General features: G+C 47.5%; 3 protein-coding genes across 11 annotated transcripts; all 3 read left to right on the top strand.

The window, feature by feature from the left end:
* The first annotated feature begins 1,661 nt into the window (after nt 1-1,661).
* TCF20 (transcription factor 20) lies at nt 1,662-91,399 on the top strand. Of its 3 annotated transcripts, none has more exons than XM_061124398.1 (6): nt 1,662-1,755; nt 43,463-49,147; nt 76,673-76,766; nt 83,498-83,547; nt 84,477-84,604; nt 90,092-91,399. In XM_061124398.1, exons 2-5 carry the CDS (start codon nt 43,499-43,501, stop codon nt 84,558-84,560), a joined length of 5,877 nt encoding a protein of 1,958 aa, XP_060980381.1. In that variant the 5' UTR covers nt 1,662-1,755; nt 43,463-43,498; the 3' UTR covers nt 84,561-84,604; nt 90,092-91,399. The 3 variants fall into 3 exon arrangements, with proteins under 3 accessions (XP_060980381.1, XP_060980382.1, XP_060980383.1); XM_061124399.1 differs by having other exon boundaries at nt 84,510-84,604; XM_061124400.1 differs by lacking the exon at nt 84,477-84,604 and having other exon boundaries at nt 1,663-1,755.
* Nucleotides 91,400-94,203: 2,804 nt separating this feature from the next.
* On the top strand, nt 94,204-102,823 carry LOC133043504 (cytochrome P450 2D14). 7 transcript variants are annotated; one of them, XM_061124401.1, is made up of 11 exons: nt 94,206-94,267; nt 94,451-94,618; nt 98,435-98,789; nt 99,516-99,687; nt 100,238-100,390; nt 100,496-100,656; nt 101,015-101,191; nt 101,352-101,493; nt 101,710-101,897; nt 102,335-102,476; nt 102,576-102,823. In XM_061124401.1, exons 3-11 carry the CDS (start codon nt 98,601-98,603, stop codon nt 102,752-102,754), a joined length of 1,503 nt encoding a protein of 500 aa, XP_060980384.1. In that variant the 5' UTR covers nt 94,206-94,267; nt 94,451-94,618; nt 98,435-98,600; the 3' UTR covers nt 102,755-102,823. The 7 variants fall into 7 exon arrangements, 5 of the variants coding, with proteins under 5 accessions (XP_060980386.1, XP_060980385.1, XP_060980384.1 ...); XM_061124404.1 differs by having other exon boundaries at nt 98,499-98,789; XM_061124403.1 differs by lacking the exon at nt 94,451-94,618 and having other exon boundaries at nt 94,204-94,267; nt 98,499-98,789.
* A 17,803-nt stretch (nt 102,824-120,626) lies between these two features.
* Nucleotides 120,627-121,274, top strand: LOC133043202 (V-type proton ATPase subunit G 1-like). The gene has a single exon (XM_061124027.1). The coding sequence runs from the start codon at nt 120,627-120,629 to the stop codon at nt 120,981-120,983; it is 357 nt and encodes a 118-aa protein (XP_060980010.1). The 3' UTR covers nt 120,984-121,274.
* The last annotated feature ends 8,487 nt before the right edge of the window (nt 121,275-129,761 follow it).

Below are 129,761 nucleotides of genomic sequence, written 5' to 3' on the forward strand. Positions count from 1 at the left end.
CTCCTGGGGTGCCAGCAGCAACTCAGACCCTGCTTTGGATCCTTTTGCTGGCAGCAGGTGTTGCCACAGCCAGAATCCTCTTCTAGTGGCCCAGGGCAAGACAAAGCTAATGTCTCTGTCTAGGTAGGGTGACAGGTGAAAAGGCAGAGACAGTCCCTGGGGAGCTGTGGACCTCAAATACACTGAAACTGCACCCCAGGCCATTCCTATCAGCTTCCACCTGCTGCCCACTTCTTCCAATTCCAGTTTACTTTCAAGTCAGGTTGCTTTAGGAAAGGAAGCCACATATACTCTTAACATCTAGGGCAGATGGGGGCCTAATTTAGAATTAGCAGTTTTAGTCAACGTTAGGGACATCTAGTCCACATGCTCCTCCTTCCCACTGTACCAACCGGAAACAGGCCTAGAGTGGGGAGAGAATTTGACCAGGTTTCTGGGTGAGTGAGAGAGGGGATTACAAACACTTCAAACACAACCAACCCTCTCACTGGTTGTCTCACTGTGATGGCAGTGGGTCATGCAGCAGAAACATCTCCGGTTGTTTTACAACTGAGATTTTCTAAAAAAAAAAAAATCAACCATTCCTTTGCTCCATAAAACGTACATGAGATTTGCAAAAGAAGGCTGGGAACTGCCCGAGGCCTTGGCGCCACAAATCCTCCACCTCATCTCCAAATTAATTCTGGACCCTGGGTCCAGCCAGCCAGGCGTGGCAGTTTTTTTTTAAGGCTGCCTCAGGCAAAGGCAACTGGCATTTGGTGAGCATCTATTTTACAGGCGAGGTTGGTGGGCCTCCTCATCCTTGCTTTTATTGCGGAGGAAACTGAGTCCCAAGAGGGCCCAAGTCATTCATCCAAGGACATGCGGCGCCAAGGGGTGGAGGGCGGTTAGGGAAGTAGGCCTGCGGGCCCGGAGGGCGCTAGGGCGGGCAGGAGCCGGCCCCACTAAGCCAGGTTACAGGGGGTCTCTCCACACGGGGCCAGAGGCACGATTTTGGTATTGGTGGCTCCGAGGGAACTCCAGAAATCTCAAGGAGAGATTCCGGGCCACCAACTCCCCAGAAAGTTGGCTCGCGGCCACTCCCAGGACGGCCGGGATCTGCGGGCCAAGATGGCACTGGGTGAGCGGCGAGACACGCGCGCCGCACCCCGCAGCTGCCGAGGGGGACCCGCCGCTGCCTCCGCGCGACCCAGGCCGCCGGGCGGGCGGGGCGGGCCGGGGGGCGCCCGGAGGTCTCCGGCTAGGCGCGCGCAGGCCTCGGCGCGGCCGCACGCGGGTGGGCACGCGCGCGCCCGCCGGCCCCGCCCCCCCGCCGCCCCGCCCCCGCCCCGCGCCCCGCCCCCGCCGCGCGCCCCGCTCCCGCCCGCCCGCGCGCGCCGCGGCTCGGAGCCCGGCGATTGGCCGTCCGGCGTCACCTGACGCTCTGTTATTTCCTGTGTGTTGGGAGAATGGAGAGAAAAAACCCCGAGCCGAGCGGCTTTCGGCCCCTGCGAGGCGGCCGCGGCCTCCGCCGGGGGAGCCCGCCCTGAGGCGCGCCCGACCGGGGAGCGAGCGAGCGAGCGCGAGCGCGCGGGCCGGAGCGAGCGTCGAGGGGCCGCGGCCCCCCGGCCCGCCCCGCCGCCGGCCCCGGGCGCCCGAGCTGGAGGCGGCGGAGGCTTCCCCCACCCCCACCCCGCGCAGCGCCGTCCGCCGCCGCCGCTCCTTCCCCTCCCGCCCCCGGCTGAGGCCGAGGGACCGGGCGGGGGGCTCCCGCAGGTAACCGCCGCCCGCGCCTGAGGGGGAGGGGCCGGGGTCAGGGGCTGAGGGGCTTGTGGCGGGCGGGCAGGCCGGTGTCTTGGCCTCCGGGGCTGGGGGCAGACAGAGGTCCTTGCCCTGCCCGACCTGAGAGTGCGCCGAGTCCCCCGGATTCCGAGGCCAGGACTCGGGGTGCTGAGGGGCCGGCCCGACCCGACCCGGGAGTGCAGAGAGGAGCGGCCTGCCTTGGCCTCGGGGCGCTGAGGGGAAAGGGCCCGGCCTGGCATCATCGGGGCGCTGAGGCGGGGGGTGAGGGGTCTCGGTCTGACCGGGCGTGGGCACCGGTCCTGGCCTGAGGGTGCCGGAGAAAGGTACCTGCTCGTCGCGGCCTCGGGTGCACCGGCGGCGGGTGTGAGCGGGCGGCGTCCAGGGGGTCGGTGGGGTCAGCGCCGCCCGCCCCGGGGTGGGGGGTGCCCCCCTGGCAGCCCCGGGTATATCCCGCAGCTCTCGCCACTTTGCTGGGGGCGAGGCGGGCGGGCGGGCGGAGGGCCGGGCTTGGGGAGGGGCCGGCCGGGCTACCGCGGGCGGGAGCGGAGCTGGGGAGCCGTCGCGCGCCCCCGCCGCGGGGAGGGCAGAGGGCCCGCTTCTTGCCATGTGAACACCTGAAGCCATGTGGACGCGGCTGCTTCTCGCCTGTTGGGGGCGGAGGGCAGGTACCAACTGGCCGGGCACAAGGTCCCGGCCCCCCGCCCGAGGGCGGAGAGCCGAGCGCGGGACCCCCTTCCTGTGTGGGGTTTTTCTCCCCCGCCGCGGTGAGCAGGGGTGTGGGTGCTGCATCCGGTGGTCCCCCGTGTGCGAGCGGACGGCTCGTTTTGGTGGGGGGGGGGGCTGCCTGGGGCTCTAGGCTTCTGATCTTTTTGGGGAAGATGGGGAGTGGTGGTGGAAGGAGAGCGGCCGGTCCGGCCCAGCCCACTCTGGCAGAGGATGGAGGTGGAATGTCTCCCGTGCGCCGGGATGGGAGTGGAATTTAGTGAGTTGAGGGGCGGGGAGGGGGGCGGTGTGGGGAGGCGGCGCAGAGGAGCGGCCGCCTTCCTGGGCCTGTGGGTGGGGATTATTGTCTTTCTGTATTTGTGGTTGTGGATTCTAGCACTGTCTGCAGCCCTTTCGTTTGCCCTTAGGGGACAGATCAAAATTAGGATACCACCCCCCCCCCCCCCCCCCACCTCGCGAAGATTAGATGTCTCTGATAACTTCTGTAAAATGGATGGAATTTTCTAGCTGTTATCTAACAGGCAGATCTTTGAATGATAATCGGACCCTTCTGTTAACAGCTTCGGTGAGGAGTTTAAGGGAGGATCCTGAGTTAAGATCCTCACTGAGGATCTTAAAGGGAGTGGAAGCTGGCTGAAGTGGGAAACTGCCCTGAATGAAGTTCGACCTGGAAGACCCAGGAATCTCCTTCCAGCTTTGCCACCAAGTGAACTATAACCCTGGCCAAGTTACCTGCCTCCCCAATACTTCAGTTTTGTCCGCTTCAGTAAAGGCTCAAACGTTCCAGGCTTTTAGGTAGTCCCTTGTGCTTTTGCTTTAGTGGTAGGTGACTTCCTGGGAGATGCAGACTGTTGCTTACCTGGCTTTTAATAGCCTATCTCACCTTTCAGTTTTCAGCTTCTACTCCGACAGAGTGTAAGACTTGGTCAGGGTGCAGTTTTTCCTCGAATTCCAGATGCTTTTCTTTGCTTCTCAGAAAGTATATTCTAGCCTGGGCTGAATGTGCCTTGTATTTTTTTTTTTGTCTTTGCAAGAAGGAGTTATCAGGGAAAGGTTTTTTGGTCGTCTTCTGACTACTTGGAATTGCGGATAATGTGTATTTGATTTTGTGTGTTGGTTAGCTTCAAGGAAATCCAAGATCTTTCTATGCAGGATATTTCGAAGGGACCTTATTTAAAGTTCCTTCAAGGGATGTTTGGCTAACTTTCGAAATTTCCAGCTTTAGTATTCTCAGAGAAGGAATAAAGTGGAATTCTATAACATCTCCTGTGAAGTGGCATGCTAGTGGAATTAACTATCACCTCAGGGTGCACTAACTATTTGCATCCCCAATTTATTCCTTAATGGTAGCTGGATGCTTCCTCTCAGATGCTGAAGAACCCCAATTAATTTCACTGATTTTATGGTGTGTGAGGGCCTTAGGCCATGCCTTTGACTGGCTAGGCCTTCTGGACCAAACTCAGAGGTTGGTCTTGTTTGTCTTAAATTTCTAGTATTGGGATTCTTGAAGGACATGTACCTAATGTGTGACATGTCTTTCTTAGACCACTTTTTAATTCTTTTTGCGCACACATTTCAAGAAGGGTCACAGCTTTGGGAGGTATGCTCATAATGCCCACCTTGGAGATGGATTGATAGACTTTTCCTTGTGTGTTGACATCATGCCTGTCACATAGGTAGACGCTTTTATATGGCTGTGCAGATTGATTATTTGGGGTTTTCCAAAACAAACTATTTATGTTGGTATTTGAATTATGACCTTGCTTTGTGTGGGCTTTTAAAAACCTTACAGTTACTTAAATTGTAAACAGTTATCCTACTCACGTAAATTTACATTTTTGTTGTAACTTATGAGGAAAAAGTTATAAAACTCTTACAGAGGAAGCGTTTATTTGTGTGTACGTTTGTGAGAGAAGGTTGCCAAGGCAGTAAGATGTCAGGAGATAAGGATTTTAGGTTCTGTAACCTTTTTTTTAACCTTCATAAAGTGTAGTGGGATGTAGATCAAGAAATTAGAGTTGAACTTCTTCTAAGTTCAACCTTGTCTTTCTAAGGAGAGGAAGGGATGCTAGCATTTGTTTTAAAAAACAAAACCAGAAATACCCCAGTATGTTCTGTCCAAGGCGTTTTAACTTATCTAACAAAATCCACCCAGCAGACCTGAGAGATATATCACCTCTTCTTTTCCTGAGAGGTCAAGGAGCTGATGAGAGTCAGGGTTTGGTTGTGACTGTCCTCCCCCTGACTCCAAAGCCTCTGTTAGGTCCGTTATAGCTCACTGCCAGCTCAAGTAACAAGTCAGCTAGTGGTAGATTGGCTTTGGAATCCAAATTGCCTGCTGTGCTTCCCTTCTTCATCTTTTCCTTTTTTTTTTTTTTTTAATTTAAAAGTTATAATGAATTTGAAACCTGGCCTCAGGAAGGCTGTGCCTTCTGATTTAGTGATCCCGCAAGTTTTCTAAAATCTCACTTTCCTCAGAACTGGCCGGTTTTGCCAGTGCACCTGAGATTTAATCGAGAAAGTTTCTCTTTCATACCCAATTCTGCCATTCTGGCTTGAACTGAAAACTTCTATCAGCTCAAAGAGTGACACAATATATAAGAGGCTGTCTCCCTTCTTGTCTGTTACTGGTTTACAATGTACAGGAATCATTATCTGGTACCTGCTCTCATTTTGGCCAGATGGGATTCAAAAGGTACATTTATAAAAGACAGCTCTTCCCCAGTATGCCTTCAGCTCTCTTCCCCCTAGGGGCTTGTGTGCAAGACACCTTGGTGATATCGTTAGCTCTATCTGGGGCTTCTGACTGTGTGCCTTCATTTCCTTTTTGTGGAGGTAGAAGTAACAAAATAAAGGAAAACAGCATAATGCTATTTATATTGGGGCAGAACTGTACACATAAGTCATACATTTGAAATATAATGAAATCAAGCCTTTCATAGAGCATAATTTGGTCACATTGCATTTAGATTGAATAGGTTTTTTTTTATTATTATTAGGTTTGAAGGTCGTCTTAATACCTATGGTACATGCAGTATGGGTGGAAAGATTCTCATGGCGACAAACACGATCAGTACTTTCTGCATTAGAGCTGTATTTACTTTGTAGGTAATGTGCATGGCCCAGCAGGAAGATGAACTGTAAAGTGACTTATTGGTGTATCTGTGGCTTGTTATCTGATGCTTCATTGTGGGAATGTTAAGAAAGAGAAAGCATTAGCTACAGGGGAAGATATCCTTACTGCAGTCTGCATATGTAAGCTGTTCTGTGGGAAAGGGTGGAAGTTATTGCAACAGTTGAATATCAGCCTGATTGGAAGATTGTTTTCCGTGTGTTTGAACAACACATCCCTAAACATGGTTTAAGGTTCTCTATGTTCTAATTTTCATTGATAAGCATTTGTAAGCACTGTTCTGAAACATGGGAGGTGCAGTGGTGGGCAGGATAGAGAAGGAGTCTACTCTGCAGACGGACTGTTGACAGTAAGTAAGTGTGTCTGGCAGTGAACATAGTGATGAAGAGAATAAAAAGACTGTGATAGTGACTCAAAGGAAGCTGCTCAGAGTGGTCATAAAGATGTCCCCTCTTCTGGAGAATTTTCTGCCAGTAGGGCAGTCAGACTGGATCTGTGGGATGGATGAAAGTGGCATTAAACAAAGTGAATGATTTGCTTTAGTCCTGAGCATCTTGAGAAGTTATTCCAAAGAATAGACGTGGGTTGGCTGAAGTCTTCCCTCTGTTTGTGTCTCTGCTTTGTGAATGGGGACCTGGCTCAAGAGAACGTAAGAGGGATTATTAGTGATACTTTATAAAGGGTAGGAAAGAGAAATGTGTGTGCTTTATTAACATTGTTCTGATAAAACCCAGAAATGTGGAGGGAATTCCCCTGGTGGTCCAGTGGCTAGGGCTCTGCTCTTTGACTACAGGGGGTGTGGGTTCAAATGAAGATCTTGCAAGCCATGCACGGTCCCCCCCAACCCCGCAAAAGAAAAAAGCAAAACCACAGAGATGTGTGGTTATATTGATGACTGCTAGGCATTATTAGAAACATCATTTAATTATGTCTATGTTTCTCTGTTAAGAAGTTGGATTGGGGTGTTAACAATCATTGTACTTGGTTAAAACTTCAACTGAAGGTAGCAAAAATTAGTGATATCTGTATGCAGGGCACTCTGCTAGATATTGCTTCAAAGAGAAGATCCCAAGTGACCTTGGGTGGGGTAGTGGGGTGGAGGAAGCAGGGGTATCTGAGAGTGGGGACTTCGGCAGGAGAGGAGACAGTGCAGTCAGAGAGGCTTTGTTATCCACAGCCGGGAGGGTCTGTCCTCCACAGTTTTGCCAGCCAGCCAGTGGCATCCAGATACCTTCACCCACCCTTTCTGTGCTCTCTGGTAGTTATCTAGAGAGCTGAAAGAAATCGTCTCGTCTAGCACTTTACAACCTCTTTACTACTCAGGGAAGGGGCCAGGGAGGTGGTGACCTGCCCATAGTTAATGTAGCTTTACACTGACAGTCAAGGCTAGGACCCTGTTCTTTGCCAGCAAGGCTGGTATTCTTTCCACTGTAGCCCATGCTCTGACCAGAGGGTTGGTCCTTAACATTCGCTCCTGAGTAGAAAAAGAAAGGTCGCCTTGGGTTGCTAATGTACTCATTTAGGGAAAAGCCTGTGTAGTTCCAGTCTTAAGAAGTCAGGGAGAAGACACACATCAACCTCAAAAGCAGGGTATGGACAAAGAGAATTGTACTGCTCTTTTTTTTTTCACACAGATATGTATATATAGTGTTGGTTTCTTTGGGCCCACCAAAGACATAATCTCACCCTGGGTTTATCTTGATCCAGAATGGATGACATGGAGAAGTTCTGCCACATTTAGCGTTAGTTGTGAAGTTCACGCTAGGCCCTTTAGATGTAGGGAGAAATTTCTGGTACGTGGCTAAAAATGAGTTCTAGAACTCAAAAGAGGTAAGGCCCTGGCAGTCCTAAGGTTTTCACCTCTCGACCTCAGTTTCAGGGAAGATTTCACTTTTACGTTTGGAAGCACCCTAGGCTAAACTGTTCCTTTGGGAGCCTGGAGATCATCGACGGTGCCTGATCAGAGCAGGGGTTCTTGAGCAGGACTGCATCCCTAGACGTTTGCAGGACTTAGTGCTCAGGTGGGTCAGTTACCTGGGGGCAGGTTTTGTATCCCTTTCGCAGTAATGTGCAAGGGTATTCTTGCTGTAGAAATTCTATGTGATGGGCAGTTTATGGAGGCAGAAGAGTGTGAAGGAGAACATGTGGCCTCAGTCTGGCTCCATCACTTATTAGCATGAGTGAGCTTAGGCATTTTGTTTGAGCCACAGTTTCCTTGTCTGTAAAATGGAGATACATCTTCCTCAGGGCCAATGGGAAAAGGAACTAAAATAGGAAAAGTATATAGTGGAGTGCACCACCTATAGGTGAATGGTATCACCTGTAGGTGAATGGTAGGTGCCCACTGAAGCATCCCACTCTGTGCTGTGTGCCAGGACACTAACTGGAGTGGAGCTTGTTGTTCAGTCCCTCAGTCGTGTCCAACCGACCCCATGGACTGCACCACACACCAGGCTTCCCTGTCCTTCACCATCTCCCAGAGCTCGCTAACTCACTTCCATTGAGTCGGTGATGCCATCCAACCGTCTCATCCTCTGTCATCCCCTACTCCTCCTTCCTTCAGTCTTTCTCAGCATCAGGGTCTTTTCTAATGAGTTGGCTCTTTACATCAGGTGGCCAAAGTATTGGAGCTTCAACTTCAGCATCAGTCCTTCCAATGAATATTCAGAATTGATTTCCTTTAGAGCAGAGCTCATTCTAGACCACCTGACCAGCCTCCTGAAAAATCTGTATGCAGGTCAAGAAGCAACAGTTAGAACTGGACATGGAACAACAGACTGGTTCCAAATCGGGAAAGGAGTATGTCAAGACTGTATACTGTCACCCTGCTTATTTAACTTATATGCAGAGTACATCATGAGAAATGCTGGGCTGGATGAAGCCAAAGCTGGAATCAGTCTTGCCGGGAGAAACATCAATAACCTCAGATATGCAGATGACACCACCCTTACGGCAGAAAGCGAAGAAGAACTAAAGAGCCTCTTGATGAAAGTGAAAGAGGAGAGTTGAAAAAGTTGGCTTAAAACTCAACATTCAGAAAACTAAGATCATGATATCCGGTCCCATCATTTCATGGCAAATAGATGGGGAAACAATGGAAACAGTGACAGACTTTATTTTTGCGGGCTCCAAGATCACTGCAGATGGTGACTGCAGCCATAAAATTAAAAGACGCTTGTTTCTTGGAAGAAAAGCTATGACCAACCTAGACAGTGTATTAAAAAGCAGAGACATTACTTTGGACTATAGTTGAACTTTAAAGAAAGCTGAGTACCAAAGAATTGATGCTTTTGAACTCTGGTGTTAGAAAAGATTCTTAAGAGTCCCTTGGAGTGCAAGAGGATCTAACCAGTCCATCTTAAAGGAGATCAACCCTGAATATTCATTGGAAGGACTGATGCTGAAACTGAAACTCCAATACTTTGGCCACCTGATTCAAAGAACTGACTCATTGGAAAAGACCCTGATGCTGGGGAAGATTGAAGGCAGGAGGAGAAGGGGACAACAGAGGATGAGATGGTTGGATGGCATCACCGACCCAATGGACATGAGTTTGAGGAAGCTCCAGGAGTTGGTGATGGAGAGGGAAGCCTGGCGTGCTGCAGTTCATGGGGTTCAAAGAATTGGACACGACTGAGTGACTGAACTGACTGACTGACTGACTGATTCCTGCCAATCCTGTTGATTTTAGATCCTCAAAGGTCTGCTCAGTGCCCATGCTCAGTTGTGTCAGACTCTTTGCAACCGCATGGACTGTAGCCCACCTCTGTCCATGGACTTTCCCCTGCAAGAATGCTGGAGTGAGTGGGTAGCCATTTCCTACCCCAGAGGCTCTTCCCGACCCAGGGATCAAACCCGAGTCTCCTGCATTGGCAGCCAGATTCTTTACCACTGAGCCACCTGGGAAGCCATCTGCTCAGTAGAGAAGGGCAGTTAAAATAGGGCTATTGGAAGTGCTCTAATGGGGAAATACATGGAGCTGAACCAAGACATATTATTCTCACTCAAATGGTCATATGAGACTTCTCAAAGGAGGGCCATTGGCTTTTTTGTCCTGACGCTTGTTCTCTCAACAGTCTCTTCCCAACTCTGTGGCTTGTTCCTCCGGTTTTGCTTATCGGTTGGCATTCTCTGGACCCTCTTGGTTCATTGCACTCACTCTCCAGGTGCTCTCAGATACCACTAGGTTTTGATGATTGCCCATAAGTTGATGACCATCATGTTAATATCTTTAGCCAGACTCTCCTAGCTCCTCTTAACTCCTCCTGCTTGATGCTGCAATTTGGATAGCTCATCAGTAGGCTGAGCTTTGTAAGTCCAAAACTAACACATACTCCTTAAACTCTCCTTCATTTGTTCCCTTCTCCATAAGTGATTTTAACATCTAACCACTTTCTCAAATCCCATTCCTCCTTTTCTCTCACCACCCGCCACATCTAATCTATCACATTACTGTCAGTGCAGTTGCTGTAATATGATTTGAATCTGTCCACTCTCCTGCCACAATCTCTGAGCCACCATCATCTCTTACCTGGAACATTGTGATTGCCTCTTAACATGTCCCCCTGACTTTTGCCCATCTGACTCTATTCCACTTTGCCCAGAGCGGCCACAGTCACCTGTCTTTGCTCCACTTTAAATCATTCAGCAGTTTCTCATAGCACTAAATAGAAAATCCAGACTTCCCATTTCTCACAAGGCTCTGAATACCCCGGCCCTTGCCCACCTCCCCGGTTGCCTGTCTCCTGGTTTTGCTTGCCATCTTTTAGCAACATTGACTTTCTCTATGTCCCAGAAGGCCCCAAACTCTTTCTCATCTCAGGGACTTCTTTATATGCTATGTCCTCTGCTCAGAACACTGGCCAACCCAGCCTTTTCTCATCCTTCAGGATATTTGTGGAATGAAAATGCATAGCAGTAAAGGGCATAGGGTAAGGAGGAGAAGTGTCCTTGGAGTGCATCTGTTGTTCAGTCGCTCAGTCGTGTCTAACTCTTTGCGACCCCATGGACTGTAGCACGCCAGGCTTCCCTGTCCCCTACTATCTCCTGGAGTTTGCTCAGAGTCCTGTCTGTTGAGTCGGTGATGTCATCCAACCATCTCATCCTCTACTGCCCCCTTCCCTTTTTGCCTTCAATCTATCCTAGCATCAGGATCTTTTCCAGTGAGTTGGCTCTTCTATCACATGGCCAGTTTCAGAGCTTCATTGAAGCTTCATAAAGTCTAAAAAAGTGAAAAATGTTTGAAGAGCTAAAAGAATGTGAGTTTGGTTGTGTTGCAGGTGGAGTTATTCAAGCGAAACACTTAGGAGTCAGGCAGCCAGAACTCCCTATACTGCTGATGATGCCACGCCATTGGAAAACTGTTTTGAAAGGTTCTTAAAAGGTTAAACATGTCTGCCCTGTGACCCAGCAGTTCCATTTGTAGGTATTTACCCAAGAGAAATGAAAACCTGTGGCCACAAATAAGCCTTGTACGAGAATATTCATAGGAGTTTTATTCATGATAGCTGAAAACTGGAAACAGTCCAGTTGTCCATCATTGGGATAATGGATAAACAGAATGGATATTCATACAGTGGAAGACCACTCAGCAACAAAAAGAAACTGCTGACACATGTAACAGGGAAGAATTTCACACAGACACAAAAAAGTACACAATGGATGATCACATTTATAAGAGATTCTAAAATAGGCAAAAGTCTGTGATACCAGACATCGCATCAGTGGTTACCTCTTTGTAGCAGGGGGTTCACTGGAAGGGGACATGAGAGAACTTTCTAGAGTGATGGAAGTGTTCAGCACCTTGATAGGCGTTCATCACATCTTACTGAGTGATACCCTATATGTAATTTTGCTGTATGTAGATTATACCTGAAAACAACTGAAGAGTTGTCCTAGATTTCTTTTTCCCTTTCACTCTCAATATTTAGTCTCCCAGCAAATTCTGTTCATTTTATGTCCAAGACACATTCTGAATCTGTTCCCCCCTCCCCGTCTCAAGCACCATCTCCTCTTATCCAGGCTACTCTACTACTAGTTTCCTGACTGGATTTTCAGCCCCCAATACTTTTGGCCCTCCCAAATAATTTCTTCTGCTTTTCAGCTAAAATGATCTTTAAAAGTTCACGTTGGGTTTTGTCAGTTGTCTTCCTGCAGCCCTTCAGTAGCTTCCTACAGCCCTTCAGTAGCTTTCCATTGATTTCATGGTGACCGACAAGGGTCTCTGAGCCCATCTGACCTGGCCTCCTCCTTGCTCCCTTCAGTTCCAGCCTCTTTGACCTTCCCTCTGTTTCTTGAACACCTCAGGCTCATTTCTACCTTAGGAGCTGTTCACTCAACATTGCCTCTGCATGGGACATCCTGCTTCCCACATCTGTGTGAGACTTGTTTCTGTTTGCCATTCAGGTTCAGTTTATCTTTTCTTTTTTGGCCACACCAAGCCACATGCAAGATCTTAGGTCCCCAACCAGGGATCTAACCTATACCCCCTGCATCAGGAGTCTTAGCCAGCGAACCACTAGAGAAGTCCCCAGGTTCCGTTTAAATATTTCTTTCTCTGTGCGTTTTATCTAGCCCTTATGGTCTGAAGTAGTGCTTCGTCACATCAGCCTGCTTTATTTTATTTATAACTTTTTTCACCACCTGAAATTATCTCATCCTTTTATTTGTTTGCCCGTCCCTTCCTCTAGGATTGAGCTTGGCTTGTTCACCGTTGTACATCAATGTCAGCAGCAGTGTTTGGCCCATAAAGGTGGTGGTGGTGGTTTAGTCACTCATTCATATGCGACTCTTGCGTCCCCATGGACTGTAGCCTGCCAGGCTCCTCTGTCCATGGGATTCTCCAGGCAAGAATACTGGAGTGGGTTGCCATTTCCTTCTCTAGGGAATCTTCCTTACCCAGGAATCGAACCCGGGTCTCCTGCATCACAGGCAGATTCTTTACCGACTGAGCTACAAGGGAAGATTTTGGCACATAGCAGTTGTTGTTTGGTCGCTAAGGCGTGTCTGACTCTTGTGACTTTGTGGACTGTAGCTAGCCAGACTCCTCTGTCCATGGGGTTTCCCAGGCAAGAGTGCTAGAGTGGGTTGATCTGGCACATAGGAGGCCCCGATGCTGAGGAGGATTGAGAGCAAGAGGAGAGAGTGAACACAACTTAGTGACTAAATAAACAACAAGGCCCTATGTATTGACTAAGTGAAGGTAATGATGCTGGTGATGATGGGATGAGAACAGGCCAACTAGGAAGTAGATTTGTGAGGGAAAAGGAGGAACCAAGGAGAGTCCAGACTTCTAGCTCGGAAACCAGGTGCTGGTGGCGCCATTCACTGAAATAGAAAACAGTGGAGAATGAGAAGATTGGGGTGTGGTAGGAAGTGATAAATTTAATTTTGAACTTAAATTCAAAATGCTTGTAAGGACGGCATTAGGTGTTAGAGGCACAAAACGGACATTAGGGGAAGGGACTGGACTATAGGGTAAGACGTGGAGGTGAGCATGTCTTTTCCAGCCTGGGAGTAGATGAGGTTGCTGTCAGGGTGAACAGGGAGTGTCTGTATGTAGGAAAGTGTTCCTTCCTCTCTCCTGCCTGAGTGATGGGCGTCTGCCACCAGTAATGGGGACTTCACAGGACTCAGCCCCTCGCCGGTCTTGTAGTTGACACTCCCATCCGCCCTGCCCGCCCAACTTTGTGCCCCAGTTATATTGTTGCTGCTAATAATGACAAGGGCTCAAAGGGTCAGGACAGAACTCTGAGGAATGTGAACATTTAAGGCAGCACGGCAGCATTTAAAGAAGAGCAGAGAGGATGCAACCAGCAGGTGAGAAGGAAAACCCAGACAGCCTGGCATGAAGAAAGAGCCTCAAGTCAGAGGCAGTAGCTAAGCTTGCTGAAACATGTCATTTGAAAGGATAGGGGATGACTGAAGCCAGGTGGTTGTGTATTGATGAGAAAGTGGGGTGAAGAAGTGGAGACAGTAAGTTTGGAGTCGAGCCTTTGTAAAATTTGGCCACTGAGGAAAGTAAAAAGTAGTTATAGGGAGAACCTGGGGTTAAGTGAAGAGTTTTTTTAGACATAAGAAAAACTTAAGCGTGTGTAAATGGAGGTGGGAAGGAGCCAGCACAGGGCTGAGTTGAAGATGCGGAAGAGCACTGGGTTGAGGACCTTCCAGGAGATCTCAAGGGCCCTGTGTGATCCAGGCGATTGGCTTTGAATTGTAGGAATGCCCTCTTCTGGGGGAAAGCAAGTTGTGTGGGTGGTATACATGTGGGCCTGGGGGCAGTGGGCAAGAGTGCTTTCCGGTGAGCTCTGTGAAGGTCTCTGCTGGGGGACAAGAGTGAAGTGGAGAGCAGGAAGCTTGAACAAGGAAAGCTTTCAAGAGACTGCGGTGGCAAGCAGGTAGAGCTGGCTGAGGAAACAAGGTCTGCAGGGGTAAAGTAGAAAGTAGTTAAGATGAGCTTGCTGCCTCTTGGGATTTTAGAGAAACTGGTCGGACCTTGACAGTTGTTTGTCTAGTTTTGGATTCCAGTGATTTAGACTCAACTTTTCCTGCCTGTGTCCCCATGTGCTTCTGCTGTTCCTGTTTATTAGACCAGTGGCTTGTAAATTACCCCAGAGCTCTCAGACTTGACTTAACCACTGCTTCCATGCACTTCCATGCACTGTGTTAGGTGGGTGGCAGGGTTCTCAGTGTTGTACCAACACAGGTAAGGTGGGGGATATTCTTATCCCCTTGGACCTGGGTACCCCAAGTGGCCTGGCTGTAGTGGAAGAAGTGTATCATCTTGTGAGCTCCACAGCTCGAGCAGCTCTCATCATCTCTCTCTTCTTATCTTGGGTACCTGTAAGATTTTTGCTGGAAAAACTGCAAACTGTTTTCAAACACTCCTGCGCGAGGCTCTAAGGCCCTGTGGTCAGGGCTGTGTTGTGTTTTGTGTTGGAGCCCCCGCAGCTGGCGTGCTGCCCGTCAGTGCGTGGAGAGTGAACGCCTCTGAGCCTCTCCCTGGACTGTCCTCCCTTTCTCCTGTGTCTGTCCATGTGTTACAGTTAATGTGGAGTGTGTCTGTTTCACCACAAGATTGTATTCCTAGATGGTCACCGTACTTTGTTAATCTTTATTTCTCTATGTCCCCTTCACATAGTAGGTATTAAAGTAATGTTAAATTTGAATTTGTTGTTAAAAAAAACTTGCAAAGCATCTCTAAGAGTAACTAAAATAGTTGAAGAATGGAGGGAAAATTCGGAGACAATATCAGCCAAAGAAATGAGTTAATTTAGCCTAATAAAGTATTCTCAGCAATGAGTTGATGAGGGTCTTCAGTTCAGTTGCTCAGTCATGTCCAACTCTTTGCGACCCCATGAATCGCAGCACGCCAGGCCTCCCTGTCCATCACCAACTCCTGGAGTTTACTCAGACCCATGCCCATCGAGTCAGTGATGCCATCCAGCCATCTCATCCTCTGTCGTCCCCTTCTCCTCACGCCCCCAGTCCATCCCAGCATCAGGGTCTTTTCCAACGAGTCAGTTCTTTGGGTATGTTAGAGTGATGGCCTGCTGTTCCTCTCCTCTGACACGGAAAGCAGCAGATGAGGTCAGAGGGACTGCTAGTGGCTGGGGTGGACAAACCACAGAACTCCCTGCCCTGTGATACCTTTGAAGGGAAGAGTTTGGGTTTGAATTTAGAAAAAAATAGAGTGGGGTCCAGAAGTGCCATTTTGGGGCCTGCTTGTTAGAACATCACCTGTGTGAGGGCAGGGACTTTCTGTTCCCCATCATATCCCTGGCATCTAGAATAGTGCTTGGCAAGTTGGTAGTGCTCAGCAAATAGATTTTGTATGAATTAATAAAAGAAGTAGAGTTTTCTTGCCAGCTTTCAAAGGAATGTGCCATAGGAGCTTCAGTTTCTTTTTCCCCTTTGGCTCACTGTTCATGATCCCTTTCTGAATTAATGAGTTCCATGCGTTTATTACTTGCTTGAACTTATCTTGCTCAGCTTTCAAAGGATGCCAGCACAGTCTACTGTTCTCTGGATTTAAAAAGAAATCAGCAGCTTGTTTTCAAAATCAAAAGGTTTTAAGATTTCATCAGAAATCTTTTTATATAGAAAAGATTTCTTTTGTTGATGCTTTTTGCTTATGTTTAAGATGTAAACCTTGAAAATGTTAAAGAGAATTGAAATTGACTTCTAATTATAGTAGTTGATTATATGTTTATTGAATCTTTTCTCAACAGACCAAACATTATCTGTACTTCCCTCTTTTTTTTGCCATATTCTTAATATTTGATACCAGTCCTTCTGTATCTGCTCAAGAATCTTCCTCAATGAGTAATTCATCAGGAAATCTCTTCTCGGAAACCTGTGATAATACAGCTCAAGGGGTGTCTCCGCTAATGTAAAGTCACAACATTGACTGTGTAAAAGTCGTGTATCTGATTTCATTAGCAAATTAATAGGTGATGCCGGTTCTGAGGAGGAGAGACTAATGTTTTCTCTCTGCTTTAGTTCATTCTAAATTAAATCATTTGGGAACAGGAAAATGGGAAATTCTGTCTTTCCATCTAGAGATGAGTAAAGACCTGGTTCTGTAAGCCAATACATTGTTTCTCTTGTTGACTTGATTCAGCTTATTAACATTTTATTGAGATACACTTTATAGTATTTTAAGAATAAGATTAGAATCTGCTAAAATAAAAATTTGAAAAAAAAAAAAGCCCTACTACTCTTAACAGTATTTTTGTTCTAGAGTTAAAATAGTCATATGAGAATAGTTACTTTTGTTGAAATAGTTGTACATGGAAATAATTATATATGTTAAAGAAAAATGTCAAGAATGTTAGCATAGTGTTTTAGTTGAAACAACTTTTAGAACTTTTTTTTTCTTGAAATGCATCCTTTTATTATAAAATTAGTGCATGCTCTTGGTATAAAATTCAAACAGTACATAGGTGTATAATCCTACTCTTTGGATATAGCTATTGTTTATAGCTTAGTGCATATCCAGTACGTTAAAAAAATAGGCTGTATTTTTTTAGAGCAGTTTTAGATTCACAGCAAAATTGAGAGGAAGATACAAATATTTCCTATATACCCTCTGCCCCCACACATGTGTAGCCTCCCCGGTTTATTAACATCTCCCACCACAGTGGTTCATTTATTACAATTTATGAACGTACCTTGACACATTTTCACCAAAGTCCATAGTTTACACTGTTGTTTACTCTTGGTGTTGTATTGTATATTCTGTGACTTGGGAGAAATTTATGACCTGTAGCCATCATTACAGGATCCTACAGAGTAGTCACTGCCCTAAAACTCCTCTGTGCTCCGCCTATTCATCCCTCCCTCCCCGTCATCCCTGGCCACCATGGTCTTTTTACTGTCTCTGTAGTTTTGACTTTCACAACATGATATAGTTGGAATCATACAGTACATAGTCTTTTCAGATTGGCTTCTTTCACTTAGTAATATGTATTTACATTTCTTCTTTGTCTTTTCATGGCTTGATGGCTCATGTCTTTTAAGCATTCAGTAACAGAACTGTCTTTTTATTTGCAAATGAAGGTGGTTCTTGATACTGTTCTACAAAATATCCTGAGGTTTCTATTTGCAGGTGGTTCATCTCCTGAAGACTTCTTAACTATTTACTTTTTGAAACTTTCTGGAATCTTTTTTCCCCCATGTGGTTGGCTGAACTTGTGCATACAGAGAACCAACTGTATTTGGTTTGGACACAGGGAAGTCTTGTCCTTATCCAAAGATTGTTTTGGTGGTTAGGAACCTTTTGGAAAAGAAATCAGGATAGAGGTAGGTGGAGAATGAAGCGTAGCACGTCTTGTACGTTGGAATACACAACAGGAAGCCAGAAATGACCAGGTGAGCATCAGCAGTTGTTCTTCAGAACTCTGGGATGAGTCCTAGCGCTTATCCTCAGGGTGTTCAGTAGTGTAGTGAGGAAGCAAACAGGCAGATCAGTGATCATGCATTGTAAAAAAATTGGCCACAGAGAAGGGAAGGTTCTAGAAAACAGTTGTTGGTTCTAGAGAAGTGATAGCAGTAAGAACCAGCAGCCTTAGCAAGATTGTGGTCCTGACAGGTGGACAGAAAGGTTGGCATCACGCAACAGGAGGCAGTCTTAGGGCCAGGACATCCATTGTCCTGTCTCCTTAAATGAGCATCACAGAGGGCATCTCAAAGCTATTTTAGAACAGTGATGGTGAAATGTTAGCTCTTAGTGTTCCAGCTCAGATCTTAAGGGAGAAGTAAGTTAGTATTAACAGAAACAATGGTGAATTTAGTGTTTGAAACCCACAGAGCAGCTTGTTCTTCAGTACCTCATGTGTTTGCAGACGGGAGATTGAAAGTCATGGCGGTGAGCCAGGACTGAGGGAGAAGAGGGGGCACCAAGGAGTGGGATGACTTCACTCTTCGGTGTCCAGGTTCTTTAAGGTACCTCCTTTGGGTTTGGTTTTGTTTCCTTTTTTTAAAATTGATGTGAAACACATATAAAGTGAATCTTTTTTAATGTAATATTGTTAACTGGGGCTTCCCAAGTGGCTCAGTGGTATAGAATCCCGTTAGCAATGCAGGAGAGGCGGGTTCAATCCCTGGGCTGGGAAGATCCCCCAGGGAAGGAAATGACAACCCACTGCAGTATTCTTGCCTGGGAAGTCCTGTGGACAGAAGCGCCTGGTGGGCTAGAGTCTATGGGGTCACAAAGAGTCCGACACGACTAAGCAACTAAACAGCAACATTATTATTAGCTATACTAATCACTCCATACCTTAAATCTCTAGAATTTACTCATCTTACAACTGAAAGTTTGTGCCCTTCGACCAAAATCAACTCTTTTTAAGTGAACAGTTCGACGGTTCAGTGGTATTTAGTGCATCCACATCTCTGTCTAGTTCCAAAATATTTTCATCATTTCCAGAAGAAACCCCTGTACTCCTTAAGCAGACAGTTCAGTTTTCTGCCTTCCCCCAACCCCTGGCAACTACCAATCTGCTTTCTGTCAATAGATTTGCCTGTTTTGATTATTTCATATAAATGGAATTAAACAGTATGTGGCTTTTTGGGCCCAACTCTCATTCAGCGTGTTTTTAGGTTCGTCTTCCTTGTAGCATGTGCTTTCCTTTTTGGGTGAATAATATTCCATTGTAGTATATATCACAATTTGTTTATCCATTTACCTATTCAAGGACTTTTCTCTTGCCCACAATTTTTGGTAGCTTACTAAGTTGCTGTAAACATGTGTAAGATTTTGTGTTTACATAAATTTCAATTCATTTAGATAAATAGCTAGAAACATGGCTGCTGGATTGTGTAAGACTGTTCTAACTTTGTAAGAAACTGTAAAACTGTTTTCCAAAAGGGCTGCGTGTGGGACTTCCCTAGTAGTCCAGTGGTTAAGACTTCGCACTTCCATTTCAGAGGGCCACGGGTTCGATCCCTGGTTGGGGAACTAAGATCCCACATGCCACACAGTGCAGCCCCCAAAAATAAAGGCTGCATGTTAGCTTCTCTTTTTTTTAATTTTGGTTAAGAAAATATATGACAGAATAGCCGTTTCAACCATCTTAATTTACTTTCTGTCTTTTTGAACTTGCCTATTCTAAATGTTTCATAAATGGAATCATACGATATGTATCTCAGTCTCTGGCATATTTCACACAGTTTAATGTTCTTAAGTTTTGTCCATGTTGTGGTACCTATCAGAACTTCATTCCTCCTTGTGGCTGAATAATACTTCGTTATATGTGTATGCCACATTTTGTTTATCCGTTCGTCTGATGGACGCTTGGGTTGCCTCTGCCTTTTAACTATTTTGAATAGTGCTGCAGTGAACATTGGCATATAGGTATCTGTGTGTCTGTTCTTAGTTCTCGGTGTATACAGGAGTGGAATTGCTGGGTTGTATAGTAATTCTGTGTATAATTTTTTGAGGAACTGCTTGTTTTCCAGAGTGGCTATACTGTTCCCACCAGCAATATATGAGGGTTCCGGTTTCTCTCCATCCTCCTCAACACTGGTAATTTTCCTTTTCTTGATTATAGCCATCCAAGTGGGTATGAGGTGGTGTCTCATTGTGGTTTTGATTTACATTTCCCTAATAATGTTGTGAATCTTTTCATGTCCTAGTGTGCCATTTTTGTGTCTTTGGAGAAATGTCTATTCAAGTCCTTTGCTGATTTTTTTATTGAGTTGTTGTCTTTATATTGTTGAGTTGTAAGAGTTCTTTATATGTTTACTCTGATCAGATACTAGATATATGATTTACATTGTTTGAGAATTTGGGATCCTTTTTTTCCGGTATCATTTGAACAAGTTTGGACACATTGCCTTAGTTCCCCTGACCAGAGTTTGAATCCGTGCCCTGGCAATGAAAGCGCTGAGTCCTCACCACTGGACCACCAGGGAATTCCCAAGACACTTTGGTTTAGATATGAATAAGCCTGTATGCAGATTTGAACAGTACTTGCATCCCAGAAATAGAAGAAATTTTGAACGATTTTGAAGTTTGTTTGATGTCTGTACTTATGTAGTCATTGTATCCTTTCCTGATCTCTTGGAAGCCTATGCAGCTCACGAGACTCATGAGATCTAGAGAGACCACGCTTTGAGAGGCAGACCTAGCATGCATAAGATATTTATTCTAAGCCACTTTATTCCCAAGACAGACATTTACAGTTATGTATTGAATCATGTCTCTGTGTTTTAGTCTGAAGGTCATATTCCAAACACAGAAACATAGGAGCGCTCCCAAGTGATGGACAGCCTGTCCTGAAACTTCAGTAGCACTAGGCTTCAGGAAGGGTTTGTTTTATTTCATCAACACATTGGTCACTCTATCACCTGCTTCTTTGCATATCAGCTTTCTGACTTGGGAGCAGGGTTTATGCATTAACCTTTCAGCCAGTTCCTCTTCCACTTGATTCCCTGTGTGGGAATGAACGTGCCACGGAAGCTTGCAGGAACGGCAACAATGCAGGCTGTTTCCCTCCCTGACCCCTCTCTCTGGATGAGAGAGTTCCCTGCGCATTTTGAGCTTTCTAGAAGGCAGAGACCTTCGGCTTTTCACAAGTCTGATTTTCCTGTAACTTGAGGATTCCATGTATTACATTTTTGCTTGTTTCTCCTCTTCACTCAGCTAGCTCCTGGTGGAACCCTCCTTCCTTTGCTTGATCCTCTTTGATCCACCTTCTCCATGTTGTTTCAAGTAATAGAGGAGAAGATGGTCATTATAATGACGATGTCACCACTAGTAGAGCTAAGTTCAGTTCAGTTCAGTCGCTCAGTCGTGTCCGACTCTTTGCGACCCCATGAACCGTAGCACCCCGGGCCTCCTTGTCCGTCACCAACTCCCATAGTTTACCCAAACCCATGTCCATTGAGTCGGTGATACCATCCAATCATCTCATCCTCTGTCATCCCCTTCTCCTCCTGCCTTAAATCTTTCCCAGCATCAGGGTCTTCTCAGTAAGAATTGTCTGTTTAGGTTTAATATTAAAAAAAAAATTTACTTAGATTGAAAAGGAGGTATAAAGAAATGATTCTTCTTTGACTTTCTCATGCCAAGGACTTGAGTTTAGCTTGTGAGGATGCTTCGTTAGCATGGTGAACGGAACGGAAGTAGCGTCTAGGCCTGGGCCTTGGCTCATGTTGGCATGTCCTTACTTTTACTCCTACAAGCGCCTTTTAGTTTATTGTTTTTAAGCTTAACCCATTTTCTTTTTAAATACTTCTCTCTAGCATTTTTTTCTGCCTTTTCCGTTTCTTCCCACCCCACCCCCTTTATTTTCAATAGTGCAGATGTAGAGGGAGTATTAGATTATTATGATTGTAAGGGCTTGACTTGAGCTCTTCACATGCTGGGAGCCTTCTGTCTTTCTCTTGTCCATGTCTGGCCCCTCGTAGGACTGCAGTGGATGCTCAGTTAGCTGTGGCACTAACCTTACAGCACAGGCCATATTATTTTTAGAAGACCTTCCAGGATAATAAAGATCGTTGATTTTGTGTTCAGCAGGCTTCTTGAATCTGTGGCCTGACTTCTGTCATCTGTCCTGGAGGATTCCCAGTGATGCTCTTCACACACTGCTCTGGTCCCATTCTCTTCTCATTCTGCAGCTCTACTTATCTGGATATGCTCGACCTTCTCAGGGTTTCCTTTTGATCACTCTTCCTTTCTCCTGTATTTTTTATTCTCTCCGTTTTTCATTCTGGGTGGTTTCTTTTGACCTGTATTCCATATAACCAGTTCTCTCTGTCTAATCTGTGTTTAACTAAAATTAAGAACTCGATAAGTTTGAAAAAATACAACAAAAACTGAGAAGTTTGGGACCTTTCAGATTTTCTCTGTTGCTTTTATGGATTCCTGTTCCCTGCTAAATTCTTCAAGCTTGGCTTTTATTTCCTAAAACAGAGTAAAGTAGTTGTTTTAATGATCTCGTTTTCTCAGTTCTGTTACCTGTGTCTTTGACTGTTTTTGATGGTTTTTACTCATGGTGTTTTCTCTATTCATGTGTTTGTGTGCTGGATGTAGTATTTGAAACATTATTTATAGAAATAATTAGAGGCCTTGGATGTCTTTTTCCAGGGAAGATTTTTGTTTACTTTTTTCCAGGTGCCTAAGGGCACCAGCAAACCACGATTATTTTAATCTAGGTTGAGAGTTTGAGATTTTATCCAGTTGACTGAATGCTGAGTCTGAGAAGATTGGTTTACTTCTAGTTCGCTCTTAGCCCTAGGATGCAGCCCTTTAAGGGCCGCAGTCCCCTGGTTTGGGGCCAGGCCGAGGTTACTCAGCGTCTCCTCTGCAGGACCTGGAAGGGTAGACGTGCGTGCCCCCTGGGCCTCTTGGCCACATTGGGCAGATCAGCAGTTGCCCTCGAGTCTCTATCACATCTTTGGGTTTCCATTCCTTCTAGGATTTTAACTAGGTAATGCCTCACTATCCTGTTAGCTTCTTGTTACTTTTTAAAAGATGTGTATATATTTCATCCAGTTTTTCCCCCAAAATTGTTTAATCCATCATTTTTGAATGCAGAAAAGGAAACCCGATTTTCATGGGCTCATGTTATGCTAATGTTCGCTTTGACACAAATGACCATCAGGTGAGCGACACGACGCCGTAGTCTCGGTTACACACTCAGTGTGACACCAAGTACAGGGTAGCACAGCTGATGAGGACAACCAGGCATTGTTGGTCGGAGGGTTCTCTTCTAGCAGTCAGCGTCTGAAGATGGTCTCCAAAGCCAGCTACCTGATTTTTGAATCCCAGCTATGCCACTTATTAGCAGCGTGACTGTGAACAAATTCTGTGCCTCTGTTTTCTTGTCTAAAAAATGAAGACATGAATGTACTTACCTGTGGTTGCGCTGATTAAATTTGTTAATAACTCAAGCTTTTAGAATATTGCCTGACTCATAGTAATCACCAGATAAACTTTAGTTACTGTTATAACCATCTAGAAAATTTGGAAATTGCTGATTTTTCAGAAAATGTTTCTGTTGTTTTGACTTCTATTTTTTAAAACTTGGAATTGCAATTGGTGATGCCTGTTTATTAGCCTCCTGTTCTCTTTGGGCTTATTTCAGAAAAACTGAGATTGGTATTTGCGAACTCCATGCCAGTGGTCAGGGGAGAAAGAGACACTCGCTGCTGTCAGAGACCGACTGCCTCCAAGTGGGTCCCTGCCTTGGTGGGGAGGGCGGGGATCTGTCTTGTGGCTGGTGGCTCCTGCCCGTAGAGTAGGAACGCATTCCATTGGCATTTTGACTGTGAATTAGGAGCACTGATTCACCGTGATGTGATTTTTATGAATCACATTTTTATGATGTGATTTTTATGAATGGGCTATAGACCCCAGACTATGGGAGCTTTCTTAATTAGAGAAGTAAAGTGAAGCAAAGTGAAAGTCGCTCAGACAGTCTAACTCTCTGCAACCCCATGAACTCCATGGAATTCTCCAGGTCAGAATACTGGAGTGGGTAGCCTCTCCCTTCTCCAGGGGATCTTTCCAACCCAGGGATTGAACCCAAGTCTCCCGCCTTGCAGGAGAGAATGACACAGAAATAAACGATCATAGAGTGGTTTTCTATCAGTCATTAGCTATTTCGTTTTTTAGGGTTTGTTTGGTTGTATTTTGTTTGATTGATAAGTAACTTCTCCCATTGTTTTTCCTCATTGTTTGTCTTTTGCCTGTTTTGTTGTTCGTTCAGACTTTTACCTGGGAAAGAGATGATGGTAATACTGATAATGATCAGTTGAATTTATATGGTATGTAGCAGCTTACAAATTTATTATTAAGCATTCCTGTGAGGCAGCAAGGTAGGTAACTCCATTTCTGCAAATGAGGAAAGTGGGACTTTGAAGTTAAGGAACTTGCCTAAGTCACCGAACAAGTGGCAAAACTAGCATTTAAATATAGGTTTCCTGATTCTGAATGTAGTATTTTTTTCCAGTGCGTCACCCAGGAGAATCCATTGAAAACAGGTTTAATAGGGAAAGCAATTGTACCTTGCAAAAATAAAGTTGTATTTTTGCTCATCTTGCTTGCTAAAATAAAATTCTATTTCCAGAAGGTTTTTTAAACATGTTTTTCTTGGTTTCTTCAAGACATTTGGCTTGCCTCTGGTTAGGAGAAAGCGATGCTTGGTGCTGCACTGTCCCGTAGGAAGAGAGGATTCTGTGTTCATGGTGAGGGTAGGGGGGTGGTAGTCAAGGAGGGTTTTTATGGTTATTGCTTTGTGAATATCTTGAAAAAGTGAACAGTTGTCAGGAGTGGCTTCTTTTGTCTGTCAGTGACTGTTACTTGTACATTTGGCACCCTCCCCCCCTTTTCCTTTTTGAAATAAAATGAGAACATAAAATACAGTGCAGAGTTAAAGCCACTCACTGAGATATCTTACACTACTGAAATGATCTGCTTTTTATTTCTTTAAAGTTCTCCAACCCCAAATTAATTTGCTGATTAAGAGGTTCTTTTTGGAGGCTTAGAGGTGACTCTCTTTAGTTTGAAGTTGGAAGTTTAGAAGTTTGCTAGCATGTTTAGAACAATCTTTTAGCTATTTATAGGTGTGGGATTTTTGTGGGGTTTTTTGTTTTGTTTTTCGTTTCTCTGTTTTTAAGTGGAAAACTCAGTAATCTTGAGGACACTTAGCTTATAGATGCATTTAACAAGAACTAACACATTGTTCCTCAGTATTTTCAAGCTGTGAGTTTGAGGCAGTGGTCCAAGTTGTTGACACTCGGCTCACCTCAGCTTCTCCTGGCACCTGTGCTCTTTCCCAGGACTTGGTCATCCAGGCAGTATTCCTCCCATGCCTGCTTCTCCAGCCACATGCAGAGGACCCCATAAACTGTAAAAAGGCCCATTGGCTTTTATCGGGAGTGGACTGCACCCTTAGAGCTCAGCTCTGCCTCTGCTTCGTTTGACAGGCTGACCTGTGGTCTTGGCACCTCCAGTAAAATCAAGTCTTAATGCTCGGTTGACTGCCTTTCTCATCGCTTTGCCCAGGAAGGCCAAGGGCACGTTAGAATCTGTTCATTCCATCTTGTATTTCCTTTCTGAGATTGCTGGGGCAGTGTTTTTGTTTTACTATGTGTTGTTTGTTTGGCCTTACTTCTGCTCATAAATTCAGATGTGGTCAGATGGTGTTAAAAGAGCTTTCTGCATTTTTAGGCATGTCTGATTCACGGGGTCACATCTCTCCACGTTTATGTGTATGTAAGGTATCTTAATGTTTTTACACTTCTTTGTGCTGAACTTAAAAAGTACTTTCTTTCAAAGGTCAGAGCCTTTGGGAAAAGGTAACCAATTTTAAAGAGATGTTTAAAAAGAAAACCTTTTGATTTACACTGTTTACATTTTTAAATAGTAACTGGTTTTTATTCATCAGAAGTGGTGATCTGAAATGCTCAGCTCCTTTAATAAGTGCAGGAAGCTGAGGCTGAAAGTGGGGGAAGGGCTGAGGGAGGGCTCACAGAAACTCCCTTCTTAAGATTAACTTCCCTCACAGATGAGAACTTTTGGTCTCTGTGTTCTTTGCTTTTGTCAGAAAGAGATTACATTGTCAACTTAATTCACCCGGGATTTGAATGCTCGCATGTTTCCTCTATTGGGAAGAAGAGGGTTTAATTACTCTCAGGTAATGTTGCTGGGGGCTTCCCAGGTGGCTCAGTGGTAAAGACTTCACCTGCCAGTGCAGGAGGCACACGAGATGCAGGTTCAGTCCCTGAGTTGGGAAGATCCCCTGGAGGAGGAAGTGACAACCTGCTCCACTGTTCTTGCCTGGGAAATCCCATGGACAGAGGAGCCTGGTGGGCTACAGCCCATGCCGTCACAAAGAGTCGGACATCACTGAGCAGTGTTGGTAAACACCTCTAGGGAGGGGAGGAGTCAGGGGAAAGGCAGGATTTGCCCTGGACCTTAAAGGCCAGTGGCGTGTCAGCATAGCTCAGTTATTCAGGCAGAAGAGCCAGCTGGAACGAAGGAAGGACTGCACGATGCATGCAGGGGTGCTGAGGAATGCACACAACAGGACTGAGGACAGGAGAGGTTAAGGGCACATTCTTAATTAGACCTGGGTTCAAATCCCAGCATTTCTTCTTTACAGACGAGCTGTGTAACCTTGTGAGAGTTACTTCAACTTTCTGCGCCTCAGTCTCTCCCTCTGCAGAATGGCTAAGACCTACATCACAGACTTGTTAAAATTAAATGAGACTGTAATACGTTGTCTAGTACATAGGGTAAGCACTCAATAAATTAACAGCTGCAGTCATTAAATTTCTTTCTAACTTTTGTTTTAAAGTTAACATGTTCATTAAATCAGTTCCTAGAAGGTCCCTTGCAGCCTCACTCCAAAGACAGCTGTTGTCAACAGTTTGAGGAATGTTGTCTTTCTCATTTCAACTCTGTACATCCTTTTCATATTTGTTTTGATTGTGTCTGTTCAAGCATTAGGGAGTTTGGGAGGCAGGGAAGGGCAAGGCTGTGTGGCGTTTCTAGAAAACACGACTGAGCTGACTATGTGTTGTGCTAATAATTCGGAGCCAGAGAAGGTTTTAGAGTCAGGGGTGATGTGCTCAGCTCTCAGTTCAGTTCAGTCACTCACTCAGTCATGTCCGACTCTTTGTGACCCCATGGACTACAGCATGCCAGGCTTCCCTGTCCATCACCAACTCCCAGAGCTTACCCAAACTCATGTCCTACGATTCGGCCATCCAGCCATCTCATCCTCTGTCATCCCCTTCTCCTCCCGCCTTCAGTCTTTCCCAGCATCAAGGTCTTTTCCAACGAGTCAGTTCAGCTATGTTTCAGTAATAATGCTGAATAATAATATAAGTCGGCTTGTAGTGGGGAAGCAAGCCTTTACTTGGCTGTTGAAGTGCCAGGCAGATGTTGAAAAGATTTGTTACCTGCTTCCAACTGTCATGTGATCCTCACTGGGGAAATGAGGTGCTCCCTGAGGCAGGGAAGTGTGGACCATGCAGGGACCAGGCACTGATGTGGCTTGTGGACAGGAAGTGCTGGTGTGAGCCAAGCCTTGAAGAGTGACTCCGATTTGGGAAGTGTCTGGGAGGGGCAGAGCGCAAGTCAAGAGTCAGGAGAGCAGGGGTCAACAGTCGGTCTGGGTGGCGTGGTGGACATCAGCTGGCCAGCAAGGTGACTGGTGCCTTCGTCAGACCTGTTCATGCTCTGCCCTGTGGCCCTGACCTCACTCTCACTGTACTGTAGTTTTCTCCTTTTCCAGAGTGTAAGCTTCTTTAAAAAGACATCAGAGTTTTAGTCATCCCTGTGCTCCCCAGCCTGGTAAAGGGCCAAGTATGTAGTAGATGCTTTAAAAAAAAAAAAGCTGAACAACCGAGTATTTGCTACTTACGGAAATTATGACTGGATACCCTGTTGTCCCGACAAATCAAGGTCTAAAAACCCTATTCTCATCTCTCTCCCCCTTTCATTCTGCCCTCAGCTGCGAGGCCGCCAACAGGCCACCCTCCCCTGAGCGCCCACATACCTCTCCATCCCATAATCTGTGTGCACCCGTGTGCGCTCACGAGCACGTCCCCCTCCCGCAGCTCCGGGGACCCCCGTGGCCTTTCTTCCTCACCAGCCGTTTCTTCCCTTCACTCTCCCTTGCTGGCTCCTTTTCCTCCTTCCCAGCCTCCAAATGTTGTTGCGATTCAGGGATCAGTCCTACTCTTGGTCCCTAGACCAGAGGCTTTACACCATTTTTTGACCAAACTACACGCCAACCTGGTATATGCCCACTGCGTTCACTTAGCACCTAAACTCAAGCCTGAAACAAAAGTTTCACAATAAAATTCTCATGCTTCATCTTACTCTGAGCCATCATCTCTTGTTATTTTCCATTCTGTTCTATTTCATTTTGTTTTTTTAATGCTGTTCATAACCCACTAAATTGATTTCACAACCTCCAGTTTGAAAAACTGCTCTGGGTGATCTCATCCACTCTTCTGGCTTCAAGTCCTACCTCTGTGCTGATGACTTTCCCATATGTATCTCCATCCCCACCTTCCCCTGAGGTCCAGACACGCCAGCTGTCTACCTGACCTCTGCACGCGGACCTCACCAGGAATCTCAGAGTTAACGTGTCCAGAAAAGCACCCGTGGTTCCTTCAGCCCTCCCCTCCCTGCCTCGGCCCTCTCTGCAGACGGTGCCCGAGTGCAAGCTCCCTGGGCCTGGTGCTGCCACCTGACGTGCTCTGGGGCCTTGGCAGTCACTGAACCTCCTTCTGCCTGGCTGTCTTCTTTTTAATAGAGCCGGGCTTTCAGCTGTACCTTTTCCTGGGACTGCCGTGGGACCTGAACAGATTTCTACCTGTAGAGGACCCGGAGCAGTGCCTGTCACGTGGCTGCTGCGGTTTGTCATTGTTGTCAAGTCCCTCACATCCACCTCCGATCCATTAGCAATTCCCATCGGCTCTGACTTCAAAATACGTCCGTCCTTTGACCACATATCACCACCTCCATCAACACCACATTCATCTCTGCAGCCGATACCCCTTACCCAGGCGACCAAAATAGCTTCTTCACCAACTCCCTGCTTCTGCCCTCGCCCCTCCCAAAGTTTGTTTTCCGCAAAACAACCAGAGCAGAGTTGGCCATTTGAGAATTGAAACCAGAGGGTGTTGCTCTCTAGCTCAAACCCTCCAAAGTCTTCTTGTAAAATCCAACGTTCCTACGTGGCTTAAAAGGCTCTTCATCTGTACTCAAACTGTCACATGTATGTGACTGACTGGTGAGCGTGTTAACATGCGGATTCTGGTTCAGTAGGTCCCCAAGGCCCGAGACTCTGCAGCTCCAACAAGAACCCAGACGGCGGTGCTACGGGTCTGTGGACCCCTCGAGAGCAGGGCCTGTGTGCTCAGGTCCCCTTTCTCTGGCTGCACCTCTCTCTCTTCTCCCTGCACTTGGCCTCTGCCGCGTCAGCCACTTTGCGGATCCTCTCGGCAAGCCCATTCCCGCCTTGCTTCTGTGCCCACCTCTCCACAGCTCTCCGTGTGGCCCGTCCCCGCCCCTCCTTCCAGTTGCTTGTCACCTCCTCAGGGGGGTTGTCGTCCTGTGTAAACCATCCTGTTCAAGTCCCACCTTTTCCCTCTACCCTTCTCTGTCCCCTTAGCCTCCCTTAGTTTTCCCTCAGCGTTTCTTAGCTCCTGGCCAACCCGATGTCTCTTTGTAATCGTTCAGTCTTTATTTGCTGTTTTCGTGGTAGCTCAGGACTTTTGAGACTTGTTTGTTGTAGCTGTATCCCCAGAACCTAGAATCAGTGCCTGGAATGTGATATTTGCTCAGAATGTGTATTGAAGGATGGCTCTGCATGTGTGTGATGTTCCCTGTGTTGGACACGGGCCCCTGGAGGGAGGGGGCCTTCCTCACTCCTCCTGCTTTTCAGGTCGTTAACCTGCCTCCTGACCCCAGGCCTCTGTCAGCCTTCCTCGCCCTCAGAGCAGCAGTCCTCAGTGAGTGTTAGCTGGTGTTTGCTAGGCCGTTCTGCTAGGGGCTTTCGATAACCTTATGTGTTTTACAAACCATACTTTCATGTAAGGAACACATGCGTGCGTGCTAAGTCGCTTCAGTCGTGTCCGACTCTTTGCAACCCCGTGGACCATAGCCCACCAGACTCCTCTGTCCATAGGGTTCTCCAGAAAAGAATACTGGAGTGGGTTGCCATTTCCTTCTCCACATAACACATGACTTTAGTCTTACTAAAAATAAAAAACAATTAAAAAGTCATTCCTCTCCTAGTTAATGTTGCCATGTATCCTTTCCAGCCATTTTCCCGACTTACTGTTTTGAAATGTATCAGTAATAAAAGAAAAGAGGGGAGGGACTTGCTTCACTTCTGGTATCAGGAGAAGTGTTCTTAGTGGAATAGCACTCTATGTTTCACCTCACCACAGGCAAACTCCAGGGGCATTTCTGTTCTACCATTGAGGAAACCATTGCTTAAGAAGTGAGCAGTTTTGCTCAAGAGCTCACTAGCATTAAGCTGCAAAATCCAGTTCAGAATCTGATGGTGTCTGATTTCAAGGTCCAGGCATACCCTTTCCGCCGCTTCATGCTCCCATGCTGTGGGGAGAGAGACTGGAGTGCTTGACTCACTGGAAGGAGGCTCCGAAGAAGGGATGTTTGAGCAGGTCATCACAGAAGCATCTGAATTAATTGGATGGTGAAAGTGGGCAGGGGACTAGCATTCCGACAGGTAACAGCTTGGACAAGACCTGGAGGTCTGACTCACCTTTGAGGAATGGAGAGAAGTTTACTGTCCACTGGAATGAAGGTGAAAGCCGCTCGGTCGTACCTGACTCTTTGCAACCCCATGGACTCATCCATGTGATTCTCCAGGCCAGAATACTGGAGTGGGTAGCCTTTCCCTTCTCCAGGGGATCTTCCCAACCCAGGGATTGAACCCAGGTCTCCCGCATTGCAGGTGGATTCTTTACCAGCTGAGCCACAAAGGAAGCCCACTGGAGTAGGAGGTGCAAAATGAGGTCATGAGATGTGGAGCTAGAAATTCTGTTCACGTCAGAAGCTGAAGGATCTTAAATTCCATGCCATGAACCGGTGATGTTTCCTCAGACTGGTTAAGTGGGAAACCAGAGTTCTGTGTATTTGCAAAATACTTCAAACACACAGAAAAGTACAAAGACTGATGACACATATATACCCATCACCCAGACTTGACAGTGTCACACTGCATCCTTCTGAGTGTCTCCCTCCTTCCACTGAGACCCGTATTCCCAAACACCAGGCCTTTTCCGTGTATTTGTTGTTGTCCAGTCGCCAAGTCGTGTTGATTCTTTGTCACTCTTTTTGTGTATATTGTTTCTAAAATTTATCCATGTCCATAAATACAGAGCTACAGAACTAGTTTGGAAATTTTTCATTGCTAATTCATATCTCTCTCTCTCTCTCTCTCTCCCCCTCCCTCCCTCCCTCCCTCTCTGTGTGTGTGTGATGTTTAGCTTTTTAATTCACCTGGAGTTTATTTTTATGGATATCATGAGATGGGTCTAACACAATTATTTTTCTCCCTAAAAAACAACAGAAAGGTAGCATGTTATCCCTTTAGTTTATTTTAATTATAATTTAGGAAAAAGTACAATCCATGGTAGAGCAAGTATCTTCTGACTTTCCATAGTTTCCCAAATTTTCTTGACTAGCTTCATGTATTTCCTTTAATGGAACTTTATAATTTATTTATCAGAGCCTCACAGAGGCAGTGGAGAGTCTTCTGGTTGAGGGGTTGATGGTGAGGAGACGTGAAGGATGAGGCTGCAGGGCTTGGGAGATCAGTTTTACTGAGCAAATGAGCAAAATAAGTATGTTGAGTAAGCAAGTATCTAAGTACATATTGAGGCCAATGGGGGCCAGGTGCCTGAACTGTTTGAGGAGGAAGTCGCAAACATGGCAAGGTGAAAGGTTGCAAAGACCCTGGAGGGTGCTGGGTTGGAACTGGAGGTCTCAGGATGAACCCATGGCTCCTAGATGCATATACAACTGTGGGTATGGAAATAGTTACGGGTGTGGGTGTCTGTACATAGTATTTTCTAGCTAGAGGTAGTGACATCCCAGCAGCAGTGAACAATCCTAGCATCCAGATCTTTGTTTCTGTATATTATCCTTCTCTAACATGAATCATATCCTTGGAGATGCGGCTTGTTCCTGGGGGCGGCGTGGAAAGGGGTATATGATCCTGAAACACTTTGTGCCAGGACGCAAAGTCACGCTCAAGGGAGGGAGTGTGTCCAAAGGGTATAGGGGCCACTTTGAAGCGGTCTCCACTGGCCAGAGCTGGATAGTTTGAGAATCAAATAGATGAGTGGACACGTGGGTTAGGAGGGGAAGTTCTGCCAGCTAGTGATGGACAGAGAGTCACCATTTGGCATCCGTTATAGATGGCTCAGCGGTAAAGAAGCCACCTGTCAGTCCAGAAGATGCAGGTTCGATCTCTGGGTTGGGAAGATCCCCTGGCAGAGGAAATGGCAACCCACTCCAGTATTCTTGCCTAAGGAATCCCATGGTCAGAGGAGCCTGGCCGGGTTACATTTCAGGGGGTCTCAGAGTCAAACACATTTGAGCAACTGAACAATAACAATGAGTCATCATAGTGGTGCTTGGTTGACACGGGAGTCGTCAATAAGTGGATGTTTGACAAAGAACAAGCTATTGGCACAAGATACTTGATTGGTAACCAAGGTAAAGTGGTAAGTTTGTGGTGGGGAAACCTGGCAGGGACGGGTTTGACCAGATGAATGTGATTGGCATCACCAGTGGAGGGTACAGTTGCCGTCCCTCCCTGGCGTGGTGCCCTGAGCAGAGCTCAGCGTCATGCCTCTGGTGTCGTTGCCAAGAAAGTGGGCCCGAGGCTGGACGTGCGTCCTGCAGAATGAGAGGACCGTGTTCTGTCAAGGACATGGGAGTCAGGAGAATACTGGGGGACCATTTCACACTGGCGAGACACTGGTGAGGTGTGACAGCTTGTGCTCCTGGATGGGATCCTGGGCCAGAAAGGAAAAGGAAACACGTTGGGACAGTTCACAAAATTGGAATGGACTCTGTGCACTGGATTGGTGGTATAGTTGATGTTGCGATTTAGTCGCTAAGTCATGTCTGATTCTTTTGTGACTTCATGGACTGTAGCCCACCAGGTTCCTCTGTCCATGGGGTTTTCCAGGCAAGAATACTGGAGTGGGTTGCCATTTCCTTCTCCAGGGGACCTTCTCAGGTGGCTCAGTGGTAAAGGAATGTTAATTTCCTGGTGCAGAGGGTTTTATGCTGGTTATGTAGATGAATGTTCCTGATTTTGGAAATGTTCACTGGACTGGTTGGTGGTGATTGGGCTTCAGTCTTCAGCCTACTCTCAAAGAGGTCAGGAAGAAGCTAATGGGTATCATACAGGGTATATATCCTCTTCCTCAGTATCTGTAGGGGAATGGTTCCAAGGCCCCCTCAGACACCAAACTCTGTGGGTACTTGGATTCCTTATATAAAATGGCATAGTAGTTGCATATAAATCTTTCCACACATCATCTCTAGATTATTTACAATATCTAACACAATGTAAATGCTACGTAAATAGTTATCAACTCAATGTGAGTACTGTATAAATAATTGCTAGCCATGTGGCAGATCCAAGTTGTGCTTTGTGTACCTTTCTGTAATTTCCCGTAATACATTTGATCTGCGGTTGGTTGAATCCACAGATGCAGACCCCATAGATAACAGAGGGCTGACTGTATAGGTAATGAGTATGTATAGGTAATGCAGCAAAAGATATAAAATATCATTAAATTAAAAGTGAAGTGATATTATCAGTTGGAGAATCTTGTTGAAGGGACTATGTAAGCCCTGTACTATTCTTGAACTTTTCTGTACAATTTAAAATTATTTCAAAATAAGTTGTATTCTGAGACCCTACTGAGATTCTGACTGGCATGTTACTAGTTTTATAAGCTAGTCTGTAGGAACTTGACCTCTGTATGATACTGTGTCTTTGCATGTGGATACATTTGTGTGTTTCTCTGGTGGGCTGGTTGGTTTTTGAGCTCTTCTTTGGGGTCCTTCAGTAGTTTATCTATACATGTAGTTTTTGCCTTCTACTTTGAGTTAGTCCTCTGGTATTTTTGTTGTTGTTGTTGCTATTATAAAATGGAGCTGTTTTTGCCTACAAGTGGTGACACGGATTGCTTTCTGTGACCCTTTTTGTCTGTGACCGTTTAGAAATTATGTACTCATACAGCCTTTAAATGAGGGGAAAACATTAATAACATCGCAAAACCCCTCAGGCTTAACTTAGGAAAACCACAGGGAGCCCGTGCTCCGCGGGTCCCAGAGACACCAGTGGCCCTGCCCTTTTCCCAGCAGCTTTGGCCATCCTGCCCACAGAGGGGGTCATCTAAGTTGATACTGCAGTTACGAGACAGGCAGCTCTCTAGTGGATGGCGTTGGGGCCCCTTTGGCCTGTCTGGGAGCAGGGTTATGGCATCTCCATGCCGTTACAGACACATGCAGTGATAGGATGCTACAGTCTCTTTGCTATTTGAGATTATGTCTAAAAATAGGACTGCCCACTCTGGGGTGGATTTCACTTGTTTTTATGCCTAATTCTGAAAAATAGCTCAGAGCTGGTGTTGTGTGTGTGCACACTCACTTGGGCACTGCAGTGCACGTGCAGTGTTAGTGCCAGGTTTTCTGAAGCAAGGATTTCTGCAAGTGCCTCTCTCCCCCACCTGCCCCTGGACAAGATATTTTTGAGATAGTGTGAGAGGTGTATTTTTAAAATAAGGCTAATGAAATCATGAGAAACGCTGGGCTGGAAGAACCACAAGCTGGAATCAAGATTGCCGGCAGAAATATCAATAACCTCAGATATGCAGACGACACCACCCTTACGGCAGAAAGTGAAGAGGAACTAAAAAGCCTCTTCTTGAAAGTGAAGGAGGAGAGTGAAAAAGTTGGCTTAAAGCTCAACATTCAGAAAACTAAGATCATGGCATCTGTTCCCATCACTTCATGGGAAATAGATGGGGAGACAGTGGAAACAGTGTCAGACTTTATTTTTGGGGGCTCCAAAATCACTGCAGATGGTGATTGCAGCCATGAAATTAAAAGACGCTTACTCCTTGGAAGGAAAGTTATGACCAACCTGGATAGCATATTTAAAAGCAGAGACATTACTTTGCCAACAAAGGTCCGTCTAGTCAAAGCTATGGTTTTTCCATTAGTCATGTATGGCTGTGAGAGCTGGACAGTGAAGAAAGCTGAGTGCCAAACAATTGATGCTTTTGAACTGTGGTGTTGGGGAAGACTCTTGAGAGTCCCTTGGACTGCAAGAAGATCCAACCAGTCCATCCTAAAGGAGATCAGTCCTAGGTGTTCATTGGAAGGACTGGTGCTGAAGCTGAAACTCCAGTACTTGAGCCACCTCATGCGAAGAGTTGACTCATTGGAAAAGATCCTAATGCTGGGAGGGATTGGGGGCAGGAGGAGAGGGGGACCGACAGAGGATGAGATGGCTGGATGGCATCACCAACTCGATGGACATGGGTTTGGGTAGACTCTGGGAGTTGGTGATGGACAGGGAGGCCTGGTGTGCTGCGATTCATGGGGTCGCGAAGAGTCGGACACGACTGAGCGACTGAACTGAACTGAATGAAATTTTAAAGTGGTTATTTTCTACACAAGAACTAATGTCAATAGAAATGAAAAGGAAGAAAATGCATCCACAATCCTGCCACCTTGAATAATGGAAGGGTTTTCATTTTTCTGTGCTGATTGGCCCTGGACCAAATTGATCTCCAGATAGGTGCAACCATAGCACAGGTTATTTCCTTCATCTTAGTATAGAAAATAAGCGTTTCCTATGGTGCTGGAATCTTCACAGTTGTTTTCAATGAGTATGTACCATTTCATTGAGTGAAGATACCACAATATGTTTAATCATTTTCAGATGATAGAAAATTAGATTCTTGCCTGTCTTTACTGCTTGTAGATATCACTAGAGTGAATATGTTGGTACCTTGGTTTTTGCTTGGTTGTTTTGAGATTTCTTTAGGATAAAAATCTAGTGAATAGAATTACTGGGTCAAAAGTTATTAATATTTTTATCACCAAATTGCTTTTCCAAAGGGTTGTAATAATTCATGCCGTTATTGTTTGTACCAGCTTCACCCCAACCTCGCCAGGTATCATATCATTTCTTCTTTTGAAAATTTAAAGCTGTAGTTTTGTGTCCCCCCTTTATGCCAGCGTGTATTTGATCACAGGTGAAGGTGGATGTTTTTTGTAGTTTGCATGGCTAATGTAATTCAGGTTTTTACCCTTGGAGAGACTTTTTAGGTCTGTAACATTCTAGTGGGCATATTTTCCTCTAGACTGTTGACTTGTAAATTCTGACTGAGTTGGTTCCTTAAGCTGTTTCTCTAGGCTCCCAAACCAGGGGACAGCCCACACCATCAGCACGTTATCTTACCCTTAAGGCCTGATTGCACCTGAGACACCTGTAAGCCACTGAGGGAGAGCGAAGCTCTGTTCATCGGCAAATAGAACATGGAATTTGAAATACCAAGTCAAATCTTCAAGCAAATCTTTTTGCCTGATCTACTTAAGAAGATCCCATGTTTGCACATACATAGAGCAAATAACATAGAACTATCCAGGTATAGACAGTAGACTCAATTCTAGGAAATGTCATGATTCCTTTATAAAATGCCTCCCAGTCTGTGCCAGTCTTGCTGCTGTTTCATGGAAGGCTTCTGCCAGAAGTACAGACTGGATTGGGGTGGGGATTCCATATTCCACCTGGATGTTTACTATGAATGTTTTGCTTGTTTTAACTTTTCTGAGCCTCACTTTACAAAAAGGAGCGCTAATACTTGTTTAGAGCATGGTCAGGATTAAATACGTTAATATTCATATAAAGCGCCTGGTGCAGTGTGTGACTTGTGTTAGACATGCAGAAAATAGGCGATAGCTATAGTTATTGTCTGTTAGGATTTTTGTTTTTGGCCATGCTTCATGGCGTGAGGAATCTTAAGTTCCTCGACCAGGGAGCCAAACCCATGCCTCCTGCAGTGGAAGTGCAGAGTTTTAACCACCGGACCGCTGGGGAAGTTCCAAAGTATTAGAAACTTCTAAAAGCTGGATTCAAGTGCTCCCTGCTCAGTTTATGGTACAGTGAGAGAAGGGAAAGTGGGTTTTAGAACCAAAAGAATTTGAGCTATAGGTTGTCAGCTTCAGTTTACTCTAGAAGAGTGACTTTCGGCAAATAACATAATTTATCTTTTTTTTTTTTTTCCAATATATCCATAAGTTGAAATACATGTAAAACGACCAGTGCCTCACACATAGAATCAATGGTAGATATTCTCATCAATAGCACATACCTTAAATAGTGGTTAAAGGCAAATCCTTCCCAGATGGTTAAAGGGCTTCCCTGGTGGCTCAGACGGTAAAGAATCTGCCTGTGATGCAGGAGACCTGGGTTTGATCCCTGGGTTGGGAAGATCTCTGGAGGGGGCATGGCAACCCACTCCAGGCAATATTCTTGCCTGGAGAATCCCCATGGACAGAGGAGCCTGGTGGGCTACAGTCCCATAGGGTCGCGCAGAGTCAGACACAACTTGAGCGACTAAACACAAAGGCACATGCACTTCACTGTTTGTTTTATTAACAGAGAAAAGCCAACAGATGACCTGCTTTAAGGAAGATTTGTGGAAAAGGTCACATTTCCAGCACTCTTTTTGAGAACCATGTGACCTGACTTAGTAGAAAGGAACTGTGGACCTAGGAATGTTTCAGAGATGGGCTCAGGGTGAGGGCAGGGCCATAGCACAGAGGGAGCTGAGCAGGTTTGTTTGAAAGGGTAGAGAGGAGCAGAACCTGGGGTGAGAAGATGCTGGAGGGCCACAGACATGTGGAGACTCGGCAGTGCTGTCAAAACAGCTGGTGAAGAAAAGCTGTTCGAAGAGAGTGGTCCTGGGGAAGAGAGATGTTATTCTAGTCCAAGAAAGATGAAAACGGCAGTGACGAGGCTGGAGAGGTAAAGGGCAAATACAGGTGGCAGAGAAGTTGCAGGATTAGTTAACACCTTAAATACAGAGAATTCAAGCAAAAAATGAGTTTGGGGTCATTCTAGGCCATCTTCCTTAGAGTATCTAAGAGATGTTCATGGTTCTCCTTGGGGATAGGAAGTTGGGTCAGTTGAGGAAAGAACATTTTTGTCATTGAGAATGAGTTGGTGACTACCTAAAAATGTATCTTGTCATCTTTATAGACGTTAATCTAGCCACAAGTGACACTGTCTAGAGTCTTCACGTGCAAAAGTGACTGTTCTGTTTCACCACCACCATCACCACAAGAGGGCTGGAGGCCTTGTCTTCTGTCCCTGTGTGGGTGGTCATTAAAAGCATTACCATGTTCATGGCACTTAATAAGTCCTGTAGACCTGACCCAACTCATCCCTCGTGGTCAGGGTTCCAACCAGTTTAGAATCCTGGGCATTTCTTTCTTCCTCACAGCTTGGCTGTGCATTGTCTGACATTTCTAGGTGTTTTGTTATGGGAGGACTTTAGACCTTGTGGTATATTTCATGAAACAGAAGTCTCTCACTCCCCCAAATAAAAATATGTTACTCTGAAATCCTAGGATTGAGAGAGGGGCGACACTAGTTGGAATCCTGGTAGGAAGCAGATGGCGCACAGAAACGGAATGATTTCAGGAGTGCTTGTTTCCTTCAGGCATCCGGAAGCTTCTGTTCCAGATAAGAAAAGTGTGATACAGGCACTAGGATCTGCCCAGCTGTTGGGGGAACCGCGATTGGGATGGTCAGGGAAGCTTCTCCTGGCCATTCAGACTGAAGTCCCCCAGTGAGTGGTTCTCAGGAGCTCATGGGGAAGACACATGAATCCGTGTCTACTGCAGCCACCTCTGGGAGTGTAAACCTCTCGTTTTCTTCTGCCTTTCAAATCTTTCTTGTGCTTCTCTTTGTAAACTCTAGTCCAGATTATGCTGGAAAAGGGTTCTGAAAAGGTAGCTTCCAGCTTCTGATCTGCAGAGAACTTAGAAAGAGGGTGTTCACAGTACTGCTGAGTTGTCCACAGTGCAGACTGGGACTGTTTACCAAGGGTGAGCAGGGTCTGGGGACACCAGTGGAGAAAGTGGCGTCTCCTGGGCTGGCAGCAGTTAGGGTTGCTGCCCCTGTGCCTGGAAGGTGGGAGGAGGAAGCCGTTCTGGAGGGTGGAGAAGAGGGATATCTCAGCCAGCCTCAGCAATGGCGGGAGCGGGGGGCTGGGGGGGAGGGACGACCGGGACCGTAAATTCCTCCTTCTCACTCTCTTCCTGCCTCTTCCCATACAACTGGACCAGAAGCCAGAGGGGTGGTGGAGCCTCCTGAGTCCCTATGGTGACCCTCCCAGAACAGAGAGTAGGATGGAGGTGGGTGAGGAATAAGGTTGGAGAGAAAGCAGAATAATCCACCAGACAAGGGCCATATGTGTTGTTAACATCTTGGGGATTAAAGCATTTTTGTCAAGGCAAGGAAGGATATGAGCAGAAAATCAAGGGTTAACCCGAAATAAAAGAGGAAGCAGGTACTTGAAAAGATCTCTCAAAGAAACTACCTGAAGAGAGTTTGGAAAACTGTGAAGAGAATGGATTGGGGTGTGGGACAGTGTTGGACACAGGAAGGAAGACAGAGAAGATTAGTGTTGGTTTTCTACCAGACAGCAGGGTCGCTGGCACAGGTGTAGGGTGGGGGGCATGGGTGCAGGCGGGAAGCGATGCTTGTCCCGAGGTCTCACGTAGACTCTGGATCATGGCCCCTGAAACAGAAACGGCGAAGTTCTGGACCTCACCAGTGCACCTCCACAGCCCTCCTGAAACCGTTCAGGAGGTTAGGAAAATGGGAGATAACCAGGAATGGGGAGAATTGGGGAGGGAGGCAGCATTAGTAAACTTTTCAAAAGTGTGTGGCTTGCTTCCTTTTAGAGTATCACATTTTCTTTGCTACATCTATACTCATTCAAACGAAGAGATTCAGATGTTTATCACTCACTGTTAATCATGATGCTGTAAACCTGATCACACTGACGGCTTTGCTTCTCTTAAATGGTGGGACAGTATTGGATCAGTGTATTAGCAGCTTACTTGCCTGCCCACTACCTGCTAAGTCACTTCAGTTGTGTCTGACTCTTTGCAACGCCATAGACTGTATCCTGCTAGGCTCCTCTGTCCATGGGATTCTCCAGGCAAGAGTACTGGGGTGGGTTGCCATTTCCTTCTCCAGGGGATCTTCCCGACCCAGGGGTTGAACCAGCATCTCTTGAGTCTCTGCATTGACAGGCAGGTTCTTTACCACTAGTGATTAGTAGCTTATTTATATACTAATGGTGAAACTAAAATATTCTGAGTGTACATTTTCAATTGCTAGTATACTTGGAAGTGATTTTTTTCCCCCTCATCTAGTCCAAAAACCACAATTACAGTAGTAGGGAGGATGCCATCGTTGCACGGGACAGGAGACCTCCAAGTAAGGCCAAGAGCAGACCTCTGAAGGAAGCACACCCACACCTTGTCTCCCTCTCTGGAGATGGGATTCTCCAAGGAGCCTGGCAGCCAGAGGTGGAGAGTGCTGATGCTAAGGGTTCTTTGCTTTCTAGCAGTGCTTATTTAGGAAAAATTTGGAGCAAGTGGCAACATTGTTTATATATTCAGTTTTCAGAAGCCTGATTTTATTTGCAGAACGATTAATTAAACTACATATAAGGTATTTATTTATGGAGAGATTATCTCTCAAGGAAGCTTTCCATTAAACTGCCAGATTTAGTCTTTTTGTTCTGTTTAAGTCGTGCATACTCAGACAGTCGTGTGTCTTTTGTGACCCCATGGACTGTAGCTGGCCAGCTCCTCTGTCCACAGCCTTTCAGCTGCCTTTTATTATGTAGAGAAGGCCTTTGGCTCCGAGAGCCAGGGTATAAGAAAACCACAAAGAGGAAAGATAACCTGTGTGGACAGAAGCCATCCTGACTATTTTAACTCCTACCCAGGTGGCTTATTCGGGGGCTCCTTACGAGAGGGAAACAGAGAAGGTGGAGGCACCCACTTTCCAGGCTGACCTATGACAAGTGCAGTTATCACTGACCACGTCTTCCGTCCTCTGGTTTTTAGTGCTGAGAACGTGGCCTGAGGAGCAGACTGCCCGGCCTTGGGAACTCTGGGCTTCAGTTTCCTCTCCTGGAAGATGAGGGTACCGGTTTTGTGAGGATTCGAGGAGTTGGTGCTTGTGAAGTGCGGGTACAGTGTCAGGCACTGCAGCAAACACTCCAGTAGGAATTACCTGGTGCCCAGCAGCACAGAGAACAGCAGTCTGAGGAGGCTGAGAAGCAGTTTCCTTTAGATGCTGAGGTTGTTTGTTCTTGAATGTTTAAGGGTGACTTTGGGTCATGTGATCATATCATTAAACTTAATATCCAAGTAGTAGACTCTTGTCTAGCTGTTTAGACTTAAGATATTTCAGGAAGAAGTGGCTCAAGCTTTTCAAGTTTGGCATTACCTGACTGACCGTCTTCAGCTCTGATCCCTGTTTGCTTTCTGCAGTCTCCACACAGCCCTCATGTGGCCTTGAGTTGGGTTTTCCCCCCCTGGAACCGGAGAATTTTAAGGCAAAGTCTTAAGCGTCATATAGCTTTCAGATCCGTCATATTCTGTCTTCCCTTCCTGCCCTCCTCTCATAATCACTGCCACTCTACCGCCTCGAGTATGGACGTCGTAGCCCAGTTCTCTAAGGCTTACCTCCTGTCCGTGTACCGGTGTACAGAATGCCTGCCATGTGCTCCTTACTGTTTTCATGACGGGAGGATTACAGCAAGGCACCGACTCTCTGCACTTGGAAGTTTGCATTCTGCTGGGCTGGGGGGGGCTGTGTGTATCTGTGCTTGTTGGGAATAAATACTGGGGAGGAGACATAGCAGGGGGATCAGGAAGGCCCAGGTGAGCATGTGAAGGTAGCTGTTTTTAATAGGCTGGCCAGGGGAAGGCCAAACTGGTTAGGTAACGTTTGTCCAGAGACTGGGGAGGAAGTAAAGGGGCCAGCCAGTGCCTGGAGGAAGAGCTAATAAGTTTCCGTGTGGAAAGGCTGGTAGCCTGTCCCAGAAGCAAGGAGACGACAACAGAACTAGAGCAGAGAGAGGCAGAGGAGGAGGTCAGAGAGGTTATGCGGTGGGGGTGGCCCTACCAGGCCTGCTTCACTTGGGATGAGATAGGGAGCTACTGCAGGGCTTGGACATGAGGAATCTACTTAACCTTTAAAAAGGACCACGGCCTTTCCTGCTGCAACTCCTTTTTCAGCTCCCCTGAGAGGGAATTTAAGAGGTGGGAAAACTTTGTAGGAAAACTTTGTCTTAACCTACCCATGTGTGTTTTGTAATTTCTGTTTTGAATAATTGATTTTAAAATCCGTTGGAGCAGTTTGGCCTTTCTTCTTCATCTCTGACTCTGAGAAGGAGACAGGCCCAGGTGAAAGGCAAAATAAAATCAGCTCTTGATTAATTGTGTAAGAGGAATATTACATTACATGAGAATTACGTTGAGTAAGGTAATGCTGTGTTGACCGAATCAGATGACTTTGTAAAGAGTCTAGGTCCTAAGCTCGGTGAATTCTAATTTTCCTCTGTATCTTTTGCTGTCCTCCTGTGTGACTGAATTCCCTCTTTCATAGAAATGGACAGTAGTAACTTTGTGAATACTATATTGGCAAGTCAAAAACTACATGGAGAGTCAGAGATGCTAAATCTTCTTGCACACCTCTGGAAAAAATCTGGAAGAATAATCACTGCTACTTTGGCTTATGCTGCCTAGTCCATTTGCATGGGAATTGAGGATGGGGCATGATGGCAGTGGGGGGGTCTTGGACATACTTACGTGTCAAGAAGAGGTTCACCCCCTAAGATTTTATGTCTGGCTGAAGCAGTAAGGCACCCATGCAGTGATAAAGAGTTGAGTGTCCTGGGATCACCCAGCATCACAGGTTGTTGGTAGTTAAAGTAAACCTGCAAGAATATGCATTAGGATATACGGAGCTGACTTCTGTTTTAGGTCAGGGAGGGGATAGGCCAGGGGAGTGACTGCTTCATCATTATGTGAGGCTCTCACATGATGTTCCGTGATCAGTCTAATAATATATGGAACAAACTAAATGAATGTGTTTTTTTCTCACCCCTCCCCGACCACAACTGGAAGACTTATTTTAAAATAGCTGGATATTTTATTGACAATAATAATATAGCCCCATATTTTAACCCAGTTGAATGGGGGGGGGGGGGCTCCTTTGTTTAAGAGAGGTCTTTAGTGAAGTGTACTGTAGTTTGTATTTACCCAGAGTGTTTTCTTTTCCTACTACCATAGAGTTTGGCCTCACACTTATGGCCATTTCTCTGTGTATTTGCGTCTTTAGAAACAGACAGGATAAGAAATAGGAAAGTGAAAGTCACTCAGCTGTGTCCGACTCTTTGCAACCCCATGAACTACATGGTCCATGGAATTCTCCAGGCCAGAGTACTGGAGTGGATAGCCTTTCCCTTCTCCAGGGGATCTTCCCAACCCAGGGATTGAACCCAGGTCTCCTGCATTGCAGACAGATTCTTTACCAGCTGAGCCACCAGGGAAGCCCAGATAAGAAATAAAGGAGATGTAATTAACTTTACCTGGGCATCTGAATTTCCGTGTCCCCTCTGTCTCTAAACTTGGCTTTGTTTGTCCTGGGGAGATGTGTGTCTCATGCTTCTCTTTTCTCCTTCTGTTTCCAGGAGGGCTGCTGGCCTGCTGCTGCGCTGCTGAGCAGTATGCAGTCCTTCCGGGAGCAAAGCAGTTACCACGGGAACCAGCAGAGCTACCCCCAGGAGGTGCACGGCTCATCCCGGATAGAGGAGTTCAGCCCCCGCCAGGCCCAGATGTTCCAGAGTTTTGGGGGTGCTGGTGGAGGCGGCGGCAGCAGCAGCGGCAGCGGCGGTGGGCGACGGGCGGCGGCGGCGGCGGCGGCCGCGATGGCCAGCGAGACCTCCGGCCATCAGGGCTACCAGGGCTTCAGGAAGGAGGCTGGAGACTTCTACTACATGGCCGGCAACAAGGACCCCGTGGCCACAGGCACCCCGCAGCCTCCTCCGCGAAGGCCTTCCGGGCCGGTGCAGAGCTACGGACCCCCCCAGGGGAGCAGCTTTGGCAATCAGTACGGCAGTGAGGGTCACGTGGGCCAGTTTCAAGCACAGCACTCTGCCCTGGGCGGTGTGTCTCATTACTCGCAGGATTACGCGGGGCCCTTCTCCCCGGGGAGCGCTCAGTACCAGCAGCAGCCTTCCAGCCAGCAGCAGCAGCAGCAGCAGCAAGCGCAGCAGCTGCGCCAGCAGCTCTACCAGTCGCACCAGCCCCTGCCGCAGGCCGCCAGCCAGCCGGCGACCGGCGCCCCCCACCTGCAGCCCATGCAGCGGCCCTCCACGCTGCCGGCCTCCGCCGCCGGCTACCAGCTGAGGGTGGGGCAGTTCGGCCAGCACTACCAGTCTTCTGCCACCGCCGCCGCCGCCGCCTCCTTCCCGTCACCGCAGCGTTTCAGCCAGTCTGGGCAGAGCTATGACGGCAGTTACAGCGTGAACGCCGGGTCGCAGTACGAAGGGCATAACGTGGGCTCCGGTGCACAGGCTTACGGAACACAGTCCAATTACAGCTATCAGCCTCAGTCTATGAAGAATTTCGAACAAGCCAAGATTCCCCCAGGGACCCAGCAGGGCCAGCAGCAGCAGCAGCAGCAGCAGCACCCCCCTCAGCACGTGATGCAGTATTCCAACGCCGCCACCAAGCTGCCCCTGCAAAGCCAGGTCGGGCAGTACAGCCAGCCCGAGGTTCCCGTGAGGTCCCCCATGCAGTTTCACCAGAACTTCAGCCCCATTTCTAACCCTTCCCCAGCTGCCTCCGTGGTTCAGTCTCCAAGCTGTAGTTCTACCCCGTCTCCTCTCACGCAGAGCGGGGAGAACCTCCCATGTGGGCAAGGCAATGTGCCAATGGGCTCCAGAAACAGAATCCTGCAGTTAATGCCTCAGCTCAGCCCAACCCCGTCGATGATGCCCAGTCCCAACTCTCACGCTGCAGGCTTCAAAGGGTTCGGGCTGGAAGGGGTGCCCGAAAAGCGGCTGACCGATCCCGGCCTGAGTAGTTTGAGTGCCCTGAGCACGCAGGTGGCCAACCTTCCTAACACGGTTCAGCACATGCTGCTTTCCGATGCCCTGACCCCTCAGAAGAAGACCTCCAAGAGGCCCTCCTCGTCATCCAAGAAAACAGACAGCTGCCCAAACTCAGAAGGCTCCTCACAGGCTGAGGAACAGCTGAAGTCCCCGTTGGCAGAGTCGCTGGATGGAGGCTGCTCCAGCAGTTCTGAGGATCAAGGCGAGAGGGTGAGGCAGCTGAGCGGCCAGAGCACAAGCTCGGACACCACCTACAAGGGCGGGGCCTCGGAAAAGGCAGGCTCCTCACCAGCACAGGGAGCTCAGAACGAAGCCCCCCGACTCAGCGCCAGTCCCGCAGCCCGAGAAGAGACCGCCTCACCGGGTGCCAAGGACACGCCCCTGTCATCTGAGGGCAACCTGAAAGTCAATGAGAAGACAGTCGGGGTGATCGTCTCCCGGGAAGCCATGACAGGCCGGGTGGAGAAGCCTGGTGGGCAGGACAAAGGCTCCCAGGAGGAGGACCCTGCAGCCGCGCAGAGGCCGCCCAGCACCGGGGCAGCAAAGGAGACCAGCCACGCGCCCCTTCCCCAGCCAGAGCCTCCGGGGGGAGGCAGTAAAGGAGGCAAGAGTGGAGACAGTAACTCCAACCACAACGGGGAAGGGAACGGCCAGAGTGGGCACCCCGCAGGGGGCTCTGGTTTCACAGGCAGGACTGAGCCCAGCAAATCTCCTGGAAGCCTGCGCTATAGTTACAAAGACAGTTTGGGGTCAGCTGTGCCGAGAAACATCAGCGGCTTTGCCCAGTATCCTACAGGACAAGATAAGGGGGACTTCACCAGCCACGGGGAGCGAAAGGGCAGAAATGAGAAGTTCCCCAGCCTCCTGCAGGAGGTGCTTCAGGGTTACCACCACCACCCCGACAGGAGGTACTCCCGGAGTTCTCAGGAGCACCAGGCCATGGCTGGCAGCCTCGAAGGAGGCACAAGGCCTAATGTCTTAGTGAGTCAGACCAATGAGTTAGCTAGCAGGGGCCTTTTGAACAAAAGCATTGGGTCCCTGTTAGAAAACCCCCACTGGGGCCCCTGGGAAAGGAAGTCAAGTGGCACGGCTCCTGAGATGAAACAGATCAATTTGGCCGACTACCCAATTCCCAGAAAGTTTGAAATAGAGCCTCCATCATCAGCCCATGAGCCCGGGGGTTCCCTCTCTGAGAGAAGATCAGTCATCTGTGACATTTCTCCACTAAGACAGATTGTCAGAGACCCGGGGGCTCACTCGCTGGGACACATGGGCGCCGACACCAGACTCGGGAGGAATGAGCGTCTCAATCCCAGTTTAAGTCAGTCGGTCATTCTTCCAGGTGGGCTGGTGTCCATGGAAACAAAGCTGAAATCCCAGAGTGGGCAGATAAAAGAGGAAGACTTTGAACAGTCCAAGTCCCAAGCTAGTTTCAACAACAAGAAATCGGGAGAGCACTGCCACCCTGCTAGCATCAAGCACGAGTCCTACCGAGGCAACGCCAGCCCTGGAGTGGCGGCCCACGATTCCATCTCAGACTACGGCCCACAGGACAGCAGACCCACGTCGATGCGGCGAGTCCCCGGCAGAGTTGGCGGTCGGGAGGGCATGAGGGGTCGGTCCCCTTCTCAGTATCATGACTTTTCAGAGAAGTTGAAGATGTCCCCTGGGAGGAGCAGAGGCCCAGGGGGAGACCCTCATCACATGAGCCCACACATGACCTTCTCCGAGAGGGCCAACAGGAGTTCTTTGCACGCTCCCTTTTCTCCCAATTCGGAAAGCCTGGCCTCTGCTTATCACACAAACACGCGTGCTCATGCTTATGGGGACCCCAGTGCAGGTTTGAATTCCCAGCTCCATTACAAGAGACAGATGTACCAACAGCAGCAAGAGGAATACAAGGACTGGGGCGGCAGTTCTGCTCAGGGAGTGATTGCTGCGGCTCAGCATAGGCAGGAGGGACCCCGCAAGAGTCCACGGCAGCAGCAGTTTCTCGACCGAGTCCGGAGCCCCCTGAAGAATGACAAAGATGGCATGATGTATGGCCCACCGATGGGGACGTACCATGACCCCAGCGGTCAGGACGGCGGGCGCTGCCTCATGTCTAGTGATGGTCTTTCTAACAAAGGCATTGAACTGAAGCACGGCTCCCAGAAGTTACAGCAAGAATCTTGTTGGGATCTCTCTCGGCAGACTTCTCCGGCCAAAAGCAGCGGCCCTCCAGGAATGTCCAATCAGAAAAGGTACGGACCACCCCACGAGACGGACGGACACGGGCTCTCGGAGTCTACGCAGTCATCCAAACCGAGTAATGTTATGCTGAGACTTCCAGGTCAAGAGGATCATTCTTCTCAAAACCCCTTAATCATGAGGAGGCGTGTCCGTTCTTTTATCTCTCCCATTCCCAGTAAGAGACAGTCACAGGATGTGAAGAACAGCAACACTGAAGATAAAGGGCGCCTCCTTCACCCGTCAAAAGAAGGCACTGATAAAGCCTACAATTCCTATGCCCATCTTTCTCACAGTCAGGAGATCAAGTCCATCCCTAAGAGGGAGTCCTCCAAGGACCTTCCGAGTCCAGATAGTAGAAACTGCCCAGCGGTTACCCTTACAGGGCCTGCTAAGACCAAAATCCTGCCCCCAAGGAAAGGCCGGGGGTTGAAACTGGAAGCTATCGTCCAGAAGATCACATCCCCAAACATTAGGAGGAGTGCGTCCTCGAACAGTGCAGAGACCGGGGGAGACACGGTTACTCTTGACGACATCCTGTCTTTGAAAAGCGGCCCCCCAGAAGGTGGGAGCGGTGCTGTTCCGGACGCTGAGCTGGAGAAGAGAAAAGGCGAGGTGATAGCTGAGCTGACCTGTCCCGCAAACCAGGAGCTGAGCGGAGAGAAGCCTCTGGCCCGGTCTTTGGAGGAGTGGCGCGGTGGTGGGGATGACAAGGTGAAGACGGAGACGCACCCCGACACGGTCGCTGCTGGGAAGGAGCCCCCTGGTGCCATGGCATCTGCAACCTCACAGAAGCCTGGGGGTAACCAGGGGAGACCAGACGGGTCCCTTGGCGGGACAGCACCTTTGATCTTTCCTGACTCAAAGAATGTACCTCCAGTGGGCACGTTGGCTCCCGAGGCAAACCCCAAGGCTGAAGAGAAAGAGAGCGATGCTGTGACGATTTCCCCCAAACAGGAAGGCTTCCCCCCAAAGGGTTACTTCCCCTCAGGAAAGAAGAAAGGAAGACCCATTGGTAGCGTGAATAAGCAGAAGAAACAGCAGCAGCCCCCGCCGCCGCCCCCTCAGCCCCCTCAGATACCAGAAGGTTCTGCCGATGGAGAGCCAAAGCCAAAAAAGCAGAGGCAGCGGAGGGAGCGAAGGAAGACTGGGGCGCAGCCCAGGAAGCGGAAAACCAAACAGGCCGTTCCCATTGTAGAACCCCAAGAACCGGAGATCAAGCTGAAGTACGCCACCCAGCCCCTGGATAAAACCGATGCCAAGAACAAGTCTTTTTTCCCTTATATCCACGTAGTAAATAAGTGTGAACTTGGAGCCGTGTGTACAATCATCAACGCAGAGGAGGAGGAGCAGACCAAATTGGTGAGGGGGCGGAAGGGCCAGCGGTCCCTGACGCCTCCGCCCAGCAGCACCGAGAGCAAGGTTCTCCCAGCCTCGTCCTTCGTGCTGCAGGGCCCCGTGGTGACAGAGTCTTCAGTGATGGGGCACCTGGTTTGCTGTCTGTGCGGCAAGTGGGCCAGTTACCGGAACATGGGCGACCTCTTTGGACCCTTTTACCCCCAAGATTATGCAGCCACTCTCCCCAAGAATCCACCTCCCAAGAGGGCCGCGGAAACGCAGAGCAAGGTGAAGGTCCGGCACAAAAGTGCTTCGAACGGCTCCAAGACGGACACTGAGGAGGAGGAGGAGCAGCAGCAGAAGGAGCAGAGGAGCCTGGCCGCGCACCCCAGGTTTAAGCGGCGACACCGCTCGGAAGACTGTGCCGGAGGCCCCCGGTCCCTGTCCAGGGGGCTCCCTTGTAAAAAAGCCACCACCGAGGGCAGCAGCGAAAAGACTGTTTCGGACTCAAAGCCCTCCGTGCCCACCACTTCAGAAGGTGGCCCCGAGTTGGAGTTACAAATCCCTGAACTACCTCTCGACAGCAATGAATTTTGGGTCCACGAGGGTTGTATTCTCTGGGCCAATGGAATCTACCTGGTCTGTGGCCGGCTCTATGGCCTGCAGGAAGCGCTGGAAATAGCCAGAGAGATGGTGAGTACCAGAAATCCCCGCCACCGTGGCTCTCGGTTACTTCCTTTGGGCTCTTTTTCTTCCACCTTCATTTGTTTCAGCCATACTTTTTATTCTTACAGATCGCAGGGTAATTCCTCCACAGTAAAGCCCCAAGACTAATGGACAACACAGGGAATATAGCTAGTGCTTTGTAATGACTCTGAATGGAGTATAACCTTTAAAAATTGTGAATCACTGTGTTGTATACCTATAACTTAATACAGTACATCAATAATAATAAAGCCCTTAGGCCTAAATGAGGGACAGAAAATGAAGTAATTTAGAGATTTGTTTAGCTTTTAGTTTTATCAGTAATTTGTGTTCACAGGTTACAGGGTCATATTAGTCTCCTCTGACTCATTAAAACAAACATCAGTGTTTCATCCCTTCTCAAACCTGTCCTCTGCCAGTTCCCTCTGTTTCTGAACAAATTAAGCTTTTACTGCTGTTTGGGTTATCTATGGATCTTTTTTTTTTTTCATTTTTCAACATCTGTCTCTGTAATACTGATGAAATTAATACTATGGTTATAACTTCTTTCTTTTAAAACTTTTTACTTCACTAGAATTACTAATTCATGTTTTTATTTGCTTTTTATTTTCTTGGACCACACATTTCCGACTCACACTTTCCCAGGGGGTTTTGTTCTTCAGGTCTATTTTGTGTCTGTTTTTCTGGGGCATTCTTCATCGTCGTCGTCATCTTCTTCCCTCTGTTGAATGCTGTTTTCTTACCCATGTTGTGCCCTTACTTGGTCTGGGCCGTCATTTGATGGTGTGCATCATCCTTTAGCATTTTCAGGAGAAAAGGGATGCCCGGGAGGCAGTATGTTGAGATCGTGTGAATCGGGATGTCTTTTTTCCATCTTCTTGTTTAACAGAAGGTTGCTTGGGTATAGAATCTAGTTGTTTCTCACTGTCTTGGAGTCGTGGTTCCTGACCTGTTCTCTAGTTCCTAGAGAAGGAGGTGTTACAGTTGACTGGAACTGCTCTGATTTTCAGCCTTAATTTTGCATTGAGTCTTTGTCCTCTGAAAGTCTGAGGATCTTCTCATTTCCCTAGAGTTCTGAAATCTCAAACCATAGGCCTTTGTTGGCCTTTCCATGTACTGGGTGGCTGCTGTGAGATCTTGCCATCTGTAATTCATAGCTATTCGATCGGGAAGATTGTCAGGTGTTATTTCTTGGATAATTTCCTCTTTTCTCTGTTGTCCCCTTTTGCTGGAATTCTTATTAATTAGGAATCGTATCTCCTGGCTTCACCTACTGGCTTTGTCGTTTCTTTCCTGTTCTGTGTTCTAGCTCCTTTTGTTCTGATTTCTCCATGCTTTCTTCAGCTTCATCTGATCAACATTTTATTTATTTATCTTCATTTCTGATATTTTCAACAACTTTTTTCTTCTCTGACTGTTTCTCTGAGGGGACAGTTACCTGGTTAAATGGGGGTAAGTAAGGGACCTAGCTCCTCATAAAAACTTGGAGCGAATGTTCTGGTTTCCAGCCTTGTCTTACACCCCCACTTTCTGAGTGTTGCAGTTCCCAGACTCCAGGCCACGCAGTGACTGGCTTTCAGCAACTCCTCTCCTGCACGCGTTTTCTGCTTGCTTTGCATCAGCTGAAGCACTTGTTCTGCCTGTTCTGTTTCTGGTTTTTAGAATTTGGGCATCTCCTGTGCGTTGTTTGTTTCCCTGCCCTTTCTTCATGTCCTCATTAATTTGTCTATTCCTTTGATAAGTTTATTCCTTTTTTTTTTTTTATGGAAAGGAAACAGATGTGTACATGTTTGTTTAGTCTGTGATGTATAGTCAGATGAGAGATTTTTGTGTTGATTTACATTTAAAACATACTTGACACATGTACTGATGACTTCCAGTCATACTTAATAAGTGTTTTATCAGCCAGGATCATAGTATTCTTGGACACTTTATACCGTCCTCTCCCTTCCCACTACGTCTTCCCCACAAAGCTGTTTCATCACTGCATTATCCCCAGAGTTTATCAGTGTCTGAGAAAAAGGAAGTACTCATACAGTCAAGGATGTAGTTAGTGTGAAGTCTACATACATATTAAATGAGAACATTCTAACTCTGCCTCACAGGGAGCTCACCTTTCCCTCTTAGACCTTTTCCCTATCCCCTTACTTCCTCACAGGAGTTTTTCCTCCCCCTTTCCCCTCTCTACCATCAGTGTCACTCCCAGACCCCAAGTTTGAAGTAGATTTGCTTCTTAGACACGCAGCATTTTTTTTTTCTGGTCACACTGCTTGGCTTACAGGATCTCAGTTCACTGACCAGGGGTTGAACCTGGGTCATGGCAGTGAAAGCCAAGAATCCTAACCACTATGACACCAGGGAACTCCCCCACAGTGGCATTTGTGAAAGTCCTAAAGGGACATAAAATTTAAGACCCTAAAGTGTTGGGTTGCCAGAACGTTCTTATGGGTTTTCTTGTAACAAACTTTTTGGCCAAGTCAGTACAAAATTCTTCAGTTGCTTCTGGGAGCTCAGTGATCTATTAATCATCATCTTGTCCAGTTGATGGCCTGCTTTCTTCTGAAGGTTACAGTAGTTGGTGGGCTGGTTTGTTGTTAGTTTTTGGTGTGTGTTCCTGTCCAGTTGATGGCCTGCTTGCCAGCTTTCCTCTGAAGCTTACAGTATTTGGTGGGCTGGTTTGTTGTTAGTTTTTGGTATGTGTCCCTTTCCAGTTGATAGCCTGAATCCTAAATCAGCAGGCTCAATCCTTCTCAGCAGATCACTAGATCCTCTGTCTCAATTTAAGCCTAGTTCATAGACGGTAGCGAATACCCTATAGTGATGCGACCACCCTGAATCACAACCCCCTCCATCTTCAGGAGTAAGGAATTCCTAGTCAGGAGTCCTGTCTTCCAAAAGTAACAGTTTAGTCGTCTCCTTGTCAGCTTTGATCCCAAAATAAAATCCAGAACATTATAGTTGAAACAAATACGCTGAATGTAAGAAAGCAGTCTCTTTCTTTAACCCATCCCTCATATGGTTTAAATAACATGAAGCACATTAGATAGAGAACATTGAAAGTAGTTTTTAAATTTTAAAATATTAATTGCAGCCTTAATTGTCTCAGTTGGAATGTTTCACTTAAAGGTAATAGGCACGAAAACAGGTTTTTTTGGTCCCTACACTTGTCTTTACAGTAGAGACCCGAACTTAGACCTTGAGGTTCCATGGTGGCGCCATCAGGACTGCAGGTTCCACTGTCTCCTTTAGTAACAGGTTTCATAACAGCTGACCTACTTTTGTTTTTTAAAATTGAGATGTAACTGTCATAGAATGTTATATTACTTTCATGACCAATCTCTTAAATAAATCTCATACTGCCGCTTTATCTTCTTGTATTGTACTCACTCACTCTACCAGTGCCCTTTAAGAATATTACGTTTCTCTTCCCTTGATCCCATTCTATATTTTACATCCCTCTTTTAGAACAGAATGCTAGCTTGGGATATTGAATTTAGTTTTTCAATACACTGCACATCTGTTTTATTCTCACAAGCCTCCCAATGAGATAGGAAGAGAGAAGACACCAGTCCATTACCCTCAGAATACAGGATGGCTTGGCTTTAGTGACAGATGCTTAGGAAGTCTTGCCCCCAGTGATATGTTGCTTTTTTAAATGTTTTTAAAAGTTATGCTTCTTGGCTCTTGGAACTGATGTTCCACTATGACTGCGAGATCCTTTTCAGTTTTATTTGTCTAGCTTTTATTCTCCGTAATGTACTTGAGAACAAATTTAAATGACACTAACTTGACTTCTTTTATTTAATTTGATAGATGCTGTTTCAGTTTGTCAAGGTCATTTTGAGTCTAGTTTTATCTCAGGTTTTAGCAGATGCCTTCAGCCTTGGTCTGCTCAGTAAGTGTGTTCTCAGTCCTATCATCCCGAGATAAGGCCACGTATATTTGATTAAAGATCCATTTTGGCCTGGGTATGTATCAGGTGTTTTGACAAGTGTGATATTTTAGCAAAATAATAAAAAGTCTTCAAAACATACTATTTCCTCTCCCTGTAAGCCCAAGTTACACTAACCTGAAAACAGCTGAAAGCTAGAACACTCCTGTACAAACGGCTTTCACTCTCTTTACGTTTCTGAATGTCTGTAAGTTTAAATAATGGGCAATAATAATTTGCCCTCTTATATCTAACAGGCTAGCATCCACCTTAATTTACTTTAAACTGTGACAAAAAACATAATTTGCCAAGTGTAAAAGTACTAATGCGTTGATTATCTTGAACGTGTGATTGCGTGTTAAAATGTCAAAAATGGGTTGGTTAGTTTCCCCCGTTACCTGTAAAATAAAGACATATTCTCCCTGAACCCCATCTGTGTGCTTCTTAAGCTAGCAGCCTTGCAAGGGTGCAGCCGTCAGCCCAGGTCCCCCTGAACCTTCTTCTGACTCCTGGTCTCTGCCCTCAGCTCCAGTCCCCGCCTTCCGCTAGTGACTCTGCCCGCCCGTTGCCCCTGCTCTGCCCGCTGCGTTCTCCTCCTTCTCCCTCATTCCTGCATTATTCGCTGTCCTCCTTCTCCTCTTCTGTCTTCCTCACACTCCCTCCCTCCCCAGCCCCCAGTCACCATAGCTGGCACAGCCTGTCCGCAGTAACATTAAGGCACCAAGGGTTGTTCATCTCTCTGTTGCCATGTTATCATGCAGCAGAAAGTTGTGTAATTATCTTATTTCCTATTTTTCTTAACATTTTATCCGTGTGATAGATATCTCTTTTTCTATTCCTACATGCTGGCCTTGAGACCAAACCTCCAGAGAAAGGGTTAATTTTCTTTTAGAATTTGGCTTTTCTGAATTCTAGGGAATCTCCTGTGAAACTTGGAAGTTTTTACTCTTATTGTTTATATTACCTTACACATTGGAAGAGTTTTCCTACGGTCTGTTTCTTTATTTCTTTTAAGGGTGGAGGGATGATGAGAGAAGCTTTACCCCTGATTTTTAAATAAAACTTATAAGGCTCAAACTATTCTTTGAGCATGCTGAAGGACCATAAATAAGAATATTGACAGGTCACTGTATATTAGGCCGAATAATTCATCCCTGAGAGGTTAAACTAGGTATTGCTAATGTTAAAGAGCTTATGGGATCAAATAGCACATAAAAGTTAAGTGTTCATTTCAGTTCAGCACGTATCCGAGTCCTTGTTAGAAAGCCAAGAGTCTGACATTAGGGTGAGGTGGGGACTTCTGTCCCTCACAGATGTGTGGAGGGGGCTAGGTCAGACCTGGAGTCACGTTGCTTCTGGGGAATTTCCTAGCTGGTCACTTGCTCAAGCCACTGACCTCTGTACTTCACTTTCCTCATCTGTGAACTGTGGAAGCAGATGGCACCTGCGTAAGTCAGTCTGTGCTGAGTGTGAAACAAGGTGCTCTTTGGAAAGTGCCTAGAGAGGGGCTCGGCATGTGCTGTGGGCTGGCGTCTGCCCTCGAGTGGCATTTTCACGTGCTGTTTTGGCAAAGATGCATTCCCGTTGTAAACTCACTCAGTAAGTGGTGGTTTGTATCATTTCATCCTAGCACAATTAGTGGTTCGTCCCAGGAGTGTCCAGAACATATCCTCCTGGATAGCAAAGTTGCCCTGCACATAAAACAAACAGTTCCTCATTTTTATTACTCTTGTGGGAGGCTTTAGTTTGAGGGGAGCAGGGATTCTGGTATGTAAGGTGCAGTATTAATTACTGTCTCATGAAATAGCTTTAGCCCACATGAACACCCTCAGGAGTTAGACTCCTCAAAGGAGAGGAGCAGAAGGCAGAGAATAAAATCTGCCTGCACACTAAGTAAAAGCATTAATATTCTTGTGAGTTGGTAAATTTTGATAGTGATTACCTAAGGCCACAGTAAAGAGTAATAAAGTTCTTTAAATAAGCATTTTTGACGGGTCAGCCCTATAAACGGAGATGCAAAATAAGATTTCATGGAATGATTCCGGACAGCCACACTCCGTCTCCCACCAAAAATAGTTAGTATGTGTCATGTATATGGATGGCGGAGGGCTCTGTCGTAGCCTTTAATTTATGGGCAGTGCAAAACCTCTGACAGTTTGTAAGCGTGTGTCATATGATCAGGTGTGTGTTGTATGAAGGAGATTCAGGAAGGATGTGGGGAGAGATAAGCAAGCTGACCAGATGAGAGGCTGCGGCTTCAATTTATACAGGAGATGGTAAGGGCTGAAGAAAGGGTAGTGAAGGAATTAGAAGAGTGGGCATATGCTAACAACATTTTAGAATTTAAAGTTCATAGCATCTAGAAACTGACTAGACCTGGCAGGTAAAAGAAAGTGAGGTCAGTGGGCATGTGAGTGTGAGTAGGACAGCAACCGCAGAGAGAGATTGAGAGAGAGAAGGGCAGCGTTTCGTTTTGTGGCTGATGCGTAACTGACCGAAGATGCTGGTACGAAAGCAGTCCACGTGAGTCAGCACTCTCAGCCTCTTTAATAAGGTTTGCTGATTTGTATTTAGCTTTTGGAGTTAACATGAAAGCTAGAAAACTTTTAAATCTAAGTTGCAAGAAAGTGGAGGGGAAATAGGAAATCATGAGATCTGTGTCATTTTTAAAAAATCTTATGTAGCGAACCCTGAAAAGGCGTCAGAGAAAGAAATTAAGCTTATCATTGTAATCATTGCCTAAAATATGATTGTGGAGGGGTGGGGTGGGGCAGAAGGGGAAATTTGCTGGTTTTGGTTTTTGAATAATTTTTTTCCAAGATGTTGACATTATGGACAACAGAGTGGAATACCGAATTGCATATAATTACAGTGAGGAAGGGCTGGCTGCTAGGTGGGTCTGAAAAGGCTCTGTGGTGCACAGAGGCACCCATATTCTCAGAGTTCCGGAATGTAGCTAAAGCCTTCTGTGTGTTGAACCGAGACTAGACAGGGTGCATGCACTTTACCAGACGGGCCGCTGGGCTCCGAGGCTGTGCCCCTGGGCGGACACTTGTCTTTTGAGGGCCTGAGGCAGCTGCACTCATAGGAGACCTGGAGGAGGGCAGCTGAAGAGAGAGCTGGGCAGGCTGGCCTCGGGGTCTGGAGGAGGCGACTGGCAGGGTCCTCGGGGTCGGAGTTCCCAGCCTTACTCCCAAGTTGTGCAAATATGAAATACCCTTTATAAAGGTGTTACTTATCTACATAAAGGTAAATAATAACAATGTTAATGTGTTTTGTTTTAATGCGCTGTAATTTCTACAAGTGTTCTTAGGCTGTTGGACATTGAGGTTTCCAGTTAGTTTACTATCTGTGTTGTTCACTCGCTCAGTCGTGTCTGTCTCTTTGTGACCCCATGGGCTGCAGCATGCCAGGCTGCTCTGTTATGCAAACAGATGAGTACACATTTTTATTCATGGAGTTTTATTTAGGGGAAATTTTTAAGATGTCCACTACTGAATCAGAAAGTGACCATTTTATGGTTTTGATAGGTATTATCTTGTGGTTTAACTGAAGAGGATTGTACCAAACTATGATCATCCGTGTGAGTGTATGTTTTACTACAGTCTCATGACAGTGGATATTTAAAAATTTTTTTATTCTTTTTAATTTTATTTCATGTATGGGTGGTATGGCTCTTTCCTGCTTTAGAGCTTTATGCCTGATGATCATTAATTTAGAACTTTAAAGTCTCTCGTTGGGGTGTTGCCATTTTCCTGTGCATCTTTTTCCCAGTCTGAATAACTTCGGTTACCTGGAAATGTCAGATGTGTGAAAGCCCTTTCTCCAGGAGCACCACCTGAGTGAGGCATCAGGAGGGCTCTTAGACGGTTTTCTCATCTATAAATAGGAAGATGACAGAGGACTGTTGGGGTGAAATTAACTTCACTGGAGATCAGGTAGCCTCCTTGGTGGGTTCCAGACTATTCCTAGAGGCTTTTGAGTTGTGGTTTTCAGACTAAACAAGTACTGTGGGCTGATGTCAGTCCTAGAAGGTGTCCTCCCATGTCATTTTAGTAAAGATGTATTCCTGTCATTAAGCTTATTGGGTAGGAGTCAAACTGAAGAGAAAATTCAGCCCTTTGGGACCCTGTCCCAGGAAGCCAGGTATAGTCTGTGTATGCCTACAACAGATACTAGATTTGAACATACCCGCAGCACACTGCTGTCTAGTAATGTGCCTCGTGAGAACAGAACTAAAGAACTGCCACAGAGGCAGATGCCTGAGCCAGGGCCAACGAAATAACGAACTTGGGGTCTGACGTGGTGCTGGTGCATTCTGATGGGAGTGACTGCAGTGATGTCAACCTTTCTTTCTTTTTTTTTTCTTTTGGAGTATAGTTGATTTACGATGTCGTGTTAGTTTCAGGTGTACAGCCAAGGGAATCCGTTTCATATATATATATAGCCACTCTTTTTTAAAGTCTTTTCCCATACAGATCATCACAGAACACTGAACAGAATTTGCTCTGTACACAGTAGGTCCTCGTTAGTTATCTGTCTTATGTATAGCAGTGCGTCTGTGTCAGACCCAATCTCTGGTTTATCTCCCTGGCTTACCCCCAGGTAACCGTAAGTTTGCTTTGCTACATGTGTAGTTCTGTTTCTGTTTTGTGGAGAAGTTTACTTGTACCCTTTTTTTAGATTCTACTTATAAGCGATACCATATGATACTTGTCTTTCTCTGACTGACTTCAGTCAGTATGACAGTCTCTGGGTCCATCTATGTTGCTGCAAATGGCATTGTTTTGTTCTTTTTATGGCTGAGTAACATTCCAGTGTGTGTGTGTGTGTGTGTGTGTGTGTGTGTGTGTGTGTGTGTGTGTGTGTGGCATTGTTTTGTTCTTTTTATGGCTGAGTAACATTCCAGTGTGTGTGTGTGTGTGTGTGTGTGTGTGTGTGTGTGTGTGTGTGTGTGTGTGTGTGTGTGGCATTGTTTTGTTCTTTTTATGGCTGAGTAATATTCCAGTGTGTGTGTGTGTGTGTGTGTGTGTGTGTGTGTGTGTGTGTGTGTGGCATTGTTTTGTTCTTTTTATGGCTGAGTAACATTCCAGTGTGTGTGTGTGTGGCATTGTTTTGTTCTTTTTATGGCTGAGTAACATTCCAGTGTGTGTGTGTGTGTGTGTGTGTGTGTGTGTGTGGCATTGTTTTGTTCTTTTTATGGCTGAGTAACATTCCAGTGTGTGTGTGTGTGTGTGTGTGTGTGTGTGTGTGTGTGTGTGGCATTGTTTTGTTCTTTTTATGGCTGAGTAACATTCCAGTGTGTGTGTGTGTGTGTGTGTGTGTGTGTGTGTGTGTACCACATCTTCTTTATCCATTCCTCTGTTGATAGACACGTTGTTTCCATGTCTTGGCTATTGTACATAGTGCTGCTGTAAACATTGGGGGGTGTGTATCTTTTCAAATTATGGTTTTCTCTGAATATATGCCCAGGAATGGGATTGCTGAGTCATATGGTCGCTCAGTTTAATCTTTTAAGGAACCCGCATACTGTTCTCCAAAGTGGCAGCACCAGTTTACATTCCCTCCAACAGTGTAGGAGGGTTACCTGTTCTCCTGTGACATCAACTTTGAAGGCATTTAATTTCTTATCTGTTTCACTAAGCAGCTAGTGGAAGAGTTTTAGAAAAATGTACGTTCATTTAACAACTGTCAGGCATATTCACTGTGGCTGGCTCCATGGAGATGCCAGGTGGTTCCAGACTTGGAAAATAGTCTAAGAAGTTTAAATCTTGGTTCAGATGGGTGTCAGATGTAGGTCCTTGGTTTACTTGAGAGTGGCTTCGTTTTTTCATTCAAAAATTGCTTTAAACTGATTAAGGTAAGCAATAGGATAATTGCCAGATGGTTCTCTCTGCTTGTTTCTTGATAGAGTTCTCTCTGGAAGGAATCAAAATATATTAATGCCTTGAAAAGGCAGCCCCTGAGGAACGATATGCAAAGCCACCATGTGGTTGTAGGTGGCATCCTTGTGAATTGCTGCTTCTGCCTCCTGGCAGGCGAGGCCCTGCGGTGCTGCAGACCTTTTCCTCGTGAAAGCCCCTCCCCTCCAGGATGCTGCCTCTCTGGCAGGGGAATTCCACCTACCCCACCCCCACTTTGGAAAAAAGAGAGTTCCTTTTAAAGGTGAACATGCCAACAAGATCTTATTGCTCAGCTCTGGAAGACTCTCCATTCACAACCTTCCCAGTTAACTCTCAGAAGCCCAGGAAATGATCCAGACACTCACAGAGAGACACACATACACACAGGCAGTGAATACCAGTTGCTGCCTTTAGCTCCTTACTTTGACTTGGGAATTGTGAAGCCCCGTTTTCTGTTGTCTGTGTAATCTCACTCATGGAAGAAAACCCGTATACATGGTGGAAACACGTTTCATCACATCCCTGCTCATCACATCACTTCACAGGCTGCCCCAGGAACAGGGACCAGCGGAGAGTGGAAGAGGCTCTCAGGTTGACCCCACTGATGCCTCTGAAAACACGGGAAGAGATTGTATTGGGGAGCATTAGTGGTTACAGAATTTTATAGATCTCATTTTTTCCTTCATCCAAATATTGATAAGGATTGAATTCTTGGAAAATTGTAACAGAACATAAGTCATTTTAGCCTATCCCAGCCTAATTTCTTTCTTTCTTCTTCTTTTTTTTTTTTTTTTTGACATTCTATTTTTCTAGTCTTTTCCCCATTTCATTTTTTAAAATTTATTTATTTTTTAATTGAAGGATAATTGCTTTACAGAATTTTGTTTTCTGTCAAACCTCAACAGGAATCAGACATAGGCATACATACACCCCCTCCCCTCTGAGCCTCCCTCCCGTCTCCCTCCCATCCCACCCCTCTAGGTTGATACAGAGCCGCTGCTTGAGTTTCCTGAGCCATCGCCAGCCTCATTTCTTAACCTATGAAGTGGAGGTAGAAACTGGGCTACCTTGTCAGATTATTGTAGGGATAAAATATTTCCAACAGTCACTTGACATTAAAAAAAATGGCAAAATGGATGGTGGCAAAGGTAGTTGTTGAATTTAACTAATTGTGATCTTGGTCATATAATTTCCAAGTTCCCATTTCCTCCATCTGCTGAAGTGAGCAGTGGCCTCTTGCTGAGATCTTCCTGCTCTTGAAGAAGAAAAGTGTCCACATCCATGAAGATGGATTGAGCCAATAGCTATTGGACTTCCTTGGGTGGAAGAATCACATTTGGCTGCCGCACGTTCAGTCTTTCTGGGTGGTGGCGATGCTAGGGCAGGCGACAGACTGGAATCAACCCTGAAAACTCAGTGTTTAGGTAGTTGACTAAAGCTTGATTGTAAGCTAGTCGACTAACTCAGTCCCAAAGTTTCCATGCTAGGTTTGGACCAAGTTTTCCCTTCCAGTGCAAGGTTTCTGGGAAGAATAGGCCCTGTCTCATTAAGTGGCCCCATGCAGCCCACTCAGAGGGTTGGTGGGATCTGGATCTTGGATATGGGGACCAGTGACCCTGTGGATGGTTACACTGGCTTAATATGCTTAAATATGCCAAGAGGTCCCCGTTTTTAAAAATTCCTTTCTGCTGGCACTGTGTCCCTGTGTACAAGTGCTTCTGCCCTCTGTGCCTGTTCAAGCTGCCCTCCGCTTGAAGAACTTGCTGCTTCCAGGAATAGGGTGGCCTTGCCTGGCAAGATCTGGACTTGCAGAAAGAACTCTGTTGTTCCGTTGGGGAGTCGGGGATGGGTGAGGTAGAGGCAGATCTGGTCGAGAAGGGATAAAACAAATGCAGGTAGGGGGAAAGGCAGTGAAATAAGGGGAAGGCTCTCTGAGAGTTTGGAACATCTTCAGAGATAGAAGTTCCAGGATAAGCTGGGCAGGTTTGAGATGTTGTTAAAGGAAGCCATCTTTCATGCCGCTGAAACGATAAAACCTTTAAACACGAGCACCTCTCTAGATGCATAGACCCAACTCCTGGGTTGGAGGAGCCTTAGAAAGGAGCAGGAGGCACTTTCGTTAACAGGTAATTTCTTTTACAAGATACCTTTTTAGATTCAGAAAGCAGTCATTTCTCCTTGCGAGCCAGTCCATTCTTTGAGCAAGGGGTAAAAAATAAGCTAGCATGTAGTCTTCTTTTAAACTCTGTGTATAAGCGTTTGTCTGTGCACTTGGAGGAAAGGCCCATCTTTCTTCTCACTGGGCTGCCAAGGGCTCCTCCTCCTGCTGGGCTGGCCTTTCTCAGGTTCTCAGCTGCTGTTCAGAGCAAACATGCTAATTACTGCCTCAAACCTCCTTTCTAACTTCTTAAAGGGCACACATCCCTTTTTTTCCTACCATGTGGAGACTCCCCTTAGACAAACTATATAATGTTCTCAGCAGAGTTACAGCTTTCTTCTCCAGATATCAAAGAAAGCCTCTGATTAGAATTATTTTAATGGAGTATATGTACCTGTGGGTAGATAAAATGCAAACTATGTTTCAGGAAAATATCAAAGTCTGGTTAAACCACAGAAACTTCATTAGTGAGGCCAGTACTGATTTTCTCTTAAGTGGAGTTATGAAGAATACATGTTAATGTAACAATATACAGTTCAAGAGCAGGAGAAAAATGGTTGAGCCTAGCCTTTTATATACTTTAATATTCTAGAAGGGGGGGTGATGAAAACTGGTTTTAACTTAAATCATGGTGAGTGGATGTACTTTCTTGGGAAACCTGCTTTGTATTGCTTTGATTTTGCCTCTGTAAATGTGTTATTGCTGAACCTGGAGACTATAAACCGAAGAGAATTAGACAGGAAATTATAGAACATTTAAAACCTACAGTGAACAGCCAGTATCTGTGCCCACCACAGCCACATTTGAAGTTCATACCACGTGTGGTAATTAAAACTTTCAACTTTGTGGGCGCCTTGGTAGAAATAATTACTAGGACCTGTACTAATAGTAGTACATGTTTAGAGAACATTGTCGGTGAAAAAAAAAAAAGTGGTTAAGAAAAAGAATGTGCCTGGCCGGTTTTTTAAAAATGCTATTGTAATAAAAAGATAAATGTTCAAAACCAGGCCGTGAAAATGGCAGCATTGCTGGGTGTAGGCGTTAGTAGTGGTTGTTTCGCAGGCTTCCTCCGCCTGGATGTCTGCACTGCTGCTGTGCCCAGCCTAGGCCAGCCCCAGGGCTCTCCTGTTCGGGGGCTGTCCCGGGAACGCTGCTGGGCCTTCTTTTTCCCTTCTGTTTTTATACAGTGTCTTAGGAATCCCCTCCACGTCATTTAAACAGATACTCTTTTTTTTTTTTTTTCCCTTCATTGTCAGGCATGTTCTGGGTTGATTGGGGAGACTTTGGGTTTGTTTTCTTGTTAATTTTCCTGAAAGATTTTCCATCCTCCTCTTTGCCCCATCTGGGTATTGTTCCCAGTTTACTGTTGAAGGAAAAAAAAAAAAAAAATTGAGGCTTAAACTAATTAACTGGCCCCAGGCTGGTCTTGCGGAGGAGGAGGGTAGCCGGCCGGCCCTGGTCTCCTCTCCTGCAGAGCCTTTTGCTGCCTGCCGGTCCGCCCCCAGACGGCTTCCCTGGACAGCTCGTCCCAGGAAGGAACTCGGATCCTCCTCCCCTCAGCCGCTGTCTCTCTGTTTTTCTCTTTTTGTGTCTTGTCTCTCTAGGCTGCCTGTGTTTGAGGCAGGGGTGGAGAGAGAGAGCCCACTGAATGTGAGGCAAGCAAACCCAGGGGATATCGGCAGCAAACCAGAGCATGTCTTTAACTGGGCTTTTTTTCCCTTCCTTCCACTTTAGGATAAATAAGAAAATGATCAGGAAAAAAGCTTACTAGCAGGGATTTATTTTTAAAAGCAAGTTTTAAGTTATATCTGGGAGTCATTTTGATTTAAAAAAAAAAAAAAAGCCTAGTCTCTACCTTGTACCTTACAAGACTATCCCTAATAATAGAATCGTCAATGGGGCAATAGAGAATAATCAGTTTAATTCAAAATAATGTAGACCCATGTGTTCCAGAAAGGTTTCTAGGTTTACCTTCAGTTACCCAGAAAACGTCATTTGGAATTAAACCCTTTCCTCATCACTCCAAAGTCCAAAGCATTCTCTTCTTAAATGGACTTTTTCAAGGGCCCCTTGTGTCCTTCCCTCCTCAGAATCCAGCTGCACAGATGCTGGAAGGGCTCCCCTTCCACTGTGCCTGTCCAGTGAGGGTCCCCCCACTTCACCACACACACACACCTAGGACCTGCGAGACACATCTCAGACTCCTGTCTCAGACCTCCATGGCTGTTGCTTATCATCAAGTCCTGTTGGTTTTATCTCCAAATCTCTAAATGCAGCCTTTTGAGTGCATTTCCACCCCCACCCCGCATACCCAGACTCTGCCATGACACCCCTAACTCAACAATGGGCCATCTTTGATCCCACCTTCCTGCTCATCAGCTCTCCACCCCTTCAGAATCCTGCTCCACTATGTCAGCCCTCCACACGCAAAAGTGCTTGTTCCTACAAGGCAGCTTGTTCCTTCTGCCCTGACATCTGAGTGCTTTCCTGACCTGCCTAACTAAGTCAGGGACCCCAATTCTAAGCTCTAAAGTAGTATTTATATCTTGACACATCACAGTTTTGGAGTCTTACTTGCAAGCCCTTCTGTAAGTCCCCCCGAGAGCAGGCTTTTGATCTTCAGTTCAGCCCCTTTGCCTGGCACGTAGTCAGGTAAAATCTATTGAATGAATAGAAAGGAAAAATTATTCTATTTCTGAAGTTCATACCATTTAAGAAGACTATCAAAGCAAAGGCCACTGATAATCAAAGGCACCTTGAGAGTCTCTTTCAACCTTTAGAGCAATCGAAATATTAGAGGGAAAGATAAGGAATAGAGAAAACTTGAGCCAATAAAGACCGAACTAATTGGGTTCTTTCTAATTTTCTTCTAACTCGTGTTTCCAGTTTCTCGGCTTTGCAGTTTTATGCTGTAGATGCAGAATTGACATGTTAGTAAGGCAAATTAAAAGTCCCAAGAGCAGCTCATTAGGAAGTCAGAATCCTTCATTTTTAGTAGAGTAACTTGTGTTTAGTAGAGTAACTTGTATTTCATGATTCTGTAAAGAAGTACCAGCCTGGGTTTTTACTGTCAGCCAGTGGTTACTAACCTTTGCATCTGATGGAGGTACAACAGATGTGCCTTACTTCTAACACACCTAACAGGTGAGAATCTGGAATTGTAAAACAGCAACCACAAGAAAAGATATGTATGTGATAGAATCTTCTAGAGAAAAGACATCCTTCCCCAGCTGCGTCCTAATGTTTTCATTATTTGCTTGCTGAATGATAAAATGAACAAATCCGTCACAGAAAAGCATGTGCACTGTAATATCTTTCATGTGCTCAAGGTTGAAGGTAAATTCTGGCCTCTTCTGTTCGGCAGACGAAGTGCAAAAAAATAAGAAAGGACAGAAAAGCAGTCCTTTAATCTCACACTTTGTACCGTGATCCAAAGCATCATAACTTCAGTGTAAACCCATCTGCAAGTACAGAGACGGCAGGAAGGGAACTCAGGGACTAGGGGCCGGGCTGGGAGCTGGGAGACGCGCCTCAGCAGCAGCACTTCGATTTGGACTTTGGTCACACTGTCTGTGTTGTGCTCCACTTCTGAGGCCAGGCACCCCACCCCTAACCCCCACTCAGCCACATTTTTTATAGGTTTATAATGTGGTTTAAAAAGCTTTCTCAGAGAAACTAATATTTTTCAGAAACTATTATTTTCAGCAGCAGAACCATTCATTTTAACTTGGATTTTTATGGGAGAGGAATGGGAATCTAAATGAATAGTTTCAGTCCAGATTTTTCTGTCTGAAGGATCACAGTCGGATTAGTTTGTGCATGTGTGTTTTCTCTCCTGGTTTCCAGGGGAAGCAGAGGACTCTGTCCTGGGGGCGGGGGGAGATGAGCCGCTGCTAGGTCAGGTGTGTCGTGAAGAGGAGCAGGACTGCCTGCTGGGCCTCAGCCCCTCATAGTGAGGGATCCAGAAGCAGTGGCGGAAATGAGATTATTCTAGTGTGAGTAAGGGAGTTGCATAACAAGGGCGGGGACCGTCTAGGAGAACCACGCTAGGAGGGTAGCAGGTGACTCTGTCAGAGGTGGCAGACCAGCCTGAGGGGCCCTTTTCCTCACTCTGGTTGTGCCAGCTTACGACGCTTTCGGCCTCCTGCTAGTGTTTAATTTGTACTTGATTGCCTTATTCCTTGTTTATTTACACCCTCCCTCCCAATGCAGAAGTGCTTCACAAAACATTAAAATTCCCACGAATCTGTGTTGTTCAAGGATAGAAGTAGAAAGGGAAATGAAATGAAAATAATAGCTAATAGTGGGAGTTCCTGGTGGTGGTAAAGAATCTGCCTGCCAATGCAGGAGACCCGGGTTCGATACCTGGGTCTAGAAGATCCCCTAGAGCAGGGCATGGCGACCCACGCCAGCATTCTTGCCTGGAAAATCCCATGGACAGAGGAGCCTGGTGGGTTACAGTCCATGGGATCACACAGAGTTGGACACGACTTAGCAACTAACCCTCCACGAATAGCTAATAATAGCTAAGAGATGCCATGTTCAGAGATTTGGCCAACAGCCATTGATACACACCCTCAGAGGTGAAATACTATTGAAACACATGCGCAGCAAATCAAGTTACAGAAAGACTGACAGCAGACACTCAGGACCACCTAGGGTCTGCTTGTTTCAGGCAGTATTCTAAAGGAAAAAATTAGTTCCAAAAAGCAGTTTTTAAACTTAATTTGTCTTCATTTAATAGTATCTACTTGGTAAATGCATGACACATTATAGACGACATGTTTTTATAAGCCCTAACAATTATATAAACTCTTTCTAGTTTATAAAACACTCTCACAGTTACTTTGAACAACTTTATGAGAAAGGAAGACAAAGTAGACCCTTGAAAAGCACGGGGGTTAATCTGTGTATAGCTCATGGTCAGTTCTCCACATCCTTGGTTTCTTCACTTCTGCAGAGTCAACCAGCCGTGGACTGTGTAGTTCCGTAGTGTTTATTGTTGAAACCATTCACATATAATCACCAGCAGTTCCAACCTGACTTGTTCAAGGGTCAGCAGTGTTGTTATCCCCATTTTGCAGATGATAAAATTGAGGTGGTACCTTTTTTTGGCTTTTTACACCTCAGGTTCTCTTCCCATTGGCCCCTGTGCCGCTTCACATGTGGGTAGTATTTTCATTAGACCATCTGTGTTTATTCCAAAAAGTCAGACGGACCTGAAGCTCTTGTCTTAAGGCACACATTTAGCTGTTAGCCAGTACATGCTGCTGACATGAATGATGGCATTTAAACTAGTATTGTCATAATTTTTTCAAGATGTAATGGTTTTGCTGGAACAGCTATGAGACATAGATGCTACTTTGTAATATGTACCTCTTTGTAGCATGGAGTAAGTGCACATGGAAAGACCCAGTGTCTCTCCCCTCGGAGGGGGCTGAGGTTTTGATGGCACTCTGGGCCGTGGAGTGAGCCTCCAGAAACTGGTGCCGCGCTGTCCTTCCGTGTCTGTGAGAATGGCGAGCAGCCGCAGAACTTTCCAGCTGGTCTTATGAGCTTTCAGGGAACATAAAGAGATTATCTAATTCTGAAGAAGCAAGAACCCAGAACACAGAGGGCAGCTCCTTGCAGGTGGACTGTGTCAACTGGCACGTGGCTGGAGTTGACTGCTCGGGGCAGAGGCTTCTGTCCTAAATACAGAAGGCGGAATTAAGAGGGAAGGAAGCTTTCACTGGGGGCCAGAAATTAACATGTACCATGTTCCACATGTTCCCAGCTCTACCAGCAGCAGCTTTTTAGTTCATGTTGAAGAGTAGCCTCGTTAGTCTTTTCCACACTCAGGTGTGTCAGGCATCGTGTTCATTCCGTCCGGCTGCATTCCCAGTTCCTGCAGTGTGCCAGGCCCTGGGGATCCAAGAATGAGTCTCGCAATTTCTGGGAGGTGGGCAGATATGAAGAGGTTAATGCCGGGAGCATGAGCAGAAGTATGTGTAGTGCTGGGTAAAAGCCATCTTGGGCACAGTAGTGGCAGCATATGTGATCTTTGAAGCTCTAATAGAACCGATTGTCGTCAGCACTAATAATACCCTGACCCAAATGCTTCAGTGCACGGAGGCTGCTCAGAGATGCTCATTAAAACAAAGCAATTATTCAGGTCACTGCTACATCTCACAGGAAAGGCGTTTCTGTGAATGAAGAGGCATGTAAAATTCTCCCTCTGAGATTCTGCCCCTGCAGTTTGCCACCTCCAGTCAATGAGCCCTGCCTCTGGGCAGTGACAAGGGCTGGTAAAAGGGCTAGGGAGGGTGTTTGGCCACTTTCTCTGGTTTAAACATGTCCCAAAGCTAAGGATATATTTTATAGTTTATTTCCCAAGATTTATAGTATCACAAAATGCAGAGTTGCTTAAAAAATAACCTTTATTCCCCCCCCCTAAATAAATGAAGGATTCACTGTTGAAATAATTGGACCATTGCTTGTTTGAAAAAGTACTTTGATTTATTAATAGCAACGATGACTGAAAAGTCCCACTGTGTGTCTGCCCTGTGTGGGGAGCAGTACTTTATGGACTTAACTCTCCTAGGAATGGATATTATTAAACTTGTAACAACAGTGGCATCAGAAACAAGGACATTTAGCTGTACACTGTTATTGCAGTATTTGCACTATGGGAGAGTGGTATCCTAACTTCTTCAGGTAAAAAGTGAAGAATAAAAATCCAGTTGGAAGCAGTATTGGCTTGGATATTGATTTTAGGATAGAAAGGGTGATCAGACATAGAAGCTGTTAGAGAAATTTTTTATATTCTATCTTCAGCACCTGGCATGTAGGAAGTACTTTTCAAATGCTAGGTAGTTGAGTAAATGAAGGGAACTAGAAGGCAGCACCGTGTGGTATAAAGAGTGGTTGAACTTGGAGTTCAGAAGAAGAGAATCTTTAGTTCTAAGTTCTGGTACTTCTAGTTATGTGATCCTCAGCAGGTCATCTTGCTTCTAGTCTGTTTCTTGAACCAGGAAAAAAAAAAGTCATTGAAGACAGACCCAGGGCCCCTTCTAGTTCCAGTGTCACTGATCTGTTGCCAGAATTTGCCTAAGAAAAAGTGAGTGAAATTTTGTTACATCGAGCAATGTAAGAGGAAAATAAACAGTCACTTCTCTTACCGTGAGTTTCTCAGGAAATCCCCACTCACTGGTTTTCCGTCACTGCTGTAATGTATTACTACAACCTCAGTGGCTGAAAACACACTTGTTATCTTACAGCTCTGTAGGTGACAAGTCCCACACGGTCTCACTAGGTTCAAGTTAATGTGTTGGCAGAGCTGTGCTCCTTTCTGGAGGCTCCAGAGAAGAACTTTTCTCGTCTTTTCCAATTTCTGAAGGCCGCCCGCATCTTGGCTCATGGCCCCTTCCACCACCGTTAAAACCAGCAGCGCTACATCTCTCTGGTCCTGCTCTCATCATCACATCTCCCTGGTGCCTGTGATTCTGATTCTTCTGGGAGAGGTTCTTTCCTTATATGGACCCACGTGATTAGATTGGGGCCATCTGGATAATCCAGCAAACACTCCCCATCTGAGGTCCTTGACTGAACCACATCTGCAGGGTCCATGGCCATGAGGCAGAGCTTCTGAGGATGAGGCTGGACATCTGGGGGTTCCGGTCTACCTCTTACGGTCCACTGTCTACATTAGTCTGCAAGGGGCAGAAACATAGTGGAAAAAGCACTCAATGGTACCCAGGAAACCTGAAATTCTACCTCAGCCAGTCACAGCATCTTTGTCTTCCCTCATCTAAAAAGTTTGGGAGTTGAAATTGGACCAGTGATTCTCAAACTGTATTGGAGCATCAGAATTGCCTGGATACTTGACATGGGACTTGAGAATTTGGATTTTTGTTGTTTTGTGGTGAAATAGACAACATAAAATTTACCATCCTAACCATTTTTGTTATTTTTTATTGAAGTATAGTTGATTTACAATATCATGTTAGTTTCAGGTGTCCAGCACAATGATTCAATTATATATATTGTGTGTGTATATATACACTATATATATATTCTTAAATTTTCCCCCCTTACATATTGTTACAAAATACTGAGTATCGTTCCCTGTGCTGTACATTTATATTCCCACCAGACGATTCCTTTTTCTCCGCATCCTCCCTAGCATTTATTATTTGCAGTTTTTTGTTTTTTTTTTTAAATGATGGCTATTCTGGCCAGTGTGAGTTAGTACCTCATTGCAGTTTTGATTTGCATTTCTGTAGTGATTAGTGATGTTGAGCATTTTTTCATGTGCCTATTGGCTGTCTGTATGTCTTCTTTAGAGAAATGTCTATTTAGATCTTCCATCCATTTTTTGATTGGGTGGTTTACTTTTTTAATATTGAACTGCATGAGCTGTTTGTATATTTTGGAAATTAACCCCTTGTCAGTTGCATCATTTTCAAATATTTTCTCCTATTCTGTAGGTTCTCTTCTCATTTTGTTTACGGTCTCGTTTGCTGTGCAAAAGCTTTTAAGTTTAATTTGATCCCATTTGTTTATTTCCGTTACTCTTGGAGGCGACTCCAAAAAGATATTGCTGCAATTTATGTCAAAGAGTGTTCTGCCTGTGTTTTCCTCTAGGAGTTATATTTATAGTATCCAGTCTTAACGTTTAGGTCTTTAATCTATTTTGAGTTTATTTTTGTATATGGTGTTAGATAATGTTCTAATTTCATTCTTTTTTTTTTGTTTTGTTTTACTTTTTGGCTGTGCCCCGCTGCAGGTGACGTCAGCAGTTGTGGCTTGCAGTCTGTACAGTGCAGGTTCAGTAGTTGTGATACACGGGCTCAGTTGCCTGGAGGCAGGTGGTATCTTCCCTGACCAGGGATCGAACTCATGCCCCCTGCATTGGAAGCATGGAGTCCTAGCCACTGTACCACCAGGGAATTCCTGATTTTATTCTTTTTGATGTGATGATAAGTGAGATTGTTTTCTTAATTTCTCTTTCTGATCTTTTGTTGTCAGTGTGTATTTGTAGCAATGCAACAAATTTCTGTGTATTAATTTTGTTTTTGTATCCTGAAACTTTACTGAATTCACTGCTGAGCTCTAGTAGTTTTCTGTTAGTATCTTTAGAATTTTCTGTGTTTAGTATGTCATCTGCAAACAGTGACAGTTTTACTTCTTTTCCAACCTAAATTCCTGTTCTTTTTCTTCTCTGATTGCTGTGGCTAGGACTTCCAAAACTATGTTGAATAAAAGTGGAGAGAGTGGGGGTCCTTGTCTTGTTCCTGATCTTAGAGGAAATGTTTTCAGCTATTCACCGTTGAGTCTGATGTTAGCTGTAGGTTTAACCATTTTTTGTTGTTTTTGGCTGTGCCACACATCATGCAGGATCTCTTAGTTCCCCAACCAGGTATTGAACCCATACCCCTTGCATTGGGAGTACAGAGTCAACCACTGGATGGCCAAGGAAGTCCTGGTTTAACTGTTTTTAAGTACATAGTTCAGTGGTGTTAAATACCTTCAGGCTGTTGTGTGGTCTACATTCCCATAGCTCTTTCTCATCTTATAGAACTGAAACTCTGTATCCATTAGACAAGACTCCACAGTTTCTCCTCCCTCTAGACTATGGCAACCACTATTATACTATGATTATTCTGAATAACTCATATAAGTTGGGTAGTGTGTTACTTGATTTTTGCTGACTAACTTACTTAACTTGGCACAATCTCCTCAAGGTACAGCGTGTGTCAGAATTTCCTTCCTTTTTATGACCAAACAATATTCCTTTGTATGTGTATACTGTACTTCACTATCCATTCATTCATCAATGGACACTTGAATTACTTCCATATTTTAGGTATTGTGAATAATGCTGCTACGAACAAGGGTGTACAGATACTTTTCAGACTTTGCTTTCATTTTGGTGAGATATATACTCAAAAGTGGACTTGCTGGATTATATGGTAATTCTATTTTTAATTTTTTGAGGAACTACCGTATAGTTTTCCAGTGTCTGTACCATTTTAGATTCCCACCAGTAGTGCCTGAGTGTTGCAGTTTTGCCACATCCTCACCACACTGTTGTTTCCTGTTTGACAGTAGTTGAGTCTCGTTTTGGTTTTCATTTGCACTTCGGTACTGACGAGTGATGTTGAGCATTTTTTCCTGTTTTTTGGCCATTTGTCTACCTTGTTTGGAGAAGTATCTGTTGAAGTCCTTGGCCCACTGTTGAAATGGGTTGGGGTTTTTTGTTTTGCTTGGGGGTTTTGTTGTTATTACTTGGTGGAGTTTTAGGAGTTCTCTCTAGATTCTGGATATTAATCCCTTATCAGATAGATGATTTTTAAATATTTTCTCCCAACTTGTAGGTTGCCTTTTTACTCTGTTGACAATTATTTTGATGTACAACATTTTAAAATTTTCATAAAGTTTAATTTGTCTACTTTTTGTTATGTGGAACTTTAGGTTCATAACCCCAAAAAAAGATCATTGCCCATCCAGTGTCGTGAAACTTTGGGGTCACGTTTTCATCAAAGAGCTTTATTGTTTTAGGTCTCACATCTACGTCCTTCATCCATTCTGAGTTGATTTTTGTGTATGCTGTTAGGTAAAGGTCCAACTTCATTCTTTTGCATGTGGATATTCAGTTTTCCCTGCACCATTTGGTGCAAAGACTGTCCTTTCCTCATTGGATGATCTTGGCAGCCTTGTCAAAAATTGTTTGGTCATATGTGGAAGGGTTTATTTCTGGGCGCTCTATTCTATTCTGTTGGTCTATCTCTGTTTTTATGCCAGCGCCACGCTGTTGATTACGGTAGCTTTGAAGTTAGAAGCATGAGTCCTCCAGTTTTGTTCCTTTTCTTTCAAGATTGTCTTGACTATTCAGGTTTCCCTAAGATTCCACGTGGGAATTCCCTGGCAGTCCAGTGGTTAGGGCTCCATGCTTTCAGTGCTGAGGGCCTAGGTTCAATCCCTAGTCAGAGAACTAAGATCCTGCAAGCTATGAGGCCCAACAGCAACAAAATAGATTCCACATGAATTTTAGGATAGCTTTTTCGACTTTTGAAAAAAACTTTGTTGGGATTTTGATTGTGTTGACTCTGTAGGTCACTCTATTTTAATAATACTAAATTTTCTAATCATTGAGCATAGGATGTGTTTCCATTCGTGTCTTCTTTAATTCCTTTTGGCAATGTTCTGTAGTTTTCATTGCCCAAGTCTTTCACTTCCATAGTTAATACTTAAGTATTTTATTCTTTTTGATGCTATTGAGAATCAAATTGTTTTTGTAATTTCTTTTTCAGATTGTTCATGTATAGAAAGGCAACTGATTTTTCTGTGTTAAACTAGCTACTTTGCGGAATTCATTTATTCATTTATTGAATTAATTCATTTATTCTAGGGGTGTGTGTGTGTGTGTGTGTGTGTGAGTGTGAACTCTAGGGTTTTTATAAACATAAGATTCATATCTTCAAGCAGATAATTTTACCTTTTTCTTTCCAGTTTGAACCCCTTTTATTTCCTTCTCTTTCTTAATTGTTCTGGCTAGAAATTATTATGTTGATTAGAAGTGGTGAAAGCAAGTGTCCTTGTTTGCTCCTCATCTTAGAAGAAACACTGCTGGTCGTTCACCATTGAGTATGATGTTCCTTGTAGGTTTTTCATATATTTCTTTTATTTCCTTTTATTCCTAGTTTGTTGAGTGTTTTTATCATAAAAGGGTGTTACATTTTGTCAGATGCTGTTTCTGCATCTATTGAGGTGTTCATGTAGTTATTTCCTGCATGCCATTGACATAGCACATCACACTGACCCATTTCTGCATGTTGGACCATCCTTGCAGTCCAGGAATGAACCCCGCTTGGTCAGGATATATAATCTTGGTCAGCACATATAATCAGGTGCTGTTGTTGAATTCTGTTTGCTAGTGTTTTGTTGAGGATTTTTGCATCAGTGTTCATAAAGGATATTTGTCTGTTGGGTTTGTGTGTCTGTGTGTGTGATTTTCTTTTTCTAGCTTTGGTATCTGCTAGTGCTGGCCTCATTAGAATGATTTTGAAAATATCCCCTTCTCTTCAGTTTTTGGGAGAAGTTTCACAAGGACAGGTGTTAGTTCTTTCTTAAACACTGGGTGAAATTTACCGATGAAGACATCATCAGGTTCAGGGTATTTCTTTTTTGGGAGTTTTGTGATTTAACCTTGGTAGATTTTGTGTTTCTGGAAATTTGTCCATTTCATGTAGATTATGCAGTTTACCGGTGTACAGTTGCTCATATGATATGATATGATATGAAGTCGCTCAGTCGTGTCCGACTCTTTGCGACCCCACGGACTGTAGCCTACCAGGTTCCTCCATCCATGGGATTTTCCAGGCAAGAATACTGGAGTGGGTTGCCATTTCCTTCTCCAACAGTTGCTCATAGTACTCTCTTTAATCCTTTTTATTTATGTAGAATCAATAGTGACATCCTCAGTTTGGTTTTTCTCTGTTTATAGTCTGTTCTCTGTTTCATTTATCTTTGTTTCAGTCCTTATTATCTCCTTCCTTCCGCTAACTTTGGGTTTAGTTTTGTTCTTTTTGTAGTTCCTTAACTTACAAAGTTATAAAGTTAGGTTGCCTGCACTTGGCTGGAAGTAGGGGAGATGGGCAGAATCAACTGCCATTTTCCATCCATGTCTCCCTGTGAAGTTGTAGGCCTTCAACAGACTCCAGGGCTCTGGAGCAGTTACATCAGATAGATTCTACCAGTGCAGTTATTGTCTGGGCGTGGAGACAGGTTCCTGGTGCTACCTACTCTACAATCTGCCCAGAATTCCAAAATTTGCATTTTTAACAAGTTTCCAGGTAATGACAATGCTGCTGGTTCAAGGACCACACTTGAAGAAGCACTGAGCTAAATGCTATAAGGTCCTTTCTCTAAGGCCTGAATAGGCCCTGCAGGGTCGTTCTCCTCTGGAAGTAAAAACAGTAAATTAATTGCATGGTTTTGTTTTATTTTGTTTTTTAATCAGAAGAAGCAAGCATCATTTTACTGATGTCATTTCCTGGTGAGGGAGTTTGCTTTTTTTTTTTTTTTCCTCTGAGAAAAATGGGGCCTGTGGGCTGGTTCTGGGCAAGAAGTTTTGTGAAGCCCTGCCAGGGGCACAGAGGCATGTATGTGCTGAGGTGGGAAGGAAATGGACAGTGTTCAGACCCAAGGGAATGACAAGGCTGCTCCGCTGTTGGCTCTTTGTCGGCCTGTGTCTGGCACATGGGTGTCCTTGGGTCAGGTTTGCTGAGCACTTTTGATCCAGCCACTGTTAAAAGCCTGGATTAACACATTCAACCCTCCCAACATCTCTCTGAGGTAGATCATACTATCAGGTCCACATCTGCAGATTGAAGAGACAAAGGTTAGGACTCTGACCAAGAACAGCACAAAGATGGGCAGCAGTGGAGTCACTTCACCAAGGAGTGACTTGGATTCCAGAGTCCACACCTGTAACCAAATACAGCAGGGCCTCAAGCACTGGGTCCCTTCCTGCTTGTCAGGATATTTGGACTGCAAGTTACAGAGTTAAACAAAAAAGTGTGTGTGTGTGTGTTTTAAGAAAAGTGTCCTCCTCAACAGGTCTGGACACAGGTGGTCCTGGTGCTCAATTATGTCCCAGAAATCCAGGCTCTGTCCGCCGTGTCTCGCTGCAGTTCTCAGCAGGTTGGGCTCTGTCTCCCGGGCTGTCCCCTGTGGTGATGAGATGGTTGCGACAGATCTCACCATACCCTCCTCACAGAGGCCGAGTGAAAAGTCTTCCTGTCCCTTGGTAGAGGCCTAAACTTTCTCAGAAGTTCTGTTCTCTTCAGACGTTACTACCAGAAAGGTTTGACACACCCACTCCTCAGTGGCCACCAGAGCAGGGAGGGCCCGGAGCAGGAGCCCCCTGGGTGGCTGACCGTCAGGGCTCCTTCAGGAGAAGGGGTGTAGCGGAAAGGGCTGTGGGTGACCGTGGAGGAGTTAGCCATGTTCCTTCTCTCTGGCTGACGACTGAGACCTGTGTTCCGAAGGCACCCTGTGGCACTGACAAGGGCTGCCTGAGACGCTGCCAGCCGCCCTGGGTTTACCCTGGGCCGGAAGCCTTTATTTCTTGGCAAGGGTGTGGGGGCACGTGGTTATCAACACCCGGAAGGATGTCGCTCTCCAGGGCTCTCCCAGCACCCTGTTCCTACCCCGGTTGCCTCTGGAGGAGGCCAGGTGTGGTCAGCCAGGACTGGCTCTGACCGGGCGCGGGTTTCTCCCCTTATGAGGCTCCAGGTACCTCGTCTGAGAGCGGGGCTGTCACAGACTGGTTATGACCAGACGGGGCACATGCAGCAATGCCCGCCGCGCGGTGCAGGGTGTGCTCGGGGCCGCGCTATGGCTGGCGTCCGTGTGGTTCTCCATCGGCGTCAGTGTCGGGGCGCTCGATCCCGCTCACTGTCACCCTACTGCTGCCGCTGTGGGTTAGGGGTGTCCACTCCATGGCTCCGTCCAGGCAGGCTTCACGAACCCCCCTTGGTGAGGCGTTCCTGACTGCTGCCGGCCTGTGTGCCACATGGACCTGGAAGGGCGCCCTCTGGTCCCCTTGTCCCAGGAGGGTTGTGGTGTGTGTTGGGGGAGAAGCCATTTTCCACAAGTGGAACTGTTTATGGAGCACTTTTATTTTCCCTAGAATCAAGAACAAGGATCCACATCGTTCAGGTAGCCTCATCTATGTGGCCTCAGCCCCCAGAAGAGTCTGCGCCTTTCCTCAGTGGGGCCAGTGGGGCTCATTTCACAAATGTGATTCTTGTTGACAGGACACAGAACGAGCACGCATGGGCAGCCGCATCACTCGCTAGAGGTGTGCCCCGCTGCATGAAAACCTGAACATAGGAGGAGGGGCATCTCAATTACAGGATCATGTCTCAGCCAGAAATTCATGGCAGGTTTCCTAGTGCCTTTAAAATAGGATTTGGGTGTAAAAATACCGTGTGCACACAGGAGCCTGTATTTTCTGAAAAGAGAAATATACTTGTATTGGGCATTTGGGATAAGCAGAATAAAAATAAATTCTTCTTACAAAAATAGGAACTAGAAACTAAATTCCACTTTTAATTCTAAAAGACTTATATATAACTCTACTATCTCACCCTCTCCTCCTACCCCAGACTTCCACAGCAGAAATAGACGGGCAGGATCTGTAAGCAGTTCACCAGAGCGGTGAGGATGGAGGGAAGGACAGGCAGATGGCGGGCGGGCAGGCAGCAGGAACACCAGAGGCAGGGCTGGGGGCCTGTGTGTTGCTCTGTTTGATTTATTTGTGAACGTTCGGGAGGCCTGGCCTGAAACGCTGCTGCTGGACGGCTTCCATGATGTGGTCAGTGAGTGGCGGTTGGAAATTGACAGCCCGCCCTGCCGCCAGACTCCGGTAACCGCTGGGACACGCGCTGAGGTCTGACCGGCGGGGTCTGGGGCAGGCCTGGAGGAGAGGGTGTCTGGGATGCTGACACGCCTGACTTCTTCCTCCCTTGCAGAAATGTTCCCACTGCCAGGAGGCGGGCGCCACCTTGGGCTGCTACAACAAAGGCTGCTCCTTCCGATACCATTACCCGTGTGCCATTGACGCAGGTAAGAGGGGACCACGGACCCTTGTTCAGAACATCTGAAGGGTAGGACATCCACTTTGATTCTCTGTCTTCTTTATTGTTTGTTTTGTCTCATCTAACCCTGTTCTATTTGTAAATTCTGAAGGAATGCAGATAAGGTACCAAAGATGAATTAAGTGGGATGATTTTTATAAGTTTTGTAATTCATAAAAGATTCAACTACTTAAGTGTACAATTCAGCGATTTTTACCATCTTATTCACAGTGGTGCAGGCACAAAATCGCAGTTAATTTTAGAGCATTTTCATCACCTCTTAAACTCCTACCCATTGGTGGTCTCTCTTACCCTCCGCCCCCTGGCAACCACGAGCCTGCTCTATCCCTGTGGATTTGTCCATTCTGGACATTTCATGTACGTGGAATCACACAATATGTGGTCTTCATGACGGGCTTCTGTATCACTTCGTTTCCAGGCTCTCAGATTTATCCACATCACAGCATGCGTCAGTACTTCATTTTATTTTTGAACAGTATTTTATTGTAAGGATACACCATATTTTATTTATCATTCCGTTGATGCACATTTAGGTTTTCCACTTTTTTATCATGAATAGTGGTGCTGTGAACACTCATAGGCAAGTCTCTGTGTGTACTTACTGTTTTCATTTCTCTTGGGCATAAACCTAGGGGTGGTATTCTGAGGTCACATGGTAACTCTGTTTAACCGTTTGAGGAATGATCAGACCATTCTTCAAAGTGGCTGAGTCATGTTACATCCCTCCAGCAATGTGTGAGGGTTCCAGTTTCTCCATCATCACCAGCACCTGTTTTTAATCTGTCTTTTTCACCATGGCCGTCCTCATGGGCATGAAGCGGTGTCTCGTTTTGTGATTTGGGTTTGCACATCCCTAGTGGCTAATGACGTTAAGCAAATCCAGTTTATTTTTATTTTCCTGCTTATGCTGTTTGTTGCTTTTCTTACATTTAAGAACCATTGCATAATCCAAAATCACAAAGATTATATATCTATGCTTTTAGTTTTAGCCCTTACTTGAGTCTTTGGTCTGTTCTGCGCTATTTTTTGTATGTGGTGTCCAGTTCATTGCTTTCCACATGGATCCCAGTTGTCCCAGCACCATTTGTGGGAAAGGCTGCTCTTTGCTCATTCACTCACCTTGTCACCTTTGTCGAAAACCAGTTGACTGTAGGTGTGTAGGCTTATTTCTGGACTCTCCAGTACCACACTGTTTCGATCATGGTAGCTTTGTAGTAGACTTTGAAAGTGGAAAGTGGAGTCCTCCAACTTTGTTCCTTTTTTCCAAGATTGTTTTGGCTCTTCTGGATCTTTTGCTGTTCTGTGATGAATTTTAGGATCAGCTTGTCCATTTCTGTGGGTGAGAGGGGAAACAGTCATTCAAGCTTGGATAGTGATTACACTGATTCTGAAAATCACAGGGAGCGCTGCCATCTTGGTAATAATGTATTCCTCAGTCCATGATCATGAGGTATCTGTCTTTCCATTCATTTCAGTCTTTAATTTCTTTCAATACTGTTTTGTAAATTTCAGGGTAGACGTTTTGCACTTTCTTTGTTAAATTTATTCCTAAGTATTTTTATTATTTTTAGTACAATTATAAATAGAATTTTTTTTTAAGTCAGTTTTCAGGTTGTTCACTGTGAGTGTATAGAAGTATAATTGATTAAGGTATATGTATTGATCATGGATCTTGGAACTCTGCTCAACTCACGGATTAGTTCTAATAGCGGTTTAGTGGATTTCTATAGATAAGATACGTCACCTGCAAATAGGTCGTTGTACTTCTTTTCCAGTCAGATAGATGCCTTAGTTCTCTGGCTGGATCTTCCACATAACGTTGGATAGAAGTGACACGAGCTGGTACGCTTGCCTTGTTTCTGAGCCCTTTTGATGATAGCTGTGGGATTTTCACAGACGTTCTTGATGTAGCTGAGGAGGTTCCCTTCTGCTCCTAGTTTGATGTGTGTTTTTATCATGAACTGGTGTTGGATTTTGTCAGACATTTTTCCAGGTCTCTGGAGGTAATCAGAGTGGTGTTCTGCAGTGTGACGACTGCTGAAAGAAGGACCCCTTCTGTCTGAGAAGTGCCATCCAGGGAGCAGTGCAGGAGACTTGAGTCTGACTCAGAGCTTCAGTGCCTGGGAGAATCCTCTTTCTTTCTCCTGACGCATAGCTCTTTGTTGATTGTCTTCACCAGTTACTTTTTGAGTGTTAGATGGGTCTGACACCTTCACCTAGCAGGTCGCTCATAATGTTGGCAGTCAGGATGCAGGGAGAGAAAAGGGGAAGACAGATGAGAGTGCTGACGGAGCCTGGGGGCTGAGCAGGTGACAGCCGTGCAGAGCACAGAGCACTTGGAGTCGGATCTGGCAGGCAAGGAGGAATCCAAGTTCCCCTCGACTACCCTTCACCCCTCTCACCTACATTTGCTCCTTGCCCCTCACATCCTTCTCATTGTCCCTCCTTTCCTCCTCCCTGTTCTCTTCTTTCCAGGTTTCTGTAGGGGCTGCAGCTGAAAAGAATAAGAAAGGGAATTCCCTGGCGATCCAGGGGTTAGCATTCTGGGTTTTCACTGCCAGGCACCCAGGTTCCGTCCCTGGTTGGGAGCTAAGACCCCACGAGCCACACGGCACAGCCAAAAAACAAGAAAGATAGAGAAAGACAATGCTCTTAACTTCATGCTGAAGTTAGATTCTGGTGAAAGTATGTTTGCACACGCAGAAGGGCAGCTGGTGGCCAGGACCCCATGTGACCAGAGGGGAAAGTGGGCATGAGAAGAGAGCCTTGAAACGTCAGCTCAGGGAGTTTGGGTTCCGGTCTGTCCCTTCTGTCCTCTGTCCTCCTCTGCGTGTTTCCAGGTTGAATCTGAGCTATAATTCACCTGGACCATGGTCTGGGGTGTTCTATAGAACAGCTGCTAAATCCTTCTCCCTCAGAGCCAACCACTGCCTTTTCTCACTTTCATGATACAGTCAGGGTGCTGTCAGAATGTTTTGTTTCTTTTTCTAGTTTAAGCTTCGTGGTCTTTAAATGAAGATTTTTAAGGCTCGGGTTTTTGGCGGTGGTTTGTAAGTTCTATGAGTGAAATGCAGCAAGAATTCCTCCCCCCGTTAAGTGGCCAGTGAGCGGAGGTCTCCTGCACAGGGGCTCTGCCCAGAAGCGCCAGGTGGGCAGCAGGCAGGCCGCCTCGCCCCGCAGGTGTGCTCCCAGCGCGCACTTGGGGCGCCTGCCTCCAGGGGTGGAGCAGTGCTGCTCGGTAAACTTGCTGCCGTGGGGGAATGTTCTAGACCTGTACTGTCCGATACAGCAGCCATAAGCCACGTGTCACCACTGAGTGCTCGGAAGGGAGAGAGTTCTTATTTTATCTTACTTCCCTTGGTGGCTGGCAGCACAGGCCTGGCGCCACCTTGGCCAGGCGGGGCGGTGGAGGTTCTCTGGGAAAGGCCCTGGGCTCTCCTCCCTCTGACGGAGGAGGCAGGGCTGACTTCGCCAGCTGAGGGTCAGGAAGTCAGTGACTTCGTCGTTGCTCTCTTTGAGCCTGTCTGTTGTGGCCTGCCAGGTAAGCTGGTAACATCTCTGTCTGGCAGAAGTTGGTGGCCAAGTGTCCAGGTAGAGGGGGCTGTCCAGGTCGGGGCCCTGGCCCTCTGGCTTTGCTGCCCCAGCCGCTGCACACTCTGCTCCTCCACACGGGGCTGGCCCCAGAGCAGCAGCTTCGCAGGGTGACCAAGTCTGGGGCGTTTGTTGGTCTCTCTGATGACCTGAGTCACAGTGACCCAGAGCCCGCATCACTCTGCGGACTGATGTCTGGATCTATCCACAGTCTTCCCAGGAATTCTGTAAGTGGTGAGTCTTTGTGTCTGAAAAAGCCTTCACTGATTTCTTTTCTTTCTAATTATAAAAAAAATAAGTCCTCTAGTCAAGTCCCCCGTCTCTGTGCAAACTAAGGAACAGTAGAGCATTTTCATCTCTGCCTTCTTGCCAGCTGCCCAAACCTTAGAAAGCCGTTGGTATTGAAGGGAAAACTTTTACCTCTGGGCGCATCTCCATGGAAACCTAAGGATCTGTGGCTCCTGCTAACCGCAGTCACACACTTGTGACGTCATGGTTTGCTCTCTGGTGCTGCTCGTTACGTCACAGACACGGGATTTGTCTCCCAGAGGAAGAGGAAGTAATAAGAGCAGGAGCGCCGGTTTAAAAAGAAAAAGCTGGAACGTGTTTAATGCAGCGAGCCGCAACACAGAGACCAGAGACGGAAGACTGTGGTGGCTCAGCAGTAATCCCGCCGTGCGTCAAGGATCTTGGCCAGAGGGGCTTCATGAGGAAACAGCTGGGAATTTCACCTGCGGCCTCCCTTCCTGCAGCATTTTAAAGCTGCTCCTCTCTGCCAACTTTGGTCTTGGTAGCAGGTTTAGGGCCCCTGATGGGCTCTGTGAAACGACCGGTGGTCTTGCCACTCCCTGGAGAGGAGCTGTCTGCATCACAGAAGCCAGTTCAAGGCTTTGCTTCTGCCCTCTTCCCCCTTCCTATGGCCCCAGGAGACTGCTGCTTGGTGAGGCTGGCGGATCCCCCAGTCCCAGCCTGGTTTTGCCAGTGTGAGCACTCAGTGTCGCCCTGAGAGACTGTAGCTGAGCTGGAGACTGCCGGGGCTTGGCAGATCCCAAGGATACTAGACACCCTTCCGTTTTCTCCCTTCTTGGGCTCACCACCCTAGCTGGAGCATCTGTGGGTGCACGTGGGTATCTGAGGCTCCACGTAGCTCGTTGCCAGGAGCTCAGCAGAGTCCTCTGCCCCTACACCTAGAGAGGACTCTCAAAAGTGGAGCACCAGCCTGGGGTGTTGGTGTCTGTGTCTGGAAGCCACCCTGCCAGCTCAACAACCTGGTGAGTCTCTGCCGGCCTGTGTGGTGATCTGACTTCACCGTGGGAAAGTGCTGACCGGGCCCTCTGCACTGGGTAGGCCAGGGGCTCATGGAAGCCAGTGAGCGGCCGGCGCCTGCTGCGAACCTCCCGTCCCTCTTCCCCCTGCCCTGGCGGAGGCTGGCGGGAGGCAGTCAAGAAGAGGCTCCCCGGCCCCTGGCGGAGGCTGCACTCTTCAGCCGTGCTTCTCGTCCTGCCAGGAAGGGGAAGTGCACGTCCTGCAGGCCTGTGACCTCACCAGAGTGAGGAGCGCCTTTGCCTGCGTGGGAGGCCTTGCCAGAAGGTCTCGTAGATTGGTTCAGGACACTCCGTTTCCAGAAATACCAGGCACTAGTTCCAAGTTGCCTTTAGCGTGCACTTCTAGTGTTTCATTTCTTTTCTGCTTTTAACTTCGTGGGGACATGTTTCCCAACTAGAAGCACATTTTACTAATGGCTCATCGCTGCCGGTCACTGTTCCGTGGCTGTGTGAGGACCCTCTCAGACCTCTGCCTTCCTGATGGTATCTTTTCCAACTTACACGCCCCCTCCTCAATTCTGTAAACCGCTGGGGTGGGACGGTGGCCTCACCGCGTGTGGCCTGTGCCGTCTCTGTCGGCATGCTGCGGCCATCGCCCAGGTGAGACAAAGGCGCCTCCTTCGGGCTCCAGCTGTCTGTCCCTGCTGCCCGGAAGCTCTCTGACCAACTGGAGCGACAGGAGCCTGGGTCACACCGTGCACTTGTGGGTTGTAAATTAGCACATTTCATTTACTTCTGTGCTGTTTGCTTGGGGGTGGGGGGTGAGGCAAAGATGAGCAGGACTTGCTGTTTCCCAAGCCCTCAGGCTTGCCTGGGGCTGAGAGGACTAAACCTGCCCAGTCCTAGGATCCTGGGACTCCAGAGGGGAGGTGGCTCAGCCAAATTGTGGGAGGGTCTCTGTTGGTTTACATAAAATGTAGAGGGCCTCAGAAGTTTCCATTTGTGTGTCCCCTTGCTGCTTATTATTTCACTTGAAATCTGTGGCTACACAGGCCACTCCTCTGGACCTCGCTTTAAAGCTGAGTTAAATTGTAAATTTAACAAGGCTAACTATGCCGCCTCCTGCCATGGTGCCTGGGAGCTCGCTGAGAACGTGTGACCAGTATTAACGTCCTGCCACCACCTCTGGCTCTAGGGCTGAGGATTCACAGCCCCTCGGGGGGGTTCACTTTCCTCTGAAGCCCTGAGCGTGGCTTGCGGAGCTTCTCCAGCATCTCCTTGGTTGGGGGGAGAGGGCGGCAGCAGGGCTGGGCCTGGCCTCCTTTCGAAGCCTCTGACCTGTGACTCAACAGGAGAAAAGAGGCCTGCAGATTCAGTGTTTCCACAAGGAAGCCTTGGCGTGGGCCTGTGGAGTGGGCTTAGCCTAGGATAAGAAATTCTAAAAAGAACATTTAACTGGAGATTGTTAAAATAACAGGATGTGATCATGGGAATACAGAAAAAATAAAATTAGTGTCACCTATAATCTTACTGTCCAGAGAGTAAGGGTTTGGATACTGTCCTGTTTTGGTGGATTTCCTCCGTCCTGTTTTCCTCACACCGACACTGTGACACACGGAGTGTGCGCGCACGCGTCTGTGTTGGAGCAGTCTGTCTCGTCTTTTCCCCACTCTGAAACCTTGTCTCACCGACTGATCCTGCGCCATGTTGAGGTGCCCCAGGCTATTTGGGGGTATCTCTCGTGTTCCCCTATTAGAAACCACAGTGCGGGGCCCCGGGCTGTGCCGCGCCCCGCGCCCCCGGGCTGCCCGCGCCGCCCCTGACCGCCCGCTCTGTCTTGCAGATTGCCTGCTCCACGAGGAGAACTTCTCGGTGAGGTGCCCCAAGCACAAGGTGAGTCAGCCTGCAGGGCCCGGCGCGGGGGGCGGACGGGAGGGAGCCCGTGATGTGGAGTCAGCACCGAGCGGTGGGGGCGCCGGGGAGAAGGTATTTTTATCTGTTAAGAGAAACGCGTGAAACGCCTGGTTTCCACCTTAGTTTAGTGGAACCCCAGACCACAGACTGGCGTGGGGTGCGGTTGGCTGCAGGCCCGGATGCAGAGCAGAGGCGTCTTCACGGGCTAGAGAGAGCTGACGCCGGCTCTCGGGGAAACACCGTCCCCGCCAGGTTCTGCTTCTGCAGGCGCAGCCCATGGTGTCTGCATTTGGTTCAAGAGTTGGTCTCTTGGTCACCTCTCAAATTTAGGAAGGGAAGAAAGATGCGGGCGGAGTGTGTGAATGGCCTGTTTCCAAGACACCACTCACGGGTGTGGAGAGGGGAGGGTGTGGAGAAGGGACCCCAGGAAGGGCTGGGCCCGGGGAGCCCTCCGTCTGGCGCTCCTGCAGCGGCGGCTCTCCTCCGGCTGAGGTCACACTGACCCCTGGTGGCCGCCGGTGCTCACAGCCTTCAGTCTGCTCAGTGGGGCCAGAAGGTGCTAGAAAGAGGTCATCCTGACGGTCTGCCCTCAAATTGCTTCTGAAGGATGCTTACTGATGCTTCTCTTTAAAAATTATTTCCCGGGATGGATCCTTGGATCTTACAATTTTCTCTTTATTTTTTACTTAATTTGCATTTTTATTTTTTTAAACTTCCCTTTTTGAAGGGTCACATTTTGCCTCAGTCTTTTGCCCTGTCTTGAGTATCTCCTGTATGTCGTTCAGTACTGACTCTCTGCTTTTTCTTTCCTTTTCCATGTGCGTTCCTCGCCTCACCTCCGCCTGCCCTGACCCGCACGCTCGTTCTCTGTCCCTCCTGTCTCGTCTCCTTGGCTTTGCCGGCGTCAGCCTCCCCTCCCATGCCCTGTCCCCCCCTTGCAGAACAAGACAGCGAAAGGCAGCCTCAGCACAGAGCAGTCGGAGCGGGGGTGAGGGGGGCAGTGTGCTCGTGGGAATGGAAAGTTCAGCAAGCACAGGTGAGTCGGGGCCGCCGCCCCTGCGGACTGTGAGGGGGTGTCATGGCCTCTGCCTCCTGATCACCTGGGCCAGGAGACACCACGGTGTTTTAATTGCATGAGGTCAACACTTGCTGGATAAAATACTTCTCCATTGTTGCTTAGCCCCCTGGAATACATGTAGAAAGATAATGTGCGGCTTTAAAATGGTTCCATCGTCCCCTAGGGTCCAGGAAGCTCTTCCTGAAGGCAGGCCTTGGGTGGGGTTCCTGGGGGCAGCTGGCTTTCAGGACAGAGCCTCTGAGGTGGGGGCGCTTTTGCCTGCAGCCCTCGCTTTTTCCCCGTCTCAGAAGATCTTTTTCTCACCAGAGATCTTTTCTTTTTTAGTTTACTTGATGTCTCTAAAGCTTGGGCTTCCCTGGTGGCTCAGCCAGAAGGAATCTGCCTGCAGTGTATGAAACGCAGGTTCCATCCCTTGGTTGGGAAGATCTCCTGGAGGAGGAAATGGCAACCCACTCCAGTATTCTTGCCTGGGAAATCCCGTGGACAGAGGAGCCTGGTGGGCTACAGTCCCTGGGGTCACAAAGAGTCATGACTTAGCGACTACACCACCACAACTCTAAACCTTTGAGTGAGTTCTCCTTTGAGAAACAAAAAATTCCCCAAGTTTTGTTATGTGAAATCTTCCCCCGCCTCCCGGTGCTATGAAAGATTCCTTTCATAAAACTACAAAGGGAAGGACAATCCCCTCAAAGATTTAGTAGACTTTAGCACCACATTTAATTTTACTTTTAAAAATCTCAGGAGATTGAGTTGTGCTTTCTATGAGTGTGTCTGTGGTGGGGCTGGTAGCGTGTGCCTGTGAGAGCATGATTATATGACTTGGGTCTCTCGAAGCAGTGGGCCCGCAGTGCCCACCCCCACCCCGCCTTCCACATCCTCCCCCTCCTTACTGAGTCACTGAGGAAAAAGCAAAACAGATTATGAGAAGAAAAAGCAAAATGTAACTAACCTGGGGCACTTGCTTCTACAGGATGGGATGGGCAGCTGGTTGTTTCAGAAATGTTCATTAAGGGATTATCTCTCTTCAGGTGAGGGCATCTGTGTTTATTCCAGGCATCTGCGACCCACGCACAGGTGTGCAAGGCCTGGCTCTCTGGGGCAGCACTGTGTGCCTGAGCGTCTGGAATGTTCCCTCCCCCTTGTTACAAATCTTCCCCGGGGGTAGTGCAGGAGACAGGAGACTCAGGTTCGATCCCTGGGTCCAGAAGATTCCCTGGAGGAGGGCATGGCCACCCACTCCAGTGTTCTTACCTGAAAAATCCCATGGACAGAGGAGCCTAGAGGCCTACAGTCAGTGGGGTTGCAAAAAGTCAGACAGGACTAAGCATCCGTGTTACAAGGGGTGGGAGTCTGCCTAAAATTCATCTGGGACGTGGCAGTTTTCATCTGGGACGTGGCAGTTTTCATCTGGGAAGTAACTTGTTTCTTAGGTGGGTCCCGGTACCAGCCTCCAGAGAAGGCCCTCTGCTGGGTGACGAGCCCGTGAGGGTTACAGTGCTCTCATGAATGTGTCCAGTGAGGACTCCACGCTCTCTCTCTTCTTTCCTGCTCTTCTGGGGCGCAGGGGTGGGAGGCTGGCCACCACGGGGAGCTCCCCACATTTCTAGAACCCACGGGGTCCAGTGACCCTCAGGCAGCAGCAGTCTGGGGGTTTCCAGGCCCTTCTGTGTGTCCCTGTTTCTGGGCGGCTCTGCCACCTTCCCGGCCCCAGTGTTTAGAGCCTCTTGGGGCGGAGGCCACGGGGAGTGTTCCCAGAAGTGTCCGGGGAGAGTTCCCTGAAGTGTCCGGGGAGTGTTCCCGGAAGTGTCCGGGAAGAGCCGGCTGGGGGAGAACCACGGGTTACCTGGGGCCTTTTGGTCCTGTCCTGGAGTCCCAGCCTGTGTTTGAGGAAAATAGGAAGTCTGGGCCCAGTTTCCTCTTGGAAATTTTAATTTTGTTCATCCTCTCTGCCCATTCTTGGGCTCTGCCAGCTGCCAGAGCCCTCGGCTCTCATAGGGCAACAAGCCTCATGGCCCATTGCTCACAGGGTTGGTGTTGCTGTCATGTTTATACCAAAGAAATGAGGTGCCGAGTGATTAAGTGGCCTGTCTCTCAGTTTGAGGTCAGGCCTTTCCCTCTTGGAGGGAAGGGAGGGACAGAACGCCGTCTCATCCCCCTGAAGTGCTTGTCATGTCAGGGCAGGGCCCTTCTGAGTTGGCCCCTCAGCCTTCTGCAGGTGGCGGAAAGCCCCAGCGTGAGGGACAGACGCAGCCCTCCCCTCAGGGAGCATTCACCTTGGGGTCTGTGCTGCGGGCGCAGATCCACCATCACACGGTGGGGAAGGGGCAGCGGTTATTCCTGTGTGGAGACTGCGGTGTGACAGGGTCAGCCCACTCAGCGTCTCTGTGCTTCAGTTTCTCCTTCTATGAAAAGAGGACTGACAGTGGCCAACCTTGTGAGGACTCCATGAAGAGATGTCTCCACCGTGCCTGGTGCAGCCCTGTCTGGCAGAAAACCCCGGGCTGGGGGCGCGGGGATGCGAGTTCTCATCGCCCAGTGCCGCGTGAGGTACCTGGCGCTAGTCCCTCAGCAGGCCAGCTGTGCCCGGAAGGAAAGGTCGGTGGGCGGCTAGTGGACGGGGCTCCTCACCCGGCCCCCGTTCTCATCGGCAGTAGACACGGGGACTCCATTCCCACCCGGCCCCCACCGCGTGGGCAGGAAGCTGTGACCTCCATCCAGCTCTGCCTTGGCCTGGGTGCCAGGTTAGTCACTGGGATCATGTCCCAGGTCCCCCTTCCCTCCCACCCCACGGCCCCGCACGCTCTGCACCGGCTCCTGTCTCTCCGCAACTTGAGGTTCCCGCTGCCTGTAGGGCCAAGTGCAGCTCCTCAGCTCACCTCCGAAGGCCCTGGGGTCACCTCCTCTGACTCCTCAGCCCACACTCGGCTCCCCGGGCCGCGGCGCTGTGCCTCATCTCCGCTCTGGGTCTCAGCTTCAGGGGGTCTCAGCTTCAGGGCACGTCCTCAGAGCAGCCTTCCCAGTCCCCTTGTCCCCACTCTGCCACCTCCCTGGCGTCACCACGCTTTCGAGTCGCTGTCATGTTCACATACAGTCTGCGTCTCCACTCGACTGTCCTCCCATGAGGACAGGGCGGCTGTCTCGGCCTCTTCAGGCACTGACTCAGGATCAGGGGGGACGGGGCGCGCATGGCGGTTCCTGTCCTCATGGGGCGGCCCAGGGACGGGGGTGCTGACTTGATGGCGTCGGGTGGGCGCAGGCTCCTCACGTGCTCCCCAGCAGCCTCAGGTCTCAGCTTACAAAGGCGAGGGCAGCCTCAGCCAGGCGGGGGCCCGCCCAGGTCCAGGCGGCTGAGGTGAAGCTGAAGGGCAGCAGAAAGAGGCTGACGGGAACGCTTGGGCCTGGGATGAAGACCCAATCGTTGCCAACAGCCGAACATGCCGGTGCCTCTACAGAGGAGAGAGCGGCCTCAGCACAGAGGGCCGCCCACTCTCTCAGGGGCCACGGCTCTGCCCGGGTGCTGCCTCCGCAGCCCCGTCCGGCACCTTTGGACAAGACCTGCAGTGATGGCGGCTCCGAGGCAGAGTCCCAGGGGCCCAGTCAGAAGAGCTTTGTGGCCGTGAGCCCCAGGCCCAAGTCTGACCAGCCCGGGGCTTTGGGCTGCACAGGGCCCCCTCTCAGGGCCTTGTCTCCAAGATAACGGGGCGGGGTGGGGGGCAGGGGGCAGGCCTCGCAGTGTTCCAGTGAAGTAGTGTCTGTAGGGCTCCTGGCAGAGTGCCTGGCCCCTACTAGATGTTTCAAGAGGTTTCTTCCCATTCTTCCTACTAAAGGAATCGTTTTTAGGAATAACAGAGACATTAGGGTCTCATTGTATTCAGGGAACCAGGAGTTTGGGCCTGTCAAGTATCAGATCCTGGGGAGGTCCCTACGGGGAAGGCCGGAGGCTGGGTGCAGTCAGGGGTGTGGATGGGCCACAGTGGCACCAAGGGAAGGAGTCCAGGCCAGCAGCCTGCAGAGCCCGCCAGCCAGGCAGACCCTGGTGCCGAGACCACCTGGGTTCTGGGGGGTACGGGCCGGAGACTGTGCCAAGCGCTGCGGAGAGGGCAGACCCCACCCTGGCCCTTGCTCCACAAGCCGAGCTTTTGCAGAATGTGAGGGCACCTGTCCTCTGTTCCTGCCGTGGCCCACATCCCTGGCAAGATTTGACCCCTTTGGTTCTTGTTTGAGGCGCCCTGCCAGCCCTTCCCTGGTATCACTTTGACAGAGGGCCTTTGGTTCCTGGGGCGACACCAGAGAAGGCTGCTTCTCCCCTTTTCCTGGCAGCCTCAGTGCTGGGGGAGGGGGCTCTGGGGTGACCCCCTGGGTGCAGGGGAAGCCACACTGTGGCCTGTGGCAGGATTGCTCAGCTACTGGCCCAGGCAGCCAGAAGCCCAGGGTTTGCTTTTACCTGAGGGCGGTGACACTGTCCTGCTGTCCCTGCAAGTCTCTTACTGTTTGTTCATGTTTTCTGCCAAGCAGTTAGGAATCTCTTTCTGGCAACGGCGGGTGGGATGTCTGTTCTTGGCTCGTATACACAGGCTAGCCTAAACAAGTTTGTGTATTAGTAAGTTTTACATAAGCAGAAAAGGGACTGGTGATGCCTGGGTTTTCCTGAGGTTTATTGGTTGGTGGAGGGCACTGGAAAGGGTTTGAGGAAGAAGCCAGGTGAGCCCCCCTCCCCACACGTGGCTCTTGGCTTAATTTTTCTGGACTGGATTCCTTGGAAACTGCTGTGTCTCTGAGATCTTTGCATATGTAAGGACCCATGAAGTATCCTGAGGATGCCCTTGGTACAAGCCTGCATACCCTCCGTGGTCACCAGGAGAGTCTTCCTAAGCCTGGAGCCCAGGCCGGAAGGAGAGACAGACGCCAGTGGCAGGGCCTGGGGCGCCCCAGAGGATGACCTGAGAGCCACCCTCCCCAGAGCTCCCAGGAGTGTTCGCTGTTAGGTGTGAGAGCCGCCTGTGGCTGGAGGCGACCCGGGCGTGGTCCTGAGCTGGTTCTTCCACATCGGCCACCTCTGTGAGGACAGGTCCCGGGCCCTCGTGCTGAGTCCTGCTGTAGGCCGGAGGGGGCAGCGTCCTGAGCAAGGCTCACCCCAAGAGCTGCCCCACTGCGGGCAGCCCCACCTCCGGGGTCAGGGGAGTCTCTCCTGGTCTCGGCTCCCTCCACAGCCCTGGGGACAGGCAGTCTGAGTCCATTCCCGGTGCGGCTGGCCAGGTCATTGCCGCCTCTGCCCTGTTTCAGGCCCAGGGACACACAGCCGGCTCCACCATGGGCCCTGGGTGTCTCCGGGGCCGGCTGCCGGACCCTGCAGGGTCCCCCCACCCCAGTGCCACCACAGAGCTGGGGCTGTGGGCTGCAGCAGCAGCAGAGGTTCCCAACACCCAGTGTCTGTCTGTCTTGCAGGTGAGACTGTGGAGATGAGAAGGTGGTGGACACTCGTGACGGAATGGAAACGGTCCTCCTGTGCAGCCACACCCCACCCCGCCCCACCCCGCGTGCCTGCCCTCGCCAGCACTTCCTTCCTAAGTTCTTACATCACTCTCAAACCGGTGACACCACAGGAAAGAAAGACCCAAGAAGTTGGAATGGCTGTTTCCATGGACACAATCTCCATAGTGACAGTGTGGGGGGAGGGGGGAGGGGTGGGATGATGGGAAAGGGTGGGGGGAATTAAAAGGGAGGGATAAAAATATATATATATAAATCTATTTTTAGTCTGGAAAGACTTTGTTTAAATGAAAGGTGCGCTATCCCTTTTGATTCTATTTTAAAATTATCTAGTTAAAGAACTCCAAATTTGTTCCAATAACGTGAAATTTAAATGTGAAATTGAACCGAACAAACTGATCTCACAAGGACAGGGGTGGCTTAGATCCTTGGCTCAGCTCACACAATTCAGAGACTCTAGACCTGGGGTTGGAAGGACAGACGAACCACACCAAACCATGTCTTTGTCAGTAATTTGTCTCAAAAGTGGGAAGGTCGAGGGGGAGGGAAGTGGGGGATGGTCCGTGTTTTCAAGAATGGGAGAATGATGTTTAAACACAAAAATAAATCTTTTTCATTTCCAGAAACACTATTTATTTATTATTTTTTAAATTTTTTTTTTTTTTTTTCGGGGCGGGGCGGGTGGGGGGGGGACATTGGCGGATGCCCCAAGGCGGAGGCCCCACGGTCACAACTGTGTCCTGGGTCCTTGGCCGGTGAGAGCCCTGAGCATCCCACCAAAGCGGCTTGGCCAGCAGGATCAAGGGATGGCCACCCCTGGGCACGTTCCAGGCAGCTGTTGTGCCCTGACCCCCAGGGCGGACGGGACAAACCTGAGCCGTAGGAGTGGACACAGGGAGGGGCGGTGTCAGGTGTGGTCACGTGGGGTAAGCTGACCAGGAGCACCCACTCCACCCTTTCTTCTTTTGCTTTCATTTTTATAAAAGAAAAGGGAGCCTGTCAGTTGAGCAGCCCCACGCTACATGATTCTCTATGTTGTGTTGCTTTGTTTTGTTTTGTAAATTGTATAATTTTTAAATATCTGAGTTTTAAAAAAAGAAAAAAGTACAAAAAAAAAAAATCTTGTTAAGGCCTTAAGAAGGGGTTAGTGCATCTTTCAGGGGTCACTCTGCCATGGGGATAAAATAGCTGTTTCACAAACAGTTTTATTTAAAAAACAAAACAAAAAAAATCAAAAAAATAATAAACTTCATTTTAACCTTGTTTCCTTTTTTGTTTGAAGCAAACGCGTCTCTTTCTCCTCCCATCCCAGCCCCCAGGCTGGCTCTGGTTCTGCTGCAGAGGTGGCTGCCATCAGACTGGCCCAGCCACCCAGGCCTCCTGCAGGCCCAGGGCCCTTGCAGCAGACCCGGGAATGATCCCAACCAAGGACAGTTCTAGCCGCTCAGCCTGGCGGGTGGAACTCAGCCGCGTGTGTGAGAATAGCCAGATTACTTAAGTTGAGAGGAGGACAAAATTCCAATCAAGGTGAATTTTAAAGCTTATTAAAAAATAATGCAATGTTAATGGACTTTGTTTTGTTTTAGAGAACAGAAACACTGGAAGGAATGTTGTGAAGTAGAAATAAGCAATTATAAATGAGTTCTGGTGTGCTTATCAGTTTGAGGCTGCAGAAATGGCAGATTAATTTTGCTATAATGGCTCCATCCAGCAGTGTGGTCCATTTCTCATTTTCCTCCAGCAGGATGGAGGTGTGGGTGGATGTGCCGTGTGGGCCACGGAACCTGCATAGGAATGATGGCTTTTTATTTCCTTGGCATCCCGTCTGGTCTTGGCATTAACACAGTTCAGATGAGACTGAGAGATTGCAGGTGTTGGGCTTAAACCACAAACCTTGAACGTATCTTCAGGAAAATACTTTCCTGACAGCAGATGGTTGGTTCTTCATTTTGCCTTTTTTTAACTCTTTTGACTGGGCTGATGATACTTTGAGTAAAACACTGGTGATGGTCCCTCAAACTGGCTCCTGAAATGACCGTTCACTAGGGAGTGGCCCTGCTCCACGCCTCACTCCCAACTCTAGCTTTCCAGCTTCTGCAAGAAGCCTCAACTGTTCATGGGCATTTCAACTCCTGCCACTCTTGAGTTCTTTGTATTTTTTGGACAGACTTTTATTTCTAGAGCAGTTTTAGGTTCATTGCAATGTCGAGCAGAAGGTACAGAGATGCCCCATGTATCCTCTGCCCCCACACACATGCACAGCCTCGCCCAGTATCAACGTTCCCCACCAGAGCAGTGCCTTTGCTTTGGTGAACTTGCATCAACACATCATTGCCATCCACAGCCCATAGTTTATGTTGGGGTTCACTCTTAGTGGTGTGCGCTCTGAGTTTGGACAGATGTACAATGACATGGGTTTGCTGTTGTTTAATCATTAAGTCCTGCCCAACTCTGCAACCTCATGGACTGTTGCCCGCCAGGCTCCTCTGTCCATGGGATTTCCCAGGCAAGAACACTGGAGTGAGCTGCCATTTCCTTCTCCAGGGGATCTTTTGACTCCAGGGTTCAAACCCACATCTCCTGCATTGGCAGGCAGATTCTTTACCTCTGAGCCCACCAGGGAAGCCCATAATGACATGTACACACCAATAGTATCATACAGAGCAGCTTCACTGCGGTAAAAATTCTTTGTGCTCCGTCTCTCTATCCCTCCCTCCTCTTAACCCCTGGCAACCACGGATCTTGTACTATGTCCATAGTTTGTCTTTTCCAGAATGTCATATGGTTGGAGTTACACAGTTTGTAGCCTTTTCACATTGGTTTCTTTCATTTGGTAATAGGCATTTAAGGTTCCTCCATGTCTTTTCATGGCACGATAGCTCGTTTCTTTTTGTCGTTCAGTTGCTCAGAGTCCGACTCTTTGTGATGCCATGGACTGCAGCACCCCAGGCTTCCCTGTCCTTCACAATCTCCCAGAGTTTGCTGAAACTCATGTCCATTGAGTCAGTGAGACCATCAAACTATCTCATCCTCTGTCATCCCCTTCTGCTCTCAATCTTTCCCAGCATCAGAGTCTTTTCCAATGAGTTGGCTCTTCACATCAAGTGGCCAAAGTATTGGAGCTTCAACTTCAGCATCAGTCCTTCCAATGAATATTCAGGGTTGATTTCCTTTAGGACTGACTGGCCCCTTGCTGTCCAAGAGACACTGTTCTCCAGCACCACAGTTTAAAAGCATCAGTTCTTCAGCACTCGGCCCTCTTTATGGTCCAACTCTCACATCCACACATGACTACTTGGAAAACCATAGCTTTGATTATATGGACATTTGTTGGCAAAGTGATGTCTCTGTTTGAATACACTGTCTAGGTTTGTCATAGCTTTTCTTCAAAGAAGCAAGCATCTTTTACTTTCGTGGCTGCGGTCACATCTGCAGTGATTTTGGAGCCCAAAGAAATAAAAGTGTCGCTGTGTCAGTTTTTTTCCCCATCTATTTACCATGAAGTGATGGGACCAGATGTCATGAGCTGGATGTTGAGTTTTAAGCTTTTTCACTCTCTTTCACCTTTGGCTCAGTTTCTCTTGAATGTTCTGTTGCCTGGATGCACCCCAGTTTATCCATTCACCTACTGGAAGACAGTTGTTCCACTCTTAAGCAATTATGAATAAAACTGCTATAAACACAAGTGTGCAGGGTTTGTTTTTCTTTTTTTTTTTTTAATAAGCAACTGCCAAACTGTCTTCCAAAGTGGCTGCCCCAGTCTGCATTCCCACACACCCGCAGGAACGGAGTTGGGTGGTGTCGGTGTTCTGGATTTTGACCATTCTATGATAGGTGTGCAGTGTTGGTGTATTTTTGAAGAGTTAAGTTTTTAAACCACGATTCAAAAACACAAGGTTAGGGTGACCACCTTAACCAATAAGTAGCCTGCGGCAAGTTCACATTGCACAGGCAAGCTCCAGAACTTTCCCGTCGTGCCCAGCCCAGTTCCCAGAAAATCCCAGGAATCGGCCTGCACCCCGCGGCTCCCGGCCCCGCCCCCCGCGGCTCCCGGCCCCGCCCCCAGTTGTCCGCCGGCGGACTTGCAGGCGCGGTAGCTGCCTGGACCCCAGCGGGCGGTACCGGAGTCAGGTGAGACCGCTGGGCCCGCGGGACCCCGCACCAGCGGGAGCCGGCTCTCACTCCTCCCGCACCCCAGGCAGGAGCGGGAACTGAGGGGGTGTCTGCCGCAGGGGCGGGGCGGGGGGTGAGCGAAATGCCACCAACCTTCCCCGCGCCCTCGCTGGGCACTGCAGCTCCCCACCTACTTTCCAGGGAGCTTCCTCCGCATCGCCTTGGGGGCCCAGGGCTGAGTCTCCGCGCCTGGGGCTCAGGCCTGGAGCACTGCTCTCCCGCCATCTTGCTGACGTCTCCCCGGACTCAGGCCCAGGTCCGGGGCTCGGAGGCACCTTCCCTGCCGGGGCCAACACCTGCGGCCCCGAGGTGTGTGTGGGGTGGGGGGGGGGGGGGGCGGAGAAGGAGCGGGGAGGGGTGCCCATCCCTCCAACACCAGCCGCTTCACCAGAGCAGAAGCCAGCAAGGGCAGCCTGAGCACGTTTCTAAAACAGTAAGCCTGCAGGAACTTAAATGCTGGGCCTCGGGCCTCATAGAAGTTTATTTCCACTGTAGAGCAGTGGTCCAGAGCCTGAGTTTTGAGATCGACCCTAATGGTGCTCTATGACTTTGACCCGCTGCTGTGACCCCTGAGACTCGGTGCTTTGGGAATCATAAAGCCGCCTATCTTACAGAGGTGTGGGGAGGATGGGGTGTGAACAGCAGTGCCTGGCGTGTGAGTGCGGGGTAATCCAAGGCTACGATTGCACAATGATTGAAACAGGCCGTTGGCCTCACGATTGAGGTGTTCATCAAGGCCACCCTGTCCTGGACTAGAGCCCCCCCATCCCCGGTGTTTGGAGGGCACTGCCTGAATTACAAGCATATCTGTTACTGCCCTTATATGTCCATTAGGGTGACTGTTTGCAGAAGGCATGACGCAAAACAAAGGGTAGATGGGGGCAGTTTAACGGGGCCACTGTGACAAAGCTGTGACGGCCATCCTGCCAGCCCCACCAGTACCACCAGACTCTCTGGCCGTCCAGGGCGGAAGATTGCTGCCCACGGGGACAGAAACCTTCAACTGAGGTTGGATGGGAGACCACCGGCTGGCTCTGAGAAGTCCCCAGGGCTCCCCACGGGTCTTCCCCTCTTGGTCTTTTCAGTGGCCTCAAAGCTGGTCTCTCTGCCTCCTTGAGGCCCGAGAACCTGAGTTTCCGACGATCCAGTCCCTGCCAGACTAAAAGCCCCGCCTGGAGCGGCCACCGTCCTGCTGCTTCGCAGTGGTGCCTTAACCCGTTACGCAGTCAGGTTACCTCGGTTTGCAGTCCCAAGCCACCCGAGGTCCTCCACGTTTTCCCAGAAAGTCTACTCCAGCCTGGGGAAACATCCCCGCAGCCCTCAAAGCCCTCCCTGCCCCTGCTGGCCTGGTGTGTCACCTCCCTAGCTCCCACTCCTGCTCTTGGTCGTGAGCACTTTGAAGCAGGGGCCCACCCTCACCATCCCTCCACCCAGCCCAGCAAGCAGCACGGGGTGTGTCCCGATAGAGCGGGATAGAACGGAATCCAGGCCTTGGCCAAGGCAAGACGCAGGAAAGGCTGGATAAACTGAGGAAGGGCAGTTGGGCCCCAGCCAGCCCCACCGCTGGCCCCCGGCCTGGCAGGAGCGTGGGGATGTGGGAATTTGGAAGGGGAGGAGCCGCTTGCACAAGCCAAGCCGGGATTGCCAATGTTGACGACCCACACCTGGAGACCACAAGCATCTGTCCTGTCCCAGGCAACCTGGGAAGAACCGGTCCTCTCACAGTTGGGGTTGGGGTGCGAGGGAGGGAACAGGGTAAGGGGGTACAGGACAGCAGAGCGCCTCCTGCAGGCTCTCAGTGAGCTAGGGGAGAGCCTCCAGGACCCTCAACTACTCCAGCTGTGTTCAGAAAGAAAGGTTGCCTCAAATACTCTGGGGATGGGGGGAGGGGGGTGCAGGGGACTTGACCCCTGCCCAGGAAATGCCCCCTTCCCCACCCTCTGAGTTCCCTTGCCTTTACATTTGAATGAGTTTGGGCCTCTGAGTTCCCATCAGCTTCACTGGTTTAAAAACTCAACCTCAAATCTTACCCCTTGAGTTGTTGGAGAGTTCTGAGGCTAGCAGAACCCTGGCATAATGTGACCAGCCCCTTGCCTGGAGGAGGCAAGAGGCTGACCAAGAGGGAGTGCCTGGCAGTCGTAATTGCAGCCTGGAGGTGACACGCACTGGGGCAGGGTGGTACCAAGATTTGCATTTGCACCTTTGTGGAGGACTGGAAGGAACCAGAGAGCCAGGGTCGAGGGTATGGGGCTGCAGCCAGAGTGGACTGGACCCATGGAGAGAGGGGAGGCCCAGGAATCCATTCCTTGAGGTCCTCGGCAGGCCTGTGAGAGGGTCAAGAAACTACATCCCCGTCTGGTTTCCATCCCCTTGTCTTCTGAAGTTTTAAAAACTGATGTTCAAGGACAAAGGCAAAGAGGAACTGAAGAGCCTCTTGATGAAAGTGAAAGAGGAGAGTGAAAAAGCAGGCTTAAAACGCAACATGCAAAAAGCTAAGATCATGGCATCCAGTCCCATCCCTTCATGGCAAATAGATGGGGAAACAATGGAAACAGTGAGAGGCTTTATTTTTTGGGGCTCTAAAATCACTGCAGATGGTGATTGCAGCCATGAAATTAAAAGACACTTGCTCCTCGGAAGAAGAGCTATGACCAACCTAGGCAGCATATTAAAAAGCAGAGATGTTCCTTTCCTGACAAAGCTCCGTCTAGTCAAAGCTGTGGTTTTTCCAGTGGTCATGTATGGATGTGAGAGTTGGACTATACAGAAAGCTGAGCACCGAAGAATTGATGCTTTTGAACTGTGATGTTGGAGAACACCCTTGAGAGTCCCTTGGATAGCAAGGAGATCAAACCAATCAATCCTAAAGGAGATCAACCCTGAATATTCATTGGAAGGACTGATGCTGAAGCTGAAGCTCCAATACTTTGGCCACCTGATGGGAAGAACTGACTCACTTGAAAAGACTCTGATGCTGGGAAAGACTGAAGGTAGGAGGAGAAGGGGACGACAAAGGATGAGACGGTTGGATGGCATCACCGACTTGATATGGACATGAGTTTGAGCAAGTTCCGGGAGTTGGTGATGTACAAGGAAGCCTGGCATGCTGCAGTCCATGGGTTCCAAAGAGTTGGGCATGACTGAGTGACTGAACTGAAGGACAAATTTAGGAGGAGGAAGCAGGCCCACTTCCCTAAGGACAGTCGCAGCCTATGCTAAGCCATCCTAGAACCCTGAGCTTACTGGCAGCCCAATCAACAAGGTAAAGTGCCCAGCTTACATTTTTCCAAGTCAGGAAATGGACACCTACATGAGGAAATTCATCACCTCGAGGCGACAAGAACTGGAAAGTCCAAGGACCAATTTCTAACAAACTTAGGAAAGGGCCTCTGGGCAACCAAACTGGCTGGTCAGGTTGATTAGGGAACTCTGAAAACAATCCTGCTGCCTCCCTACTCCCAGATTCAACCTTCCCACCGCCACAACAGGTGGAAACTGAGGCAGCAGCCAGCCACGTGAAGGTGCCGGCGTCACCGTGAGCAGCCTCGAGGTGTAGGGAAGCCGGGGAGTCCAGGCAGCCAGTGAGAACTAGAGACGTTGATGCTGGGTCTCTGTGAGTGGAAAGTGGTGACACAGGCGTTCATGGATGTGGTTTTGTGGGTGTGTAGATAGGCGTGTGAGCATGGGCTAGTCACTATGTGAATATGTGTAAATGTGGTTTCTGAGTGTGTGATTGTGTGTGTGTTGAGTGTCCTAGTGGGAAGTGAGGGGACACCAAGAACCTTATCGGTGGTCCCTCTGATCATTAGGTCCTCCCTCCAGCACGGGGCAAGGACCAGTAACATACTTGGAAGGTGAAGGCCACTCAGGAGGAGGACAGGGACAAGTTCTGGGAACGAGGCTGTGACCACATTAGAGGGTGACAGGTGACAGGTGGGTGGCAGAATCCATTCCCAAGACCTTGGATTCTTGCTCTAAATCTGCCGAGCAGGGGAGTCAGGCTGGGGGAGGGGGGCTTTTTGTGATCTCCAGCCACCCTCCAGAAGCACGTGGAGAGCACACGTGACGGACAGTGGCCACCCGGGAACCTGACTCTCCTTGACTCCTCTCTGTGCCCTCTGGCAGCCCAACCCCTGACAAGATACCTCAGGGCAGAGGGCAAAGGCCGCTTCTCCGCCCCTTTATAAAGAGGCCCCAGACTGGTGGAGCTCTGGAGGTGGAGTGGGAGTGCCCCGCTGGCCTGGTCCCGGGTGCCGGTGTGGTGAGGAACCCAGCGCACACGGAGGCAGCCATGGGGCTGCTGTCTGGGGACACGCTGGGGGCCCTGGCCGTGGCCGTGCTCATCTTCTCGCTCTTGCTGGACCTGATGCACCGGCGCTCACGTTGGGCCGCACGCTACCCACCAGGCCCCACGCCGCTGCCCGTGCTGGGTAACCTGCTGCAGGTGGACTTCGAGGACCCGCGTCCCAGCTTTAGCCAGGTGAGGACGGAGGGCTGGGGAGTGCGCAGCGGTGGTCCTAGGGCCCCACCGGGCAGCGAACAGTGGCCGCTGGGTGAAGCCACAGGCGGGAAGAGGAACCGGGCCTCGAAGAGGAGGCAGGTTTGAGAGGCTTCCTGAGGGAGGGCGTTTGTTCAGGGCCCGAGAACAGTTTGGATTTTCCAAACAGAGGTCAGAGAGGACAAGGCTAGGGGCTGGGGGGTTTAACAGCATGGCGACAGGCTGGGGCTTCAGATGGCCATTTCTTAAATTATGTGAGCCTGAGTCCCTGAGGGTAACGTTGGGAGGGAAGGTCTTGAGAACTGGGGAGAGGAGTTTGGTCATGAGCCCTATTTAAATCAGGAAAGTTGAGGTTGAGAGGGGCACAGTTCAAATCTTTTTCCTCCATGAGATCTTGGGCCTCCCCGCTGCCCTCTATGAACCTCAGTTTCTTCACCTGAAAAACAGGATGCTAACTTGGCCTACTGACCATTTTGGTGACCCTTGCACAGTCACAAGTGGGTCTATGAGTAGGATGATCTGATCCAACTTGAGATCCTCAAAACTAGTGGATGTAACCCCCTGGGGCTCACAAGACTAAATAAAGTCCTTGCAGTTGCTCCCTGCTGGAGGGGGGCCCAGAGGTGCCACAAGGCTAATGCCAGGAGGCTGGGCCCACAGCCTAGCGGGGCCTGGGCTTGCCAAAAACCCTCGAACTTTGGCCTGCAGCTGCGGCGCCGCTTCGGGAACGTGTTCAGCCTGCAGCAGGTCTGGACGCCTGTAGTCGTGCTCAACGGGCTGGCGGCAGTGCGCGAGGCGCTGGTGTACCGCAGCCAGGACACTTCCGACCGTCCACCTCCGGCCGTCTACGAGCACCTGGGTTACGGGCCGCGCGCCGAAGGCAAGTGGAGAGGGCAGGCCGCGTCCCTGCAGGCAGAGGCAGGGTCGCGGACATTCGGTGCAGGAAAGAGCCAACGAATTTGAGGGGTCTGCAGGTGGAGAAAGGAGACTGTGCCAAGCGTCGGGGAAGGGGAAATTGGATGAGGCAGAGGGCGGGGGCCTTACTAAGACACGGCGGCCCAGGGCCATTGCGAGCGCGAAGGGGACAACCGGGTGGGCAGGAAAGAGGACAAAGTCAGGGGTGAGCAGGGCAGGGCCGGGCCAGCACATTCCCCACGTGGCAGACGGGGTCTCGGTGGGCAAAATAAAAAGTGGAGACACGACTTGCGCCTAGCAGGGGAGATTCGGAGAGCAAGGAGGGGCCTCAGCGAATGGGACCAGTCCCCGGATGGAAGGGGGTGTCAAAGTGGGCGGGATTTGGGAGGGGAGGGCGAGGCCAGTGTGGGTGGGGCAGCGGCGAGAATTTCTCCCAAGGGGGCGTGATGTGGGCCGAGCCCCGAGCGGGGCGGGGCCAGTCCTAAGCCACGCCCACGTGCCTGCCCCGCCCCCAGGAGTAATCCTGGCGCGTTATGGGAACGCGTGGCGGGAGCAGCGGCGCTTCTCCCTGTCCACCCTGCGCAACTTCGGCCTGGGGAAGAAGTCACTGGAGCAGTGGGTGACCGAGGAGGCCTCGTGCCTCTGTGCCGCCTTCGCCGACCAGGCCGGTGAGTGAGTGCTGGGGCAGAGGCACATGGAGGTCTGGGAGATTTGGAGAGGCCTGGGAAAGAAGAGATGGAGGCGACGCCCTACCGTGCACCGTCCCCTTCCAGGACTCCCGTTTAGCCCCAAAGACCTCCTGAATAAAGCAGTGAGCAACGTGATCGCCTCCCTGACCTTCGGATGCCGTTTCGAGTACAAGGATCCTCGCATCGTCAAGCTCTTGGACGTGATAGAGGATGTGCTGAAGGAAGAGTTTAACTTAGTGCGCCAGGTGCGGCAAGAGAGTTCAGTAGAGGTGACCTCGATCCTCCAACGGGTCCCGCCCGGAGGCAGAAGGGCTTTCTGGGAAAGGCACCTGCAAGGGAAAGGCTTGGAAGTGGGGAGATGGCAGACAGGCTAGAGGGAGGAGGCCAGGTGGGAGTCAGTGCGGGTGGGGGTGGGAGGACTCCTTCACTGCAAGAGACCGGTACCCATGAGATGTCCATTTTAGGTTTCTCTTTCTGGGCTCAGGGTCAGGAGAGAGGGGGAGGGTCTGAGCCTAGGTAGGAACAAGGTCGATGGAGGGGACACTGGAGGAAGCTGGGACCTGACTGGTGAGCACCTGAGCACCACGGCTGTGACCCACACAGGTGGTGGAAGCTGTGCCAGCGGTCCTGCGCATCCCAGGGCTGGCCGCCAAGGTCTTCCCGGGGCAGAAGGCCTTCATGGCCCTGATTGATGAGCTGATCGCTGAGCAGAAGATGACCCGGGACCCGACCCAGCGACCCCGACACCTGACCGACGCCTTCCTGGATGAGGTGAAGGAGGTAAGGTGATCAGGACAGGGATGTGTGTTGAGGGCCCAGGAGGCAAACTCAGGCCTGTGTATCATCCAGGGATCAGACACCTGGGCTGACCAGAGCAGAGTGGGAGGCCATGTGGGGACTTTACCTCTGTCCCTGGGCTTACCTTCCTGGTGTGACCCAGGCCAAGGGGAACCCCGACAGCAGCTTCAATGATGCGAACCTGCGCCTGGTGGTGGCCGACCTGTTCTCCGCCGGGATGATCACCACATCGACCACACTGGCCTGGGCCCTCCTCCTCATGATCCTGCACCCAGACGTGCAGCGTGAGTCTAGCCCGAAGTGGGGGGTGGAGGGGCGAGGTAGGACGGGAACAGCCCGAGGCCCCTGAGCTCAGCTGGTTTGGCCCCAGCCAACAGTTCTGCGCAGAGGCTGAGCCCCAGCGCAGACATCACAGCGCCCTCCTCGGAGTGGCGTCCAGAGGAGGCGGGGAGCACAGCCCTTGGGTCTGACCACATGAGGACGCAACACTTGTTTTCCAGGACGGGTCCAACAGGAAATCGATGAGGTGATAGGGCAGGTGAGGCGACCAGAGATGGGGGATCAGGCCCTCATGCCCTTCACTGTGGCCGTGGTCCATGAGGTGCAACGCTTTGCGGACATCATCCCCCTGGGAGTGCCCCACATGACATCCCGGGACATCGAGGTGCAGGGCTTCCACATCCCGAAGGTAGGCCTGCAGATCTCCCAACCCTGGCTCCGCACCACCTTCCACCTGGTATCCCCAGTGTGAGTGTTGCCAGCTGTGGCCAGGACTGGATTCTGAGCCACCCCGTCCTCATGGCCGCAGGTGCCGAATGTCCCAGCCTGGGTGGGCGTGGAGAGGAGAGTGGAGCAGGGCTGGCTCTGTCCCTCTGATTCCCTGGCTGGGCAGGGAAGACCAACTAGACCTTGTCACAGTATTGGCGGAGCCCGTGCAGAGGGGCAGTAAGGGCACCTGCCATGGGGACGGGGACGGTGCTGAGAAACCTTTGGGCTGCGGTTACTTGAAGAGTGCAGGTGTGTGCCAGGCATGTGTGTGTGCCCACGTGTCTTTGGTGGCAGGGGTCTGGGCACCCCCACCCCGGCCCGATCGAGACCTCACCCATGCCAGACATTTGCCACCAGGGGACGACACTCATCACCAACCTGTCGTCAGTGCTGAAGGATGAGACCGTCTGGGAGAAGCCGTTCCGCTTCCACCCGGAGCACTTCCTGGATGCCCAGGGCCGCTTCGTCAAGCAGGAGGCCTTCATTCCCTTCTCCGCAGGTACCTTGGGGATGGGGGGTGCTCGGTTTGCTTGCCCTTCCTGAAGGGGTCTTGGAGGGGTCAAGCCCAGGCTCACAGAGCCCCCGTGCCCGCCCACAGGCCGCCGCGCGTGCCTCGGGGAGCCCCTGGCCCACATGGAGCTCTTCCTCTTCTTCACCAGCCTCCTGCAGCGCTTCAGCTTCTCCGTGCCTGCGGGGCAGCCCCGCCCCAGCGACCACGGTGTCTTTGCCTTCCTGGTGACCCCAGGCCTGTACCAGCTTTGTGCGCTGCCCCGCTAGAGGCAGGCACCCAGCCCCCAACCTCAGCGGCAGCCCTGATGTTCAATAAACCACTGCCTGGTGGCTCCATCCTGACTTGAGTCCCACCTGGGGCCCCTGACCATACCCTGGCAGACATGTAGCCTCAGCAGTCTCCCCAAAACCAGCCCCCACCCCCCAGACTGATTCATCCTTACCTGGCATTTGACCCTGTTTAACAGATGGGTGTACTGAGGCTCTGAAGGTGTAGCAGGGTGTACTGTGAGATGGGTGTACTGAGGCTTACACCCAGACACCCTGGGAGACCCAACCTCGGTTGCTGGGTGTGGTGACCGAGCCTATATAAACAGCTCCTGGCTTCTGCAGGGACGAGCTCACGTAGGCTGGGGAGAGATTTCAGGCCCCATGCAATAAGGGGCCCCAACAGCTCTCACACACACATTTCAGGCCTAGCCACAGCAGCCTTGCTGTAGAGGCTCAGCCAGCACCTCAAGTCTGTGGCCCCAGAAGGTGGGGTGGGACTGGGAAGATATGCCGGGGGAGCCCAGAGCGCTCAGTCTCTTGAGGCCGGAGCTCTTCCCAGGAGGAAGCCACCTCCCTGGGCCTCTTTATAGGATGGGCCCCCTTTCCCTGCCCCTTAGGACACTCATCCCCCAGCCCCTGCCCAGTCGGAGTTGCCACTCACGGCCACGCCAGAGCTCGGCTCCAACCCGGGCTCCATCCTCTGAGTGGCCAGGTGAGGCCGGGCTCTCGGGAGGCTAGGCGGGGCCAGGAATTAGCCGCTGTGGACCGCAGGCGTGCCCTGGGGACAGGGTCAACCTTGGGTCCTGTGACAGCGGACGGCAGAGCTGAAGGAGGCCCTGCAGAGCTCAGAGGAGGACACCCTGGCCCTCATCCTTGCTGTGCTCTGCCACCATGTGGCCTTGGGCTTCTGCTTCCCCTTCGGCCAGGAGGAGGTTTGCCTCTGATGGCTGCCGGGTCCTGTCTTCCTGCGCCGACTCAGAGGCTGAGACCTTCTAAGCCTGGAGCCCTGGCCAAGGGCAGGGACAGCCATCCTCCACCTCCAGCCCCCAGTCTGGTCTGGACTGAGCTCACACAGACACCACCCAAGGGCTCTAATGACTGTCTGCTCACCTGAGTCTCAGGCAGACTCCCTGGCACCTTGAGGTTAGGAGCTGGGAGACCCCAGACAGGTCAGAAGCACCAGCCGCTAATCAAGCCAGTTGTGCCTTCATGACAGTCAGCTCTCAACATTCAGGGAACCTGGTCTGTCCCTTGGCACTGACTCAGAAGACCAGCCAGGGCCCCCGTGAGTCTCCAGCATCCCCACGTCTGCACCTAGTCGCGGGAGGCGGTGCTCCAGCAGTGGTCTGGGACGGGGCCGTGGACGAAGCCACGCTGAGCTTGCAGAAGCCTGAGGCCCTGAAAGGAGGACGCCGGGCCTGCAGAAGCATCCGCTGCGGTTTTATTGCACACAGTGTCACTCGTGGCTCTGAGTCTTCGGGATGTCAGAGGCGGGGAACCAGCCCAGCCAGAGCTTCCTCAAGGGCTGGGGGACCCAGCCCCCGGGCCTTTCCTCCACGATGTCCACCTCGGAAACCTCTAAAAAGCACACACAGACACGCCCTGTGAGTACCCTGCTGGAAGGAACCTTGCCCAGGGCTAGGGTATGCTCTGTTGCCAGGAGAACAGGTCAGCATTGCTAAAAAGGAGGAAACCTTCCTCCAGCCCAAGGGGAGTGGCCTCAAGTCCTGCCAAGCCAAGAAGGAAGAAGGATGCAGTGGTCTCCTTCAGGAAAGGCTGGGCATCGGGCCACCTGGGCTTCGTCCCCAATCCCTCCCTCAACAAGGAGGGCCGGGGAGCTCAGCTATCTGTGACCTCTGGGTCCCTGAGATGAGGGAACAGGGCAGTCCCGCTGCACAGGATGGGGTCTGCTGTCTTACCAGAAACATACACAGCCGTCTCCTTTCGGGCCTTCTTGTTCTCCTAGGAAGGGAGAAGGGGCACGGGGTGGGATGAGGCAGGTTCTACATTGTGCAGCTGGGGAGATAGTCCTCAGTTCACGAGAAGTCGGGGGAGGCCGGGGTTCAGATCCCCTCGCTGCTCAGACCGTGTCTGCACCACTCAGCCGCATGCAGCGCTGTCGCTCCGCCAGGATGGCAGTTTGACTCCGTGGTCTTGGGGTGCCCCGGACTCCCCCAACCGTTGCCACGGTGGCATGGGCCTGGCCTCTCCCCTCCACCCTGCAGAGCCCGGGGGCTTCCCAGTAGGACCCACACGGCGATGGTGTTCCAGCTGAGCACCAGGCTTCCTTACCTCCCATCCTGGGGTCCCTGCCACCTCTTCCTTCTCAGTCACCCCCTTCGCACCAGGAATGAGGCTGGCTGCTTCCTCCCCCAGGGGCCCCACCTCGCCCTCTTCCCTAGACAAGACAGCAGTCTCCTCCTTGGGGGCAGCATCGTTTGGTCCTCCCGTGGCCTTGGGGGTCATGGCCTGCAGAGGGCAAGAGGGCGGTATGTGGGCAGCAAGGCCGTCTGATGCCCTCCCCTGCCCCTCCTGCTGTGCACACTTGGAGTCTGTAGTTCTTTGTTTCTCCAGGGAAGCCCCTCCCTTCTCAGCTCGAGGTGTGGTCGGGTTGTAGGTTTCCTAAAGGAGCCCCCCGCTATCCCTGGGGCCCTGACCATGCGCTGGATGGACTTCCTGTCTCGGGGAGCACGGACAGGTGGCAGCCCCCAGCCCCGGGCCCTTCCTGGCCAGGCCTCACTTACCTCAGAGTCGTGCTTCTTTCCACTCCTGACTCTGCGTCTCTACAGAGGGAAACAGGGGCCGTCACATACAGCTGAGAGTGCCCGGGAGCCCGTCCCTGCCTGGCCCATCCTCTTTCCATGCATGCCCACTGAGGAGGCCCAGGACAGACACCCCACTCGAGGGGAGGAGGAGTGCCCAGCCCTCACCCACCTGAGTGGTCACGGGGTAGCACTTATCCATCGGCCCCCACACTGGCCTTAAGGTCTCCCCGATGGGCTGTATGACAAGGAGGAAGAGAGAAGGCTGAGGTGACTTGGCAAGGGCTCAGTCCTGCACTGGTCCATGGTCAGTGCATGCTGCAGACACTAGACTACGGGGTTTAAGGACGCGCCATACTAACAAATGATCGCTGTCTTGAAACATAAAACGCTGCATTCACAAAACAAGGACCGGTGCTAAAATAAAAATGTTCCAACAATAATCTCTAATTCTTTCTTTCCTTTTTTTAAATTTCATTTTGGCTGCACTGGGTCTGTTGAGGTGCATGGACTCTTCATTTTGGCGCTTGGGCTTTTTTTTTCTCTCTCTAGCTCAGTGCACAGGCTTCTCTCTAGTTGCTGGGCATGGGCATTGTTGCCCCGCAGCATGTGGGATCTCAGTTCCCCGACCAGGAATTGAACTGGCATCCCCTGAATTAGAAGATGGATTCTTAACCATTGGACCACCACAACATTGGACTCCCTACAACATCTAATTCTTCAAAAACAGAAATATGATCATGGGAATTCAAAATCCAATCAGAGTATAGAAGATAAAATTGAAAAAGAGTTTCTCCCAGAATAGAGAGATCAGGAGGTCCAGCAGCTAAATCACAGATCTTTTTGAAAGAAGGAACAGAGTCAACAAACTAGGGGCGGGGGGGGGGGGGGGCAGGGAAAGATACCAAATAAATACCAGTCATGTGCTATTGAGAGTTTCCCCAAAGATACAGGACCTGAGTTTGTAGAGGAGAAGGAATCACCAAGTGTCCAGGAAAATGGATGAAGGAGACCCACCCCAGATGATGTCATCAGTAAATATTGAAATACCTAGGACGAAAAGAAGAATCTAAAAACTTCCAGAGACATGAAGAAAGAAGTCTATTAAGTTTCATCAGACTTTTCAACGCCAACCTTTGAAGCCAGAAGAAAATGAGGATCTTCAAAATCTGTGAGAAAATTATTTCTAATTTAAAATTCTGTACCTCGCCACACTGAGTTAAATACGCAGTAAGTCCTTTTCAAACAGCTAATATCTCAGGACTACCCCTCAAGAATATCTGAGGACTACCCCTCAGCACATCTGCAGGTTGTGCTGCCCCCAAAATAAAATATAACATGGGCTCCACACGTGAAAGAAGTGACGTACTCCGCAGCATGACGGTGAAGGGAGATCCCAGGACAGCTGAGCTTCTGACCTCAAGGACGTCCGTCCAGGTGGGAAAAGGGTGGAGGGCTCCATGAAATATGTCCCCAGGAAAATGATCATATTGAAAAACCACCTAAATTGTCTTAAGTGTATAGCAAGGATATTAATTGTTTTTAATAGAGAGTTTAGATGTATTAATTATAGGTACAGAGAAAACTAAACTTTAAAAAAGAGGAAAAAGGCAAAAATCATGCACAAAGACTGATTATAGTATACTGCATGACTCAGGAATACTGTTTGCATAGTTTTAAAATGTAGACCCTCAGTATTGAGCTAAACAAAATGACGACACAAGCCTATTAGAATGACTTTAAAAAAGGAAAATCCTGGAAATGAGATGGATCAACGGATCCTTTCATTCACTGCTGGTGAGAATGCAAAGTGGATACCAGCCACTTTGGAAAGTTTCACAGTTTCCTAGAAAACTAAGTACACATTACCACATGACCCCACAACTCCCCTCGAGGTGTTTACCTAAGAGGAAAACCTTTGTTCACACAAAACTTGTACTAGAACATTATAGTGGTTTTATCTGAAACTGCCAAAAACCAGAAACAATCCAAATGCTGCTTATCTGGTCGGTGGATAGACTGTGGTACGTCCATACAGGGGACAGCTATGCGGTAACAAAAAGGTACAAACTACCACCACGCACAACTAGGTGTCCTGTGCTCAGTGAAAGATTCAAAACTACATACTGGGGGCTTCCCTGTGGTCCAGTGGTTAGGGCTCTGTGCTTCCACTGCAGGGGGCCCAGGTTTGATCCCTGGTCGGGGAGCTGAGATCCCGCAAGCCTGCTGCGTGGGCAAATAAATAAAGACTACATACTGGGATGTTTCCAGTTCTATGACCATCTTGCAAAGGCAAAACTCTGGGGCCAGAAAACCATTCACTGGAGGCCAGGGGCTGGGAGCGGGGGAAGGGTTGAGTATTAGTGAGTATGGGGGAATTTTCTGAACTGACTGGAGCTGCTCTGTATCTTGGCTATACTGGCAATTTCACAGTTGTATACATCTGTCAAAACTCACAGAACTGTATGCTAAAAAGAAATGTATTTCACTCTATTTAAATAGTTCCCTAATTTAAAAAAAAATGTATTAAAAAGAGCCCACTGTGTGGGAGAGGGATTTAAAACCCAAATTGATGTAAAAGTCAGCAAAACAAAAATGATACTTAACTTTTAGCAACTAAAGATGTCATTACTCAAAACATTTAGAATGCCAAAACCTAGGATATAATCATGAGGAAGACTAGAGAGAGGTGAAATGTGTGTTGGAGGTAGCAGTAAGTGTTCAGTTGTTATGAGAGCTAAATCCTCACCTTTTGTTGTAATAATTCATTAGATAATGTTTAAATCTGAACAATCAAGACAAAGCAAGATAAGGTTTTAATTTAGAACAGCGGATGCAAAACCAATGGCTTCAGCTAGAAAGTTGGAAGCTAGAAAGATTTCCACCCTGGGCTGTGGGAATTGTGGGTGAAGAGGATCGGGACAAACAGCAGACTTTCTCCAGGTCTTAAACCTTTGACTCATCAAACTATGTATACACATTTCTTTGATGACAATAAAGTTTTTTAAATGAAAGTTTGGTTAATTAAAACACACACACACACACACACACACACAAAGGAAGCAAAATATACTCTGTCTCCGAAAGTGAAATTTGCTCAGTGGTGTCCAACTCCTTGCAAACTTATACAGTCCATGGAATTCTCCAGGCCAGAATACTGCAGTGGGTAGCCCTTCCCTTCTCCAGGGGATCTTCCCAACCCAGGGATCAAACCTAGGTCTCCCGCATTGCGGGTGGATTCCTTACCAGCTGAGCCACAAGGGAAGCCCAAGAGTCCTGGAGTGGGTAGCCTATCCCTTCTCCAGGGGATCTTCCTGACCCAGGAATCAAACCGGGGTCTTCTGCATTGCAGGCAGATTCTTTACCCACTGAGCTATCAGGGAAGGCCTATGGCACCTGCACACCTGGGCCTTCTTAGGTGCTCTCCAACCTCTGGCAGTCACTCCCTAACTACGTAGCCCACATGTCTCCATGTTGCTGGGTCACAGAGAAGCTTGTCCCTGTGAAAATCCTCTCTTCCCTGTAACACTAGAGGGAGAGTAGGAGGTCTCCAGAGACCAGGCATGTGACTCTAGCGTGTCATCTTGGGCAGCCTGGGTCCAGTCACTGTCCCTCTGGGAGCCTAAGTTTCCTCCTCTACAAAGTGACAGCTGCTGGTGGGAGGCGGGGAGAATGGATACATGTGCATGCACGGCTGAGTCCCTTCACCGTTCACCTGAAACTGTCACATGTTAATTGGCTATACCCCAATACAAAATACAAAGCTTCCCTTCACTGTTCACCTGGAACTGTCCCATGTTCCCTGGCTGTACTCCAGCACACGCACACAATGCCACTGGGGTGCTGCGAGGTTTCACCAGAGGGGCAACCCCTCATCCGGCACGTGGCTCTCAGTGGAAATCCCGCTTCCATGTGTGTTTTCCTGACAGAGGGCTGGGAGTAGGGGCTTCAGTCACGGGTTCCTGGACCTGGAGTGTCCGAGAGGACATGTCACCCCAGGCAGCTGTCCTGCTCACCACCACCCCCTTCACGTATGAATGTGGAACCATGTTCCAAGACTACTCACACATTAGGGGTCATCTGTTCCTGTCGGTTCGTCTAGGCTCCTGCCACAGAGCCCTGAGCTGACCTGACGCCACAGGGCCCTGAGGTGACCAGCCAGCCAGCCCGGGGCAGGGGGTGGTGATTGGGGTTGGTAAAGGGGGGGCTTTGTTTGACACTTTGCCGAGAACACAGGGAATTTCACCAGAGTCCTCACACACACACACAGTTGGTCACCCATTTCTGATCAAGCAGTATGACCGCTCTTTGTGCTACATGACGGTCCCCTTGGCCCCTGACAGAGGTCCCCACCTGTGATGACTCCACAGCAATCTCATGGACAGGGGCTGTTTTCCCCACAGACCCCTGAAAATAGTAGTATACCACGCCTGCAGGGAGATGAAGACAGACTAGTTAAAACATTTAAAGAGTAACATAATTGTTTTTAAATGTCAGTATATACAATATGGCAGAAATGGTATAAACTATTTTGATGTGTCATGAAAGACTTTAGACATTAACTTACAAATGTGTGAGGGGACAGCTATTCAAAAGTGAAAGTGAAAGAAAAGTAAGTGAAGTCTCTCAGTCGTATCCGACTCTTTGCGACCCCATGGACAGTAGCCTACAGGCTCCTCCATCAATGGGATTCTCCATGGAAGAGTACTGGAGTGGGTTGCCATTTCCTACTTCAAGGGACCTTCCCAACCAGGGATCTAACCCTGGTCTCCTACATTTTAGGCAGACGCTTTTTACCATCTGAATCACGAGGGAAGTGTTGTTATTCAAAAGGTATAAGCAAATATTTGAAGATCACTGCTCTAGGGTATGACTTGGTTATATGTGTTTTGAGGGGCTGGTTTGTGCGTTTTTGGGGAGGATGCATGGGTTTTAGATCAGACACAGGTTCAAATCCCACTTCTCCATGGAGGTACAGAGGGAGGAAAGGGAGAAAGAAGGCCAGCCTTGGTTCTGAGCAGTGTGACCAGCCCTGGGGAGCCAGGCACATGGCGATCTCAGGAGGGGGCCTCTGGGAGTCTGGGGGAGTAGCTGGAGATTGAAGTGGCTCAGAGACGAGCACCCATTCCCTGGGCCCTGCCATCACTCCCCCGACCACCCCAGCACCCAGGCCCTCACCTGTAAGAATGAAGATTTGTATTGCGTAGAGGAGACTATAGAGCCTGGAAGGAAAGCAGAGCAGTGTGTGAGGCTGGGGTCTCGTGCCCTCACAGTTTTTCTCTCCCGTCCAAGCCCCAGCACCTATTCCACCAGGATGTGTCCAATCAACACTGTGGATGAATAAATCCGCAGCTGTAACAGGGCTCAGCCCAGGCTCCCTGCTGACTGGCCGTCATGACTGTGCCTCTGCTTATTCAGAAAGCCAGACTTGGAGCCTGGAGCCCACACGGCCCCTCTGACCCACTCCCTTTTCCTTTCCTTCTTGTTTACACAGGTCCATCTTGCCTCTCCAGCCTGAAGACAGGGGCTTAGCCTTGGCTCAGCATTCATAGCTGTTCATTCAAGGGTTGTATTAGCTCTTTGGCCCACAGCCCCCCAAAGCCCTCCCTCTCTCCTCTGGACTGACAAGTCCTTCAGCCTGGATTAGACATAATATCCCATTGTCCATCTTGCTCTTCAAGAACACCTCCCTTGGGACAAACAGAGTTTTTTCTGGCCATTCTGAATAGCACGTGGGATGGTTCCCCAACCAGGGATCGAGCTTCCACAGTGAAAGTGCCAAATCCTAACCATTTGGCCACCTGAGAACCCCCTTGAACACAGCGTCTTGGCACTGCCAGAATGCTGGCACCCTGTCTATATACACACACACATGCACACACAAACACACACACACAGAGGCACGTCCCAGGCTCTCCACTCTGACCCTGAGTCCCAGAGACGCTGTAACAGTCAAGAAAAGGGCCATACAAAACCCCTTCCTCGTGGGACCCAGTGAGAGGGTCCCCTTTCCTGGTTGATGAGGGTATGATAACAGGGCCCATGTAAACTTTACCTCTCTCTCTGGCTGCAAAGACCAAACACCATTTTCAGTCTAAGGAGAGAAGATGGGTATCAGTCAGCGCATCATGTTGCCCCAGGGGCCTGATATTCCTTTACTTTGTGGCTGGCGGGGACTGGAATGGGCCAGAGGCAGCTGGGGGAATGGCAGGACCCCCACCAGCAGGGTTCATCCAAGGGAAAGCCTGCCGGTTTCAGTTTGAGGCTAAACTCAGGACGATGGAGTGGGTTAGTACTCGGAGCTTGGAAAATGCTCAGGAATTTCTCCCAAGACCTCAGACCTCCCACTGGAAAAGTAGGGGTCAGGATGGGGATGGTGGGTTGGGAGAGGATTAAGGGAAAAAGTACAGCTCTACTGATCATCTAATGTAAAATGACCGCAGGGGGTAGGCGGCTAATTATAATAGTAAATAAAAATGATTAAAAACTACCACCAGTTTAAAGTATTTTTGGTGTTATGCAGCTGATTTGGAATAATCTTGGGAGGACAGGGGGAGATTCCCTAGCCTTTCGAAAGCACCCTCTCTGTCTAGAATCCCACCTTCAGCGTTGAGCTGCATATAAAGTGACACCAGGGTAAGTCAAGGTCTCCAGGGTGAGGTGGACCTCAGCGTGGCCTGGGGAGCCTCTGTTCCCCTTGAGTCCCCCATTCTCCACAGGAACTGTCAGGGAATCCCTCTCTCTCTCTCAACCTCCAGCCCCTTGTCCGCCTTGCTCACTCTCACTCGGGCCTACAGGCTCTATCAGATGGGTGTTCCCAGACTTTCTGCCACTAGACTTGTCCATTCTCTGCTTCTCACAGGTCATTTCCTCTTCAGGGGAGGAGACCACACCCCCTTCTCTGGGGCTCACCCCCTCCTGTACTCCATTCGTCTGGTCTTCTCACAACCTGGTGTTTGGGGGTCCCTTCTCTCACTTGTCTTTCCTTCTCTTCCCATCCGTATGTAATCACATCACCCAGCTCTTGTCCCTTCAGCCCACATCCTTTCTCCAGGTGCCATCCTAATTGTCCCCTTCCCTTCACACCATCTCCTTGAGAGACTCTGCCGTGCATGTCTCCGCTTCGCTCCACCACTCCCTCACTCCACAACCCACTCTGTGTTCCCATCAGCCTCTGAGACCTCTCTCACCAAAGTCATCAATAAGCTCCTAGTCCCCAAACCCAGGGGGCCTTTCTGGGGCCTCAGCTCATTTCGTCTCTCTCCGGGGCACTACCAAACCTACTGAACCACCTTCTCTGAGAATACTGAGAAGGTGCTGAGAATACTGAGAATACTGTTGAACATACTCAACAGTAAGCTTTCGGTAAGCTTTCAAAAAGCAAGATATCAGACTTTTTCTGAACGAAGGTTTGGAGGAGAGAAAATGAGTCCTGAGTCAGAGAAGAAGAGGAGGGAAGAGAGAACACCACATGGGAAGGGAGGCAGAACAGTCAGGCTAGGAGTCATCAAGAGAATTATCACCTGCTTGGGTGGTTTACCGAGGGCGGGCTTTTGAAACTGCTTACCAGATCTACCAACCTTGAGGATGTTAGCGATCTGCAGAGTATCCTTTGACAGTATCAGTGCGCAGGCAGCCTGTTCACCTCCCCTCAGGCTCCCACACTGAGAAGGGCACTGAAGCACAGCTACGCCTGGGAGCCCAGCACACAGCCCCTCCCTTTCACAAGCGGTGTCTGTGTGTGACATCATGTCTTTGGGGGCTTTATGACAGGACAACCTCTCCAGCCCTGACCAGAGTAGCTTGTCATTGCCTCGGGGTGGATGTCAATCCCCACCAGTCAGAGGCGGCGCCTTTGCAGGTGTCTCTTCAGGTCCATTCAGTGCCATCAATGCTGCTTGAGCGCCCACGATATGCCAAGCACCACACAAAGTCCTGCGGGGACACAAAGGTGTATAAGACTCACTCACATGACTCAGTAATCTTGTTTTTTAAATAAAAAGCCAGAACACAACTGGACCATTTCTAAGTGTCATCCATTTATTCAACCAATGTCTGCTGAGCTTTCAGTTTGAGCCGGGAATATGGTGAGGGTCCCAGGTGGCTCGGTGCTGAAGAATCCGCCTGCCAATACAGGAGACATAAGGAGATGCAGGTTCAACCCCTGGGTCGGGAAAATCCCCTGGAGAAGGAAATGGCAACCCACTCCAGTATTCTTGCCTGGAGAATCCCATGGACAGAGAAGCCTGGCGGGCTACAGTCTATGAGATTGCAAAGAGTCAGACACGACTGAGCGACTGAGCACACAGAAAGGTAAACGAGACGGAGACTGCCCTTGGAGCTTGAAGACATCAAACAGACATCTTCTGAGTCAAGACAATAGCTTTTCCACCCTCTCCAAATCACTACAACTGTAACTAAATAATAATTACAAAACCACGGTGGTTAAAACAGAACAATACCTTAGTTCCACATATATGTGAAATATTTACCATGGAACACCATATTCTCAACCACAAAACAAGCCTCTATCACTTAAAAGTTTTAAGTAATTGCAAGTATGTTCTTGGACCACATAGAATTAAATGATAAATCAGTAACAGAAAGATCCCTGAAAAATCCCCAAATATTTGGAAACTAAACAACACACTTTAAAGAATATATGTGTGGGGGCTTCCATGGTGGTCCAGTGGTTAAGACCCAGTGGTTCACACTCCCAGTGCAGATTTCCTATTCCTGACCAGAGAACTAGATCCCACGTGCCACAACTAAGACCCAGTGCAGTCAAACAAATTTAAAAATAACAACAATAAGACTTCCCTGGAGGTGCAGTGGATAAGAATCTGCCTGCCAATGCAGGGGACATGGGTTCAATCCCTGGTCTGGGAAGACTGCATATGCCATGGAGCATCCAAGTCCTCCAGTTGCAATTACTGAGCCTGCGTGCTGCAACTATAGAACCCCTCTCACCCAGAGCCTGTACTCTGCAACAGGAGAAGCCCCTGCACCACAGTGAAGAGTAGCCCTCACTCACAGCAACTAGAGAAAGTCAAGCAAAGCACTGAAGACCTATGCAGACAAAAACAAATAAATACACACACGTGTGTGTGTGAAATAGATAATTCCCTGGCTGTCCAGTGGTTAGAACTCTGCACTTTCACTGTTAAGGGCCCAAGTTCGATCCTTGGAAGCTTTGCAGTGCAGCGTTAAAAGAAAAAATTCATGTATGTTTATAAAATAAAAAGATAAGAAAGAATGTTAAACAAAAAGAAAAGAAAAAAAAAATATATATATATATATATCAGGGACTTCCCTGATGGTCCAGTAGTTGGAAGTCTGCCATGAAGTGCAGGGGACATGGGTTCAATTCCAGGTCGGGGAGCTAAGATCCTGAATACTGGGGAGCAACGAAGCCCACTGCCACAATTGAAGAGACTGTGCACTGCAAGGATCCCACATGCTGCAACTAGGACTCAACACAGCCAAGTAAATAAATATTTTTAAAAATATATCAAAATTTGTGGGCTGAAGCTAAAGGAGCACACAGAGGGAAATTTACAGCACTAAAATGCCCATATTAGAAAATAATAAACGTCTATAGAAAACAAACTTACGGTTACCAGAGGGGAAAGAGAGTGGGGGAGGGATAAATTAGGAGTTAGGGATCCGTAGATATAAACTGCTATACATATAATAGATCAACAACAAGGTCCTACTATAGAGCACAGGGAACTGTATTCACTGTCCTGTAAAAAGCGATAATGGAAAAGAATATAAAAAAGCATATGTGTACATATATACGTATAACTGAGTCACTTTGCTGGGCACCGGAAACTAACGCAACATTGTAAACCAACTATATTTCAATAAATAATTAATTAAAAAAGAAAATAAAAAATGTCTCAAATCAATGACCTCAGTTTCTACTTTAAGAAAGTAGAAATGGAAGAGCAAACCAAAGTGAGCACAAGAAATTTTAAAGATCAGAGTGAAAAGAAATGAAACAGAAAACAGAAAAAGAGGGACTCCCCTGGTGGTCCAGTGGCTAAGCCGCTGCACTCCCAGCGCAGGGGACCCAGGTTCAATCCCTGATCAGGGGACTAGATTCCCACATGCTTCAACTAAAATCAATAAAATCAGAAGATCAACAAAATGTACAATCCTCTAGATAGAACAGATCAGGAAAAAAAAATAAAATGCAAATGATCAATATCAAGAATGATAAAGGTGGAGCTTACCTGGTGGCTCAGTGGTAAAGAATCCACATGCCAATGAAAGAGACACAGATTGGATCTGTGGTCTGGGAGGATCCCACATGTCACGTAGTGATAAGCCCAGCTGAGCCTATGCTCTAGAACCAGTGCTCCAAAACAAGAGAAGTCATGTCAATGTGATGCCCAAGCACCACAACTAAAGAGTAGCCCCTGCTCACTGCAACTAGAGAAGAAAAAAAAAAAAAGCCCAAGCAGTGACAAAGACTCAGCACAATAAAAAATAACAAATAAATGAATAAAACTATTTTTAAAAAAGAATGGTAAAGGTGGCTGATGTGGAGAACATTATAAACAAGATGCTATGCCAATAAATTTGACAATGTAGATGAAATGGACAATATTTTTAAAAGACACTGAGTACTAAAGCTCAAAAAGAAACATATAACCTGGAATAATTCTATATTTATTAAAGACAATGAATTTACTTAACTTTCCCACAAAGAAAACTTCAGGTCCACACGGCTTCACTAGTAAGTTCTACCAAACTTTGGAGGAAGAAATAATACCAATTCTACACAAACTCTTCCAGAAAAAAAGGAGGAAGTGTTTCCCATCTCATTCTCTGAATGCGGCATCAGCATTATTGGATATACCAAAACCAGACAAAGATAACACCAGAAAACTACAAAACAGCATCTCTCATAAACATTGAGGCAAAATTTTTTTTGGAGGCAAATATTATTAAAATCTTATCAAATTGAAACCAGCAACATATAAAAAGATAATACATTACCCTTAGGAATGTAGGGCTGTTTCAACATTCCAAAACCAATCAATATAGTTTACCATATTAATAGACTAAAAAACAAAAATCATAAGATTATCTCAACAAATGCATAAAAAACATTTGCCAAAATGAGCATCTCTTCCTGAAACAAAAAAAAATCTCCCAGCAAACTAGGAGTAGTTGGAACATTCTCAACTTGACGAAGGACATCTATGAAAAACAGAGCTACCAAATATACCTGATGGTGACATACTGAATGTTTTCTCCTTAAATTCAGGAAAAAGGTAAGGATATCAGCCCTCTTTGCTTCTATACAACACAGCACTGGAGGTTTTAGACTGTAAACTAAGTCAAGAAAGAGAAGTTATCTTCCCTTAACCCATCAGTAAACCTACCACACTCCTGAACGGAGCAATGATGTCAGATAAGAAGCATAACACCAGACTTCCCTTCCCATGCCTCAGTTCAGTTCAGTTCAGTTGCTCAGTCGTGTCAACTCCTTGCAACCCCATGGAGTGCAGCACGCCAGGCCTCCCTGTCCATCACCAACTCCTGGAGTTTATTCAGACTCATGTCCTTTGAGTCAGTGATGCCATCCAACCACTCTCATCCTCTGTTGTCCCCTTATCCTCCCACCTTCAATCTTTCCCAGCATCAGGGTCTTTTCAGATGAGTCAGTTCTTCGCCTCACGTGGCCAAAGAATTGGAGTTTCAGCTTCAACAGTAGTCTTTCCAAATAATATTCAGGACTGATTTCCTTTAGGATGGACTGGTTGGGTCTCCTTGCAGTCCAAGGGACTCTCAAGAGTCTTCTCCAACACCACAGTTCAAAAGCATCCATTCTTTGGTGCTCAGCTTTCATGGTCCAACTCTCACATCCTACATGACTACAGGAAAAACCATAGCTTTGACTAGACAGCCCTTTGTTGGCAAAGTAATGTCTGCTTTTTAATGCTGTCTAGGTTGGTCATAACTTTTCTTCCAAGGAGCAAGTGTCTTTTAATTTCATGGCTGCAGTCACTATCTGCAGTGATTTTGGAGCCCAAGAAGATAAAATCTGCCACTGTATCCCCATCTATTTGCCATGAAGTGATGGGACCAGATGCCATGATATTAGTTTTCTGAATGTTGAGCTTTAAGCCAACTTTTTCACTCTCTTCTTTCACTTTCATCAAGAGGCTCTTTTAGTTCTTCTTTGCTTTCTGCCATAAGGGTGGTGTTATCTGCATATCTGAGGTTATTGATAATTCTCCTGGCAATCTTGATTCCAGCTTGTGTTTCATCCAGCCCAGCATTTCTCATGATGAACTCTGCATATAAGTTAAATAAGCAGGGTGACAATATACAGCATTGACATTCTCCTTTCCCTATTTGGAACCAGTCTGTTGTTCCACGTCCAGTTCTAACTGTTGCTTCCTGACCTACATACAGATTTCTCAGGAAGCAGGTCAGGTGGTCTAGTGTTCCCATCTCTTTAAGAATTTTCCACAGTTTGCTGTGATCCAAACAGTCAAAGGCTTTGGCATAATCAATAAAGCAGAAGTAGATGTTTTTCTGGAACTCTCTTGCTTTTTCTATGATCCAACGGATGTTGGTAATTTGATCTCTGATTCCTCTGACTTTTCTAAATCCAGCTTGAACATCTGGAAGTTCACAGTTCACATAAGTGTGACTTCCCTTCCCAGGCCTAGTCTAGTCCAGAAATCAACCTAACATTAGAAACTCTGATTTATTATCATTTGTTTATCTTTTTCCTAAAGTCAAACTGTATACTTGGAGTAACCGATTTCTAGAGTCAGAACCACAATTAAAAAAATATATATATGGGGGTACTTCCCGGGCAGTCTAGTTGTCATGACTTCACATTTCCACTGCAGAGGTGAGAGGTCAGTCCCTGGTCAAGGAACTAAGATCTCACATGCCCCATGGAGAGGCCAACAACAACAACAAAAATAGAACCTCATGATTGCAGTGATTCAGCCCTTTACATATAAAATTTACAAAACTATTGGTGTTAATTTTATAAGTTATAACATTTTCTCCATTAATTTATGCAGCAAATTGCAAATGCGACAAAACTTTTCACTTGTATCCATATCATAAGCTTACTTATTGATTACACTAATGTTTTGCAAACTTGACAAAGTCATTAAATAATAATCACTTCTTTCAATGAACTAAAGATTAAAAATAAAAAATAGGGACTTCCCTGGTGGTCCATTAGCTAAGACTCCGAGCTCCCAATGCAGGGCACCCAAGTTCAATCCCTGAACAAGGAACTAGATCCCAGATGCCGCAACTAAGAGTTCACATGACACAACTAAGGATCCTGTGTACAGCAACTAAGACACAGTGCAGTCAAAGAGATAAAATAAAAAAGAAAAGAGAGAAGGAAAAGGTAACTATATTGGAAAGGAAGAAGTAGAGCTACCTTTATTTTGTAGACAACATGATCATATATAAAATCCAAAAAGCTACTAGAGTTTAGCAAAGTGAAGGATATATGATCAATATATAAAAGTCAACTGCATTTGCTGTGACCCTAAAACTGCTCTAAAAATGTATTAAAATCAATTATATTTCTATATAATAGCAATGAACAATTAGAAATAGAAAATTTTAAAATGTATTATGGTGTCAAAAATATGAAATACTCTGACAAAATATATGTGGAAGATCTGTACACTAAAAACTACAAAACACTGTTAAAAGAAATTAAAGACCTAACCAAGTGAAGAGATATACCATGGTCATGAATCAGAAGATTCAAAATTATTAAAATGTGAATTCCACCCTCAAATTAATCTCAATAAAAATTTCAGCAAACTTTCTTGGTTGTTGAAATGGATATGCTATTCCTAAATTTCATATGGAAGCACCAAGGATCTAGAATTTTAAAAAAGCAAAGTTGGACAATATATTGTATAATCAATACAGTATAGGATTACTGACGTCAAGATAGATGGGACAGAATAAAGATTGGATGTAGACTCATGTACTGTTAATTGATTTCAGAAATTAATTTTTCCTTGAAGTGAAGGAAGCCTTAACTCTTGAATCACATAATTTTAAGTTAACTTAACGAGGCAAAAGTAACACAAAAGTTTCCATACGTATACATATCCTAGTAAGATTTTTTAATATAAAGAACAAGAAAACATTACAATAGGGGGGAAAAAAACACAGGTTACCTAAAAAGAATGAGTCAGAAATCAGAACATCAGAATTATCACAAGAAGAACTAAATGTTAAAGCACAGTGGGATACTGTTCTATAGAGTTTTGAGGGAAAATGATTGTGACTCAAGAATTCCATGCTGAGCCAAGTCAGCTTTCAGCATGAGGACAACAGAAAGGTTCTCAGGAGCCACTAAGTCCAAGATGTCAGACTGCCACCTGTGTACACTGCTTCTGTCTCCTACCTCAAACAACAGAGGTAAAATAAAGCAAATCTTTAAATAAATTCATAATAGTTCCAGAAAGCAAAAAATAATACCCTGTTGAATCAGAAGCCATAAGGAATCTCTCAAAAGTGGAAGTCAGGCAGGATGAGGTCGACAGAGGAAACCAAAGGACAAAATAAAGGCAAGAGGACATCACTATGAGAGGTGGAGGGTCCCTGGGTGTCTCCATCAAAGTGACAGATCTGGGGAGCGGGAGAGAAACTTATCAGGATGATTGGTTTGGGGATTCATGTGAAGCAAAAAGACCAACTTCCTCCTTTTCCACTGGAGGCAAGCAGACAAGATAGATGTATCAAGCACCAGGTAAGAACAGTGACTGTAAGACTCCTTGGCCAGAGAAGTGCTGGATGGTTGGTAACACCAGCAGAAACAGGAGCCCCAGTGCCCCAAACTAACCACAAAGTATACCCTGCCTAGCAATGTCTTATCCTGGCTCCACAGAGAATAATGATACTTCTCAGTAAATAAAAACATTCAAGAAGGATCCATCAGAGACTCTCAAAGACAGACCTGAACATTTGAGTAGAACTTGCCAAATACTTAAAGAAAACCAACACTAGAAAAGAGAGGCACAACACTGTACAAAGAAACAAACAAATAAAAAAAACCCTAGGTGACAGCCGCCGGCTCCATCGCCATAGCCATGGCCAGTCAGTCGCAAGGCATCCAGCGGCTGCTCCAGGCGGAGAAGCCGGCCGCCGAGAAGGTGTCCGAGGCCCGCAAGCGAAAGAACCGGAGGTTGAAGCAGGCCAAAAAAGAAGCCCAGGCTGAAATTGAACAGTACCGCCTGCAGAGGGAGAAGGAGTTCAAGGCCAAGGAAGCTGCGGCTCTGGGATCCCATGGCAGTCGCAGCACTGAAGTAGAGAAGGACACCCAGGAGAAGATGACCATCCTTCAGACCTACTTCTGGCAGAACAGGGATGAAGTCTTGGATAACCTCTTGGCCTTTGTCTGCGACATCCGGCCAGAAATCCATGAGAACTACCACATAAATGGATAGAGGGAGAAAAAAAAGTGCCTGTTCCGTGGATTGGCGTTTTGAATGCCTTCATGGAACATGAGGCTTCATTTAGCAAGGCTTGAGTTATATCTTATGAAAAGGCATTAAATTATTTCTGTACATTATATAGTAGGTCCCTACACTTTTTGCAGAATTGCAAAGGTAGATTCTTTGTACAGGCTTAGAGCTTATCCAAAGAGTGTATCTTTTTACCTCATATTTCTTAGAAATTTAATGGATATATGTTGTGTGTTTTCTATGCCTTTTCACTCAAGCAGCATATTATCAACACCGACTTTTTCTCTCTTAGATAGTTTTTAAAAACCCAATTTTCTTAAGAAAGAAAGGGATTAAAATATTTTTTCCCTAAATCTTTCTTGAAAGTCAGGGGCTTTATCTATGAAAAAGTATTAAATAGTTATTTGTGACCCACATGAAACAGCAACCAGCCTTAAAATAGTCCTTTCCAGCCAAGGATTAGAATAATGGGTCCTAGTGTTGGACTGCTCTTAGTTTCTCTTATTCATACTTACTAGATGGTAGAGTTCACTAACTTGTTACATGTTACTATTTGGTGTACTGATATTGTACTGCTAATCACTTAAAAGTAAAGACTGTCGTGCATTTCCCTAAAAAAAAAAAAAAAAAAAAAAAAACCCTAATGACTAGGAAAAGAGTGAATAGAGAAAATCATAAGAAACTTTAAACATTATTAAAATTCTCAAAAAGATAAGAAAGGATGTGGCACCCCTAGAAAGTGACTTGTCTATTGGGGAAAATAAACAGCTATTGTGGAAATAAAAATAAAGCTGGTAAAATATTGGCTTCCCATTACACTTACACTTTTTGAGGACTTAAAAGTTTCAACCATGAAGGAGTGACTCATGTTGGATTTACCCTCCCACAATAAACAAATATAAAAGGGGACAAAATACATTCAACTACTTATAGGCATGCATGCTCAGTTGCATTCAACTCTTTGCGACCCCATGGACTATAGCCCACTAGGCTCCTCTGTCCATGGAATTCTCCAGGCAAGGATACTGGAGTGGGTTACCATTTCCTTCTCCAGGGGCTCTTCCCGACCTAGGGATCGAACACACCTGCTGGATGACACTGGAGACTGGGCCTGGCCAAAGTGAAGAGATTTTGGTGCGTGTTCCAGGCATCAGTTAAGATTCCAGAAAAGCATTGCCCTAGGAATAAGGACTACACCTACAAGTACAGGCAGAATTAAAACAGCTCCAATCAACTGGAGCCTAAATTCAAGCCTCAAAACCTGTCAAAACAAAACTTGACATTCTTTTTTATCTTTTGTGGTTGGTTTTATTTTGGATTGGAGTATTATTGATTTACAATGTTGTATTAATTTCAGGTGTACAGCAAAGTGATTAAATTATTCATATACATACATCCTTTTTCTTGATATTCCTTTAGAGAAAAATTAACATAATCTACAATATATCCATGATGTCAAGCTTACAATAAAAAGTAACTAAACTTACAAAGAAACAGGAAAATTTAACTGATAATTAAGAGATAAATAATTAAGAGATAAATTGGGTCAGAGAAGTTGACCCAATGATAATTTAGATATTGGAGTTACCAGATAAGGACTTTAAAAATGGCTATGATTAGTATGTTAAAGAAAACAGATGAAAAGATAGACAAAATGAATGAATAGTTAGAGTAACTCAACAGAGAATTCAAGCCTGTAAAAAAAATATCAAATAGACATTGTGGTAAGATAATCTCTAAGACAGTCCCTAATAATCTCAACCTCCTACTATTCATTTGAATGTGGCCTGGATTTATTGAATAAATTTGGTAGAAGTGAGATGTCACTTCCCAAATAAGTTTACAAAAAAAAGGACCATGGCTTCCATCTTGAATACTCACTCTCTGAACACTTACCATGGTGGGGGAAGACAGTTGCCTTTTAATAAGGCATCCTGTGGAGAGGTCCAAGTGATGAGGGACCAAGGCCTGCTGACAACCATGATGTGGCTCAGCCCACAGTGCCAACTGATTGATGCCACCTCCTGAGGGACCTCGAGACAGAGGCACACAAATAAGCCTCACCTGGATTCCTGGTCAACAGGAAACTGTGAGATAATAAATATTTATTGTTTTAGCTGAGAGTTTTGAGGTAATCTGTTCATAGCAATAGATAAAATAGACATTCTAGAACACAAAATACAATATCTGACATTAAGAATTCTCTATACTTACAGGTTAACAGCAGATACAGCAGAAAATAGAGTTAATGTGGGGAATAAGTACAAGATGCTTTGTGAGTAATAAATGCTCTATTCTCTGATCCCTATCCAAACGTCTTGAGTTTCTCTTAGAGTGTGAACATACACACACACACTATGTATAAAATATGCTGTGTTTCCTGTTTGGAAAACTCAGCAGTATAAAGATGTCATTTCTATTTTTTTTTTTTTTAGCCACACCACACGGCTGGTGGGTCCTTAGGAATTAAACCCACCAGGGATTGAACCCACACCCTTGGCTGTGAAAGAATGGAATCCTAACCACTGGACCACAAGATGTCATTTCTATATTCGATTTCAATCTGTATTCAATGCAATCTCAATCAAAATCCTGATTATATCATTTTTATTTAGTTTTTTAAGTTGTACTGAGAAATAACTGACATATATCACTGTAAAACTTAAACATATATAGCATGATGGTTTTATTTACATATACTGTGAAATAATTACCACAATAGGTTCAGTTAACATCCATCTTCTCATATAGATAAAATAAAAAATTCTCCTTGTTATGAGAACTATTAGAACTTACTTTTTAAAAATTATTTATTATGATTTTTGGCTGTGCTGGGTCTTCATTGCTGCTTGCAGCCTTCCTCTAGTTGCAGTGAGCAGGGGCTACTCTCCAGTTGTACTACTTGGGTTTTTCATTGTGGTGGCTTCTCTTGTTGGGCACAGGCTCTAGGTGTGCAGGCTTCAGTAGTTGCATCACATAAGACTCAGTAGCTGTGGCTGGTAGGCCCTAGAGTCAGGCTAGTAGTTGGGGTCCATGGGCTGAGTTGCTCCTTGGCATACATGTGGAATCTTCCTGCACTAGGGATCAAACCCACGTCCCCTGCATTGGCAAATGGATTATTTACCACTGGACCACCAGGGAAGTCCTGATTATTGTAGCTTTTGACTGAATTGTGGTAAAGGTACAAAAGCAATTCAGTGGAGAAAAGCTGGGTTTTCCACAAATGGTTCTGGAGTAATTGGACACCCATCAGCAAAAACAAAACAAAAATCCCTCAGTCTAAGTTAATGCCCCATATGACAATTAACTCAAAGCGAACCATGTACTTAAATGTAAAACATAAAACTCTTAGGAAAACATTCAAAGAAAATCTACTGAAACTACAGGTAGGGTTCTTTAATTTGACACCAAAAACACAATCCATAAAAGGAAAAAAAAATTGGCTTTCATCAAAATTAAACATTCCTGTTCTGTGAAAGATCCTGCTGAAAAGATAGAAAATCAAGCTACAGTGTGGGAGAAAATATTTGCAAACCATGTATCTGACAAAGGACTAGCACCTAGAACATAGAACTTTCAAAACTCAACAAGTAAACAATCTGATTAGAATACTGTCACAGACTTCCCTGGTGGTCCAGTAGTTGAGAATACACCTTGCAATGCAGAGGATGCAGGTTTGATCCCTGGTTGGGGAACTAAGATCCCACATGCCATTAAGCAGCTAAGCCTGAGAGTAGCAACTACTAAAGCTGTCTTGTTCAGGAGCCCACAAGTCACTACTGAGCTGCGACGCCACAACTAGACAGTCTGTGTGTTGCAAAAAAAGATCCTGTGAGACACAGTGAAGACCTAAAAAAATAAACAAACAAACAACAATTTTTTTTAATTGGGGAAAAAGACATGAAAATCCATTTCACTAGAGAGGACATAAGATGGGAAATAAGAACACAAGATGGGAAATAAGCATATGAAAGGATGCTTATCACTAGCCATAATGTAAATTAAAGCAATAATGAGATATCCCTACACATCTATCAAATGGCTAAAATTAAAAAGTTGCTGCACCAAAAGTAGAACAGGAACTGGGCCACTCATATATTGCTAAATGGAATGCAAAATGGTACAGTTGCTCTGGAAAACAATTTAGTAGTTTCCTACACAACTAAATATTCAACATACATGACTCAACAATTGCATTCCAGGGCATTTATACTAGAGAAATGAAGTCTTGCATTAACACAAAGCTGTACACAAGTATGTACAGTTTTATTTATAATAGCCCCAAACTGGAAACAACCCAGATGCCCTTTAAGGGTGAATGATTAACTTGTGATAAATCCATAACATGGAATACTACTCAGAAAAAAAAAGGGGGGGAATAAACTACTGATACACAAAGCAAGCTGGATAAATCTCAAGGGAATTATGTTGAGGGAAAGCAAAACAAAACTAAATCCTATCTAAAAGGTTACATATTGTATGATTTCATTTATATAATATTCTAGAAATTAACAAAATTATCAAAGTGGAATCCCATGATTAGGGAGGGGATAAGTAAGGAGAAGGCTTCCCAGGGGGTTCAGTGGTAAAGAATCCCCCTGTCAATACAGGAGACATGGGTTCTATCACTGACTTGTGAAGATCCCTGGAGAAAGAAATGGCAACCCACTCCAGTATTCTTGCCTAGGAAACCCCATGAACAGAGGAGCCTGGTGGGCTACAGTCCATGGGGCCACAAAAAAGTTGGACATGACAGCAACTGAACAACAGAGAAGGGTAGCACGAGGGATCCTTGTGGTGAGGAAAATGTTCTGTATCTTGATTATATCAGTGTCAGTATCCTTGTGATACGGTACTATTGTTTTACAATATGCAATATGTTACCATTGGGAAAAACTGAGTAAAATGTGCATCTGACCTTTCTCTGTTATTTCTATACATATGAATCTATAATTATCATATAAATTTAATTTAAAATGTGCAGTATGGGACTTCCCTGGTGGTCCAGTTGTTAAGAATCTTCCTGCCAATGCAGAGGACATGGGATCAATCCCTGGTCTGGAAAGACTCCACATGTCTTGGAGCAGCTAAGCCCATGAGTGCGCTACAGCTACTGAGCCTCTGCTATCTAGGGCCCACAAGGAGCAACTACTGAAGCCCACACACCCTAGAGCCTGTGCTCAGCAACGAGAAGCCAAAACAATGAAAAAATTGCGCACTACAACTGGAGAGTAGTCCCTGCTCGCTACAATTAGAGAAAAGTCCATGGAGCAACGAAGCCCCAACACAGCCAAAAATAAAATGTGTAGAATATAACATAGTGCATGCTAGAAAATTATAAAAGCTGCTTTCTGGTCCCTAGAGGCCAGAAAAATAATGGAGGCCAGAAAGAAAAGGGTCTAAGGCAATGTGTGGCTGTGTATCTAAGCCCTCATGAATCAGTTCCTGATACCTCCCCTTGTTTTTGCTTTCATTTTGGGACCCCATGACCTCATATACCACTGGAAACCAAAGGACTCTCTGCTTGAATCTCTGATTGTAAGGTGGTCTCTGGAAGAAGGACGCAACCATCTTAGACGAGCTTCAAATCAAGGCCAAGAGGTGAGAGGAGGTGAGAGGAGGTGAGAGGAGGGTGAGAGGAGGGATGGAGTAGAAGAAAAACATCAGGCCCAGGTAAAAAAATTCTGGGATCTAGTTCTCACTCCACTACCAACAGCACAAGTCTCTCACATGCTGAAGTCTTCAATTCAACCCAATTTAACATTCCCTGGGCGCCAACGAAAGTGGCAAGAGGGGGTACAGAAAAGCAGTTATTCCTTAACCTGTATCAATATCCCCCACCAAAAAAATGTATTCTAGTGGGTGAGAAATGGTATCTTCTTATGGTTTTGATTTGCCTTTCAGTCAGTTCAGTTCAGTCACTCAGTCACGTCCAACTCTTTGCGATCTCATGGACTGCAGCATGCCAGGCCTCCCTGTCATCACCAACTCCCGGAGTATACTCAAACTCATGCCCATTGAGTTGGTGATGCCATCCAACCATCTCATCCTCTGTCGTCTCTTTCTCCTCCTGCCATCAATCTTTCCCAGCATCCGGGTCTTTACAAATGAGCTAGCTCTTCGCATCAGGTGGCCAAAGTACTGGAGTTTCAGCTTCAGCATCAGTCCTTCCAATGAATATTCAGGACTGATTTCCTTTAGGATGGACTGGTTGGATCTCCTTGCAGTCCAAGGGACTCTCAAGAGTCTTCTCCAACACCACAGTTCAAAAGCATCAATTCTTCAGTGCTCAGCTTTCTTTATAGTCCAACTCACACTCACACATGACTACTGGAAAAAGTATAGCCTTGACTAGATGGACCTTTGTTGGCAAAGTAATGTCTCTGCTTTTTTAATATGTATTTACATATGACTAATAATGTTGAGTGTCTTTTCATGTATTACTGCTCATTTGAATAACTTCTTGGGAGAAACAGCTACTCAAAGCCTTTGCCCATTAAAAAAAAAAAAAAAGGCTTTTTAAAGAGCAGTTTTAGGTTCACAGAAAAACTGATTGGAGTACAGTTTCCATATACCCCTTGCCATGCCCACTCTCCAGCTTCCCTATCAACATCCCCCATCAGAGTGGTACAACTTGTTAAAATGGAAGAACCTATATTGACACATCATTGCCATTCAAAGTCCATAGTTTACATTAGGGTTCAATCTGTGGATGTGGACAAATATATAATGACATGTATTCACCATTACAGTATCATTCAGAATGGGTTCACTGCCCTAAAATCTCTCTGTACTGCACTTATTCCTCTCTCCCTCCACCCTAGTCCCTGACAATGATCTTTTGCCTCCATGGTTTTGCCTTTTCCAGTGTGTCATATAGCTAGAATCATAAAGGTAGCCTTTTCAGATTGACTTCTTGCACTTAGTAATATCCATTAAAGTTTCCTCCACATCTTCTCATGGCTCATTTCTTTCTACTGCTCCAGAATATTCCATTGTCTGAATGTATCACAGTTTATTTATTCATTCACCTCCTGGAGGACTTCTTTGTGGCTTCCAAGTTTTGACAAGTATAAATAAAGCTGGTATAAATATCCATGTGCAGGTTTTTGTGGGGACATAATTTTTCAGCTCATTTGGGTAAACACCAAGGTGTGTGATTACTGACCTGTATAGTAAAAGTATGCTAGTTTTTTGTGTTTTGGCCATGCCTCATGGCACGTGGGATCTTAAAGTTTCCCAACCAGGGATCAAATCTGAGCCCCGTGAAGTGAAAGACTGAAGTCTTAACCACTGGACCACCGGCAAGTCCAGAGTATGCTAGTTTTATAAGAAATTGCCAAGCTGTTTCCTACACTGGCTGTATTCTCACTAACAATGCGAGTTCCTGCAGCTCCGCATTCTCATTAGCATTTGGTGGTGTCACCTTTGCCTATTTTCAAATAGGGCCTTTTAAAAAAATTGAGTTTTATCTTAGACAGATATCTTAGATAGATATATCTTAGACAGAAGTCCCTTATGGAACAGATGATTTGCAAATATTCTCCCTCTAGTTGTGAGCTGTTTTAGAGACTTTTTTTCCCCACAGACTTTATTTCTGACTGCATTGGGTCTTCATTGCTGCATGTGAGCTTTCCTCCTGTTGTGGTACATGGGCTTCTCATAGCACCGGCTTCTCTTGCAGCAGAGCACAGGCTCTAGCCACACAGGCTTTAGTAGTTGTGGCTTGCAGGTGCTAGGGCACAGTGGCTTAGATGCCTAGAGAGAAAAGTGAAAGTCGCTCAGTCCTGTCTGACTCTTTGCGACCTCATGGACTATACAGTCCATGGAATTCTTCAGGCCAGAATACTGGAGCGGGTTGCCGTTCCCTTCTCCAGGGCATCTTCCCAACCCAGGGATCGAACCCAGGTCTCCTGCATTGCAGGTGGATTCTTTACCAGCTGAGCCACAAGGGAAGCCCCAGATGCCTGGAGGGATCAAATCCATTTGCAAGCAGATTCTTAACCACTGGGCCACCACCGAAGTCCAGACCTTACTTTTTTTTCAATGGATAAGAATATTAAACACTAAATTCATGATAGTGGTTACTCCTAGAGGTCAGCTAGGTCTGGGTCAGCTACCTGGGTCTCAATCCAATATTGTCAAGTAACTTGGCCACTGTGTTTCAATTTTCTCATCTGTAAAGTGGGTATAACAGCATTATCTCACAGGTGTGTCAGGAAGCTTCAACAAGTTAATGTGCCTGAAAAATGTAACACAGTGGTTAATAGGAGCACCATACACTTTAAATGCAAGCTCTGGGAGTTGGTGATGGACAGGGAGGCCTGGCCTGCTGCAGTCCATGGGGTGGCAAAGAGTTGGACATGACTGAGCAACTGAACTCAACACTTTACATAAATCTTAACTGTACTACAACTTTTTGAGGCGGGTACTAAAGTTCAAAACTTCCCATTCTGGTATCCCTTATAACTTACACATGTTACGTGCTTTCTTTAAATGCACGACTCATTTAAATGTACATTAAAAAAATAACACAAGGGGAAAAAATCCAATTTTTTACCCTTTAAAATGGGAAAGGCTGGGCTAGATGCAGGTCCATCCCCTATGGTGGCTGAGGTCTCAAAGCTAAGTTCAGCCCTGACTTCTCCTTCCCTAACACTCATAAGGTGTTCGTCAACTGCATTTTCAGAAGAGACAGATAGACTCCAGACAGCAGTTAGTCTGGGGCGGAACCTAAAATGGCAAGTGACCTAGCCTGCA

This window comes from Dama dama, chromosome 22 (assembly GCF_033118175.1).
Source record: "Dama dama isolate Ldn47 chromosome 22, ASM3311817v1, whole genome shotgun sequence".
Taxonomy (NCBI): domain Eukaryota; kingdom Metazoa; phylum Chordata; class Mammalia; order Artiodactyla; family Cervidae; genus Dama; species Dama dama.

What these genes read in the sequence shown, in the direction of transcription:
- TCF20 (XM_061124398.1), top strand. Translation starts at nt 43,499, where the DNA reads ATGCAGTCCTTCCGGGAGCAAAGCAGTTACCACGGGAACCAGCAGAGC. An exon ending in TGGAAATAGCCAGAGAGATG is followed by an intron (nt 49,148 to 76,672) that starts GTGAGTACCAGA and finishes CCTCCCTTGCAG; the next exon opens with AAATGTTCCCACTGCCAGGA. An exon ending in CCCGTGTGCCATTGACGCAG is followed by an intron (nt 76,767 to 83,497) that starts GTAAGAGGGGAC and finishes TCTGTCTTGCAG; the next exon opens with ATTGCCTGCTCCACGAGGAG.
- LOC133043504 (XM_061124403.1), top strand. Translation starts at nt 98,601, where the DNA reads ATGGGGCTGCTGTCTGGGGACACGCTGGGGGCCCTGGCCGTGGCCGTG. An exon ending in CGCGTCCCAGCTTTAGCCAG is followed by an intron (nt 98,790 to 99,515) that starts GTGAGGACGGAG and finishes TTTGGCCTGCAG; the next exon opens with CTGCGGCGCCGCTTCGGGAA. An exon ending in AGGGCTTCCACATCCCGAAG is followed by an intron (nt 101,898 to 102,334) that starts GTAGGCCTGCAG and finishes ATTTGCCACCAG; the next exon opens with GGGACGACACTCATCACCAA.
- LOC133043202 (XM_061124027.1), top strand. Translation starts at nt 120,627, where the DNA reads ATGGCCAGTCAGTCGCAAGGCATCCAGCGGCTGCTCCAGGCGGAGAAG.